This window comes from Silene latifolia, chromosome 11 (assembly GCF_048544455.1).
Source record: "Silene latifolia isolate original U9 population chromosome 11, ASM4854445v1, whole genome shotgun sequence".
In the NCBI taxonomy this organism is placed as follows: domain Eukaryota; kingdom Viridiplantae; phylum Streptophyta; class Magnoliopsida; order Caryophyllales; family Caryophyllaceae; genus Silene; species Silene latifolia.
The window spans coordinates 19248445-19392623 of NC_133536.1; the positions used below are offsets into that span (position 1 = coordinate 19248445).

Consider the following 144179-nt stretch of genomic DNA (forward strand, 5'->3'; position numbering starts at 1 on the left):
CAAAAAGTTTTTCTTACTTTAGAAGTTTGACAAATCTTTTTTGCCATTTTAGTAAAAGGTGTTTGCACAAATCTAGAGGCTTAGACAAGTGGGCTTGTGACTCCAAAATTTCAGATTATTTTCAAGCTTTTGAAAATTCAAATGTTTAAGGTTTAAAGTTTGCAAAGTTTTGACACTTAAAAACATTTGGTCGAAAATTCCTCCTCGTATGATAGTATCGAAACCACAAAGACAAAAGATCCGTTGCATGGTTTTGCCATTACTTGACTTAAATGAGAATGTTACACTTAATCTTACATATATCGACTAAGGCTTTGGAAAGTATCATTGTCTTGACTTCCTTGATTGGCTTGATCATCTTGAATCATTGTTGAAAGTCCATTTGATTGCTTCATTCACTAATTATTTCAACTAAGAGCAAATAATCAAATAACAAGGGGACTTGACATCATCAATCCAATGTGTTCTAACAAATTCCCCCTTTGATGATGACAAGTCCAAACATGTGTGATATTCCCCCTTAGCCCATGGTTAGTCGGTCTTTGGTCAATTTCAACATAAACATAATTAATAAACATGATCAAGGTAGTCGAAAGGTGCAACATGCTTGGCCAAAGTAAAACATCTAATCATGAAAGCTAAGACATAATTAAGGTGGACGTTAGCCTAAGAGTTAGAAGATCACACATAGCATAATTAAAGTACTTCCCCCTCTTGACATCGTCAAAGGAGGATAAAACATGTCAAAAAATCAAGCAACACGATTAAAACACACGCAAATAGTTCAAGCAAGATAAAAACAAACAGCCGAAGGTGCAAGAGAGTGTCTTTAAAAAACAACAAAGAGCCAAAGTTCATAAGGAGAGACGGGTTAAAGAGGCAAGAGTTTAGGAGGCATTCTGAAGACGTTCAAGTAGATCTTCATTCATGGTGCGAAGATCACCGACTTCATCCCTTAACTTGGCCTGTTCTTTGACCAACCGATTCACAATTCCAAGGAGTTCATCCAACTTTGCTAACACCATACCCATTTCAACAGTAGAACCTGCTGTAGAACCGGACTGATTCTTCCTTTCCAATTTTCCATTCTTAATCTCCAAGCTCATCCGAGAAAGAAGGCCCGGTGTCATTTCATCACTCCATTTCTCAATTGCAGGGCTTCCCTTCAACACTAACCCCTCCCTCATAAAAATGATCGAGAGCCACATACCATAAGGGACCACGACATTTTTTTCAAAGTTGCCGCTTTGGAACTCAGTGGACATCTCAAGAATTCGGTGAAACATAAGGCGGGGAAGATTAATGGGTTTGTGCTTGACAATGTGATGAATCAGGATCATGTCAAGGAGAGAACATCTCCCACGGCTATTGTTGGAAGGGACAAGGTTACGAAAAACCAGGTTAAAGATGAACCGGATGGGTGCGGTTAATTCAAAGGCATATATGTTGGTAGGGCCATCATCATCATGAGGTCGAAGAACCTTCATGATCTGGGTAGAGGTAACCTCATCAACTTCACCCCAATCACGTTTGGGGAAGGAGGTAAGCCCGACATCACAAATATCCAGATGAGCAGCAAGTTGGTCGATGGTTAGGACAAAGGGTTTCTGATTTATAAAGGTTGAGAGAGTTCCAGATTCAACATCTACCTTGACTGTTGCATAGAATAGGATGATTTCGGACAAGTACATGGGACTATATTTGTCCAAAAGATTCACCCAACCCTGTGCATACATAGCCTCTTTGAAGTATTTGAAAGCAAGAGAGGTGTCATACCAGGATTTCTTATAACGCCTTCCACTGTGGAAGCAACAAATCAGCATACCGTGGCATATCTTGAAGATCTCCTCCAGGAGATCGAGAGAATTGAGATGGTTGAGGATATCATTCTTGAATGATTCGGCATAAGGAGCAATAACAAGGTCCATGCATGTGTTGAGAGGAACCTTCTCCTCAATGATCTCATTCTCATCTATGCTCGGCAAATCCCGCTGATAACGAGCCCTTTTGGGTGCTTTGGTTTTTGATCCGGATCCCTTTTTTCTTTGAGTGACCTTGGGTTTTGGAGGGGATGCCTCCGGTGTCACATCCTCATCATCATCACCGAATATTTCAAGCATCTTTCGCTTGGACCGGGTTCGTGATGCGGGTTTTGAAAATAATGGGTCAAGCCCATCATCAAACACCACTGTGGCATCATCATGATCCTCAACATCAACAACTTCTTCATCAATTTTTTCAGCATTGGAACCGATTTCCATTTCAACAGTGGAAGCCACCGTTGCATCGATCTCACTCTTCTCATTCTTCTCTAAAGTTTCACTCACCAAGTCTTTTAAGAGCACATCATCATCATTCTTTTCAACTGCAACATCACTATCCTCCTTCCTTTCCTTTTCGTTTGAATCCCCTTCATTCTCATCTAATTTTTCTTTTTCTCCCTCTGATTTTTCTTCACTTTCTTTTTCTTTGTTTCCCTCTAATTTTCTTCACTTTCTTTTGATTGCTCTTTATCTCCTTCTGATTTTTCCTCACTTTCTTTTGGTTTTTCTTTACTTTCTTTTCCCTCTTTTGATTTCTCACTTCCAAGTTCCCCCTCTTTCATCTCACTTGATTGATCTTTCTTTTCATTTGTTTCGGCAACATCACTTGATATTCGAATGTCTTCATCCTTATTGGTTGCCTTAGAACCGGAGTCCTCTTCATCGGTGTCAATGTCCACTTCAGCATCTAGTTGAAGAGAGATAGGAGGATTCCTACTTCTTCCTCCTCTGCCACGACCACCGCCTCTTTTGGCGGTTGTCTTCTTTCATGAAACGGTTGGTTTGGCAGTGGCAGAGATTTCATTTAGTTTGGCAGCGGTTTTGGAAGCCATCTTTTTCTTGGCAATGTATTTTGGATTGAAAGTATTTCTGAGTTGAAGAACTTCCTTTGAAAATCTTGGAGGCATTTTAAGAGAGTGGAAAGAGAAGGGTTGTGACGGTTTTGGGAATCCGAAAAAGGTGAGGGTTGGTTTTTGTTTAGTGGGTAATAGGGTGTGTTAGTGGAAACAAAGAAGTAAATAAGGGGTTGGTGTAATTAATCAAGGTGAGAGGACGGTTGAGTGTTGATAGTGTGAGGCTAGGGTGTAGGCTTTTAGGTATGATGGGACATAAAGTAATTTGGGAAGCTCAATGCAAAAATAACTCAAGTGCACATAAACGGTTGTTAGTTTCATTTGTTCGACATTTGCATGCATTCTACCATATTAACTAAAATTTAATTACATGTAAATACTCCCTCTAATCAATCATTGGAAAACGTGATTTAATTTAGCGATATGTCACCTAATAAACCAATTTCCGACCGAAGTCTTTCGAATTGTTCTCTTTCTAACGGTTTTGTAAGAATGTCCGCAATTTGATTTTCCGTTTTACAAAAGCTTAGACAAATATGACCTTTCTCAACTTGATCACGTAGAAAATGATGTCGTATGTCGATGTGTTTAGTTCGTGAGTGTTGTATAGGATTCTTTGATATATTAATTGCACTAGTGTTGTCACAAAAAATAGGGGTAGTCTCGAAAGTAAGGCCATAATCATGCAATTGTTGACGTACCCAAAGAATTTGTGCACAACATAGAGCGGCACTCACATATTCACTTTCGGCCGTGGACAATGCAACGGTGTTTTGCTTCTTAGAAGCCCATGAAATGAGACATGGTCCTAGGAAAGTAGCAATGCCCGAAGTGCTTTTCCTATCCAATGTATCACCGGCATAGTCCGCATCCGAAAAACCTACAAGATCAAGTTCGTAGTGAGTTGGGTACCAAAGATATAGCCCTTGTGTTCCAATCAAATACCTAAAAATCCGTTTGACGGCTTTGAAATGAGATTCTTTAGGATTTGCTTGGAAACGGGCACAATCACACACACTAAATTGTATGTCGGGTCGACTAGCGGTTAAGTAAAGTAAGGAACCGATCATACCTCGATATAACTTTTCACTAATGCTCTTACCGTTTTCGTCTTTGTCAAGCTTGACTTTAGACACCATTGGTGTAGGCATAGGATTAGAATTAGTCAACCCAAACTTACTTAGCATTTCTTTTAAGTACTTTTGTTGGTGAATCATCGTTCCATTTTCACATTGTTTGATTTGAAGACCAAGAAAGAATCCAAGTTCTCCCATCATACTCATTTCAAATTCCGAAGTCATCAAATCAGAAAAGTACTTATAAAGAACATTGTTAGTTGCTCCAAAAATAATGTCATCGACATATACTTGCACAAGCAACAGTTCATCTCCTTGTGACTTGATAAACAACGTCTTATCCACGGACCCACGTATGAAACCATTTTCCAATAGAAATTTTGAAAGCCTATCATACCAAGCCCTAGGAGCCTGTTTTAAACCATAGAGTGCTTTATCTAGTTTAAAAACGTGGTTGGGAAACTCGTTGTTTATAAAGCCCGGAGGTTGTTCAACAAACACTTCTTCATCAAGGTATCCATTTAAAAATGCGGTTTTGACATCCATTTGAAAAAGCTTTATACCTTGAAAAGACGCAAAAGCTACAAGCATTCGTATGGCTTCAAGCCTAGCTACCGGTGCAAAGGTTTCATCGTAATCAATTCCTTCTTGTTGGTTAAAACCTTGCACCACTAGTCTAGCTTTATTCCTTACGATTTCTCCAACATCATCTAACTTATTGCGAAAGACCCACCGTGTACCAATTACAGTACGTTGGGAGGGCCTAGGGACAAGATGTCATACCTTGTTCCTTTCGAATTGCTCCAATTCCTCTTGCATTGCAATCATCCAGCATTCATCAGTCAAGGCTACTGTGACATGGTCTGGTTCAATTTTTGAGATGAAGGCATTGTGTGCACAGAAATTTTGAAGCGATGATCTGGTTTTTATTCCAGAGGTAAGGTCACTGGTTAAGTTTGATAAAGGATGTGAGCTTTGGTGTTTCCATTTTTTGGGGATAAGTGAGTTAGAGGATTCGGTTTGTTCGTCTGCAACAGTAGAGGGGACTGTTGCATGAGGATTGTTTGAAGGAGGTGATTGTGGTTCATTTAAGATTAGGTTGGGTTGTTCTTCACCATCCTTGTTCCCCCTGGATGAGGTAGCATCATCTTGTGTAGGAGGACGATTAGTTCCCCCTGAATTTTGCGCATCCTCCTCATGCAAATGGTGGCTCCAATCATGCTCACCTTCTTCTACCACTTGATCCATTTCATGTCGTATCATACCAATCTCAAAATCATCATCATATTCATCGTCCTCATCATCAACCTGTGTGTTTGACACAAAAAGACTAGATTCGTCAAATATTACATGAACGCTTTCTTCCATTTTCATAGTCCTCTTGTTATAAACTTTATAGGCTTTACTATGATCGGAATAACCAACAAAAACTCCTTCATCACTACGAGCATCAAACTTGCCAAGGTTGTCTTTTCCATTATTGTGCACAAAGCATTTACTACCAAAACATTTTAAATGTGAAAGATTAGGTTTTTTTCCTCGTAGTAGTTCATAGGAGTTTTCTCAATGATTTTTCTAATCATGACACGGTTGTAAATATAACAAGATGTGTTTACGGCTTCGGCCCAAAAATTCTTGGGAACCTTAGAGCTAATGAGCATGGTCCTAGCCATATTTTCAAGAGTTCGATTCATTCGTTCCACAACCCCATTCTCATTGTGGGGTTCTTGCGGCCGAAAAGTTATGACTAACACCATACTCATTACAATAGGACTCAAATGACGAGTTCTCAAACTCGGTTCCATGGTCGGATCTCAATGAGACAAGTTTATATCCAAATTTGTTTTGAACCTTTTTGACCCAAATTAAGAACTCATCAAATGTTTGATCCTTAGAACTTAAGAAGAGAAGCCAAACAAATCTTGTGAAGTCATCTATAATGACACAAATAAAACGACTTCCACCTCTACTCACAACTCGCATGGGACCACATAAATCAATATGAATGAGTTCAAGAGGTAAGGAAGTGCTAACAACCTTTTTGGATTTAAAAGAGCACTTAACTTGTTTTCCTTTAACACAATCATCACAAAGTGATTTAAATTCAAATTTAATGTTAGGAATGCCGTCAACTAGATCAAGTTTCTTAAGAGTGTTAAGTGTCTTAGCATTTACATGACCAAGTCGTTTGTGCCAAAGCCAAGGGTCGTTCTTTTGAACACTCATGCATGATAGTGATTGACCCGACAATGCATACAAGTTAGTCATGTAGACGTCTTTAACACGTTTACCTTCAAGTATGAGTTCTCTAGTTTTTCCATTGATGATTCTACATTCACTAGCAAGAAATTCAACAATATTACCTCGATCACAAAGTTGTGAAATGCTCAAGAGATTGTGTTTCAAACCTTTGACAAGCAACACTTTGTCCTCGCATAATGACTTTGACTTACCAACCTTTCCAATACCAATGATTTCACCTTTCTTGTTGTCGCCAAAAGTCACCATGCCACCATCGTAGGCTTCTAGCGAAAGGAATTGGTTATCATCTCCCGTCATGTGACGAGAGCATCCACTGTCTAAGTACCAATTGCTGCTGCCCCTCACTAATGCCTATAAGAAATCAAACATTTAGTTTAGGAACCCAAACAAGTTTGGGCTCCTTCTTGACAACGACCTTTTTGACTTCCTCTTTCTTTATCCACACTTGTTTAGCATTTTTAGTGTTTCTTTCTAAGTCACGGACTCTTTTGTCACAACCATTAAACTCATGACCTGTTTTGCCACAATAGTTACAAATGATGTACTCAGAAGACCAAATACTTTCTTCTTCTAAGTCGGTTTGACTTGGATCCTGGTTTCGAGTGCAACAGTGTGTGCTACTATTGCATTTGAAACCAAGTCCAGCATTCTTTGCAAATTTTTCATATTCTTGTGATTGTTTCAAGAGAAACTCCAAAACATTCTGACTTCCTTCCCATTTTATGTAGAACATCTTAGCCTCATCTAGCTCTTTAGTTAATGTTTCGATTTTAGCAAGATGATTAAGATTCAATTTACCTAAATTGTCGAAAGCTTGTTTTGCAAGTCTTGCTTCATCACTAAGTAACATTCTAATTTGTTCCAATTGTTTATTATCCCTTTGACATAATTTGAGGTCAGCTAGAAGAGTTTCACGTTCCTTAGTTAAAGAAGACACTAATTTCGAGAGAGTATCTATTTCTTTTCTCGAATCAGATGCCACAGTAGAGACCTCTGTGGCATGAGTCTGTTCAGCTCTTTTTAACATCTCAATTTGAGCAAGAATGTCATCATTTAATTTTTGAGCTCGTTCTAAGGCACTTTTGACATGACCAGACTCATCATTTAACATTTCAGTAATCTTAACAAGATCATCCTTTTCGTTGTTACGAGTAGCTAAGTCAATCAAAAGTTGGTCACGTTCTTGTGTTAGTGATGACACATTTCCTTTAGAACTGGATGCAACAGTACAGGGATCTGTTGCACTGGTTTCATCAACTTTGTTGGCTAAAAACAAATTTTGTTTTCGAAGCTTTTTGATTTCTTTTTCAAGACCCAACATGGAACTAGGTTGATCATTCTCATTTAGACTTTCTTTAAGGACTACATTTTCCTCAGCTATGTCCTCAATTTCGATTTGCATAGCTTCCAACTTATTAGTTTGGACACGACATTTATCTATGAATTGATCTAGGAGGAGACAAATTTTGTCTTTAGAGAAAGATCGAACCTTTTTCTTGAGCTTAATTACCTCATGGTCTGAATCAGAGTCTGAATCCGCGGAGTGAGCCATAAGACACTTGATGTCTTCTTTCTTTGATGATTTGGAAGCATTTTTTGAGGAACTAGACGAGATGCTAAGTTTGGCGTCTAATTCATCCTCAAGGACATCGTCCTCTTGAAATCGACATGCCCAAATAGCGGTCATTACCTTGTTTTTGTAATCACGTTTTGCAAAGTCACGTTTTTCCTTAGATTTGATATCGTTCCACTTTGGGCATTCTTTGATTTGGTGACCTTTGTCACCACATTTAAAGCAACCAACAGTGGAGTTAGATCTTCTCTTAGGAAAACGGCGTTTACTAGAGTTGTTGCTATACCTTTGAGAGTTTCGACCATTGATCATGCCAACAATGTTTTTAGTGAACATTGCAAACTCATCATGTTCATCCTCCTCATCACTTGAGAGAGCATTAAGAGCGAGTCCTTTCCCTTTAGAGCTTTCACTAGAACGCTTCATGAGAGTTACCTCATGAGCCATAAGTGAGCCCATAAGTTCATCAAGGGTGAGCAATGAAAGGTCCTTAGCTTCCTCAATAGCTGTAACCTTCGGTTGCCACTTTTCAGTTAGGCTACGAAGGATTTTACGGACTAAATTCTCGGATTGAAAACTCCTACCTAAACTCTTAAGGTCATTGACAATACTAGAAAAACGTGAAGACAAACTATTAATTGACTCATCTCGTTCCATATTGAACATCTCATATTGTTGCAAGAGAAGATCAATACGGTATTTCTTGACTTGTGACGTTCCCTCATAGGCAAGGTTTAGGGTGTCCCAAATCTCTTTGGCTGAAGCACATCCAGATATACGATTAATCTCTTGGTCACCGATCCCATATTGAAGAATGGACATGGCCTTAGAGTTTTTCTCGATTTTCTTATAGTCGGCCTCAACATACTTATCCTCACTTTTCAAGGAGCTAGTGCCATCAGCATTAGTCACTTCGATTTTGAGGGGACCCTTTTGAATGATTAACCAACATTCATAGTCCGCACTTTTGACATAGTGCTCCATGCGATGTTTCCACCAGGCATAGTTTTCTCCCTTGAAAATGGGATACTTAGTGTGTTTTGAATCGTCCATAACTATAGGATCAACTCTTTGGATTTAACCAATATCAAGAGCACAAGGCTCTGATACCAATTGAAGAGTTAAGAACGATTAACACCTAAGAGGGGGAGGGGGTGAATTAGGTGTACCTTTTAAAAATTTTATTCTTAACTTAGTTAATTAACTACTTTAAGCTAAGAATAAAGAAGTACAAGACTTGAGAAACTTAATTGAATGTAAGTTCACAAGAAGGTACAACAGTTCTATGTCACGGTATAGGTGACTGTGACACAGAACTTGATTAGGTACATGCGAGAAATGACAAAGTTGAAGAACGTAAAAGTAAATGAACAAACAAACGACATTTTAAAAATTGGTTCAGCCTCTACTCCGAGGCCTACGTCCAACTGTTATTTTATTGCTTGTTTAGAAATTTACTCAAACTTACTAAACCCCTTACAATGAAAATAACTCGCTAACCTACTCCGGTTGCACTGAAACTTAAAGCTACTCCGCTTCAAGAGTTTATGGGTTCTATCTCAAGGTGTTACAGAATCTTGAATCTCAAGAGTTCACTTAAATGAACATGGAGATTACAATGAAGATCTAACACGAGAATCATGGAATAAACTCATCATGTCACAGTACAACGAACTGATACTTGGAGGTTTTACAGCTTTTTCGAAAACAATTTTGAAGACTTAAAATCAGAAAAACGTTTTGCAAACACTTGAAGAACAAAGCTTTAAATGCACAAATGATTTGCAAGGTTTTTACAATAAATGCGTTGGAAGTCTTAAGAAATAAATGTGACTAAGACACTCTATTTATAGTGAATTTAGTCTTAGGTAAGTACACTTTGAAAAATTAAATCCAATATTAAAATGATAGTTTTGAGTGATGGTAAGTGTTAGACTTATAGGCTTGGGGCTTAAGAAATCAGAAAACTTAAGCTTCTACACTCAACATGTGACAATTTACCAAAATGGCAAAAAGTTTTTCTTACTTTAGAAGTTTGACAAGTCTTTTTTGCCATTTTAGTAAAAGGTGTTTGCACAAATCTAGAGGCTTAGACAAGTGGGCTTGTGACTCCAAAATTTCAGATTATTTTCAAGCTTTTGAAAATTCAAATGTTTAAGGTTTAAAGTTTGCAAAGTTTTGACACTTAAAAACATTTGGTCGAAAATTCCTCCTCCGTATGATAGTATCAGAAACCACAAAGACAGATCAGATCGTTGCATGGTTTTGCCATTACTTGACTTAAATGAGAATGTTACACTTAATCTTACATATATCGACTAAGGCTTTGGAAAGTATCATTGTCTTGACTTCCTTGATTGGCTTGATCATCTTGAATCATTGTTGAAAGTCCATTTGATTGCTTCATTCACTAATTATTTCAACTAAGAGCAAACAATCAAATAACAAGGGGACTTGGCATCATCAATCCAATGTGTTCTAACACTTTGTATTTTCTTTTATCAGTTTCTGTTTTGGTTGTATCGCTGTAAACTTTATTATTATTAAAGTACGTTTCGTTATTGTCTATTTGATTATCATTGCCTCGGGTAACCGAGATGGTAGCATTCTCATGCCTTAAGTGGTCCTGGTAAGGCACTTGGAGTATGGGGTGTTACAGCGTCAATGACAGGCTGATAAGTTTTGTTAAAGGCCACGGAGAATTTTAGCGACGATGTCCTCGGCATCCATAGGTTTGCCGAGAGCAACAAGTTTGTCGGAGTAGGTTTTGAATTTGGTCATGTAATCGGATATAAAGAGGTCACCTTTGGAGAGGGAGTCAAGGGCATCTTTAACTTGAAGGATATGACCCCTCGAGGGGCTAGCATACATGTTGGCGAGGGTAAGCCAGGCTTCACGGGAGCTAGTTGCATTCGCGAGAAGGGAAGCGATGTTGATAGGCAGTGTGCCGGCAATTGCACCAAGTATGAGACGGTCTTGGCGCTACCAAGTGTGAAGGGCTGGGTTTGTTTTGGTCGTTTTTGTTATTTCGTCAGTAAGAGTGACGGGAGGAGCGAGATGTGTGCCATCCACGAATTTCAGAAGGTCGTATCCGAAGAGGATGTTGGACAATTGTGTTTTCCAGTTGAAGTAGATAAGAGGGGTGAGTTCTTTGCATTGGCATAAGTTGACATCGAGGAAAGGGGTGTTGGGATCGTTTGGGTTTGGGATGATTGTTCCTTGGGGGAGCCATGGCAGAGGAAAGGACAGGTTATTGGGATTTGAGGGAGACCGGAAAAAAATTGAAGGCAATTGGGGTAAGGCGGATCTTACAAGCGCTGATACCATGTTAGAAAATAAAAGAGATTGATTTTTAATGTTGTGATTATATTAATGCAATGAGGTACAATATTTATAGTATTACAATACAAGGATTAAGGAAAACCTAATAACATATTTACCTAAACTATGGAAGATATAAGGAAAAAAATAATTACAAGAAATATAGAAAGAGTAGCGAACAAGGCGATATAACATACGGAAATAGACTAAAATGTTCTAATGATTAACAGTTGAGTAAGTTGGTAATAAGATGACTATTTTACCGTCACTAATTTTTGTTTCTCTTGTAAGTTTTGGGACACAACTTAGGGTTTGGGGGGTGAGAAAAAAAGAGTAAACAAATAAGAAAAATAGGAAAGCAACGGAGGTGAGAAAGAGCACACCCGTATAGAGGGAAAAACCCAATATTTGAAGTGTCGGTTTGACATCCAAACGAACTCGGATTGCCTCCAAATTTTTTGGGTTGTTCTTACATCCAAGGGCTTCAAGTCCACCTTTTGAATCGTCGATTCGAGCTTTCGAGGTCTAATTTTCAGCAACCATCCCCCGTTAACAAATTTCTTGTTTTTCCAACTATTGGTGAGATTTGTGGAGAGTTGTTGTTCCAAGGCTGTTCCTTGATGTATGTGTATGTTTTGTATAGATTGAAAGTGAAAAAAAAATTAACAAAAGATTAAAACTTTGAATACTAATTGATATATAAACTATAGAGATATTATACGGTGTACCCTCGAGTTTTTCGGTTTTCTATATTGTACCCTTACATTTTTAAAATTATATGGTGTACCTTCTGAACTCTATACAATAGTCTATATGGTGTACCTTATTTATATGGTTTTCTATATGGTGTACCTTATTTATTGTCTTTGCTAACTTATTTTCTAAATTGATCAATTAAATCGTCTATTTACCATCTCAATTACTAAAATAACATTCTTTTATTGTTAATATAAATGAGTTACGCATATTTTTACATAATAGCACCGTTTTAGGGTGTGAGACCGTCTCGTGCAATGATAACTATTCCTTGCTCAAAATTATCACAAGTTCCAAGAGGAGTCCCAAAACTTGCAAATTTGATGGAAGACATATAGTGGCTGGATGCACTTTGCAGGGGAGTTTGAGTTGAGTGCGAAAATCTTGTGTCCCTGTTATAGCTTTCGACAGTTTTAAGCTTCCAGCTCTTAATGTTTAGATGATACTAATTAGAGATTCCACTAAATAAATAAAATCTAAAGACTTTTTTTTTTTGAGACAACGATAAACTTTTATAAATAAAACAAGTCCGTAGGATACATTTAGAGTACAAACAAAGGGGTATTAGCAACCCCAAAACTACCAGAAAACCAAGGAATAACCGATGAAACTGAACAAGTACTCGCAACCAAAGAAAAAAGATGACCTTTCTTGAATGGCGGATGGTAATGAGTGTCAAACTCAATTAAATGAACATTCTTCCGCTTCATGCTCATAGTAGTAGAAGCATTGCGGGTGAACCTGCAGAAAGAGGCTGAAACGCTGGTAGAGGTCAAAGACATTGTCTTCGAAGTGGCCAAAACAGTCTCCTTTCGGCACTTGGAGCGGCAATCCACAATGCGTCCCTTCTTGCTAAGCGAAGAATCCCTGCATCCCTCCTTGCTAAGTGAAGAACCCCTGATAGCTGCAAACTTAAACTGGACCAACGAGATCTTAGTATCATAGGGAGAAAACGGATTAAGGCGTGTCTTCTTATCGACCTTTAAAATGGCCTCCTCCTGAACCAACTCAACACTTTCAGTCTGTTCAACATCAACATGTTTTAAAAAAATCTCCGGTGTAGGAGAAAAGGTGGGAACTTCTGCTGTCCCATAAATTTCATCATGGGGAGTTCCTGTCTGGATGGTTTTTGAGGTGAGGGTGCGGACCCTCATAAAAGACATGGACCTTGGGTGATAGAAACCCAAATTGTTGCCGTGTAGCAAATTATCATAATCTTGAGATGATATATTTAGTGCATTATAAGGTCGCTTCTTGCTGGTGAAGCGAAGTTGTGGTGATTTTGAGTTAATTGAGGAGGATTGACTGACCTCTGAATCCTTCACGGTTTCATTAGGCACCCTGCTACTCTTGGAATCCTTAGGTACCGCTGGTGAGGTAATGAGAACACAATCAGAAGCCAACGCTGGACACACCAAATGCTTCTTGTCTTTCTTTTCACTGCCAGAACCCAAATATGATGATGAAAGATTAATGTTAAGGTAACCTGCTATCACAAGTAAAGTAAACTAGAGATTGGCAATTAAGAAGACAATGCATATTCTAGAGTGGCACTAATAGAAATCTTTTTTTCTAAAATGGCAGTATTAGAAAAAAAGAAGTTCTATAATGGCAATGAATGTATTTATTTCAACAAGGCAACAACAAAGAAGTTATAACTATTAATGATTTCTTCAGTTATAATATAAGGTGTTTATTATGGGTCCTTAATTATAGAGTTTATGGAGTCATTATTGGATGTTATTCTATATTCCTAGTTGAGTTAGATATAATTTTTTCTAGTCCTATAAAACTCATGGTTGTACCTCAATTTCATGGTGTGAGTGAATAAGAAACTAAAGCTTTCCTCAAAATATTGTTCTTTCTTAATTCTTGCTTTACATGACATGACTCGGTGAAACAATTTATAATTAATCAGCTTAAATTAAAATGATATACTTAATTTTTTACCTGTAACTCATTTTACACTTAAGCTCAAATTCAAGTATTGCACTGTATCTGTAATTGAAATTCTGTGTATAAGCTTGCAAATTATGTGTTATTCTCTGGGGTTATCTATATTTTTAGCACAAATTCTTATATTCGTCGTAAGCTTGTTATGGGTTAAATAAAACCCATATGGGAGGATAAAGACAGATCATGTGTGATTCCCTATGCATTCTACTTTTTGTCTTATCATCCCATGTGGGTGATACTTGACCCGTCACAAGCTTGTGACGGATATATCCGTCACAAGTGAGACCTATTGTATTTTTAGATTAACCAAATCTGATTATGACCATCTAAACACTACAAAAAAAATGTGTGTATGGGAGAAGGGGATTCGAATCCGTGATCTATTGCCGCATACTTTGTCTTAATTACTAGGCTAAGAGTCTAAGACCTCCTAATACACATTGTGTTATTGTGGGATGACGAAAATGGACTCAGTTTTTTTTATTAAACATGAAAAACAGATCATTATGTAACAATCAATTTGGCTTCTAAGTTGCTTGATAACTATTAATAATACGACGACATCTCTTTTTACCCGATACAACTCCGGGTTGGCTAAATTGAATCATAATTTGAAACCGTCGGTCCAAAAAAAATTCACATAACAGTAACACATACAACCCTTGACAAGGAAATGTAAAGAATATGACCCTGAGGAGGGGTCTAATAATCATACATACTTGATGATTTAGTACATTAAATTAAACATGAAAAATACAATGCAAATCAAATTAATGAGTCTATTTCGCAGCCCTGCCACATAGAAGAGCATTATCAGGTAATGGGTATTCATCCCTGGTCGAATGTGACGGTGTATAAACTCTCAAGTACAGTTGTTGTCCAAGGTATTGTCGCGCCCAATATTGCGTCCTTATGTTCCACATACCCACATTATCAAGTGCTACATATATCGCCGTCCATGATTTTGGATACACCTACAACAAACGCAATTTCAGACCAGTCGATAGTGGCCAAAGCCTAGATGGAAATTCTACGCGTTTTTGTAGGATGGAGGGAGCACGCAGTTAATTCAAACTATCGTACCTGTACAGTGCAGCGAAAAACTGCATCGTGTAGATTGTACTGATTCCTCTTACCTGGTGACCACTTTCCACCATCCATCCTATCATTAACATTCACCCAAATTAGTATTCGGCCTATATTCGAAGCCAGATTAGTTAAAATTATAATTAGATATGAAAGAGTAAATTACCCGACAACAAAGAAGTTATAACCATCAAGGTGCCAACTTTGGACAATATTCTCTTTATTCTCGAACACAATTTCAACAAATTGTCGATAATCAGCCCCTAAGACGCCGGTGTCAAGGTACATACCCTTGCCAGTAGGGTGATCAGGAACGCTATTGACCTTGAAAACGCCTTTGATGTTGAAATAGTCAGCGATCTTAAGTGGAGTATCTGCTGGAATGAAGGAAACACTATTGACAGCATATCTTTGTTTACCGTTTACTCGAGCTGCAGAGCTCCCTAACCTTATTGTTCTATCTAATGGGATTTCACCATAGTGGTATGACCCTTGTGGGTTTGGTCTTGGTCCACTTGCTGTTAAATTTGTCCTACAAATTAAAACATCGATTTGATAGTTCAGTTTGTATAAAATCAATCAGAGTCATTTATTCGGTAACAATAGAAAGGAAAATAACTCTACCTAATGCTGCGCGCTTGATTAAGGGACCAGCCAATTTCATTAGTAGGTCCACCAGGTGGATCGCCAGAAACAGGGCGGTTTGAGCCGTCATAGTGAAGCACACCAGTAGTGGTCATGATCTGGTCAGAAAACCTAGTCGAGACTGCAATGTAGTAGTCTTGGACCGCCTGATCGGCTGTGACGAGAACGGAGTAGGACTGTCCTACATGAACATCCAATGAGGAGTAGTGTTCCTGCATTGTGTGAGTCCCTTCGACTTCGACTAACTTCATTTTATGGCCTTGAAATCTTATGTTCAGTGAATTTTGAAGTCCAACATTGGAGATCCTAAATCTGTACGTCTTTCCTGCAGACATTCGATTATCATAGTACAAAAAATTACTCCTCTGTTTTTCTATATATGACTTTCTCACATTTCGAGACACACACTTCTCTTTTCAATATCTCTCAAATTATATGCTTAAATATAGTGATATGTATACTCATATGAAAGAGTTTTTCATAAGGAATTTAATGCTATAATTTTTATAAATTTTTACCAAATATATTTTTGTAAATATTAAAGTCAAAGACTCACCTCGAAAAAGCAAAACGTCATATATTAAAAAATGGAGAGAGTATCCAATTGCCTCGATACTGCTCAAGAATTAAAAAAAATATATTCTACATGGTAACATTGTATTTTTTTATTTTCTACATGATAACCTTGTTTTTAACAAAAACGCCTTTGACTAGCCATAATTCACGATCAAAACTTCTGAAACCAGCGAATTGTTTTTTTCAAATTGGTCGGCTTTACGAGATCTTTGATCTGGAAAAAACAGATTTCAGCTTCTGAACTCATGGCAAGAATTGCGGTCAGTCAAACTTTAAACTTTGACTGACCGTACAGCTTTATAGCGTGTTCCGAATACGGCGTTTTTTTCCTTCAAATTGACCGTATTAATGATATCTTAGATTTGAATAAAAAAAAATTGTCGCTTTCGGAACTCATGGATGTGATTTATGGCCAGTCAAAGGCGTTTTTGGTGAAAATGAGGTTATCATATAGAAAATAAAAAACTCGAGGGTTACCACGTAGAATATCCCTAAAAATATGTCGTAAATTGAGTCAATTTGCTGTACCCTTTTGAATGGTGAAAATTGCATCGTTAGCTCGTCGCCCATTAATATGAACTCCATCAGCTAACCGAAGCTTCTTTCCATTGTCCAATGTAGTCTTCAATTTCTGAATGCATAGGACACAGTAAACACAATCGACTGTCGAATTGTCGATATAAATATGATAGATGGGCAGGAAACAACAATTGAGTAGTAACATAAATCATACAGTGTGATCGTCCTTGTACCAGTCGCCAATAAGAATAGTGTAATCATCGGTTGGCTGAGGGAAGGGAACCGGAATAAGCGGTCTGCTAACAATTTTAATTCCTCCAAAACCGCCACCGGCTTTGTGAAACGCGGTTGAAGGGAAGTAAAAATAGCTCCCTATTTGATCTTTCACTTGCATTTTATACGTAAAGTTCTTTCCCGGAGGAATTGGACATGTCGTTCCATACACTCCATCTTCATACGAATTTTTCCGCTGTTGAATTCCGTCCCTACAAAATTAACCAACAATCTTGTTAACTACGGAGTACAATATAGTCGATTTTATAAGAAAACCCGTATCTTTCTCGACATAGTTAACCATATACTTAGCAATGCGTTTCATATGGAATATATACCGTTTATGTTGGTCGAACTTAAATAAGACTGTTATATAACGTGACATACGGAGTACTTATTAACTAATGTACACGATAAAGCCGTGACTAACATTGTCTTGCGTTACGCACCGTTACACTAAAACATGCAATTATCATTCTAGAATCTAGATAGCACAAGTGTCGGTGTATTTTGCGTAGTTATTCTTTTGTTAAAGCAAATCTTTTATTTTACGATTCAATTAATTAAGTTGTTTACATTTTAAAAAAATTAACAATTCAATCAAATGGAAGAAATAGCATATACTCCGCATTTAGTAATTCGTTATTGTGTTTTACACTTGTTCATGAGTCTTTTATAGTACCTCATTAAATATTTTATCGACATTTATATGAATGATCGTCAATTGATAATTATAAATGACTATTTAGCTCTAATCATTCTTATAAAAATGGAACATAAACGTGATTAACTTTGTTTTTAAAATGGGATGTTTGAAAATTAACGGGATACCGAACCTAATCAATCACCGAAATTAATTATCCTTTTACACCGTAACTTTATTGAGATGGCATTATAAATTTACCCTTTTAATTGCTTTATGGTGTACCGTCAATGGAGTAAAGAAATTAATGGAGCCCATACAAGAAGCAAGCTAGGAGGCATCATTATATCACTCACGCTTTTCTTTTTCACCAATTTGGTTAGTTGGCACCAACTCGTACCAAAATAGTAATCACATTCTATAATCTATATAGTTTTTGACTTCTTAAAAGACTACTTATTTCCCTCCTATATTGCCTTTAAAATATATAAAGATGATATCCGCTTTAATTAGTGGCGGGAACGTAATTTAAACTTATGATCATTAACATAATTTGTGCAGACAAGATGCTGGAAAACAGCAATTATTGCGTAAGACATTAACGTCAAAGTTCTCAGTTTGCGAAATTATACATGACTGAGAATGTGTAATTTGAGAGAGCGACTCTTAGAGAATGAAAAACCTCAAAAATCATAAGAAAAAAAAACAATCTTTTATAAAACGACATAAAATGAAAATTCTATATGAAACTGAACTGAAATAGACAAACAAAGGCGTGACAAAAAGGAAACATACTAGGGTTTCGTTTCAATCACATTTAAGCACCTAGGATCGGAATGGGTAACTTGTGTAGAAAAAGGATCATCCGTTTCCAAAGTTAATCAATCTGAACCGTTAAAAAGCAATGGACCTCGAGAGGATCCTTACTCATTTGGCATTTTAGCATGCTAATCCACTAGCCTATTGTCATAACTAATTTAGTAATTTGGGTTAACTCATCATTCATAATATTCAATAAAGTAACAACATAATTTATGGAATGTACTTTTGATAGCATACTCCTAATTGATTAATCCTCATCTATGTCTAACTTTTAAGCAATATATTCATGATGAATTCAAAGATAATCTCCATGCCTTACTAAAAATCATTATTTAAACTATGAAACCAAACTATGATAACCTCGTTCTAATTTCTTTATCAAGCAAACGATATCTTAATTTTAGTACGACCATACTCACATAAGATATTTTGATATTATAATTATAAGTTAATAAAACAATGGAATATTATGAGTATGAAACCAGTACTGATCGAGTGACGTTATTTCATTTTCCTAAAGTAATGTTCAAGAGAAACGAAAACACTAACCATGAAATAAGGAATGGCTCATCCAAGTAATTAAAGACATTGATAACGAGGTTATCGTTGGTGACGGATATAATCTCTGGACCTGGGAATTGATCATTTATAAGTATCCCCTGCATTTTGTTGGAAAAAAAAACATTTTAGTGGCAAAGCGAGGATTTGAAGTTCGATTGATTAAACATAAGACGGAAATTTTGGGGGGTGAAATGGTAAATTTGTTTTAAAATTCATTTTTTTTTTAATAAATACACTAAAATTCTAATTGCCTAGGGGGTGACCGCCCTTGTTAGTCCCCTCGCAACTCAATCATGTTACAAAACGGTAAGTAATACGTAAAGGAAACGAAAACGAACCCGTTGTTGAATTCCAAGAGGATAAATGTGGCCGTAGGTGACCTTCCAAGTGAAATATCTATAAGGACTATCGGCGACACCAAAATAAAACAGAGAAAACAGAGCAATGAATGTATAATAAGGGAACAAAATGTGCAAAGACATTTTTGTTGATTTTTGCTTGGTGAAGCTTAAAACAATGAAGTTATGGCGTTAACATGAAGGAAGAGTGTTTATTAAGTGTAGAGTAAAAAGGTAGAATATGATGGGGAGTTTTTATAGCAAAAGTGATGAAAAGGAAGAGAGGAGATGGAGGTAGAGGCCTAGAGGGTTTTAGCTTTACGTACTGCTCAATTGCTCATTCATTTCTTCACAAGTCTTGGTAGTTAGTAGAGTCGATTTTGTGAAGTAAAATGAAATGGCGTCAACGGAATACAGATGGTGTTGAAATTTTGTACTACTTTATTTTTACCAATTTATTTATGTTTTCTGTAGTGGTTTTGTTAATTTAGCCTTTGAGAACTTTTACTTTTTAAATTATATTACGCTGGGCGATAACAAGATACAACATGGCTTTACACGACAATTAAAGACTACTAAATCATACCCATGAGCACTTAGATCAATTGGTAAGGGGTTATTCTAACTTAACCAGATGTCTCGTGTTCAAGCCCTGGGAACGCAGTTGTGTTAAAACTCATGAGGGAGAGCTTTACCACCCTAGTGGTCCTACCCGGCTCGAATCCGGACTAAACCGGATGGTTTACACCAAAAAAGACTACTAAATCACAATCATTGTATTACTAAGGTCCTGTTCTTTTGGACTGAAACGGATCTGATTTGAACTGAACTGAACTTATAGGACCTGAACTGAACTGAACTGGATCTGAACTGAACTTACACGATCCGAATTTAAATTAACTTAAATTAATTTAACTTAAATATTATTATTATTATTATTATTATTATTATTATTATTATTATTATTATTTGTTTTTGTTATTTGTTATTGTTATTGTTGTTGTTGTTGTTGTTGTTGTTAATTTTAATATTTTTTTATAAAATCGCAACTTTTATTATTATTATTATTATTATTATTATTATTATAAAAAAACGCAAACTTTTATTGAGATTAAACAAAAAATTTACAAGAAATTAGTGGGCAGCTAAGAGAGAACACTGATAAGAAAATATAGTCTAAAACACAAGGTAAGATAATAACATTTTCCCGCTTTATATATATTAGTTTGTTCATACATTATACTACGGGTACATTACGATAAAAAATAATGAGAATAGTGATAATTATGTTTTAAAAATAATAATGTATATATGTATCGAATAATTAATAATGTCAAATATTTTTGCATCGGTTTTTAAAAATAATACTCTGTATATAACTTTTCTAAAGTGAATTTATTGGATCTGAACTTATAGGATCTCAATCAATCAACTTATAGAATCTGAATCAAATCAACTTATAGGATCCGAATCAACTTTTAGGATCTCGAATCAATCAACTTATAAGATCTCGAATCAATCGAACTTATAGGATCTCGATCTCAATCAATCAACTTAAAGGATCTAAAGTGAACTTAAATTAAGTGACTTCAAGTCCAAAAAAACAGGGCCTAAAAAAGAAGTTAAATCGAAACACCATTTAACCTAACATTTCATCAATATAATACTTGTAAGATTAAAAGCATTTTTTTTATCCAGGAAAAAATGCAAGTACTGGAGGCTCAAAGAAGCGAAAGCACCTAGACCAACCATTTTTGCTTGACGTTTTTATAAAAGAGTTCTAAAGAGTTTTTTTTTTTAATATTGATTAGGATTAGCTTCGATCGACCGTTATTCCAAGCTTACGGGGAAATAATTCTAAGCATTATTTTTTGTAAAACAAGAAAAAAAAATGTTGATGAAGTCCAAAGTGAAACCGCGGTAAATTGTAGGAATGTAGTACTTGGTGCGAAAATTATCCCCCGTGATTGAGGACGTGATGCTCGCGGTTCGGTATTCATGTGTTTATTTGTCCTTCTATACTTCTTCTATTTACAGCTCATTCCACTCTTAATAATGTTGATTTAATAATGCGGTGGTCCGACTTTGTATCTTTAGCTTTGATGAGTCCATGAGGGGCCATTGCCCCTCTAACCTACAATTTTATCCATTACAATTGCCATTTTTTAGAACAAGCTCTGAAAATAAAGTTAATTAGTTACAAAATGAAGGAATAGCAACACCCAGAATATCCTCGCATAAAATAGAAGGAATTTCAGTGGAGGGATCATCCAGTATGACAAGGTTAGAAGAAGAAACAACGCCTCTATTAGCGGGTCAGACACCGACTCAATTAGCTTTTTTTATAAAAATTCTCAATCTTAATAGATCGGTTTTTGCCTTTGATTAGACCCCTGCAATGATGCACCACCGATCGGAGATTGTTACTAACCAGCTAATCCTCTTAAATCAAACTCACACAAGGCGCATTATCCATGTGAATAAGAAGCCGCGTAATGCAAAGTTTTTTCGCTCTTTCTAAATCAGTATCTAGAGTCCCAAATTCGCGCTCATTGAAAAGCAAACACCACAAGAGAAATAACAATATGCTGATATAAATTACCTGCTTCATCTCTGAAAATATCTTTCCTCTTTCTAAGGCCTAAATTACCTTTGGAAGCTCCATCTGTTTTAAGAATTACCCAACTATGGAATAAAGAGAGAAAATTTATCAAAAGGCCATTGTGAGGTTTCGAACCGGTGAAATAAAAACTGGAAATGATATTAATGGATTTTCCTTTGCTTTTTCAAACACACTTTTGTTACGGCAATGATGACTTTGCTTGACTCTTCCTTTCGGCCTCTCCTGAAACAATGAACAAACTGAGGGCTCGGCTTGGTACCGAGCGAACTCACTCCGACGCTCAAGTCAGTAAACTTAAAAGGGATTAAGTTGTGTGTTACTTGGCACAAAGTATATTGTAGAGAGATAAGGGAGTTTATACCAGATTAATGTGTTTAATTGATTATTTTCGGATCCTTTTCTCAATGAGAGAAGTGGAGTATTTATAGACTTTCACCTTTTGTCACGTAGTGGCCAAGTGGCAGAGCAGGTGGAAAGACTGTTCTACCCTCGGCCGAGGGACCCATGGCAGGCCGGCGGACCTGGTTGACTCCATGCCGAGGGGTCTTGGATATGAGTACGCGGATATGTCTCCCCGGCTAGTTGCATAGCCGAGACCCAGTGACGGGCCGACAGTGCGCGTCGGCTAAGATGTCTAACACGTTGACTTGCTGTGGATATCTTTGACCTTGCTCAATATGTTGACTCGGTCAGCGGGTGCAGAATATGCCCCATCAATTTGCCCCCAGCGTAGTCTATGCCGTGGTATGGACCTTCGATGAGTGTTTAGCGTATTCTGCGCAAGTTGAAATTTCTTCCCCGGCTTCTTCTTCCTCGGCTTGGTTACCTCTCGGGCCGTATCAGTATCCCCCCCTCCACATGGATGTGTAAAGGGCATCAAATGTGGAAAAGAAAATGGCGCTGGCCGAGACCGAGGTTGTGAGTGTCGTGTGCTTTTGATTGCCCTCAGCCGGTGCTGCCAAGTTTTTTAACAGCGGGCCGTTTGGCAAGGAGATACCAAGAATTGTGTTGAGGAAGATACGTCGATTGGCATTCTGCCAAGGAGCGTGTTGAAGAAGTTTGGTAACTGTATGTCGATTGACATTCCGTGGCTGCATGCTTGACACGTGGCTCGGTGTTGATTGGTTGACGCTTCATGGGCTTTGCCCTGATTGGTCCGTTTCATGGGCGTTGTTCTATAAATAGAGCAGTTAGCCCCTGATTTTGGCCACCAAAAATTCACTTTCTCAAAAAAAAAAATTCTTCTCTCTAGCTTTCTTCGACGAAACTTCTCTCTAGTCTTCAAAGCGTTACTCGGCGTAACACTTTTCCAAGGTAAACAAACAAAAATTTTTTTTCAACTTTTATTTGTTAAGTATTTGCTGTCATGTCTTCTCACGATGCTTTGGACCCGATTTAACGCGCGGGGGCGAACCGTCGCATCCTGATGAGCAGGAGCCGCTTGCCGTTACCCCGCTAAGGATCGGGGGCCCCAGGTCTCCTTCTCCTGAAATTGATGAGGGATATTTGGAGGGTATTGATGATGACGATGAGGAAGGGACTCATTCTGATGAGGAGAGGTCGCATCTCTTGGATCACAGCGACGCTTGTAAGATCAGTCCAGATCGTGCTTGGACGAACAAGTTCGCCAGTTGTTCTGGTTCTGAACTTTTTGAAGATCATTACTCCATCGGCAGGGGGTATAAAATTGTCATCCCTGAGGAAGGTCAGGCGGTCTGTTGCCCTCCCAAGGGCTGTATCGGCGTATACATCAGACACCTGGAGTATGGGCTTCGGTTTCCTCTGAATGAATACGTTGCTGCTATTATTAAAGCCATGAACGTCGCCGTGGCCCAACTGCATCCGTTGGCCGTCAGGACGATTGTTGGTTTTGTATGGTTGTGTCTTTTCAAAGGGGAGGCCCCTACGGTGAACCTATTTCGCCGGCTTCACCGCCTTCGACAGAATGTCCAAGGTGGCACGGGGTGGTATAGCATACAGACTGAGTCGGGTTATATCACCGTCTCTAAGCTTACTCCCTGCAAGGACTGGAAGGCGCGGTCGGTATACGTTGAGGTTCCGGAGGATTATCCACTGCCCCGGTCCTTCCAGCACCGCGTCAATTTGCGGTGTGAGAGTCGGGGGGAGCGTGAGAAGTATGTCTCCCGGAATAAGCTTAAGATGGACGCCTTGAAGGTCTATCTTAATGAGGACGAAAGGCGGACAATGAAGCTGTTTGAGGCCGAGAAGGATGGAACGCCGAAGGGATGGATGCCCCCGACGCAGATCGTTCTTCAGGATGAGCTGCTCTGCCACGTCGGCCTCATACCGGCCCTCGAACGGGGTGAGTGGGGTCGGTGTGAGGCCCATCTCTGCTTTTTATGTTTCTGTTTTTGAATTTGTTTTATTTCTTTTGCTTAACTCCTGCTTTGTTTCTTTTGCAGACCGATTTGGCCCGACCGTCACTCTCGCTCTCCGAGGTTGGGACTTGACGAGAACGGGAAAGTCGTTGAGCTGCATCCTAAGGCCCAGACACGTGATCGCCGACCGGCTCTTAACGAACTCATGGACCAGCAGTTGAAGGCACTGGATGTGACGGCGGCTCAGGCGAAGGTTGCCAGTAACGTGCCGCGCCGCAAACCAAAGGCAACGTCTATGGCTGTGATGGCGTCAACTCCGGCTCAGCCTTCAATCCCTGTGGTCCAAAAGCAGCAGGTGGTCATCGATGTTGAGGAGGAGGTCACTGTTGCGGAGGCTCCTCCTTCTTTGAATAAGAGAAAAGAGACCGAGTCCGCGCCGCTAACATATTCGAGGTCGGTAAAGAAAAGGGTCCTCCAACCAAGAAGGCAAAGTGGTACGGATCTAACTCGTGACTCGTTTTAGCTGGTTCATTAGGCGTTCCTGATGACAGGCTCTCTGGCATGTCAATGAATGTTGACATGGATGCTTTGTCCGAATTTTTTGTAGATCAACCGCCACCGGCTGCCGGTCCCACTGAACGGCAATTGGAGAAGCGGCCAGTGCAGACGGGCAATCAAAATGTCACCGTCGACTCCTCATCCCTGAAGATTTCCTCCGCTCATATTGTGGCGGAGAGCGCAAGATTGTGCAGGAAGCTGGCGAAGTGGAATGAAATAGCCGGTGCTCACATTATGGAGCAAGAAAAGCTCATGGCTGAGGCGGCTCCTGCGCTTGAACGGCTTAGGCTTGAGCTTGATGCTTCTAAGCAAGAGGCCGAGAAGGCGAAGAAGGACTTCCAGGCCGCCGAAAATGATTTCCTCGCCGAGCGAAAGCTCGGGAGGATGCTTGAGAAGGCGGTCCTAGCCGAGAGGGCCAAGGTTGAGGTCTGCGGAGAGGCCGACGCCGCTAAGTGCGGGAGGAGCGGGACAAGCTTCAGCCGCTTTCGACTTTGCTTTGTTGATAAGAGGGAAGAATGGAAGTCTCTCGTATACGGCTCGATCGAAGGCGCATCGAACACGAGGGCCGTTTTGCTCGTAGGGAGAAGGACGTTGAGACGCTCCAAACTTCCATCATCCCTGAGATGTGTGCCCAGTACCGGGACCAGGCCGAAGAAGCCACCAGGGAAGTAATCAGAGAGCTCTTTCCTGAAGGCTCTTTCCTGTGGCAAAAATTTGACCAGCTGCTTGATGATAAGGCGGCTGCTGCGGAGGCAAAGGTCATGGAGGAGGCAGAGGCGAAGAAGGCCGCCGAGAAGGTCGCGGAGAAGGCGACCCATGCTGAAAAGGTGAAGGCGGTCGGGAGGAAGTCGAGAGGGCAAAGGCAATGAAGCCGCCAAGTCGGCTCTGGGTCGCCCATCGATGGTGATGCTTTGCTCATCGCTGCGGTGGCGAGCGTAAATGTGCATAGGGAGACGGGCGGTCGTCACCGGATTCACCCGCCCTTCGACGATTTCACTGTTCGGGGCCAACTATTGAGCCTTTCCTCCTCCCCGCCATCTTTTTTGCGCTTTCAATTCTCATGTCCGTAACCTTTTCTTTGTACCTTTCCTTTTTTTGTTGAACTTTGGTAGGTAGTGTTTAGGCTATCCTTATGGGGACGGCCGTTGACTTCTTTCTTGTATTAACTGTGAACATTTTTAATAAGAGTTTGTTTATTTTGCCTCTGGCTTGGCCGAGGTCTTTGTCTCATTTTCGTCTGAGTTGTCTCCTTGCGTTTTTAACATATTGAGTGCTTTTTGTTTTTACCTTCGGCCTGGCCGAGGCAGTTAGGATGCACATCTCAATTGTACTTAAACGTCTTTAAACATGTTGGCGTGTCGGTCGCTTCCTCCTTCACTCTCGGCCTTAGCCGAGGCGTCAGATTTGCGCTTCCCAACCGCCGTTGTGAACATGTTAGCGTATCGGTTGTTGTGTCCCTGTCACTCTCGGTCTGGCCGAGGCAATCGGGGTTACGGCGCGACAAATGTCGTATCAGAGACGTGTTGATCGCTTCCTCTTTCACTCTCGGCCTGGCCGAGGCGTCCGATTTGTGTTTCTCAACCGTACTTATACGTTCCTAAGCATGTTGGTCGTTGTGGCGAGTAACAACTGCTGTTGGCAAGTCGCGTTTCCCTCGTCACTCCCGGCTTTGGCCGAGGCAACCGAGTTTACGTTTTGACTGCTTTCCGTATCTATAGACATATTGATCGCTTCCTCTGCCACCCCCGGATTGGTCGGGGCAGTCAGATTTGCATCTCAACAGTGCTTATACGCTTTTGTACTTCGGGAGTGACTGCCTGGCTTTGGCCGCGGCGTCTACTTTGGTACAACTATGGAGGGGGATTCTTCATTTTGATGGAAAACTTGGAACACTTTTCATTAGATATAATCATGCGTTGGGGTACCCACAACGGTCTCGGACACCTCCGCCTCTATACGAAGTATTTTCTAAGGTTGTCGGTGTTCCAGTGGCTCATTAGAGGCACACCCTCCATGTCTGTCAGCCGGTATGTACCCGGCCTCATTTCTTCAACCACTTTGTAGGGTCCTTCCCAGTTGGCCGTCATTTTGCCATGGATGTTTCCTTTTTGGTGGCGGCCGACTTTCTTAGGACTAGATCTCCTACTCTTAAGTCCCTTTTGTGGACCCTTCGGTTGTAGGTTCTTCTCATTCTGTTTGGTAAACGGCTAAGTTGAGTCGTGCCGTGTCTCGACTTTCTTCGACCAGGTCTAGGGAGGCTTTCAGGCCTTCCTCATTTTCGACTGGGTTAAAGGTTTGCGTTCTGAATGCGGCACCGCTGCTTCAATTGGTAGGACGGCTTGCACCCATAGACTAGATGGAATGGACTGTATCCCGTTGCTTCTTTCTCCGTGGTTCTAAGGGACCACAGGACGCCGGGTAGTTCATCACCCACCTTCCCTTTAGATCTTCAACCTTCTTTTTCACCCGTTTAGGATTGTTTTATTAGTCCGCCTCCGCCGCCCGTTGCTCGAGGGTGGCAAACCGGAGGAGTATGCAAACTTGATACCGAGTTCTTCTAGCCAGTTCATCACCGTGTCACTCCAAAACTCTCGGCCGTGGTCAAATACCATGACTTGGGGTAACCCAAAACGAGTTATGACGTTCTCCCAAATCACCTTTCTTACGGCCGTCGTGGTCTTGGCGTGTGCATCTGCGACCTTCACCCATTTGGTGAAGTAGTCAACGGCGACGATCAGGTACTTCCTTCCTCCGGAGGCCGTCGGAAATGGCCCTAATAAATCCATCCCCCACTGTGCAAATGGTAGGGGGCTAAGTACTGGCTGCAAGTCTCGGGAAGGTGCATGTATCACCGGAGCATGCATCTGACAATTCTTGCACTTCTTGGTCTTAGTTCTGGAATCTTCAAGCATGGTAGGCCAGAAGTAGCCGGCTCGGAGAGCTTTGTGGGCTAGCGTTCTTGCCCCTATGTGATGTCCACAGATGCCTTCGTGAATCTCTGTCAGTATGAGCTTCGCGTCGGCTGGGCCGACACATTTCAAAAGTGGTCTTATTACGGACCTTCTATACAATTCTCTTTCAAATACCAAGTACCTTGCGGCGATCCTTTTTATCTTCTGAGAGAGACTGCGGTCCTCCGGTAACTCTTTTGTTAGTTTGTATTTCATTATCTGAGTCATCCACGTCGTCTCGGCTTCTATGTCGCCCACCATGCCGACGGTCTCAGTGATGCTTTTAGCATTCCCGATATCCACCAAAGACGGTTCGGTGACATTCTTGATGGTTGAACTCGCGCGATTTTGAGAGAGCGTCGGCTCGGTTGTTCTCGCACTGGGATGCATTGGATTTGGAAAGATTTCAATTTTGCAGTGTCAGCTTTTACTCTTTCCAGGTATCTTACCATCCCATCGTCTCGAGCCTCATACTCTTCTCTGATTTGGTTAGTCACCAATAGTGAGTCTGTCTTCAACACAATGTGTTCCGCCCCGGCAGCTATAGCTAGCTCGACTCCAGTTATCACCGCTTCGTATTCGGATTCGTTGTTTGAGGCCGAGAAGGTAAACTTCAAGGCATACTTAAACTCGTCCCCGTTTGGGCTGATGATAAGGATGCCGGCTCCTGAGCTGTTTGCCATAGAGGACCCGTCGGTATACACTTCCCATACGCCGGGCTGCGATTCTTCTTGGTATGTGCACTCGGCCAGGAAGTCTGCAAGTACCTGCCCCTTTATCGAGGGCCTCGGCCTGTATTGAATGCCGAAGCCGGATAGCTCTACTGCCCATTTGATGAGCCTGCCGGATTATTCAAATTTTTCCAATGCTTTCTCCAATGGTTGGTCGGTTAAGACCGCCACGGGATGCGCGTCGAAGTAGGGTTTCAATTTCCTTGCGGCAACGACGACAGCAAAGGCTGCTTTTTCAATCAGTGGGTAATTTCTTTCGGCGGGCAACAGTGTATGGCTGATAAAGTAGATTGGGTGTTGCTTTGCTTGTCTTCTTCTCTCGATGATTACGTGATCGACCGCGGAGGTAATCTGCTATGTATAGATATAGCGTCTCCCCCAAAGATCGGCCCGGACAGGGGTTGGGAGAGTTAGAAGATGAGCTTTCAGTTGCCTGAAAGCTGTGCTCTGTTCCTCCCCCCAGCTGAAGTCTTTATTCCCCTTCAACACTTTGAAGAATGGGGTGCTCTTGTCGGCTGACCGAGAGATTAAACGGGCGAGAGCCGCCATCCTCCCGGTCAACATCATAACCTCTTTTCGATTCCTCGGCTCCGGTAGGTCCAGTATTGCTTGGACTTTCTCTGGATTGGCGTCAATTCCCCTGGCGCTGACAAGCACGCCGAGGAACTTACCTGCCCGGACACCGAAGTTGCATTTCATTGGGTTAAGCTTCATCTTGTATTTCCTTAGTGAACAAAATGTTTCGCTCAAGTCGGCCAAGTGCTCGCTGTCAGACTTGCTTTTTACAATAGCATCGTCGACGTAAGCCTCGATGTTTCGCCCTTTTTGATCTTGAAACACTTTGTCCACCAGCCTAGTGTAAGTTGCGCCAGCATTTTTCAAACCGAACGACATCATTTTATACATGTATGTGCCGTGTATGGTGATGAATGCGCACTTAGGCATGTCTTCTTCGGCCATGAATACCTGATGGTATCCTGAGAAGGCGTCTAGCAGGCTCAGCCTAGTGTAGCCTGCCGTTGCGTCGATTAAACTATCTATTCGAGGCAAGGGATAGTAATCTTTAGGGCATGCTTTATTAAGATTTGTAAAATCAACACACATCCTCCACCCCCCTAATGACTTCTTTACCATTACAACATTTGCTAGCCACTCAGGGTAAGTACAAGGCATGATAAAGCCTGCCTCTAACAATTTGTCTACCTCGGCCTTGATGGCCTCATCTTTCTCGGCCGAGGAGTTCCTCATCTTCTGTTTGACAGGGCGAGCGTTGGAGAGTACGTTCAGCTTGTGAACGATCACCTCTCGGCTCACGCCTGGCATCTCGGCGGCTGAGTACGCGAAGACGTCTTTGTTCTTTCTCAGCAGGTCTAGGAGATCGGCTCGAACTTTGCTCTCCACCGACACCGATTCTACGGTGCGCGCCCGGGTCAATTTCTACTTGTTCGCCTCTCGGCCCCCTCGACCATGCTGACGTTGTTGGTGCTCATCGGATCACCCTCCCGTCGTAAGGATGGGCTCTTCCCCTTCTCCGATTTCTTCGCCACTTTGAGGGATTGCATGTTACACCCTCTCGGCGTATATTTGGACATTGACAATTTCGTCTCTCTCGTCCTTTGAGACGAGCTTTTGTGCCTCCCCCGTCCGAGACATACATCAATGTCGGGGCCCGATGGACATTACATGCATCGGCCTCGCTCAAAGTAACCCGCCTATCGAACATTGTAGGCGGACGAACCATCAATGACCACGAACTCGGATAAAACGTTCTTGGCCGCATCCGCCTCACCGAACATCACCGCAACCTGATTGACCCCGGGGTACCAGGCCGGCCCCGCAGAAGCCGTACAGTGGGTTGGTGCGGGGGCTCGGTCTTCAATCTTCGAGACCGAGGTTGAGGAAGCATTCCCCGAACATGATGTTCGTGTAGGCGCCGCTGTATCAATTAGGCACCTCTTAACCAAGTGGTTGGATATGTCCAGGGGACCACCGGTGGGTCGTTGTGCGGGCTACGACTCCTTCGTAGTCTTTCTTTCCGATGGTTATATCGGGGACGGTGGAAGCGGGGATCGTTGTGGTGGGCACAAAGTTGATGGCTTGGTAAAGCTCATTTAGGTGCCGTTTGTGCCCATTAGGCGACCCTCCGTTCTCGTTTCCTCCAATAACCACCGGATCACTCCCATCCTCCGAATACTGATTTCTGTTCCCCGTCGGAGCTCGTTTCCGGGGCCCCGCCTACGTACTTGCCGAGGGCCCCCTTCCGGATCGCTCCTCGATGGCGTTCTTGATGCCGACAGCGTCGTCGGTCTTATGGTCATTTGCTAGCCGTGGTAATCGCAAAATTGGCTTGCGTCGCCCTCCGCCCTCGTCTTGGGGGTCTTGCCCACTTCCGCCCTTCATTCTTGCTCAGGGCAAAGACCTCGGCCGGTGATTTGACCAGGGGGTGAGACCGTGGTACCGCTTCCGGGTGTATGGTCCCGAACTCCCCGCGCCCGCCGAGCTCGTTTCCTGTTAGATCTTTCAGGCCGTGACCGATTACTGTCACGGCGACCTTCATCAGCGTTCTCCCGGCGGCTCCTCCTTTCTGGGTGCCCAGCTTCACTGTGGCCTACCCAGGTCTTGTGGTAGTCCTCCACCTTTACGGCTCGATCGGCCATCTTTCTGGCGGAGTCTAGGTTGAGGACCTCGCACTTGATCAGCTCATTTTTGAGCTCGCCTTTCGGAGGCCTTTCATCGGTCGAAGGCCGCGATTCGGTGTTCGCTCACGGATCTGCTGAGCTTTCGCGTCGAACCTCTTCACATAGCTTCGTAGAGACTCGTCCTCCCCCTGTCGGATAGTGGGGAGATCCGATGTCTCCACGGCCCTTCTCTTGTTGCAGGCGTACTGGGCTATGAAGTTATCCCTTAGGTCGGCGTAGCAGTATACCGAACCATTAGGCAGCCCATTGTACCAACTCTGGGCCATCCCATGCAGGGTTGTTGGGAAGACTCGGCACCATACCTCATCAGGCTGTTCCCATACCGACATGTAAGACTCGAAAGCCTCGGCATGGTCGGTTGGGTCGCTATCCCCTTTGTATGATAGGGACGGCAGCTTTAATTTGGTCGGCACGGAGACTCCAAGGACATAGGCACTGAGGGGCTGTCTGACCATGTGTCGAACGACACGTGGCGATCGGCTCCTCGCACCCCTAGTCCGGCTTCTCTCCCCATGGCGGGAAGGGCTTCTCGTTGCCCGACTTTGGATAGTCGGACTTCTTTCTTCATTTCTTCGGGGCGCCCTCGTTGTTGCCGCGGCGACACTGTCCTCCCGCGAGTGGGGGAAGGACTTTGGTCTGCCACTGGCAGCTCGGGCTCCGCCGGCATCCTAGTATGCATGGCTCCTTGCATTGCCCCGGACAAGTTGTTCGGGGTCACTTTATGGGCCCTGGTCACCTGCGGGTGTGCTTCCGTCACCGTCGTTGCGGCGGGGGTGATCGGCGTATTACCCATCAGGTCCAGGAATAGCTTCAGTTTGGCTGCATCGACCACATGTCCCATGACAGTGACGTGGCCGGCAGGCAGCGGTGTTTCTGGTAGTAATGGCATCCTGTACGTCGGTTGGATTACTCGGCCGGTTGGGGAATGCCTGATCTCAGAATTAGGGACTGTGTCATCTTGGTAGAATGCGGTTTCGTCACTCACAACTACTTCTTGTTGTTTTGACATCTTCTTAGCTTGCTGGGTGGGTTTTGTTTTGTGTTTTTTTTTTGTAAGGGATTTGGCTAGCTTTTAGTATCACTTCCCCACAGACGGCGCTAATTGTTCCGGGTGTAATTCCGGAACAGGATTTGTTACCACGTAAGCTTGTAGAATGATGACTTTGCTTGACTCTTCCTTTCGGCCTCTCCTGAAACAATGAACAAACTGAGGGCTCGGCTTGGTACCGAGCGAACTCACTCCGACGCTCAAGTCGGTAAACTTAAAAGGGATTAAGTTGTGTGTTACTTGGCACAAAGTATATTGTAGAGAGATAAGGGAGTTTATACCAGATTAGTGTGTTTAATTGATTATTTTCGGATCCTTTTCTCAATGAGAGAAGTGGAGTATTTATAGACTTTCACCTTTTGTCACGTAGTGGCCAAGTGGCAGAGCAGGTGGAAAGACTGTTCTACCCTCGGCAGAGGGACCCATGGCAGGCCGGCGGACTTGGTTGACTCCATGCCGAGGGGTCTTGGATATGAGTACGCGGATAAGTCTCCCGGCTGGCTAGTTGCCTAGCCGAGACCCAAGTGACGGGCCGACAGGCTGCGTCGGCTAAGATGTCTAACACGTTGACTTGCTCTGGATATCTTTGACCTTGCTCAATATGTTGACTCGGTCAGCGGGTGCAGAATATGCCCCATCAGATTTTCCTTTGCTTTTTCAAACACACTTTTGTTACGGCAATTGTAAGACGGAAATTGTAGTAACAATGAAAAAGATCAGAGATAACCCGATTCGTAGTGACGAAGTATGAGAGTCACTGCCTTGAAAACTATTTCGGTACGACCGTGGTGGCAATCAGCAATTTACCGGGACACTACATCACCCAGAAACGGCCACTCGAGACTGAGAGCTATGGAACGACTGATTTTCATTACCCAGAAATTTTACAGAAGAAAAGAGAGAACAGACAGAGAAATGTTGTGTGATTCTGTATTATTTTATGCTGAACTGAGGCTCCTTTTATAGGAAAATCAGAGGCGAAACAGCAGTAAAAAACGTTCTCCTATTAAGCAGCATACAGGTCGAATCCCGAATATCGGACTCGGGCCAGGTTCGAGCACGGGCACGGCGCGCGTGTGCGAGCTGAATTAAGCACCTCGCAAGCCCTCCACAAAAGGCTCTCTTGACCCACTAGTGATAGTGTATGGAATGAGGTGCTATATAAACACATGAAACTTTCATTTCCTCACCAACATGGGACAATTGAAAAAAATACTTAGACTCAAAGAGCCCATATTTCCAAAAATCCCCCACTAGGGGCGCCAGAGACAGAGAAGAGAATTTCTGGGTAAAGGAAGGCTTTGATACTTAGATATCAATATCTTTCGATTTGAATTGACACTTTAGTGAAATGAGGAAACAACTTACTTACAGCGAGAGAATATCTTGCGATTTGAATTCCTAGCTGTGCTTCGATCGATACCCCCCCACAACACATATCATACCTTCAAAAAAATGTGATCGTTTCGCGATTTCAAAGTGCAACGCGCTCTATAAAGCCATGCGTTTACCTTGGCACTAATAAGTGTATTCACAAGACTTTTCGTAGTCTTATGATTATTACACCTACGTAGGTAGCTCAAGTGCTTCTCAATAGCACTTCTCACGTGAGCTATTAAGGACCTAAGTCCAGTCTGGTGTATAATTTATCAAGTGCGTCTCAAAAGCACCACCATTTAAGGCTATGAATCATATAACGCCATAGGAATGTGGACTTTAGACCTAGTCACTCTTGACTTAAGGACTTAAACCCAATTTCCCTCGACGTTTCAACGACTAGTCTTCTAGTCAACCCCTTAGTAAGAGAATCAGCTAGATTGCTTTGGGACTTCACATAGTCCAAAGTGATTACTCCATTATCTAGGAGTTGTTTAACTGCAACATGCCTAATTCGAATGTGTCATTTCTTCGCATTATAGACACTATTCTTAGCAACACCGATTGCAACTTGTGAGTCACAGTGTAAGGAGACCGGTGTTTGTCGTCCTCCCCACACTGGTACATCTGCTAATAAGTTTTTCAACCAATCAGCCTCTTGTCCTGCCAACTCAAGAGCTATGAACTCCGACTCCATGGTAGAGCGTGCAATACAAGTCTGTTTTGAGGACTTCCACGCTATAGCACCTCCACCCATGGTAAAGACATAACCACTAGTAGAATAGATCTCATCGTTACCTGAAACCCAATTTACATCACAAAATCCTTCTAACACAGCAGAAAATTTACTATAATGCAAACAAAGGTCAACTATTCCTTTTAGGTATTTTAGTAAACGACGAAGAGCATTCCAATGTTCACTACTAGGGTTATGTGTATAACGACTCAGTCTACTAACTGCATATGCAATATCTGGTTGAGTACAGTTCATAAGAAATATCACACTACCTAGGATTTTAGCATACTCTTTTTGGGATACACTCTTACCAAAGTTTTTACATAAATGTATACTAGCATCATAGGCTGTCCTAGCATGTACTTCATCAAAGCATTTAAACTTTTTTAACACCTTTTCCACATAATGAGATTGACTCAAAGCAATTCCATTAGAGTTACGAATGACTTTAACTCCTAGAATAACATCAGCTTCTCCCAAGTCCTTCATCTCAAAATGTGATGACAAAAAAAATCTTTGGTTCTAATTATTACCTCCAAACTATTACCAAGTATTAACATGTCATCAACATATAAGCATATGATAATACAATAAGATTCTACCACTTTGGAATACACACATGAATCAGAATTGTTAACCATATATCCATTACTCACCAAGGTGGTGTTGAATTTCTCATACCACTATTTAGGTGCTTATTTTAGACCATATAGTGATTTGTTCAGTTTACACACCTTATTCTCTTGACCCTTTACCACAAACCCTTCAAGTTGCGATATATAAATCTCTCCCCTTAGCTCACCATTCAAAAAGGCAGTTTTGACATCCATCTGATGTATAAAAAGGTTATGATTAGCAGCTAACGCGACAAGAGTTCTAATTGTCGAAATTTTGGTCACGGGTGAATAAGTATCAAAATAATCAATATCTTTCTTTTGTGTAAAACCTCTAACCACAAGTCTAGCTTTGAACCTTTCTATTATTCCGCCAGGTCTCATTTTCTTTTTTGAAAATCCATTTACTCGTAATGGGTTTACTACCTTTAGGTAAATCAGTCAACTCCCAAGTCTGATTTGACACAATAGAGTCAAGTTCACTTTTAATAGCATCTTTCCAAAAATTAGCATCTATGGATTTCATTGCCTCATTATACGTTTTTGGATCAACTTCTATTAAAAAAGCTGAGACAAACTCATCACTAGCACAAACAGTGTATTCATGTTCAGACACCAATGTTGAAACAAAACCAGCTCCAAAGTTCTTTGAACATCTACGTCTCTTAGTCCTTCTAGGTTCCAGAACATGATCAATAGAAGTGCTACTACTACTAACATGCGAAGAGATGTCATTAGATGTAGGTAAACATGGAGATAATGCAACATTGTTCTTTAATGGAAAAACATGCTCAAAAAATTCAGCATCTTTAGCTTCAGATATAGAACGATCACTCACAGACATGAATCTTAAGCAGAGCTATTTTGAGCATAGCCTATAAACACACAATCATAGGTCTTTGGTCCAACGGTAGGTCTTCTAAATTCAGGTAAACCCACTTTAGCCAAACACCCCCATACCCTAAGGAAGCTCAGGTTAGGAGGATAGCCCTTCCAAATTTCGTAGGGTGTCTTGTCAATTTTATTATGAGGTACGCGGTTAAGAATGTGACAATAATAAAGCACCGCTTCCCCCCCACATATCGTCAGATAGGCCAGAACTTAAAAGCATAGCTTTCGGCATCTCTTTTAAGGTTCTATTTTTCCGTTCGGCTACTCCATTAGGCCGAGGTGAATATGGTGGACTAGTCTCATGTATTAACCCATTTTTAGCACAAACGTCGACTAGATAACCAGATGAATATTCGCCTCCTCTATCAAACCTTACCCTTTTGATTTTCCTGTCGAGTTGATTTTCGACTTCATTTTTAAAATTTATAAATGATTGTTTTGCTTCATCTTTGGTCTTTTAACAAATATACACGGGTGTATCTCGAACAGTCATTTATAAAAGTAACAGACATAGCAAACAATTGGCCCTTTAGCTTTCTGGATCTTAGCAACCGGTTTAGTGTGCTTCGCTGGGCCATTCTTCTTAGCTTGACCCGGTCCCTTAGTCTGACCAACCTTGGCCTTACCCATATCCTTGGACTTTTCAGTATAAGACGGACCACCAGACTCAACCAGATTAGCTTTAACAGAAGCAATAAGAGCATTCACAGACACACTAATGGTTTTGTCTTTGAGACGATTTGCTTCCTCGGTCCTCATGTGACCCACTAGATGTTGGAGTGAAAGGTCTTTTTTCTTATGCTTAAGATGGTTCCTATAATCAAACCAGAAAGGAGGGAATTTTTCGAGTAACACATTTGCTAGAAAAATCTCATCTAGTTTCATCCCCTCATTAACATCAGCACATAAGTTCTCATAGACATGAACTTGTTCCATAATAGGTTTGTCATCTACCATCTGAAACCCAGGCCACTTCCCAACGACATATTTCTTTTTACCCGCATCATCAGCCCCATATTTTTTCTCTAGCAATTCCCATATGGTCTTAGCAGATTTATGAACCATAAATAAGTCAAAAAGCGTATTAGTCATATGATTAGGAGGTGACACTTTGCCGTTTTATTATCCTTATCATGTTTTTTAATAGCCTCTTCATTTGACTTAGCCGTAGAAATAATAGGTGGGGTGGTCTCAACAGACTTAGCAGCATGTACGGTTACAGCAGCATGAGGGTCAGAAAATAACACATAATCAATCTCTAACTGCTCAAAAAACATAAGTAATTTCTGAGACCATCTCTTATAATCCTCACAATCTAAGGGTTCCAATTTTGACAGATCAGGTAGATTTTTTGACAGAACCGACATTGTCACAACAACAATTAAATAGTTTTCAATTTGTAAGACGGAAATTGCAGTAACAATTAAAAAGATCAGAGATAACCCGATTCGTAGTGACGTGGTATGAGAGCCACTGCCTTGAAAACTATTTTGGTACGACCATGGTGGCGATCAACAATTTACCGATAGTTCCCCAAAGATTTACACTACAGCACCCAGAAATTTTAGAGAAGAAAAGAGAGAACAGACAGAGAGAAGCTGTGTGATTGTGTATTATTGTATGCTGAACTGAGGCTCCTTTTATAGGAAAATCAGAGGCGAAACAGAAGTAGAAAACGTGCTCCTATTAAGCAGCATACAGGTCGAAAAACCGGGACCATGACTCTCTCCCACTCAACAGTCAGTTTGACTAGCTGTTACACACAATGAACTTAGACAGTTCATATTTACACAACTCGGCTCTGGCCAAAAAAAGATAGGCACAGTCTGCCGCGGCGATTCTCGATTTTCAAGCCGAGAACCGTGCGCGCGTGCAAACTGAATTAAACACCTCGCAAGCCCTCCACAGAAAGCTACATTGACCCACTGGTGATAGTATATGGAATGAGGTGTTATATAAACACATGAAATTTTATTTCCTCACCAATGTGTGACAATTGAAAAAAATACTTATACTCAAAGAGCCCCTATTTGCAACAATTCACAACCAATTAACCACTTGGAAATGATGGCAAATTTCATATTTATTAATACAAGCAAGGTCTAAATGGGAATATATACTTCTTTCCCAAAGCCTGTTTACGTGGCATCTTTCCTATGCCTTGATACCTCATTAGCAGGTATACTTCAAACATCTTTGATGAGGTTTATACTATCTTAAATGCTGATCGAGACGAAGCCCCGCTTTATGCAAACCGGTGTCTTTCCAAAAGGCTGAGAAATTCGGGCGACATCCTTATTGCTCGGATCAATTTCCAAAGCAGACTCGAAATCTTCAAGAGCTTTAGTTAGTGAATTCAAATGCTTAGACGCTAAGCCTCTACGGTATAGGGCTTTAACATTCAATGGTTCAAAAGTTAAGACGAAAGTGCATTAGAACAGAACCTTAGTGTAATTCGAAAGTTTTAGCTCACAAAAAGCTAAATTCCTTGGTTGACCAATTAGCCTTTAATCTTAATGGAAAGCGGGTCGCTTTACAATTTGACCCTTTGGCCATAACCAAGAGAGGTAAAAATCAGGTTTCTAGTCCTAGTCCCGCAGTTGTCAACGAATATGCTATTCCTAGTGTGGTGGAGAATTACTCTTGCAGGATCAATAAGTCGCCTGATAATTGTTCTACATTCGACCCTCTTGGCAAAGAACGGACGGGAAAGAAACCCTTGTTGTCAGCAGGAGGAGCCTGATGACTGTGTTCCTTGTAGTTCACCCGATGTGCCTATGGATTCTGAGAGTAGTAGTGTGACCGCGCCGTGTGAGGCCTTGATTGATTCAGCTGTCTATAATTCATCCTCCTCAGATAGCTCACAACCATCTCAATTTCCCTTCACTAACAAGACGAGACCTCGCAATAGATTACATCTATCATCTGAAGATTACGCAAACTTAGCACATGGCAAAAATTTGGGATTCTACCACCCAAGGTCCATGTCTTACTTGAGGGTCCGTACCCTCACCTCTAAAAATATCCAGACGGGAACTCCCCAGGAAGAAATTTCAGGGACAGCAGAAGTTCCTAGCACTTCTCCTTTGCAAGAGAACCTTTTTCAGCCAATTAATGTCAAGCGCTCCGAAGGTGTTGAGTTGGTTCAAGAGGAGGTAATCATCCAGGTAGATATGGAGACCCACGAAGATAAAGTGGTTCACGAGGAAGCTGTTTTACAAATTGCTAAAAAGAAGCGGGTATCATCGGACTTGGCTCTGGTCAGCAAGGTTTCTGCGGTTCAATTCCAATTTGTTGCGCTCAGGGATAACACGAACAATAAGAATAAGAGTTGTCGACGTAAAGTGGCTTACTCCTACCGTCGAAGACATGTGACCCAATCTAGTATTCATACGAAGAAAAGATCTTCGGTCTCGATCGAATTTTCTCTATGTCTTTACAGGTACCACCAAGGGAATTGTAGCAGCTACGAGGGCTAAAAGGAAGGGGACGGATCTTTTCCACTTTGACGAATTTTCTCATCCTCCCTGCAAGAAGCGTCGTCTTACCTTTTCTGTTTTATACTCGCGTAACGTTAGTTCGGTTTGTTGGTTTTACGTTAGTCTACAGAACTCCGGTATCCCGGGGTTTGTACTGTAACAAACTTTATTTTATTTTAATATCAGTTTACTATTGTCGAAAAAAAAAAGTACAATAAAGAATGAGAGAAATGAAGCTTAGATCGCCTACATGGCTCCAAATTTCTTGCGATATGGGATAAAAAACTAAGAGTGGAGGAGATAGTCTATCGTTTCTTCGTATGGCAGACAACGAGGGCATAACGGGCCATTGGATAACCCTCTTTTAACTCGGATTACAATAGATTGCCATATTTTTTGAAGTAGTAGTTTTTTTCTTACATGGTCAATTACTTTCAAGTTTCAATGTTGTTCATGTAGCCATTAGCCAATGCTAATAAGTTCCTTTTATAATACTTTCAAAAAAACCTAATTTCTACTTTGGAGTTACGAGTAGGTGAGTACGGAGTATTATTTAGTGTTATTTTGAATCACAAAATCTCATTGAAGACGGACGATATCCGTCACAAGCTTGTGACGGATACCGTTTCCTCTCACAAAATGCCCATTGAGAGGTGAGTGGGAAGCACGTAGGGGCGCGCCCACCTTGTCCCTCTTCTTTTTTTGAGAGGTCCATGCTCATGACAGAAATTAGCGTCACAAGTTAAAGACTAGCTGATTTTGAATACATTTAATAGTTATAATTCAAATTTTTTTGAGTTTTAGAGTTGAAATGGCAATTTGATAATTTGGGATGTGGACTTCTCGAGGTGGAGCAATTTTAGGAAGATAGAAGTCAAGATATGAGAAGCCTACGCCCAATAGTCAAAGATTGTAATAACTTTGAATTGAAATCTCTCTTTTCATCTTTAAACAAAGATATATGGGCTATGGAGTTATCGAACTTCACTCGATTTAGGAAGTAATAATCAAAATACAGATAAACAGTTATCTTCTTAGCTTTCCAATTGCGCCATAAAAAACCTTGAGTTCCGTCTTGTAATGTAGAAATGGCAACCATTAAGAAAGAGCCATGCAATGTATAACGGTCCGGTACTTTTGCCATATCGTTGTGCACACCCTTGCCCGATCTAAGGCAAAAATGCAAGCAACAAGGTCTCGTGCTAGTGGTAACTGAAATACATAAGTTTATAACTGAAAAACTAAGAGTTCGAAGTCAAAAAAGACCGCGCGCACACTTTCAGCGATTCCCCCACCAAATTGATTGCCACTCTCGGCGACTAAATGAGCTTTGGTCGTCCATGCCACCTTGTGGTTTGGCCTTCTCATAACTTGCAGATACTCTTCAGTCAACATCATGATCAGTTCATCAATGTGAAAGTGAGAAGCGGTTTTCATTGACTAAGACTCCTCACAGAGACAAATTTAATAGTACATGAATTTTAATAAGATACATTGACTGAGTGTGCAGAAATGTAAATATTCGCATATTTAGCCACATAATCCTTGAAATTGTGCTCAGTCCGATCACTTCAAACCCTTAGATTTCAGTTATGTATTTTCGTTTTTATTTTTAAATTCGATTAATACTCAAGACCACTTTCTGTGTGTTAAATCTTTGGAGAAAACGTATCTTAAACTGAACACTCGATGTATCCAGCACTCAATATATCCTCCTACAAATAATTTGCCTATGAGAGGTGCTAGTCAATAAAAAATGCTTCTCACGCTTAAGCTTCATATCTTTAGTTCTTTTTTGTTATCTAAGCGAGTTCAAACACTTTTGCTGTAGTCAAATACTCTGTAATGCGATTTTACGCAAATTTAAGTTTAAATAACAGAAAGATCAATTTAAAAAAACAAATAAACCTCAGTAAAATCCAATAATATCATATGAATATAGCTTTGCTAAGGGGTTCTCCCTGTAAACAGGGTCTCAGCTCCACTATACCTCTTTAATTTGGATTATTTCATCTTTGGTACGTATTTCATTAACTTCTAAGATCAATAAAATAATTCAAACAAAATGAACAAAACAAGGAATTTTAAAGACCATTCCCGTAACATCAACGATGAATATTACTCAAATTGTAAGACCATTCAGTGTGAGACCGTCTTACATTATAATTACGGTTAATAATTAGGCTCGTGAATAAGACAGCTTTATCAATCAAGAATTTTCAGAAGCAGAACTGGCATTTAAAGCTGAGATTAATTCATCACCGCCAAACAAATTACAATAATTAACATTAAAATAAATTAAGAATTAAAAGAGTGTAAGATGGCTCATATTAAGAAATTCAACCATTTAATCCATTTACTTCATTGAAAAAATCTCAGAAGCGCGGATAATTTTGTAATCATAGCCAATAATAAATCGATAATGTTGATTAAAATTAAAAATATAGCCATTGCTTAGACACAGAAAAGCCGTAGAGAAACGAGGCTGAACTGCAACACGAAGGGCAAAGATTATAGAACGAGCATTGGGGCTTGATTCGTCATTTTATGAAAGACTCGGAGAAGCCCGGGGTGCAACGTGCCATCAATTTTAATCAAGGATAAACAAATAATTGCCCAACAAATATAATAAAACATTGATTTGAATCATCAAAAAGATTAGTTAAAAAACTTCCGATTGAATAAAACAAAGACAATCAATATCAAAGGAAGAAAATAAAAGTTGAAAGAGACTGAGAGATGAAGAGTGATTATGATTCTTAAGACGAACAAAAGTTGTGCTTAAAAAGGGGAGTGGCGACTACTAAAACTGAAAACCCTAGATCAAGATATGGGCCTCAGGCACTTCTTCTATGGGCTGTACAACCATTCTCAACAGCCCTCGAAATAATCCGATTTTTCGGGTTCCTTAAATCGAGTTTCGGACTTTCGGTATTACAAAGTAGATCGGATTTTTTTGTTCACCCTTAGGGCCCTATTGGCTACATCCTACATAACACTAGACCCAAATCCCAATAAATAGGTCAATCGGGTCGAATTCGGGACATTATTTCGGTCAGGTCAATTTTGTGTATACATAGTTCAATTTGGGTTCGGGTCGGCTGAGTTATTTCGGGTTCAGTCATTATTATCAATTTATTTATGGAAATAAATCAAATAATAAGTGTGCAACAAACATTTTAGTCGGGTTATATTGGGTCAATTCGGGTTCAGGTCAAACTCAAGTCTTGAGTTTGGGGTGTCAGAGTATTCAGATCGGGTAAATTTTGCCAAAGTTTACATGTAACACCGGCCTTAGGACCGGGTCATCAAGTATAAAAGACCAAATTGGTATAAAAAAATGTAAGGCTTGTTGGTAACTAGTATATACCCCGTACAATGCATGATATATATAGAGTTTTTAACTTTTAGCATATTATTTATAAACTAGTTTTGGAACCCGTGCACTACACGGGTGGTTACAGAAAGTATTATGAAAAGTAAAAACTTATTTATTTTATTATAGAGTTTTTGACTTTTAGCATATTATTTATAAATTTAAAATAACACTCCTTCATCCTGGTTCAAAATTACTATATCACGCCCCCTGTTTTACTTGTTACGCCCCCTACTTTTTCATTTATTCCTATTTTACCCTTGGACTATTTAATTAATTAAAGTAAAAAATATTTCTCGTTTTTTAGTTTATGGTTTTCGGAGACGGGTTTTACAAAATTATAATTGGAGACGTTTTTTAAATTATTGTTTTATAATTATTGGATTTTGGTAATATCTTTTACAATAACTAATAATTGTATAATAATAAATGATTTTTGTTGAACTTTTCATTTTTGATTTAATTACCGCTTTGTCGTAACTGAGTTTGGGTCGATTTTTAGAGTAATTAATTTAATATGTACCCGGTCTTAAAAAGACGTATTTTCCACCAACTATTGCAATTACTTTCACTAAAAAAAAAAAAAAAAAAAAAAAAAAAAAAAAAAAAGTGGCCTTGTCTTGTGAATTACAAGACGCGGCCATGGTGGTGTCATGTGAATTACAAGACGCGGCCATGGCCATGTCGTGTGGTTTACACGACAGAACCATGGGTGTGTCATGTGGTTTACATGACAGGTCCATGGCCATGTCTTGTAAGCCACATGACAGTGTCATGGCCGTGTCTTGTAATTCACACGACATGTCCTTGGCCGTGTCTTGTAATTCACACGACATGTCCTTGGCCATGTCTTGTAATCCACATGACGGGTCCTTGGCTGTGTCTTGTAAGTTACATGACGAGGCCAATCTTCGTATTTTTTTAAATCGTGTTATGTGTGCCGCTAAATTTTATTTTATTTTTTAAATCTTGTAATCATTATTCTTGAAACGATATAATTTTTTCATTCATTCATTCATTCAAGACGATTTTTTGTAACAATTTAATATCGTCTTGAATGAATGAGTACGATTTAATTTTATTTAATTTTGTAAAAAACCGTCTCCAAAAATCATAAAATAAAAAATTAGAAATATTTTAGTTAACTAAATACATAGTTTAAGGGCAAAATAGGAATAAATGAAAAAAAAGAGGGTGTAACAAGTAAAACAGGGGGCGTGATATACCAAATCCCTTATTTATTTACCTATTACATTTATGGGTATCTTAGTCATTTATTTACCTTTTCATATTGGAAACTAGTTTTATAACCCGTGAGAATCAAGTCAAAAGAAAATTATAAAGATGTTCCATAACCATTATTTCTAGATTTCATGCAATGTTATTGATATGTGAGTATGTCATCCTCCTGCAATTTAAATACAAACAAAAAAATAATAACTAAATAAGATTATAAATATTAATTAATTCAAAATATAATAAGAATAAAAAAAGTTAAATAATTCATTTGGTTATATATATGCATACTTTACCTACCAACTTTTTAGATAAAAATGAAAAATAGGATTGCTGTAATATTTATATAAGAAAATATTTGTAATTAATTATCTAATTAATTTCAAGAATTTATTTTAGAGAAGAAGGATGTTTTGTGAACAAAGGGGGAGATAGAAAATTATGGTAAAATAAATACAAAGTATAATAATTGTGAGGAAAAACAAAAAGACAATCTATTAAATAAAAATAAATAAAACTTAAATGAATAGGTAGATTGATACAAATTTATGAGAGGAAAATAAAGAGTTTGTATTAACTTTTTTTTTTTGTTTGCAACTAATATTTTTTATTTTGTTAGTATTTATTAGTAACACATGATATTTAGAGATTATTTCTAGTTAGATAATCAAGTAATTAATATAATTGAATTTTTACTAACCTATAGAAAAATTACACGTGGATTAAACATAAATGCTTTAAGTAGCTTTTTAATAATATTGTATAGATTAAACAATAAAAGTGGAATGGAGAAGGTCTCATTTAAATTCACCATGAACACGAAATTATATATATATTGCTAAACAATGCAATTTTTTTTTCTACAAAAACTTATCCTTTACGTGAAATAATTTCATGAACTAAATAAATGATATTACTACCCTTTTAAAATTTTATTATTATTATTGTTTAATTTCATTTAAGTATTTACAGAATTTGTTTGTAAATTACTTAAATTAAATAAATATTTTCTTTTCCATATATTTTATATTTTCCTAAGAAAATATTTTATATGATCTTTAATACTCATTTGTCGATTAATTATTTTTGTAAAATATCTTCTATATACAACAAAGTTATAATATATATTTTTTTATAGTAACAACAATAGTGAATTAGTGCCTTTAAAAAAAAAATAGTGAACTAGTGACAATACAATTTTTTTTGTTTTTAACTTCATGAATGATTTTTCTTCGTTCTTAATTTCTTATGTATTCAATTTTTTTTTATTTTGAATACATATAATACTACTCCATATGAAATATCTTGAAATTATTAACTTATAGTTAATCCGTAGTTTTTATTGTAGTTTTTTTTAGTTAATTAAGTTTAAAGTTAATGGAATATGGATGGATTTTTAAAGGATATAAGTGAATTATTAAATTAATGCAATATAATAATAAATTGGTAATCCATGTTATATTAGTTTGTCAAGTCAAATTGTTATTGTGTACGTGGCTTTTTTTCATCCCATGTTGATAACTCCATTTTACCCCTCATAAATCAATGCTTAGGACTAGACCAGGCAAACAGATCAGGTCGTGTCGTGTTCGTGTTCGTGTCAACTTTAAACGGGTCATCACTACCCCAACCCTAACCCGACCCAATTAGATAAACGGGTCATTTGTCTCAACCCTAACCCAACCCATTTAATTTTCCTATAACCCAACCCGACTTGTTTAACCCATTTATCTTGTAGCAGGTCATTTTTAACCCATTTAACCCGTTTAACCCAATAAACTAATAAATAATCTAAGTTTTATAGCCTTATTATCCCAAAAATGATGAATGAGAATGATTATTGTTAAGTTGTTTGGTTGGATTATTGATTGAACCCAGCTATATTATGACACTTTTAAATAAATGGGTTATTCGTGTCGGGTTCGTGTCAAAAGAGCTCAACCCTAACCCGACCCATTTAAGTTTCGTGTCGTGTTCGTGTCAACCCAATTACTTAAATGGGTCACAACCTCTCAACCCTAACCCGCTAACTTCGTGTCGGGTTCGTGTCGTGTTTTTGGGTCGTGTCAATTATTGCCACCTCTACTTAGGACCCCTTTTTATTGCCCCTTTGGCTAGTTTAGCATGTCGCTTTGACCGATTTTAGTTTGACCCGTGTCACTCCCACCGTACCTTGCTTATATGAGTTTTCGAGCCACTTTACTTGCTTTTGTTGACCTTCTTGTAGGTGTCTTGCTCGGGAGCTCATGCGGGACGGAGTTGGAACGGGATTTGTTTGAAGAATGGAAGTAACTAGGAGGAATTACAGCCGAGGGAGTTAACTATACCCGACCGGGCATCACTATACCCGACCGGGTACCTCTCACCCGTTTGACGTTTTTAGCGTTTTTTAGCCCATTTTGACATTTTACCCGAGAGGGTACAATTGTACCCGCCCGGGCATAATTGTACCCTCCCGGGTACAATTTACTCCCTCGGCTGCAGTTTTTTCGTCTTCTCTTGTTTTTCCACCTACCTTTTTGTACTTGATATAAATACTTAATTTTCCCGAAAATTAGGGATCTAATCCTAGTTTGAGAAGAAATTTGTGAGGATTAGAGAGGAAAAACTCAAATTCTTTGTAACTTATCAATCATTCTTCATCAATCAAAGATTATTATTGTTGTTCTTACCTTATTCTTCATTATTATTCATCCTTCCTTAGTTGGTATTGCTTCTTTCCTTTTTCTCTTCTCTCCTTTGTTCATCAATCGTTTTCAATAGTTGTTGTTAGATCTCTTTTTGTTAGTATTTGTTGAGACTTGTTGTTTGTTGATAGTTTAGTCAAAATCTCTCTCTCTTGTTTGTTGTTCATGCTTTTGATTGGAGTGATTCTTATAAAGCTTGAGACTTTGATAGATTTGATAAAGCTTGGGTCTTTTTGAGTTAATTCATCTACTCTTAGCATTATTAGTTGATTTCCATCATCTCTTATCACTTTTGCATGCTCTATCATAAAATTCATAATATCATCATGTTTACACCTAAAGAATTCATCTTTATTCATTGTCTTGTCTTAAATGCCATGATTAGTGAGTAGTACTCTTGCTAGGATGCGATTGGGAAACTACATGAGTGATTAACATGTTTGATTCCATTTAAATAGTCATTTAGGGGAAATTGGTGGGGTTTACCTTGTGATTTATTTTGTTAATGTTGTAATTTGGGAATTTGGTTGATTGATGACCCTTGTCCACCAATGGGAATTGGTTAGGTCCTAAGTTGATCCCCCTTTTACATCCTTGGCCTATTTGGGTTGAACCTGGGAGGGAGAGCCTAAAGAGGGTGCCTTTGGGAACCGGTTTGACCTTCACCTTTGGGAAAAGGGCTGGGAAGGCCAGGAATTTATCGTATGCTTAATGACTCCTAGCATTAATCGACTACCTTGGGGATGGCGCGCGTTCCTAGGGTCTTAGAATATTGTATAGGAGATTTCGAGTCATGAGCCCAGGAGGGAGTCAATAGGCGAATTAGAGGCGTTTTCCCCCGCCTTGTGTACCCAAGATGACTTACTGCCGAAATTAACATGATAATCATGAATGATTGTAGCCTAATCGTGCCCTAGTCCTTCACTTCTTGAGTAAAATATCATTCTAATTAGTTTTCTCTTTGAATTTCGTTGTTGCTTTATTAGTTTAACTAGTGTAGATCCCGCGCAAATACGCGGTAAATATAGGCCTTTTAATCTATATAATACTTGATGGGGCATATTCTGTGCCCGCTGACCAAGTCAACATATTGAACGAGGTCAAAGATATCCACAGCAAGCCAATGACTTAGACATCCCAGCCGATGCAGCCTTTCGGCCTTCCAGCCTGGGTCTCGGCATGGCAACCTACCAAAGGGGCACATACCCGCGTACTCATATCCAAGAACCCTCGGCATGGAGTCAACCAGGCTCGCCGGCCTGCCATAGGTCCCTCGGCCGAGGGTAGATCAGTCTTTCCACCTGCTATGCCACTTGGCCCACTTGGCCACTACGTGACAAAAGGTGAAAGTCTATAAATACTCCTCAATCCTCATTGAGGAAGGGATCCAGAATCTAACCTAAGAACGACTTAAATTGGTATTATCTCTCTCATCTCTCTACAATACACGTCATCAAGCTACATACTACTTAATCACAATAAGTTCACTGACTTGAGCGTCGGAGTGAGTACGCTTGGCACAAAGCCAAGCCCTCGGTTGCTCATTGTTGCAGGAGAGGCCGAGGAGAGCAATCAAGGCTAGAAGAGGCATTATTCGACAAAGCTAGCGTGGTAAACAAACCTACTTCGAATTCACACCCGAACAATTGGCGCCGTCACGGGGGAATCGAGATACTAGAAGCTAGTCATTCCCAAACAAAAAGAAAAAGAAAAAAAAAAAAAAAAAAAAACCCACCCAAAAAGCTAAGAAGATGTCAAAAGAACAAGAGGTGTTCGTAATCAAGAGCCCCTCCACCCGGATGATACCGTCCACAGTGAGGTTGTGCGGCCCTCCACCAAATGGGATAATTCAACCGGAGTTCGGGATGCCAATAATGCCGATCGCCACCGCCGCCGACCAGGTCACCGTCATGGGGCGTGTGGTTGATGCGGAAAGCCGGCGCTCCTGGACTCGATTGTCGGCGCGCCGACTCACACCTGTCACACCGACAAGAGCGGCGGGACCCGTCCGAGAAGCTAGGGCCCAAAAGGTGACTCCGAGAAACCTGAACGAAGCACTAAGAGAGGCCGAGCCTACCAAGACGCCGGGGAGCCCGGAGTGTCGGTGGTAGAACTAAGCCCTTCCCGCACTCGCGGAAGGACGATGTCGCCGCGACGCCCACGAGGCATGCCCCCGGACGAGCGAAAGGAGTCCGACTCACCAGAGTCGGAGAAGGAGTCCGACTCACCAGAGTCGGAGAAGGAGTCCGACTCACCAGAGTCGGAGAAGAAGCCCTTCCCGCCACGGGGAGAGGGGCCGGACTAGGGATGCGAGGAGCCGATCGCCGCGTGTCATTAGACACGTGGTCGACACCCCTCGGTGCCTACGTCCTAGAGACCCGTGTGCCGCCAAAGCTAAAGCTACCGTCTATATCATACAAAGGAGAGGGCGACCCAACCGATCATGCCGAGGCTTTCGAGTCTCACATGTCGGTGTGGGAGCAACCGACGAGGTCTGTGCCGAATTTTCCCAACGACCTTGGTTGGAATGGCGCAAAGGCGGGTACAAGGGGCTACCCGATGGGTCGGTATACTCCTATTCCGACCTAAGAGACGCGTTTTTGGCCCAAGATCTACCAATAAAAGGAGAGCCGTTGAGACATCGGATCTCCCGACCATCAGCGAGGAGGGAGGCGAGTCACTCCGAAGCTATGTGAAGAGGTTCGATGCCGGGGTTCGGCAGATTAGGGAGCCGAACAGCGAACTAGCGGCCTTCGACTGATGAAAGGCCTCCCCGGAGGGGACTTGAAAACGAGCTCATCAAGTGCGGTGGCTCGAGCCTTGAGTCCGCCAGAAATTGGCCGACCCGTGCCATTAAGGTCGAAGACTATCACAAAATATGGATAGGCCACGGCGAGGCCGGGCACTCAGAAAGAAAGAGCCACCGGGAGGACAAGCCGGATGAAGGGCGCCGTGACAATAATAGGTCGCGGACCGACAGGCCGCCGAAGCGGAAACCCGGCGGACGCCGGGGAGTTCGGTCCGTACTACCATAAGAAGTACAAAGATCACACCCCCGGTCGTATCGGCCGCCGAGGTCTTCTCCCGAGCGAAACGAGGGGCGAGAAGTGGGAAAGGCCCCTAAACCTAGGGGGGACGGTGACACGAGCCTGTCTTCGTGAGTACCACGGCCACACCGGTCACTTAACCAACGATCGCCGGCATTTGAAGAATGCCATTGAAGAGCGATCCGAAAGGGAGCCTCGGCAAGTATATCGCCGGAGGCCAAAAGACTAACACCGGTGGCTCGGATAAAAAATCCGTCTTTGAACGGATAGGGACAATTCATGTTGTCATCGGGGGAAACGAGAACGGCGGATCCGCTCGCGGACACAAACGGCACTGAACGGATCGTATCGGGCCGTCAACTTCGTGCCCACTACAGCGGCCCGCGCTTCCAACATCCCGAACATAACTATTGGGAAGGAGGACTACGAAGGAGTCATCGCCCCACATAGCGACCCACTCGTAGTCCACTTAGACATAGCTAACCACCTGGTCATGAGATGCCCGATTGACACGGGTGCTTACACGAACATCATGTTCGGGGAGTGCTTTACGGGGCTCGGCACGAAAATTGCGGACCTTAGCCCCTGCACCAACCCATTGTACAGCTTCTCCGGGCAGGCTTGGTCCCCACAGGGTCTATCAAGTTACCGGTGATGTTCGGCCAGTCCGACGCGGCCAAGAATGTGATGTCCGAGTTCGTGGTCATCGACGGCTCATCCGCATACAACGTTCTCATCGGTCGTGTCACCCCGAGTGAGGTCGATCTTTGTAATGTCCATCCGGGCCCGACACGATGTATATCTCGGACCGCGGGGAGGTTCATAAACTCGTCTCAAAGAACGAAAAAGACGAGGTGGTCAACGTCCAAATATCGGCCGAGGGATGCAACATGCAATCCTTCAAAGTGGCAAAGAAAGAGGAAAAAGGGAAGAACCCATCCTTAAGACAGGGGGACGAACCGATGAGCACCAACCACGTCGCCATGGTCGAAGGGGCTGAGACCGAACAGATAGAGATTGACCCAGGACGCACCGTGATCGTCGGTGTCGGCCGGAACCAAAATTCGGGCCGATCTCCTGACTGCCGAGAAGGAACAAAGACGTCTTTGCGTACTCGGCCGCCGAGATGCCAGTGTAAGCCGAGAAGTCATCGTTCACAAGTGAACGTACTCCCCGCGCTCGCCCAGTGAAGGGGGGTGAGAAACTCCTCGGCCGAAAAGGAAGATGCCATCAAGGCCGAGGTTGATAAGTTGTTAGATGCAGGCTTTATCATCCCTTGTACATACCCCGAATGGCTAGCTAATGTTGTAATGGTTAAAAAGTCATCGGGGGGGTGGAGGATGTGTGTTGATTTTACGCAACTTAATAAAGCATGCCCGAAAGATTGCTACCCCTTGCCTCGGATAGATAGCTTAATAGACGCAACGGCAGGCTACACAATGCTTGAGCACTGCTCGACGCCTTTTCGGGATACCATCGGTATTCATGGCGAGAGGAAGACATGCCTAAATGCGCATTCATCACCATACACGGCACCTACATGTACAAGATGATGCCGTTTGGTTTGAAAACGCCGCGCGACTTACACAAGACTGGTGGACAAAGTGTTCCAAAATCAAAAAGGGCGAAACATTGAGGCTTACGTCGACGATGCTATTGTCAAGAGCAAGTCCGACGGTGAGCACCTAGCCGATTTACACGAGACATTTTGTTCACTAAGGAAATACAAGATGAAGCTTAACCCTACAAAGTGCAACTTCGGTGTCCGGGCCGGCAAATTCCTCGGCGTGCTTGTTAGCGCCGGGGAATTGATGCCAATCCGAGAGAAAGTCCAAGCAATTCTAGACCTTCCTGAGCGAGGAATCGCAAAGAGGTTATGATACTGACCGGGAGGATGGCGGCCCTTGCCCGTTTTATCTCTCGGTCAGCCGATAAGAGCACCCCTTTCTTCAAAGTGTTGAAGGGGAATAAAGACTTTTGCTGGGGGGAGGAACAAAGCACAGCTTTCAAACAACTGAAAGCCCATCTGCAAACTCTCCCGACCCCTGTCCGGCCGACGGGGAAACGCTATATCTATACTTAGCGGAACCTCGGCCACGGTCGATCTTGTGATGATCGTCGAGAGAAGAAAACAAGCAAAGACACCAATCTACTTTATCGACCATACACTGCCCGCCGAGAGAAACTACCCGCTGATTGAAAAAGCAGCCTTTGCCGTGGTTGTTGCCGCAAGGAAGTTGAAACCCTACTTCGACGCACATCCCATGACAGTCTTAACCGACCGGCCGTGGAAAAAGCATTGGAAAAATTCGAACGATCGAGCGACTTATCAAATGGGCGGTGGAGCTATCCGGCTTCGGCATTCAATACAAACCGAGGCCTTCGATAAAGGGGCAGGCGCTGGCAGACTTCTTGGCCGAGTGCACGTATCAGGAAGAATCGTGTCCCGGCATGTGGGAGGTATATACCGATGGATCCTCCACAATGAACGGCTCGGAGCCGCATCCTTATCATCGGCCCAAACGGGGACGAGTTCGAGTACGCTTTGAAGTTTACCTTCTCGACCTCAAACAACGAATCCGAATATGAGGCGGTGATAACCGGAGTTGAGTTAGCCGAGCCGCCGGGCGAACACATCATTTTGAAAACAGACTCTCTCTTGGTGACTAACCAATACGAAGGAGAGTATGAAGCTCGGGACGATGGGATGGTAAGATACCTGGAAAAGGTAAAAGCGAGACCTCAAAATTGAAGTCATTCAAAATGCGACACATCCCCAGTGTCCGAGAACAACCGGGCCGACGCTCTCTCAAAGCGCGTTCAACCATAAAGAATATCACCAACCGTCTTTGGTGGACATCGAGAACGCTAAAAGCATTGACGAAACCATCGGCATGGTGTGCGACGTGGAAACAGAGACGACATGGATGACTCCGATAAAGGGGTATAAACTGTCGAATGAATTACCAGAGGACCGCAACCTCTCACAAAAGATAAAGAGGATCGCAGCAAGGTACTTGGTGTTTGAAGGAGAGTTATATAGGAGGTCCGCGACAAGGCCACTCCTAAAATGTGTCGGTCCAGTAGATGCGGAACTAATCTTGTGAAAATACACGAAGGCATCTGTGGTCATCACATGGGGGCAAGAACACTAGCCCACAAAGCTCTCCGAGCCGGCTACTTCGCCCACCATGCTTGAAGATTCCGAAACAAAACCGAGAAAATGCAACAACTGTCAGATGCACGCTCCGGTGATACACGCACCTTCCCGAGACCTGCAACCAGTGCTTAATCCCCTTCCCTTTGCACAGTGGGGAATGGATCTACTAGGGCCATTTCCAACGGCATCCGGAGGAAGAAAGTTCCTAATCGTCGCCGTCGACTACTTCACCAAATGGGTTGAGGCCGTGGGCGTGTGCTGCCCAAACGGCGGCGGCCGTAAGAAAGGTGATCTGGGAAAATGTCATAACTCGTTTTGGGTTACCCCAAGTCATGGTGTTCGACCATGGCCGAGAATTTTGGAGTGACACAATAATGAGCTGGTTGGAAGAACTCGACATCAAATTTGCATACTCCTCCGTCTGCCACCCCCAGAGCAACGGACAGGCGGAGGCAGCCAATAAAACGATCCTCAACGGCTTGAAGAAGACAGTTGAAGACCTCAAGGGAAGATGGGCCGATGAGCTACCCGGCGTTCTATGGTCCCTCCGGACCACGGAGAAAGAAGCAACGGGGTGCAGTCCTTTTCACCTAGTCTACGGTCCGGCGATCCTGCCGATTGAAGCAACGGTGCCAACATTCAGAACGGCCACTTTTAACCCAGATGAAAACGAGGAAGGCCTAAGAACCTCCCTGGACCTGGTCGAAGAAAGTCGAGATACGGCACGCCTCAACTTAGCGATATCGAGCCGAATGAAAAGGGCCTACAAACCGAAGAGTCCACAAAAGGGACTTAAAAGTAGGAGATCTGGTCCTAAGGAAGTCAGCCGCCACCAACAAAGGAAACATCCATGGCAAGTTGACGGCCAATCGGGAGGGTCCCTACAAGGTAGTTGAAGAAATGAGGCCGGGTACATACAGGCTGACGGACATGGGAGATGTACCTTTGATGAGCCATTGGAACACCGACAATCTCGAAAAATACTTTGTATAACAAATGAGTTGCCCAAAACAATTGTTGGCACCCCAATGCATATTCATATCTAATGAGGAGTCATCCAAGTTTTTCATCAAAGTGTTAATCCACCCCAGTCAGAAGGCATACTAACATATGTACACAGCAGACAGAGCCAAAACCTCGATCATCCCGGCCTTTAACGGGAGTGACGGGGGGACGAGCCGATATGCTAACATATGTTCAACGGCGGTCAAAACGTAAACTCCGTTGCCCGTGAATCGGCCGGGAAGAGACGAGTGAAACGCGATCGCCTCGGCAAATTAAGACCGAGCTTAAAGACGTTAAACACGGTTGAGATACGCATTCTAAATCGCTCTCTACTGAAGCCAAAGGTAAAAACGAAAAGCGCTCAATTAATTAACGCCGGAAGACAAGTGAAGGGGTAGACCAAATGCCTCGGCACGACCCCAGGCAAAGCAAGCAAAATTCTCATTAAGAAAAAGATAACGAGTTACAAGAAGGAGAAACACAGACGACGGCCGTCCCCTTTGGGATAAGCCAAGACTCTACCTACCAAGGTCTTACAAAATACAAGGAAAAGTAAAGCAAAAGGTTTCGGACTGGTTCTTTGAAGCGCCAAAAGGATGGCGGGGAGAAAAGGCTTAATAGTTGGCCCCGAATAGCCGAAGCTATCCGAGACGCCGGTGAGCCCGGTGACGACCGCCCGTCTCTCTATGCCTGTTCTTTGCTTGCCCTTACCGCCATCGCGAGCGTTACCCTCGGTGAGCGACTTAGATGCAATCTGGGCGACCTTAGCATCCTCGGCTTTCTTGGCGGCCTTGGCATCCTCGGTGCCTTATCCGCCGCAGACTTTCTTAGCGACCTTAGCATCCTCGGCCCTTCGATCTAGCGGACTCCTCCTTGGCCGCCCTCGTCTTCTCTCGTAAGGGCCGCCTTTGCGGCGGTCGCCTCCTCCTCCTCTGCTTGGCCCTCACATCCTCGGCGGCCTTATCCGCCGCAGCCTTCTCTTTAGCCTCGAGCCTATCGTCGAACAGCTCGTCAAATTTTGTCCACGAGAAAGGAGCCATCCTGGATAGACCTCATCTATCACCTCCCGAAAGCTTCTTCGGTCGGGTCCCTATACTGAGCACACATGCGAGGGAGAATCGTGCTTTGAAGCGTCTCAATATCCTTCTCCCTTTGGGCAAGGATAGCACTAGTCTCCCTATGCGACTCCGCTTGGAGCCGATACGCCCTTTTCGACTCCTCCCTTTGGGCGACAACAACGTCGTAGCCGCCCTTGTACCTGTCCCGTTCCTCCTTCAACTTGGCGGCGGCGAGAATCGGCGACCTCTACCTTGGCCTTCTCGGCCGACGCGGCTTCTCAATTTCCTCGACCCGCGCTTGTGCGGCAAGGAGGTCAAGCTTAGCCTTCCGGCCACCCCTTTGCGGCAACAACATCGAGCCTCAGCTGCTCTATCAACGGTCCCGTCTCGGCCAAGGCCTTTTCTTGCTCCCTAATACGAGAGCCGGCCAGATCGGACCAAATCCCAATCCTCTTGCTCAGCCTTGTACCCTCCGCTGTGAGCTGGTCGTTGGATATCGACGCGAGTACGGAGTCGGCATTTTTCCCGCCGTCTCGCATAGGCCTCTTCTCAACTCGCCGCTCGCAATTGGGACAGATCGCGCCGGTTGATCTACAAAAATTCAACCAAAGAGTCCACGTCAACGTTCATGGACATACCGAGAGCCGGTCATCGGTATATCTAATGAGCCAAGCTAAATCGAGCCGCAAGTTAGACCTGTACCGGAGGGCTTGCTCTTCTTGGCCGGTTGACCCGTTTCCTCGGCGCTGGCATTAACATGAGCGACGGAAGCAGAAGCATCGGTGGCATGGGTAGATCTTTTCCTCTTACGCCTAAGCGGAGATCCCTCAGCATCGGAATCCTCTCCATCGACAATGTCAACGACCTCCACCTCTGGTGGAGGCGGAACTGAGGTTGACACCGTCGCCGCCGTAGACTTGGCTTTTCGGACCGGCGAGGCAAGGCAGCGAGCTACCTTGGCAGGGCCGCGTCTCATCCAAGCCCTTCAAGAGGTCGAGGCGACGGACGGCGGTCATGCACATCGACCTTCGGATTCTTCTCCTTAACGTTTCCGTCTTTGTCCAGCCCCATCTTCTCGAGGAGTTGCTCAGACAGAACGGGACCAAAGTGCTCTGTAAAAGAAACAAAGTAAAACTTAGACGAAGGGACATGTCAAGAAACAAACAACGAAAAACATTAAAGCGAAAATGGGCCTCACACCGACCCCACTCACCCCGTGCTAGGGCCGGTATGAGGCCGACATAGCAAAGCGGCTCGTCCATCAAGATGACTTGCGTCGGGGGCAACCAAACCTTCGGCGCCCCATCATCATCGACCTCGAAAAGCTTCGATGCACCTTCTCGTCCTCATTAAGATAGACATTCGCGGCGTCCATCTTATTCTTGCCCTTGGGGATCATCTTCTCACGCTCCCCTTTGCTCTCGCACCGCAAGTTAACGTGGTCTTTGAAAAGACCGAGGCAACGGATAATCATCCGGGACCTCGACATACACCCACCGTTCCTTCCAGCCCTTGCAAGAGGTGAGCTTAGGCACGGTGAGATAGCCTGGCTCGGTCGGACGCTATACCATCCCCGGCCACCTTGAACATTCATTCGAAGAAAATGAATTCGGCGGAATAAGTTTACCGTTGGGATCACCCCACGAGCGACACCCACACGAAGCCGACTATAGTCCTAACGGCCAAAGGGTGAAGGCTGCGCCCCGCAACGTTCATCGCCTGAATTATGGTAGAGACGTACATATTGAGAGGAAACCGGAGACCATACTCCAAGTGCCTCATATATACGCCGATGTGACCCGGGGGAGGGCAACAGACGGTCTGACCCTCTCCAGGGATGACAATGTTGTACCCCTTGCCAAAAAAGAAGTGCTCTTCGAAAAATTCGAGCGGAGCGTGGGCGAGCCCATCGGTCCAAGCACGATTGGGGCCGATGGTACAAGCATCGTAATGATGCAAGACTGTCGCCCTCTCCGCACCGGAAGGATTCCTTTCCTCATCATCGACATCATCTTCCCACTGCTCTCCGAACTCTGCGGTCAACTTCAGGGGAAGGAGACCTAGGGCCCCTCGACCTTAACGGAATTGCGGCTACCGCCTCCTCCTCATCAAAACGCGACGGAACCCCGGCGCACGGCATCTTGGGACCGGCATCAGTAGAAGACATGGTTCACAACAATTACTTAAACAAAACAAAAAGTTGAAAAGGCTTTTCGGTTTACCTTGAAGAAAAGTGCTACGCCGACGTAAAAATTCTGAAGATCGGAAGAGAGGGAAAGACTTGGAATTTTGGAAAGAAGAAAATTTTTTAGAATGAATGAAATTATTAACCAATTTCACTTCAGAGATCTGGTATTTATAGGCAAAGGCCCATAAAGGAGGACCAATCAAAACGCAGACCCATGAAGCGTCGGCCAATCAACGAAGAGACACATGTCGGGCATGCGTACACGGAATGTCAATCGACGCAACAGTTTGAATGTCAATCAAAGCAACGATAACCAAGCGTCTTCAACACGCCCTTTCATATCCCTTTGCCTATTCATCTTCCTCAGCGAAAACTCCTAAAGTATCTATTCTCCGCCGGCAACACGACTAACCAAGCTAGGCGGCACCGGCCGGGGCAATCAAAAATACACCGGCACTCTCAACCTTGGGTCCGCCGGCCAGCAGCACCTTCTCTTCCACATTTTGATGTCCATTACACATCCATGTGGAGGGGGATACTGATACGGCTGTCTGAGAAGTAAGCCGAGGGAGAAAAAGCCGGGGCAAAAATTTTTACTTGCACAGAATATACACTCAGCATACATCGGAGCCCATACCACGGCATAGACTACGCTGGGGGCAAATTGATGGGGCATATTCTGTGCCCGCTGACCAAGTCAACATATTGAACGAGGTCAAAGATATCCACAGCAAGCCAATGACTTAGACATCCCAGCCGATGCAGCCTTTCGGCCTTCCAGCCTGGGTCTCGGCATGGCAACCTACCAGCCGGGGCACATACCCGCGTACTCATATCCAAGAACCCTCGGCATGGAGTCAACCAGGCTCGCCGGCCTGCCATAGGTCCCTCGGCCGAGGGTAGATCAGTCTTTCCACCTGCTATGCCACTTGGCCCACTTGGCCACTACGTGACAAAAGGTGAAAGTCTATAAATACTCCTCAATCCTCATTGAGGAAGGGATCCAGAATCTAACCTAAGAACGACTTAAATTGGTATTATCTCTCTCATCTCTCTACAATACACGTCATCAAGCTACATACTACTTAATCACAATAAGTTCACTGACTTGAGCGTCGGAGTGAGTACGCTTGGCACAAAGCCAAGCCCTCAGTTTGCTCATTGTTGCAGGAGAGGCCGAGGAGAGCAGTCAAGGCTAGAAGAGGCATTATTCGACAAAGCTAGCGTGGTAAACAAACCTACTTCGGAATTCACACCCGGAACAATACTATTAAAAGGGGAACTTAAAATGCCACGTCATAAATGCCACCTTACACTACCAAAAAGCCACGTCACTTACTACACATGACATGTCAAATTTTAATATGACATGGCGAGTTAATGTGGTATAAATCATCAACTTATTATTATATGACATTAATTTAAATATATTTTTTTTCCAAAATTTATATATCCCTTTCAAATTTACATCAAAATTTCATAATTTATAATTAAAATTTACACCAAAGTTTACATCATTATTTCTAATTTTAAAAGTAAAAAAGAAAAACAGAAAGAAATATTAAATGCAAATAGCATTACAAATATTATACTTTGGACTTTTAAGCTTGTAGATAAATTAAACAACAATTAAAATCAAAATTCATATTAAATTTTAAATTTCGACGTTTATTGTTAGAATATTTTAAGCAACAAATAAATATCACATAATTCTAATTTACTCCGTTTATTAAAAAAAAAAATATTTTGTTGATATTAAGAGTAAATAATAACATATTTAACATTAAACAAGGTGGCTTTTGTCAACAAAAAAATAAAAAATAAAATAAAAATTAAAGCAACCCTTTAACATTTCATTTCTCCTTGCTCCATATTTATGTTTATATTAAATTTGCTAATAATGAAAAAGAATGCTCAAAAGTCCTAAAACCTTACTACATAATTATTATATATATTAAATTTGATGATAATAATAAAAGACACCCAAAAGTCATAACATGCATCCTCAATTGGATATAAATGTTCGATGTAAGACAACATTTGTGAGCCAAATTTCACGCCAATATTTTTTGCCCTCATCGCCAATAAAATCGTGGTTGTATATGTAAATAGTCTTTTTTAAATCTTATCAGTATATCAACATCAAGGTAAGTGTATTAAGGTAAGGTAAATGTATTAAGGTTTTAAATTAATAATTTATTTTTAAGTTCCATTGGTTATGAAATGCTCATCACGTTTTAAAACTTTCTTATGTAGGAACTATCAAGATTTGTGGTAGGTAAATGTATTAAGGTTTGGTAAATGTATTAAGGTTTTAAAATAATAATTCATTTATTTGTTTTTAAGTTCAATTGGTTGCTCATCACTTTTTAAAACTTTCTTATGTAGGAACTATCAAGATTTGTGGTATTGTGCTATTCGAAGGTAAATAAATATACTTACATCTTTATGGGTCAATGCCCTCTTTCTATTATTATTTAAATAAAAACTTAAATTAATAACGATAAGATTAATATCACGTAAATCAAATTTCACCATTTTATTTCTTATTAATTACTCGATGGATTTTGTCCTTTTTTTCCCTATAGATGGTTCATTGGAGAAAAAAATACTATATGGAGAAAGAAAATATTAGAATTGCTTAAACAACTACTCCCTTCATTCCACTCAATATTATATTATAAACTAACTACAAGATTGACTATAAGTTTTTGGCGGAAGACAACATTTGTGAGACAACATTTAAGTAAATATTTTTGTACGGCTATCGCGAAAAGAATTGTATATGTCACTAACTTTTTTTTTTATCATTGTATCAGCATCAAGGTAAATGTATTAAGGTTTTAAATTAAGAATTCATTTATTTATTTTATTTTCCATTGGTTATGAAGTACATCACATTTTTAACCTCACATATTTGTTGTTTATTTCTTATTTAGGGATATTGAGATTTGTGGTGTTGTGCTATTCAAAGGTAAATATACTTACATCTTTAGACTCAATGTCATCTTTCTTCCATTATTTAAGAGAAACTTAAATTAATAACAAAAACTAATGACTAAGTGATTTTTTTTTTATGTAGGGATGGTTTATTGAAGAAAGAAGACTAAAAAGAGAAATATTAGAATTACTTAAACAAATACTCTACTCATTCGACTCAATACTATATTATAAACTAACTATAAGATTGACAACATGAATGTAAATGACTAATTGTTTTTAGGTTCATAAAAAAAATTAGTATTTCAAAAACTTTCAAATGTATGCTTTATTTTGATATGTGTTGTTTTTAAATCATCATTTTCCTTAGAAAAATAACACTCATAGAATGAAATTGAATTTGCGAGGATCTCTATCTTAATGACATGGATAATAGGCAGCATAAATAATGGAGTGAAAAGCCCAAAAATTATCATTTAAGAAAGGAGTTAGATGTTAAATTAGTGAGGTGAATTAATTATCAATTATTAATAACTATAAAGATGAGAGAAATCTAAAAAGTTTATTTACATCTACATTATTCTTTTGTACACCTTAAATTTAATTTTCATTTTCTTTAATTATACACATGAGACACATGCCTATTCAAAATGGCTTTTGATAGAAAATGTGATTGAGTGGAATGCTTAGTTTATCTATTTTGAAGTATACGGTTGAATCCCCAAGGTGGAAAATTTGGAGAAATGTCAAAGCACATTTTTGCTTAATATTGTTTAATGGATGAAGTATAGGGACTTAATGATCCAATTATTACGAGTTGCTCCTTTCAAATTCTTAGTTCCGCAATTTATTATAGTACTAGCTACAATATTATGGGTGCTGTGAAATGTTAGTTTTTGTCACAACAATTCTAATCGTGTGTTTTATATTAATTTCGGATTTGTTGATAAAATTTTAATATCTAATTAGTGAGGGTGTTGCATGTTTGGCGATCTATGTTTGATAATATTATGGTTTCATGTAATGTGATTATGTGAATACCTGTATTATTAATTGATTTTAATCAGCTTCCATTGAGTTACTTCAGTTTTCGATTATGCAAATACCTGTATTATTAATTGATTTTAATCAGCTTCCATTTGCGCATATTTGACATATCACAAAGCACGTAAAAGGATTTGAGTAACACCACTTACCATTTAAAACCCTCATAAAAGAACGTCAAATAATGATATGGTTTTGATAAAAGTATTTACTATATAACACTTTAGTTTCTGATTTTACATAAAACTATTGTACAAAAAAACTAATTTGTCTTGATTTTATAGAAGTCTTAAAACATGAAATCATATTGTAGAATGTTATGATTTGATTCACTAAAAATATCATAGTAAAAAACAAAAGATCCCGTGAATTTCACGGGTCACAAAACTAGTTTTTAGTGTATTAGTTATAGATTTTTCATTTATATCTCACGATTTTTTATAAAAAATTACTAATATTAAAATTAATAAAAATAATTGAATAATTCCATAAATTGTGTTTTTTATGAAAATATTTTAACTACATCAAATTATTTAAAAAAAAAATTCTTTTTTCGTCACGAAGTTAATAATAGGAGATACAATTTTTATGTATAGATTATTTTAAATGGAAAATTAGTTTAATAAATGAAAATCTAATTTGTTTCCATATATAAGTTTGAGCACTTTGAAGGAAAAACTTTAGAAAAGTTGTATTCTCTTAGTATATAGGAGGATTTATACTTTTTAAATTTGCACCTCATTAATATTTATCAGTTCACTCCATTGTATTTTGATATGAAACAAAAAAAATAAAATGAAAAACTAATAAAAAAATTTATTTAAGTTGTGAATTTTTTTTAGTGAATGTTTTTTTGTCACGAAGCTAATAGTAAGCACGTGTCAAGTTATTCTATACAGTAATAATTATTGCATTACTGCAAAATTTAGCAACTTATACTTTATAGTTTAATATCAATTTTATTTTATTTTAATGAAAAATTCATAATTATGAATTTATTTTAAAAATTAGAGTTTATTTATAAGAATATATTTATTGAAAATATGATAATGTAATGAAAGAAAATTATATTTATTACCTTATTTAGCTAGATGCTTTTTGGAGGGAAAACTAAGAGAATTTTTATTCTCTTAGTAGTAGGGGGATTTGTTAGTCTTTTAGTGTAGCTTACCTAGTCTATTTACCAATCAATCCCTTTTCTTTGACTTAGCTAAACTTAAGAATAATAACAATTGGTAATCTCCCATACTCCTTGTGATTCGACCCTCAAGTAGTGCAACTACACACGTTCACTTGCGAGGTTAAGCTTGAACCATCACATGTGGCATTGTCTACATGATATTTTTAGGCTAGCTTTTAATAATATTTTATAGATATGTTTAAAGGGTAAGGTGATCATCCACCATAGGAAAAACGAGCCAGCAGGAGTGCTTGCTCCCGCCGACATATAAAACTTTTGAAATTTTTAGTTAGAGTTTTCGAATTTTTTCGAGGTTACCTTATATTATTACTTGTTCGCCTCTACTCAAATCCCCCCCCCCCCCCTCCCCCGACTTCGAATCCTGACTTTGCCATTAAAAGTTTCCGAATTCAAGTGATTGCACTTAATTATCGTTAGTTTTAGTTGATTCCTTTGAAAAGAAACATTTTCATGAACACTTATTCTTCTACTCTCTTTGTTCCAGTGATATGTTTACACTTGCTTTATTTTGTGAGGAGAAAATAAAGGAAGTGTAAACATATTATTGAACGAAGGGAGTAGTAAATAGGGGATTGGGTAAAAAATGTTTGATTTGTGGGATAATTAATTCTAGTAAATAGAAGATTACGTGTTAAATCTAGAGTATAGGTCCTACATTTTCCTTAAAACATACATTTAGCATAACCACTATTTTCTAAGGATGGAAAAAATTAGGAGTTAGGCCATTCCTTTACAAGTTCCATACAGCTGATACTAGAGAAACAATACATATGAAGATGCCCAAGCAGCCAAGTCCCCAATTAAACCAAAACATAGGCTCAGAAGCCTTAGGTTTCTTAATGGCATTCCACATGAAACATGGATAAACAAATGTCATAGCCACGGTAAACACTCCTACGACCGGACCAAGGCTCAGTACAAATGGGAATGCTACGGCCAAGAAGAAATTTAGGGATGCAAAAAGCACCCTAGATCCACTCCTGAGCCATAATGGACATGGCTTGTTCTTCGCCATGACATATCGAAATTCCAAGCTATCAAGCGAAGGCATGGCATATACTTGATAGCCGATAGGCGCATAGTTGTTTAACTACTAGGAAGACCATTATCAGCCGTAATATAGTTGTTGAGGTGCTATCTTTGTGGAAGTTCTGGAATGTAATCACGAGTCCTTCCTTCGCAATCTTCAAAGAGAATCAATTAGGAGTTCGTAAGTAAAATAAGTTCTTAGCAAATGTCAACTGACTTAGCTGGTGAAGTCATGAGATGATTCATTGTATGTCGGATCATAGGATATGTCCTCAACTCTGCCCTTAACAAGAGAAATGATCAAGAGAACAGAAAAGAACAGTATGGTGGTGATTGTTCTGAGAAATGATACCCAAGTTAGGGAGTTCAAGTTAGGATGTTGAAGAAGCAATACCGCGAAACAAACAAATATAAGGATCCATTGTGTTGTGGTCAAGGATTTTGAACAGTTAGTGTTGGGCGAGCATATTATTTGATTCAAAAGCGTTAAATTATAACCAGCTTTTATAACTATAATGGTGCATTGCCCACTCGATAGATACAAGACCGGAAATAAACATAACCATTTTCCGAGTTTTGGACTTGAGGCAGAGTATTAATTAGTAATAGATTGTCATATGGCCTAAAATAAGTAGTGTGTTTAAGAGAAAATAAAGGGTGGTGGTTAACCAAATGCAACCATGCCTAGCTGGAGGAATCGGCTATAGCGAACACCAGATTCAGATTCATGACGCTGAATAAGAAGCCACGGCGTATAGAGTTGCCATATGAATCCTAGTAATAGACATGAGATTCCCCACGCCCTGTATAGAGTCAGTTGGATAAGTTGAGTCACTAAAAGACCGAAATTTTATGAATGTGAAAAGAGGTAATTACGCTCAATCGTCTCATGAGTCACGTATCTTCAAAACACATATTAGCTTCCCTTGCTATAGCCTATAGGCCATCGATGAGGCATTAGCAAAATTGTCTAACAAGGGGTTATTTTAGCTTCCCTTGTGAATTCTCGATGCAGTTTTTATCTTGGGTCATTTGCAAACAGTCTCTTTATGTTGCTAACGCAAGGATAAGACTGCGTCACTGTTAGGGAAGCGTCCTGTAAACCCGGTGCGGGAAGAATCTCACCCAACAACGATACTACGAAGGAACACACACAACGAACGTAACACCACAATTTCTCACGTGGGAACCCTTCTCAACTAAGGGAAAAACCACGGCTCTCTCGACAAATTAATTCACTTAATAAGATATTACAAAGTTCGTAAGTACAATCACTCACACTAGTATTGTCACTTTCTTTCAAACTTCGCCTCGCTCTTATTATTTCTAATGGATGTTGAACACTCTCTTTTCCCTCTTTAGAACAAGAAGTATTCTCACCAATATAATGTAATTTGTCTATCTATATTTTGTGTGTACTAAAACAATTAGCACCATCACCTATTTATATTAAGAAGTTCCTAAAAACTTCTAATAAACCATTAATTGTTTTAATTAAAACAATTACATAACTTCTTAGGCATGAATGTTATCACTCCCAAAAAACGTAGACAATTTACGTAATTTGCATTTGAAACATCCAAACTTTATTTCCACATTTATTTTAGGAGTTTAGGGAGATTAACTCAACAATTTACTCCCTCGACCCAAAGCTCCAAACACTTCAACTATCTCAGAAAAGCGAACTTTTTTCTTTACATCGGCCTTTCTCTTAACGCTATGTCCATCCACATAGCAAATATTGTTTTTCATTTTCACCCCTTGCATTACCAAGTTTCTTCCACCATACACTTTGCACCACTTACCATTACCAACATATTTGTTCCATTGAGTCGTCAACGCACCCAAAGAAATAATGTTGGAACAAACTTTAGGGACATACCTCACATTTTTTAAAGTTCTTATGGTGCCATCATGGAGTTTCATTCTTACACTCCCTACACCCTCAACTTTTAATTTGAGGCCGTCACCCACTTTAACATGCCCAAAGTCTCCATTATTTTGCAAAGTATCAAATGATCCTTGGTCTTTACACACATGCACAGAGGCAGCCGAATCCATCACCCATTTTTCTTGACATTCCACCTCATCTTGAGTAGTCAAGAATATGCCTTCATCATCACTGCTATTACCACACACTACATTGGAAGAATCACCTACATCATCAACCTTAGCTTTGCCCAACTTTTCTCTTAAAAACTTTACACTTTTCAAGTCTTCTTTCATCATTGGACAATTTCGTTGAATACGGTCCATCTCATAACAATAGTAGCACTCTACACTATCCATGTCCCTCGCGCGCGACTTCAATTTACTTCTTTGGCCATTTCCATGTCTTTGTGATCTTCTCCCTCTTTCACAACCATCTGCCACTAGTGCCCCATCACTTGATGATGCATCTCCATCTATTTTCGCCATCATCCTCTCATTTTCTCTCACCACTGTTATTGCTTCATCCAAAGAAATTTTCTCTTTACCCACGAGCATCATCATAACAATGTGTCTAAAACTTTTCGGTAATGAAGCTAATAACAAGAGAGCTTGCTCTTGATCTGTTATCTTCTCATCGGCATTCAAGAGTTGACACACTAACCGGTTGAATTTATTTATGTGGTCTTGCAAATTTGCATCACCCTCCTCCATTTTGAGTTGATACAACTCCCATCGCAAACATAGTCGGTTGGTGAGCGACTTTGACGCATACATGCCTTGTAACTTTTCTAACAAGACCCTCGGCTCCTTTTCTCTCAAAAGATTATACTTAATATCCGGTGCTACCGCCAACCTTATCATACTCACAACTTTCTTTTTCTTTGACTCCCAATTAGCCTCACTCATCTCTAATGGCTTAGTCAATTCCAAAGCCTCATCAAGACTTGACTGGACTAGCAAGTCTTCAATTGTGCTTTTCCACACCATAAAATTCATCTTCCCATCAAACAATGGAACATGAAATTTCTCCGCCATCTTACTTACGATAAATAAGTTCCTCCCTAAATCGGAATCTCCCACACCTTCCGGCCAATATACAGAACCTTCGGCTCTGATACCACTGTTGAGGAAGCGTCCTGTAAACCCGGTGCGGGAAGAATCTCACCCAACAACGATACTACGAAGGAACACACACAACGAACGTAAGTAATAGCAAATAAAGTGACACCACAATTTCTCACGTGGAAACCCTTCTCAACTAAGGGAAAAACCACGCCTCTCTCGACAAATTAATTCACTTAATAAGATATTACAAAGTTCGTAAGTACAATCACTCACACTAGTATTGTCACTTTCTTTCAAACTTCGCCTCGCTCTTATTATTTCTAATGGATGTTGAACACTCTCTTTTCCCTCTTTAGAACAAGAAGTATTCTCACCAATATAATGTAATTTGTCTATCTATATTTTGTGTGTACTAAAACAATTAGCACCATCACCTATTTATACTAAGAAGTTCCTAAAAACTTCTAATAAACCATTAATTGTTTTAATTAAAACAATTACATAACTTCTTAGGCATGAATGTTATCACTCCCAAAAAACGTAGATAATTTACGTAATTTGCATTTGAAACATCCAAGCTTTATTTCCACATTTATGTTAGGAGTTTGGGGAGATTAACTCAACAATTTCTTCCCTCGACCCAAAGCTCCAAACACTTCAACTATCTCAGAAAAGTGGACTTTTTTCTTTACATCGGCCATTCTCTTAACGCTATGTCCATCCACATAGCAAATATTGTTTTTCGTTTTCACCCCTTGCATTACCAAGTTTTTTCCACGATACATTTTGCACCACTTACCATTACCAACATATTTGTTCCCTTGAGTCGTCAACACACCCAAAGAAATAATGTTGGAACAAACTTTAGGGACATACCTCACATTTTTTAAAGTTCTTATGGTGCCATCATAGAGTTTCATTCTTACACTCCCTACACCCTCAACTTTTAATTTGAGGCCGTCACCCACTTTAACATGCCCAAAGTCTCCATTATTTTGCAAAGTATCAAATGATCCTTGGTCTTTACACACATGCACAGAGGCACCCGAATCCATCACCCATTTTTCTTGACATTCCACCTCATCTTGAGTAGTCAAGAATATGCCTTCATCATCACTGCTATTACCACACACTACATTGGAAGAATCACCTACATCATCAACCTTAGCCTTGCCAACTTTTCTCTTAAAGACTTCACACTTTTCAAGTCTTCTTTCATCATTGGACAATTTCGTTGAATATGGCCCATCTCATGACAATAGTAGCACTCCACACTATCCATGTCCCCCCAAGCCTGCAATTTGTGGAAGCCATTAAGACACTGGGGTAATGTTGTATAAGAGGGCTCGAAATCTTTGAAAATTGAGGGTATTGTTACTGTAATCGTCTAATCTATTAAAACATATAGTACATTCTTCTCTAACAATAACTTATAATTTCTTTAGCTTGCATATTACGAAGTATATGGAAGTGGTTAATACCATCCAAGAGTGGCAAATGTAACAGGAATCACGAGTGCTTGCATGTCAGTTCCAAAGGTAACAAGATGAAATACGCAGGACCAAACATTCCCATGCCGCGATTCTGTTATAGGAAGCCATGCCTCCTTTTCGTCCATCGAAATAATGCTTTCTTCATTTCGTGTTGATGAGCTCGTCACGTTGCATTGTTCTTCTTCCATGCCCATAGGGGGGTTCAATTACTAGTAGTCATGTTTGTTTGCTTTTTTGGTTTGTGTTTTGAAAGTCTTTTAACATTTTTTTTTTTGAGTGATGCTTATTTATAAAACAAACCCCTTCATATGCAATTTTTTTTGGTGATGCCAACAAACTACTTTGTATAAGGTTAGTTTTGGTGTTAGGTCATCTTCGTTTGGGCTGAAATTATATGAATTGACTGCGATGAAGAAAAAAACATAGAATGAAATAAAATGAGCTGAACTAAACTCAATTGAAATGAAATTAAGCTTTAAAAAAAAAATACTCTGTAGAGCCTAAATGTTTCAAAATCTAGATCATAAACAACAAATCAACTTGTTAACTTGTATTACTCGTTTTCTTCTCTATTTTGGTGGTGTTATGTTGAAAATTATACACACAATCGACAATAACAACAACAATCATTTTAGTATTTTATGTATAGCTTGTTTTTGCATAAATGGTGAATGTGTTTTAATGTTACATGAAGATGTTTGAACTTCTGATTTTACAACTTGGATAGCTAATTGCAAATTAGTTGCCAAAAGAAGGTCAAGGGTCAAAAGTTGTCACTATGAAAGGACGTATGCTATTGACTATTGTGACAATAGTATTGCGGTATCATCATTAAAATCGCCCTTGTACCTCCCTCTAAACCCAAAAAAAAATACAGTATTTGACAAAAACTTGAACCATTCAACTCCAATCTTATACATACGGAGTATGATACAATACTATGAAATACTCGTATACATTTAGAACGTTCCGACCCATGGTCCTAACCTTTCAGGTCGCGTTCTCTATGTTTAACTCGAACATTTTAGGCCAATCTCTAAACTATATGTTTACATAAATTGTACACACACATTTAAAAGAATAAATCACATCGAATTTTTTTTTAAGTAACTATTGAGGTTTGAAGAAGCTAAATTCAACCCCATTAGCAATCATAACAAAAATCCCAGCAGCAATTAACAAGCCACTTAAGATCATCCCTAGAACACCCAAACCCCAATTCAACCACCACGACGGACCGAAAACCTTAGGCTTTTTTATAATTGCCCACATGAAACATGGGTAGGCTAAGGTTAATGGTAGAGCTACACCTCCTAGCAATCCCGCGAAACTTGCCAAAAAAGGAAATGCCACCGCGAAAAAGAAGGTAATGCATCCATGTACTACTCGAAGAAGGGCTCGAAGCCATGGTGGGCATGGTTGCTTCTTCCTAATTGTGTACTTGGATTCCATGTCGTCGAAGATTGGCATGCTATATATTTGGTACGAGCTTAGGGCGTTTATAATTAGGAATAAAGCCGATAATGCTAAAATGAACTTAGATGTGTCTCGTCCGTGGAACTTGTATAAGACTGTTAGCATTCCCCAATCTCTTGGTATCTGCAAATAATACGAAATAATATTAATTATAGGTCATTTTCTTTTGACTGAAATTGGCTGAATTGAACGAAATTGAACTTATATGCTAATAAAAGTTTACCTGATTTCCGTAAGCCCAATATCCGCCAATTGAAATCGGGTACAAGCACATTGCAACTAGAACGTACGCGTATTTGACACCTTTCCACATTGGCACTCGAGACGGGTGCTTTTCACATGAAGGCATGGTAGCCTACACAAATAAATTTAGAGTAATTTAATATTTACTCCCTTTTACAAACCTCTTTTCTAAATTTACTCCCTTTTGAAAACTTTTTATTATTTTACTCCCATGAAATGTTCTCAGGTCAAAAATTGCACCCATTTCAACATTCCGGTGAAAATTCTTTTATTATGACCGTTTTGCCCCTGCATTAATATTTAGAGATTAGCTTTAGACATCCCATATTTTCACTTTTTACCTCATTTTCTGATCAACAATGGGATTTCTGTTAAACCAAAATTCAATTCATAAAATTCATTTACAATTTTACAGTTTTTTTCCCTCTATGCCACTGTCACTTTCATTGCCATTGATTTAGTAATTAAAATTAAAATTCATTTACAATTTTACATCACCACCATAACTGTTCATCATCATAGAAACTATTCGATTCACATCCATCTCCGTTTTAAACCCGACATCGGAACGAGTTCAAATCAACAGCGCGAAAACCTGACACCAAAGCTACACCAACGATCCAATTTCTGTGTTTGAACCTCTTAATTTCTGGGTTTGAACCCGTAATTTCTGGATTCAAAACCCCTAATTTCTTTAAAATCCCCAATTGCTCGCCATCCAAAGTTCACCCGATTGAATCAATTAAATCCTCTTGCTTCCTTCTTCCTTACTTCTTTACTTCAATTTCATACCCAACTAGGCCAAGCCAATTACTCGGGTCACTTGAACACAAATCACGACCCGACCACGATGATTGATGACGATCGTCGGAGAGATGGCGGTCTTTGTTTTTAAGTGTTACTCGTACCTGATGGCCGTCTTGGTGACAGACGCCTGGTCACGGTGGTAGAGGAGTATAGCGGTGGTGATCGTGCCATCTGGGCTCAACTAATGTGTCAAACGGCGTTCAATGGTGGCTGCATGTGGTTATTGCGAGACTCGGCAAAAGAGTTAAAAGAGCAGGAGGTTGTCAGGTGCGGATGAGCAAGGTGGTGCCGTTGAACTGAGACCACCAGAAGAGGGGAGAATTGAAGTGGATGAATGATGGGAAGAGTATAAGGGAGATAGAAAAGACATGAAGTATATAAGAGAGTAAAGAAGGGCATTTTCGTCATAAAAGTATGCTTTAAATCAAAAAAATTGAATTTTGACGGAATTTGTCACCGGAATGCCAAAATGGGTGCAATTTTTGACCTGAGAACATTTCATGGGAGTAAAATAATAAAAAGTTTTCAAAAGGGAGTAAATTTAGAAAAGAGGTTTGTAAAAGGGAGTAAATATTAAATTACTCATAAATTTACAATATCAATTTCAGCACCATAAATTCACGGGTCAGGTTAGTGTCAGAAGCATAATAAAATAATTTAACACGGTTAGCGAAATTTACCTGAATTTCAAGTATAAGATTGTGGCCTCTAAAAGCAAAGGAAATGATTCCAAAAGCATTAAGAATAGTAAACACATTCTTAATACCGGACTCAGAACGGACCGGAGCATAGGACACACCCGGTACATTATGCCTAACCACGGACACGACCCAAATCAAGGTAATGTATCCAATGGCGGTAATTGCACCGATTAAGGACACTCCGGCTATCGAGTTCAAGTTCGGGAGTTGAGATATAAGCACGGCTGCACAAGTCAAGACTATGTACCATTCCACCAAGGTTAAGTGCCTTGCCGTACACGTTTCCGGTTCGCATAATATTTGGAATAATATTTTGCATGTGGCCCCCGCTATGCTGATTAGTAGTACGCCTGTTCCTGCTGATAAATATATAATCGGGAGCATTGCTATCGGCTTCGCCACCTTTTCACCTGTACAGCAATCGATTAACTATATTTAGTACGATCGGGTTTGGGTACGAGTGTCAGATTCAGATATGTCATTATTAATCAAGTTGAGGGACAGGAAGCCGTCTTAATTTTATTTAATTATTAATTAATATGAGTATAGCGACCCGACTTTAAAAGATAAGTATTGGAGTATGAATAATTGAATATGTGGACACTATCAATGTGAAAGTGATTAAAATTGCTACTTGTAAGTCAATAATTCAAGAAAAGTTGAGAAAAAAATGGACTATTTTGTTGGTGGTAGTTAATAGAGGGTGAAAAGGTCGACTTGAAGCGGAGAAATTATACGATGTTTTTTTTTTTGACAAAATCGGACGTGAATTTTAATGTTTGATAAAATTGAGACGAGAATATGTAACGAGGTACCTAAAATTATCGCCTATCGTGACCTATAAGTAACACCGAGTGGTAAGTAATTACTTAAATTATCGAGCTAGTCGATTTTTAATGTTGTTAATTGCAATATGAAATGTATGATCAATACTGGAAAGAGTGGCTTACCAAAAGCTGCAATGCAAAGAGATATGTATCTGCTGTAACGAAGACCGGTCTCGTGTGATTCATGGAGGTGAACTAGTAAATATAGGGTGTAGAGTTGCCATATGAAGGCTACTGTCAAACAGATGATCCCCCATGTCCTGTTACATAAGACGGTCTCATTTTAGATTATTCGAGATTATTAAACATATTTAAGTTAGCTTAGCTGATAAAGTCGTTGCAGTTGTTGCCTATAGATGGCAATCAACTACCAACTGCATCAATACTGCCATTGTAAACAACGAAGCGAATTACTTACCATCCCAAAATAGTGAAAGCGACCGGAAGAACAAGAGCTTGGACACCAATCCCGGAGCAAAGAGTATGAAAAGCAGCATAAAGAGCATTCCCATTCCTACACTCAGTAATAGGAAGCCAAGCATCTTGAGGGTCAAGCTTAGTCATGTTTAAAACATTCATCAATGGGCTAGCAATTGGGGTCATAGCCCGCCTTAGCGGGCTAGCGATAGGTGTTAACACCTTCCTTAGTGGGCTAGCTAACGGGCTAATAAAATGGGACGGTGTCCTCGGCCTAGAGGTTGTTTTCGGTGTTTTGTCATGGCCATCCACACCATTTATAGGCTCATCATTGTCGGTGAACGACAATAGGGGCGACCGAGAGAGGGACGGGGAGTGGTATTGCGAAGGCGGGGCTGATATTGGATGAGTCCTTGGTGTGGTTGGGCCTGTTCTTGGTGTTAGAGGAGCAGAGTTTATCTCCCTTGCCTCACTCATTTTTCACTATAACGTGATTAAGTTAAGTTTTTTTTTTAACAGGAGATTCGTAGCCGCTATCTTTGGTGCGCACTGGATTTTGAGGTTTGCTTAGTATGTTCCGCTTGGATTTATGGCACACTACCTTGTTGTAAGATTAATGTGTATATATAGTAATTAGAGAGTATGTAATATGCACCTACCAAGTAATTATGGTTGATAGAGTAGGTGCAAATTGTGCAATAATGTACTTTTTGTTTTTTTTTTTGAAAAATAACAAATTGACAATGTTGATTTTTCCAAAAGAAGAGGTTGGTGTTTGGTGTGATCAACTTGTTATTTAGTTATTCAGGCGATTAGATTTGGGTTGACCATTTCAATTTTATTTTAGTTTTGTAGAACCCAAATTCTATTATAAGACCGTCTTACGTGCGACGAGAGAAAAGTGACAACTTTTTGATAAATAATGACTATTTTTTGGTAAATATTAATCATTTTTTATGACGAAAAAATGACATTTTTTCAAGGTGGTCACTATTTATTATAAAATGGTCATAATATATAAAAAAAAATTCACTTTTTGTAAAAAAAAAAAAAAAACAAAAAAGACAGTCCTACAAGAAACTTATTGTTTGTAGAGTAGAGGTTAGCTAGCCTTTTTATGGAAGACTAAAATACATCAACGACAAAGTTCGTTGATCGTTGAAACTTGATCAAGTACTCTCAAGTACCTCGTATATTTTAGCCAATTGTTTTATATATTTGTGGAACATGCATGGACCGGACATGGTCCAAAAGTTATCGAGGTGTTTACACCCATTTTTAAGTGCAAGTTTTAGGTAGTATATGTGTAAAATATCAGATAATATGAAAATATAGAAAGTGTTTATTGAGAGAATATTGAGAATTGTATTATATGAAATTATATCAAATATGATTTACAAGATTGGTATTTATAGTTGTTGTATAACAACTTCTAACTGATTTTGTTATGCTGACATATTGCTGACATAAGCGTCTAACTAACTTATCAGCCTAACTAACTTAATACTAACTAACTCAATCTTATATCTCCAACTTACCCCCCTCAAGCTGGATGTTGTTTAGACATAATCCAAGCTTGTGAGAGAAATGCTGGTGTTGGTCTTTCCCCAAAGCCTTCGTCATAACGTCTGCAATTTGGAGTCCAGTTCTTATATGAGTAGTGTATAGAAATCCTGCATCTTGCATCTCCCTTGCATAATGGCAGTCGATACTCAGGTGCTTGGTCCTCTCATGGAAGACCGGATTATTTGAGATATGTATAACTGACTTGCTGTCACAATGAAGAGGGATTGGTCTTGGAACATATATTCTCAAATCTTGTAATAACCTTTCTAGCCAAACAAGTTCTGAAGTAGTGAAAGATAAACTCCTATACTCAGACTCAGCAGAGCTTTTGCTAACTGTGGGTTGCTTTTTTGTCTTCCACGATATCAAAGACTCCCCCAAAAAGATGCAGTAACCACTAAGGGATCTGCATGTATATTGACATTGGCCCCAATCAGCATCACTGTATGCTGTAACAGTGATGCTATTCTGAGATTTGTAAAACAGGCCTGCGTTAATAGTGCCCTTCAAATACCTAACAGCATGCAAGGCTGCCTGTAAATGAGGTTGCCTAGGATTACTAACGAACTGACTTAAATGCTGGACGGTATATGACAGGTCTGGTCTTGACAAATTCAGATACAGCAGCCTGCCTATGAGCCTTCTGTACTGTTCAGGATCAGCTAGCAACTCACCCTCATCTGTAGAAAGCTTTAGTCCCTTCTGTAAAGGAAAAGCTACAGCACTACAATTTTCCATTTGTAGATCCTTTAGTATATCAATGATATACTTTCTCTGATTGATCATAATACCCGAATCATTTCTTGAGATTTCTAAACCAAGAAAATATCTTAAGGTGCCTAGATCCTTGATAGAATAAGCACTATGCAATTGCCTCTTGACATTGCAAATTTCATCTGGAGAGGTTCCAGTTAACAAAATATCATCTACATACACTAGGAGAACTGTGAATGCAGATGTAGTCTTATCAAACTTAGTGAAAAGGGAATAATCTTGTTTTGATTGGACATAACCCAGCTGTTGTAAAAATCTTGTCAGCTCCTTATTCCATTGCCTTGAAGCTTGCTTCAGGCCATATAAAGATCTATTTAGCTTGCAAACTAACCCATCATTATTATCATAACCTTCTGGAACTCTCATGTAAACCTCTTCTTCTAGAAACCCATGCAAAAATGCATTATTTACATCCAACTGAAACACGGGCCAATCCTTTGATGCTGCTACAGCCAAAAGTGTCCTTACTGTTGTTAGCTTAGCAACAGGCGAAAAAGTGTGGTGGAAATCTTTATCCTTGACCTGATTAAAACCCTTAGCAACTAGGCGTGCTTTAAACCTTTCAACAGAACCATCAGGCTTATACTTGATCTTATAGACCCATTTTGAGCCAATAGCCTTTTTACCTTTGGGCAACTTCACTAACTCCCAAGTTTTATTTCTTTCTAGAGCCTGAATCTCTGCCTGCATTGCCTCAACCCATCTCTTGTCACTTTTAGCCTCTGAATATCTATAAGGCTCCTGCTCTTTAAAGACTTTAGCTAAGGAAGCCACATATTCAGGATCATATTCATGTAATTGATCAAGCAAGGCAGCTTGCAGTGCCACTGAATTAGCAGTCCTTTTACTGCGTGCTGGTATCTTTGTAGAACAATGATAATCTTTAAGCCATGTACTCAGCTGTCTAGGTCTGGTAGAAGTTCTGACTTGTTCTGCAGACTGGACTGGTTCTTCATTCTGAACAGGTTCTGCAGACTGAACTGGCTCCTCAGACTGATGTACACTAGCAGGAATGGTACCACCAAGTTCTTGTATCTCAGAATTCAATACCAGAGTGGATGAAGCAGGGTTCACCAAACTGGTTGCAGATATAGCCATATCTTCTGTAGGCTTAGATTTATAAAAGAACTCTTGTTCCTTGAAAATAACATCTCTACTAACAAACACTTTATGTAAATTGACATCATATAACCTATAACCTTTCTGATTGTGTGGGTAACCTATGAAAACACATTTTCTTGCCTTGTTACCAAACTTATCAGAAAAGGTAGGAGGCATGGTAGCATAGCATACACACCCAAAAATTTTAAGATGATCATAAATTGGTTGATGTCCAAAGATTAACTGAAAAGGTGCCATATTTTGAATGATAGGTGAAGGCATCATATTTATTAAATAAGTTGCAGTTAGGACACAATCTCCCCAAAACTTTATAGGTAAATTAGCTTGAATTTTTAAGGCCCTAGCAGTCTCAAGTAAATGTCTATGTTTTCTTTCAACTCTCCCATTTTGTTGTGGTGTTCCTACAATGCTAGTCTGGTGAACAATACCTTTAGCTTTAAACAATTCAGAACAATATTGTTGGAGAAACTCAGTACCATTGTCTGACCTTACTTGCTTGACTATTTTATTAAACTGAGTTTGAATATATGCCAAAAAATCTCTGAATAATCCTGGAACTTGGTCTTTATTTTGAAACAAAATGGTCCTTGTATTTCTGGAGTAATCATCTAAAATTGTTAAGAAATACTTTGCCCCAGAAATAGATGGAATCTTGTAAGGACCCCAAACATCAATATGTAGCAAATCAAAACAAGCAGCAGCTCTCTTATCACAAAGAGAGAAAGGTAATCTATGATGCTTTGCAAGAATACAAACTTCACAATTAAGATCTTGTTTTATTTCTGATTTCATGCCAGGTACAAACTTCAATTTATTTGCAGACAAATGACCCAATCTATGATGCATCAAAACAAAAAAATCAGACATTGCAGTAGAGCAAGAAGATGTATTTTGATAAGAACCTATTTTAGACTTAAGAGCTTTACTAACAAGACTAGAAATGCTATTAATAAGAGCATAATGCTGGTGACTATGAAATCTATAAAGATCAGCAGCTCTTTGTCCTCTAGCAATCTCAAGTTTACTTGAATGGTCCTGGAAAACACAATCAGTAAAATTGAACATAACAGAACAGGCATTGTGATCAATTAGTTTACTAACAGACATAAGATTTTGCCTAAAATCTGGTATATAAAAAACATTAAGCAACTTAATACGATCTGTGATCTTAACAGTTCCTGTCTTATACACTAATTTTACTGAACCATCAGGAAGACCTACTTGAATTGGTTTTAATAGATCAACAACATCAGTTAAAATTTGCAAATTAAAAGTCATATGATCTGACGCCCCTGTGTCAATGATCCAGTCATTAAGCAGATAAGACCTATGAACAGATGAAACAGAAGAAGATGGGAGAATACCTGCAAACTGAGAAGAAGATAAAGCAGGTTGTTGATCAGAAATCCGCTGAAGGACCTGATCAACAACAGAATTAACAATCCCATTAATAACATCAGCAGATAATCCATTAGAAGAAGCAGCCTGTGATGTATTTGTTGAACAACCAGCTGTTGCAGAGACTAGAATGCCATCATCCAATGGTGAATCAAAAGCAAGAGAATCAGCTGCATTTGCAACTTTCTTAGAGGAGGTATGATTCCCATTCTGGTAACCAACAACTTTACCCTTTCCTTTATTCTTATCTGCAGGGAACCCTTTAACAACAAAACAATTCAAAGGGTTATGACCAAATTTGTTGCAATGAGGACACTTGTTGAGTCCAAAGCAAGTGGCCCTAGTATGCCCCTTTCTTTCACAATGATCACAATACTTATCATTGTTTACAAGAGGTTTGGTTTGATCAGGTGCCTTAAAACCAGCATAAGCACTAGCCTCAGTAATCGTGTGAACAGATTCAGTGATCTGTTTTTGTCGCTCAATTTTCTGCAACAAACCAAGAGCTTTATTGATGCTTGGCAAAGGATCCATGGATAAAACCTGAGACCTAATAGTGTCATACCCTCCATTTAATCCCATCAAAAAACTGAATAAGCTTTGCTGTATTTTCCCTTTCAATAATCTTTTTAAGCAAGGAACATGTGCACTGATCAATCTTGCCACATGAACAAAGAGGTAAAGGATCTAATCCATCCAAGGTTTCCCATAGGTTCTTCATTTTGCCATAGTAATCAACTAGAGATGAATTGTCCTGTTTGATACCCTCTAATTCCTTTTTCAACTGGTAAACTTCTAAAGCATTAGCCTGCCCGTACCTCTCAAGCAATTCTGACCATAATTCTTGAGCAGAGTTGACATATTTCATGCTATCCTTAATAGACGAAACCAAAGAATTTAATATCCATTGTCGAACCATAAAATCACATCTTACCCACTGACTGTATTTCTTGTCAGTCTTAGGAGGTTTAACCGAAGTACCATCAACAAACGATTCTTTGTTTTTAGAGGTTAAAGCCATGAAAGCTTCCCTCCTCCAACCCAAGAAATCATGACCCCCAAAAGGACTAGTAACAAGACATGCAGTGGGTTGATCAGATTGAGACAAAAATAATGGATCATCGAAATATTCATATGAAGAACCAGAGGAAGTATTAACATCAGGCATGATGATGATCAGAAGAAAAACAACAGTAATATAGCAACAATTTTGTAGCGGAAGCGTTTGAACAAAGAAAGAGAACCAAGTTGATACCTCGAAACCTTGATTGAAGACGAAAACAAAGAAGAAAACCCAGAAATGAAAGAACAAAGAAGAGGATGTGAAGCTTCAACCAAGAAAACGATGAAGATATGATAAGATAGAAAACCAGGAAACAATGAAAACCACTGATACCATGTAAAATATCAGATAATATGAAAATATAGAAAGTGTTTATTGAGAGAATATTGAGAATTGTATTGTATGAAATTATATCAAATATGATTTACAAGATTGGTATTTATAGTTGTTGTATAACAACTTCTAACTGATTTTGTTATGCTGACATATTGCTGACATAAGCGTCTAACTAACTTATCAGCCTAACTAACTTAATACTAACTAACTCAATCTTATATCTCCAACAATATGCAATTTATAAGTCGCTATACTATGTGGTTGATAGTACTTTCTCCGTCTCGACCTTTGTTTATTTTTGATTGTGACTCAAAGATTAAGGAGAAGGAAGAAGATCATTTAAAAATATAGTTATTGAATAGCAAGTATATTTGTTAGGTTGAATGAAACTGAATCTAAACTGAATTAAGCTGCATACACGCTAATGTCACGCTGCTCGCCCTACTTATGTGATTCGTTCATCTACTCCGTAGAAAGATAAAAGACTCGATAACATAGACGAAATATTTGATTCCTTATGCCTCAATTTTGTACCATCCAATCCTCCATACAAAAAATTGAATCTCCAAAGTCAATTCAAGATCATGCCCATCATTGCTCCAATTTGAATAAATGATCCAAATCAAGCCTTCCTAAAGGATGGAAATAGTTAAACTCACGTGGTTTAATAAAATTTCCAATTAATTATTAAAATATAATCATTTTTAAGGACTATTGACTAATAAAACCGATTCTCCTAAAGTTCCCATAGTTGTAATCGTACCTGGTGTATTAGTGCAGTGAAGATCATCTGTCCCACTTTTGTGTTCCATTGTGTGTGCCACACCACTCACATTTCGACACATCACTTTGGCAAAATAAAATATTATAAAATATATATATTAATTTGTTGAGTTGTTAGAAGCTAAGTGGTGTGGCACACACAATACGACATCAAATGGGACAGAGGATCCTCACTGGTATTAGTGATATCTTATAAATTATCGATCGTTATGTTTATACTATAAAATAAAATGGTACACGTAACATGTTTATATAGGATCAATAATATACATTTGGAACTTACGTTAAAATGAATACCAGTCAAGGGAACGAGGAGGTGTATTTTCCAGGAAGGGGATCCCTTGCTTACGAGTAGATTACCTGGGCCATCGAAAGCTTACCAAAACCAATAATAATATGCAACTCGTTGATAAGACGGAGACTTTTGACATATTATTGACCTTGCATATTTGACATTAGTCAATTTGTACATACTACAGTACAGTACATTGTCATGCCATTTTTTGTTTTGTTTAGTGGAGGGTTATTTTGGATTAATCCAAGTTTTGGTTAGAGTCGGAAATTGGAAGTCGGAAGTATGGGTTTTGTTACATTGTAAACATCTCATCAACAAGCCACGAAATCAATTGGCATGTACATTTCTTGCGCGATATATATAAATTTATATTTTTGAGTATTGTTTACATATTTTAATTGAAAATTCCATAATTTTTTACATTATTTCTTATCCTTATATTTTGATTTAAGTACAAAAGTTGAAATATTGAAAAAATTATTAATCAAGAAAGCTTTTACTAATTGAACTAACTTTTGCTATTATAGTAAGGGTATAATCGTATAAGTTAATGTGTAATAATCTATTCGAGAATTTTATGAATGATCTTGTGAGATTTACCTCATTTTGTCTAATGAAATCTTGTTGATTATTCACTACAGCTCTATTACTTGGGTAGCCTAGCAATTCTTGTAATTGAATAGCTCCATTTTTTATCCTTTTTGCTATCTGTCTTATTTCCGTTCATATCCTGATATAATTTCATAATTTTATTCTCAAATTATTTTAGCGGGAGGAAGGGGAATAGTGGGAAAGGAAAGAAGGCGGGGGGATGGGTGTTTGAGTTCTATTTCCCCCCAAATTATTTGGTGCCAATTTCTACCGTCTCTGATCTTTCTACTACTAACAATTGTGTGAGACGAAAGTATAAAGAACTCATTGAAACTGATTTGAGTAAAAAAGTACTCCGATGGTTTGTAATGTTGTGTGAAATGTATAAGCATAACATTACCTGTTTGCGTCATTAGGAACCTACAACTAGAAGCATTTTACGGCATTGCTTGTTATTCAGGCTTTGAGGTAATGTTGTGTTAACATTCTTCTGGTTGAAGATTTGGAGGTGCCGACTTTACAATTTTGAAGCTAATCAGTTGTTTGTTGACTTTCCAGTTTACTCTAATTTTCCTTCTTCCCGTACGGTGATCAAATGTTGTGCTAAGTTTTCATTTAACAAGAAATAATCTTCAGGGATGATTAGCAATATATGATGCTAATGTTGTAAGGAATTTGCTGTCTTCATTGCTGAATTTTTGTTTGGTTCTACTGATAACTGATACCTCATCTGTTTATCTTGGCTGAACTATAACAATTTAGATGTTCGCAATTTATGATTTGTTTGAGCTAAAACAGCTTAGGGTATGATTATCAGTCAGACTCATCACAGTTTTAAGACTCTGTCACATCAGTTTTTCACTAACTTTTATTAATATTTTATTGTTCAGACTTTCTTCAACTCACCTTAGACTTTATACATTATCCCTCAGACTCGACTCAGACTTTACTTTTTCACTACACTTTTCTTGTGGGGGTATTGGATAAAAAAGAAAAAAATAATAGTTTAATACATTGGAAGTCTTTTATTGGTTGTCATCTCTCAAAATGTGGGGTCAAGACTTTTGTAGAGTCTTAAGTTGAGTCTTGGATTTCTAAGACTCAACTTAAAACTATGTCTAAGACTTTGGTAGATTATTGGGAGTCTTGACTGAGTCTTGTCTTAAGACTTATACGAATCTTGTCTCAAGACTCACCAATAATCTTACCCTTACTAGTTTTAAACCCGTACAAAAAATGCACGGGTCGTAATAACAGGTGTTATTGATACATGATCATATAAATGAGTGTTATTAAATGTGCAATGTCGTAACATTATAAATAAGCCCATAATTCAAGATTTGACGCAATATGATTTCATAATTTCAGTAACGGTCTTCATTCTGATGACATAATACGGTTTTTATTAACGTAACTAACCTACATATAACGTACGTATAATCTAAAGAAAAAACAGTTTTCATCTACCACAATGGTTTTCATCATTAATCTAATTAAAATAATTGATTCAATCTATCAGTCGCTGCTTCGAACCACTATCACGAGGATATCACCCTGGTTGGGGCTCGGGTACAATGCACGTAAGTTGTATATGTGAGTAGTAGTTTTTTTTCAAAATGTGTTTTTCCAAAGCATGAGAGTATATACGTAGTATATATGATATCTAATTAGTTGATAGTTGGCCGTTACTAATATAATTTGGGGCACTTAAACTTTGCTATAATTATCGATTAGGTTTCCCAACAATAACTCCCCTCTAAGTTTAGAATTGTTAATGTTATCTGCAAATTAAATGATCAAACCGCCTTTACTCACTAATAAGTTTGTATTTACATCCGGTCTTACAATTACATTATGCTATGTTTGGGAACTTTGAATTGGAATTGAATTATGGAATTGAGACATTTTAAGTGTTTGAGAACTCTTAGAATTTGGAATTGGAATTGACTCAATTCCTTATCAATTCCAAGCTAGTTAAAATTTGGGGTTCTCAAATACCTACCATATACTAGTCATTTCAATTTCATGACTTCTTACGTTTTATTTTGTGACGCAAATTTCATCACAATATTTTTATTTATGATATTTTTTCCGATGACAAATATTTTTCGAGACAATATTTTATTTTTTCAAATATAAAACATCCAATGGCCTCAACCCATATCCGTCTCGCCCAAATTCAATTCCAATTGGGTATACCAAACACAATTTTGGAATTGGATTTAGAATTGAATTCAAACATTTCAATTTCTACAATTGAAATCATGGAAATGAAATCAATTCCGTATTTCCAAACACTACCTGTAATACCCGTCCTTTTAGAGACTCTTTGACCAGCGTTGACTGACCTTGGGAGCGAGAATAGTCTTAGAAGTGCGTGCCAAAACTATCTTGGGTTACGTGTTATGAGTGGTACTCGATAGAGTAGAGGCTACTCGATCGAGTAGCTAGGTTACTCGATCGAGTAGGGGGCCACTCGATCGAGTATGTTGGGTCCTCGATCGAGTATCGAGTTTTCAACGAGGGTTTTTAATCTCGTTTTTTTAAATCCGCAAATCATTTCCGCCTCATTCCTCCTATCCTTTGGTCGCTTCTTTCCCTTCCCTTCACCACAAAACCTCCATGGAAGCCTTTTGAAGATCCTTGTGCTTTAGGAGAGCGTCACTTGAGTCGGGTAGCGGTCTTTTGCCGAGTTTCTCCTTATAGGTATGTCATAATCATCATCCGTGTCCTCATCTTTACAATTAGGGTTTGCTTGGTAGTGATAGATGATCGTGTTGTGCTTATAGGCTTTGCTTGGTTGCTGGTTATGGCATGTGTTGGCATGGATTGGTTGCAGTTGCTTAAAGGTAGGTTCACCTACTCAGTTTCTGTAGATAGTCTAGTGTGTCGATCGTTGTGTCGTTGTTTTTGTGTTGTGGTTGTGTTTGTGTGGCAGCGTGTATACGGTTGTTGATTGATTGTTGTTGATGGTTGTGATTGTTTGTCTCTGGTTCTCGAGATGCGTTCTCGGCTGAGTGGAGTCACTTGCGGGAGTGGCTTCACGCCCTAGTTTCGCCCTCCGTGGAACCCGCCGCGGGAGGGGATGTGCACATTAATGGGACAGGGTTATCGCTCGGTATGATGAGCGGGCCATAGGTGGGAACGACTGCGGTCCCCCACTGGCAGGGCTGGTCCAGTGGACAGTCGGTGACGGAGATTGTTTGGAGTGGGTGCGATTGTGTGTGTGACTTGACTGATTGTGTTGATTTGTATTGATAGTTGTTGTTGATATTGCTGTATCTTATCTCAGTACTGACTTTGTGTGGTTGTCTTGTTTGTTTATGTGTCTGCCGTGATCCCTTATGGTGAGCAGTCTGTCTTAGCAGGTGTTGATGTGGTTGATAGCTGGAGTTCGGGCAGGGATGAGTCTTCACGAGATTTGATAGTTATAGCGAGTAGTCTTTGAGTTGTATCTTTATATCATCAGTTGGTTTTAAATCACTTGTAAAGTAACAAAATAGTTCTTTTATCGACATTTGATTATTACTTTCTCGGGCAACCGAGATGGTAACGCCCTTATATGCTAAGGAAGGCCTAGTTAAGGCTCCTCTGAATATGGGGGTGTTACACTACCTTAGTGTAAAACTTCCTTACACAAGACTTACTCCGTATGTATATATATAAAACTTTTACCCAACTCATTTTCATATAACCCAATTTAATGACCACATATATGATATACCCCTTGTATTGTTTTAAACTCTTTTTTTAATAGAGCAAATTCAACTCATTTGCTTTCATCGAAACCCAGTTTGATCTAATAACCCATCATATAAATTCCACACAATGATGTTAAAGTTAACCCTAGCTCCTCCTTAGACTCTCTCATAGTTCAATAGTCTAATATCTCCCTGACTCACTACCACCGTCACCTCCATCATCTCTCCAACTCCCCTCAAATATTAAATAAAAATGAAAAACCTTCCACTCTCAATTTCATCTTATACCTTCATTCTCACTTGGAGGCCTCTCTCTAATCCCTTTAAGTTTCGATTGATAAATCTCTCGCATCAAATCTGCCCTCAAAATTTACTTCACACCTCATATAACGACATTTGCAGTTAATTATCGAAATTATATGTATGATACAAAAAGATCGATCTTTATGTATTTTCGACTATTGATTTCTTTAAAATTGATTTCTTTTTCTTCCATGTATAGTATTGTTATTTTTTTTACAGTATTTCACTGTTTTTCCTTACTTTTTCGTTTTTTTTCACGATTCTTCAATTATTATGAATAATTATGATGTCTTTCAGACCTTTTTTTAAAAAAAGTTATTTAAATATTGTTGTCTTTAATTATTTCTATTTTTTAAGTATTTTTCCATATGCTCATCTCATGCAAATTTAAAGGATTTGACTTTTAACATTAAAGCTAATTAAAGTGAATAATCGGAAGAACTTCATGTAAGTATGATCCGAAACTTATATTTCTTCCTTTTTATATTTCTTCGCATTTATTTTAATGTTTATATTTTTTCGATTTGGAACGGGAACTTTTTCAAATCTACTTGTATTATACTGGTTATGTTATATTTAGTTCTTTTTATACTTGCTTTCTTTTGTTTTAAAATTTATATATTTTCAATTTAAAAAAAAAAACTCTCTTACGGAGTAATCTATTTTCTACAAATTTTTTTAATCTACCTCTACTATATTGTTTATGATTACGAAAATTTAAAAAATGTCATATCAATATATTTTGTTGTTAAAATGTTCAGAACTAATATACTCTGTATTTATGATGTTGGAATATAATAGTCATACTGATTTTTTTTTATTTACACAATGAATTTAACTACTAATTTCGGATGATTAATCAATATGCATTGTTCACATTTTATTTGTTCAGGTTAGAAGTAGGAGGACGATTATTTGAAATTTTTTATAAATTTTTCGTAATTGTAATTTATTAATGTGTAATTGTATAATGTATGATTTTGTGAAAATGTAATCTTAATTAAATAAGATTAAGATGTTAAAGAAGAGGGTAATTAATTATGTAGAGATCATGGCGGTTCCCACGTGAGAAAAAAAAAGAAAAAAAAATTTAGCAGCCAATAGGAATTTTTTAAAGAACCCATCTTTTATACTATGTAGATATTTTGGTTGACTTGTTTGCAGAGTCCATGGTTCATTGGGTTTAGTCCTAGACCGGACCAAAGATGAAACTGACATCAACACCTGACCATGACTAGATGACATGAAATTCTGTATAGTCTGGACCAGCGTAAAATGTAACGGTGGTCTCATCTGTTGTTCGGCGGACCACTTCCTTCGTCCCGATCAATAGTCATCTATTTCTATTTTGGTATTTCCGTGAATAGTTATTTATTTCCTTATTTGATCATCTTTTGTGGACATCTTTCATGTACATGTGGGGTTATAGGTTTTGTCTAGTCCTAATTCACTCATTTCTCTTTTCTTAATCTTTGTACCAAAAAGTATAAATAACTATTGATCGAAATGAAAGGAGAAATATAATTCTGTAATTGACCCATTTTTAGTGTTTGGAATCCCATGATTTGAGACGAGACTTTGGTCAATTCATTTTCATTTTCATTTCCAGAGTTCCAACCTTCTCGAAATTGGGTCGGTCTCTTAAACTCCCACTCAGGCACTCATGATCACTATCCAATTTCATATGGTAGACGTGTGAAATACTCGAGGTTGATCTCACATCCCAAATTCCAAATTCCAATAGCAATTCATTGGGTTTCTCAAACGTCATTGAAAAATTGAAAGAATGACAACAACAACATTTTTCATATCATTGGGTTTTTTAAGGTAAACATCATTGAGAAATTGAAATTGAAATAACGACGATAATAACATTATGTTGGTGCCTTGAGGACTGCAATACACAAATATATAAAAGTTAAGTGATGTTACAATTCTTTGCAAAATTCAAATGATCTTAAAAGTACATTACCATTTTGTTTATTTTCATTTTCTATTCAAACTAATTTCGCTTCAAAAAAAAAACCACTTAAAAAACATAAAACACCACATATCACTTTTCGTTTTTAACCTATTTTAGTAACGCCGATTTTCATATATTAATAAACGATAATTAATAACCAAAAACGATTAAATTAAAAACAAAATTGACGATTAGAAAAGAACAGAATTTCAAACGGCCATAACTTTATGCTCGGGTGTCCGATTTTGACGAATTTGTTTTCAAATCGCACAACTTTTCGAGACGAACACAATGGTTTAAAAAAAATGGAAAGTGGCCCATTCGTGTGAAAAACACGAATTGGCCCGGGCCTGTTTATGTGATTTACACGAATCAGACTAGGCCAGTTCATATAAATCACACGAATGGGCCTAAGCCAGTTCGTGTATGAACTGGCCTAGGCCCATTTGAGTGAACAGAAATAGTTGGCAAACTCTCGTGTAAAATCATTTTACATGCACATACTTTTTATTGTAAAATTAAGCGATAATTTATCTTATTAGAGCAATAGCAATAATAGAACTTTATATAAAGTTCTTCACATGCCATGTCACAATGCACCAACCCTAATTTTTAAGAATTTTTGTTCACAATAGAAGAACTTTATATGAAGTTCTTAGATGGAAAAAAATCATAAATAAATAATGTAAAATGGTTTCTCACGTTTTACAAAGTTATATTTATTGGTTGTACATTTTTCAATATTTTAGAACTTGGTTCTTATTTTAGAACTTGGTTCTTAAAAATAAGAACCAACTTTTAAATGCAATAGAAGAACTTTTAAAATAAAGTTCTTGGTGATAACCCCAATGCCAAGAACTACTATTGTTATTGCTCTTAACCCTCTTAGGGGGTGTTTGGTTCAACTCATAAAGGTATGAGGTATGGGTTTGGAATGAGTCAAACCCATACCAGTGTTTGTTTGACAAAAACAGGGGTTTCATACCCATACCCGAAACCCATGAGGTATGGGTTTCTCATACCCAAGGGGGGAGGTGGGTATGAGATTGATACCCATGGGTATCAAGTAATAAAACCAAAAAACATGAAAAAAAACTTAAATGGAACATTTTAATCGATTTTTTTTTTTACATTTATTTGATTAACTCTTCATTTTCATGATTTTTTAGTATCAAAAATAATTATTTTCAATGTTGTATTTTAGATTTTTTTGACTTTGGTGAAGTTCGATCCCATTCCACCCGAAATTGAAACAAACGCATGGTATGAGGAATCAAGTTCCAAACCCATACCATCCAGGTATGATTCTTCATTCCAAACTCATACCCACGCGCGAACAAACACCCCCTTAAAATAACTTTCATCAACCACCAATCTCTTTAATAAAGGCATTAAATTCTCTTAAAAATAACTACATTATTTATCCTAAAAACCGTTTTATAGGAGACTTCATCCTCTTCCAAGTTCCAACAACAGTTTTTAACTTTGTATCACCAGTCACAAGTCATACTCACATACTACTAGAGTTTTGTAATGTCATTGTCAAGAAGTTTCACCCATCTGACCGATAAATCCGCCTTGAAAACCGACCCTTACCATGTCTACTACGTCAACTCCACAACCGTCTACCTCCTTCAGCCACCCAAATCCCACCCCTCATCCCGCTCCCGCCCATGGATTATAACCCGTAAACTCATGAAAAATCAATCCGCCTTCATACTCTACCACCCTCTCACTTCCAAACCCTACTCTTTTAACTTCCATCCTTATAATCTCCACTTCTCACAACTCAATCCCACCCCCCTCGCCGTCTTCTACGCTTTTAAATCACATTACCCCGTCGACAAGCTACTAGTTCTACATAACTATGCTTTGTTCGCTTTGTACGGCGGCGGTCAGCTTCAGGGATGTCCTCGCTTCAATAGTGACTCCTCCTCCTGGGTTGAGTTATCGTCTCGCAATGTCAATTTCGATGATGTTATCAGTTTTGAGGACAAGGTTTATGTGGTTGATAGACAGGGGATTACTAAATTGGTGAATTATTATAAAACTATTAGAAAAATCAGCATTGGTAAAACCGTGGTTTCTCATCCCTTAATTTCCGGTTCAGGACGGTTTGGGTGGCGGAAACGGTTTGCGATCGACGGGGAAACTCTCTACTTGGTGGTTCGTATGGCGGAGAAATTATTCGACGTTTTTAGGCTGAAGAGCCGAGGAAAGGGATTTTATTGGGATAGGGTTGACCAATTTAAGGGTAATAAAGTGTTGTTTATGGCGAGGGATTGTTATTTTTTTCTGAGGGCGTCGAGGAAGTTTCCAGGAAGGGAATATAGGAACTGCATTGTGTTTTCTGAGGCCGCGTTTCCGCAGTATGGGAATGATTGTTGGGAGTTTACTGAGAGTGATAATGTTCGGAGAAATGAGGTTGATATTGCGGTTTTTCGGTTGGATGATGAGAGGTTTGTGAGGGAAGGGGAGGGTGAGAATTCGGGTTTTCCTAAGATTGATTGGTCACCTCCTGATTGGATTTTCAATGTTTCGGTGTTCTCTGCTGATGAATTTCAGAAACATTCTGTATCAGAGTCTTCTTCTAGTCAATCAGAAAGGTAATTGAAAAAAATGGTGTTATTACAATTTACGAGTATTCTTTACCGTAGGGGTGTTCAGAATAAACCAAACCGAAAAATCGTCCATTTTTAAGGTTTGATTAACCGAACCGTTTCGACAAAGCGGTTCGTTGAACCGAACCGTTAACTTTATTATGGAAAAGGTTCGGTTAAGGTTCGCAATTTTAGATAACCGGTTAACCGCGAACCGAACCGTTTCACAAAAAAGTAAGCAAAAAATTGAAATATTATATAAAAAACTGTTCTTTCGTTTAATTTTCTTAGTGTATCCAAATTTAAAATTTCTTAAATTGATTAATGCTAAAGTTTAGCCTATTAACTTTATTGTTGCGTATAATATATAATGAAAATTTAATTAAACTATTAGAAAAAGTTAACGAAAACTGAAAAAAAAAAAAAAAAGTAATATAGAACGCCGGTAACCGAACCGCTAATAACCATTTAAAGTTGTTAACCGAACCGTTTAAAACCGTTTCTAACGGTGCGATTTAGGTTCGGAGTTTTGCCAAACCGAAACGTGTGCGAACCGAATTAAATTAGAGGTTCGGTGAACCGAACCGCGAATGAACAACCCCTACTTTACAGTATGTTCATGTATATCCTGATATTAATTGTGATAAAAGTGTGGTACATTTACGAAATTAGATTGGTAGTTTCTTCCAGTTTGATGCATGTGTATGAAGGCCAAAACTATGATTTTAAATCTATGGTACATGACCTATTACAGCATTACCCTGTTGAATTCCCGGGATATGCTACAAACGTTATACAAAATACTCCCTCCGTCCCGGTCATTTGTTGTCCTTTCTATTTTAAGAATGAACTTGATGACCAATTTGATCATTCACACCAAATTTGGTCCAATTGTCATTTAGTAATCGATCCCCTCCTCTTTCCTTGGTTTTCTTGTCAAAACCAAAGGACAACACTTGACCGGTTTGGATGGAGTAGTTATTTTCTGAAATTTTAGCATATGTGATTACCTTTTGATTAACACTCGAGCCCTGGATTGTGTGAAGTACAGCAAAATGGTTTGCTAAAATGTGCGTGATCCTTACATACTGATGACTGATGAGAATGGTTTACCTAGAAGAATGCTGACACGAAAACAATATTTTCCTTTTTCTTGGTGAAGGGAGCCTGATGAGGATGAAAGATTGGATTCTGCTACTACCAAATTTGAAGGACTTGATATAAGGTCTGATTTAGTCCCAACCTTGCAAAAGATCTGGCGGAACCATGGGAACATAATAAATGACAGCATTGTGCGTAATGGTGACATAGTTGCTAGGGCGTTGGAGTCGCTGGCCACTATTGTTCAAATACTTGAGGACAACCCAGTCCAGTCCTTAAGTGACAGCCAAGCTGATTATTTAAGCTTCACACTTTCTGATCTACGAAACATATGTTTCAAAGTTTACTGGTTGGTTTCATTTGTTGAAAAGGCGTTAAAAGTACATAAAAGCAAACCTTTGGTGGAATCGTTGAACAATCTCAGTCAATTAAGTTCCCAAGTCAAGGAACGCAGAGCAATCCTCCTTGGCGAATTAGCTAACCTTGACGAGGAAGAAAACAAACTGAAGGAAGAGATGACGAAGGTGTCCGAAATGATTCCTTTTTTTGGCGAAGTTAAGTTTGACGAAGCTATAGGAGCGGGGCTCACAGGAGTGTGTTGATGATCAGCCTATCAATTTTTTTGGGGCTTATATGCCCGATGTCCCCTCATGATAGAAGTTAGTTTAGATTTTGTGTTTTCTCATAAGTTTCATCGTAGATATGCTTGAAGTCATTAGATGTTAGTAATAACTATGTGTATAATTATGTCTGGGGGATATGGCGTCATTTTGGACTTGTTATGCTGATCCATGCTCATTGTAGGTTCGTTGCTAACTATTGTTCATATACTGGCGTATTTATGGCTTATATTCTCACAAGAGTATTTTATTTTCTACATCTTCTGAGGATTGTTTCTCATAACTCACCTTATGTATTGACCATGGGAAATTATTATGGTGTGTTAATTGCGGTTCGGTTAATCGAACCTTAAAAATGGACGGTTTTTCGGTTTAGCGGTTCGGTTATTAGGGTTCGGTTTATTCTGAACACCCCTACCACACACTACATGCTCTCTAGACATGTTTATGAAATTGGACTTAAAATTCACGAATCGTAGCGATGAACTAGCTTTCACTCGCCGCCACAACAGTCTCGACTCCACCATAGTTGTCATCCTCCGACCACCGGAATCCCTCTCTTCCTCCGACCCCCACTCCTTTAGCCTCCAAACCCCACTCCTTTAGCCTCCCTCCTGACTACTACTACGCACAACTCAGCATCTCTACTCTCTCCGTCAACCACGCTTTCCGCGAACCCTATTACGTCGACAAACTCCTCGTCTTACCCAAACACTGTTATTTTGGTGTACGCAAATGTATTTTGTTCGCTTTATACGGCGGCGGTCAATTCCAGGGATGTCCTCGCTTCAATAAGCTCGAGAACAGCAATCCCTGGGTCAAATTCGATGACATTATCCATATTCAGGACAAGACATACGCGGTTGATAGGCTGGGGATTACCAAATTGGTTAATCATTATACTAGTATAGATCCCGCGCGAATGCGCAGTATTTTAGATAGAAACATTAAACAAAATAATAATAAAACTGATATTTAACGCAATTTGAAATTTAATTGTAAATTTGTTATTATTAATATTTTGTATTAACGGTGGAAAGGAAAGTTCAGTATAATCTAGAGGTAAATATAATATAATGAAAGCCCAATAACAGATATGATATAATAAAAGTCCAATTGCAGAAATGATATAATAAAAGTCCAATTATAGCCAAATTCATTTAGGCGGGAAAATTTTAGAGAAGTCTTATTCTTTTAGTATAAGGGGGATTACCGTTTCAAAAATCAGCATTGGAAAAACTATAACTTTTCAACCGCTAACTCCCGATTCAGGACGGTTTGGCTGGCGGAAACTCTTTACTTGGTGGTTCGTACAGCGGAGAATTTGTTCCAACTGTTTAGGCTAATAAAGAGCCAAGTAAAGAATCGACGAAAGACTTGGTTTTATTGGGATAGGGACTTCAGGGAAAAACATGACTCAAGTAGTACCTAAGGCTTCTACATCCTCTAGGACTGAAGAGATACAAAGTAAATATTTTATTGTCCGAGCTATCAAAAACTATTATTTTGTCAATATTATCTTCCAAAACATTTAAACTTGTACAAGTACATAAGAAATATGGGTCAAAATCCATATTGTTAGGCCAACAAAGTCAAATGAGGATAATTTATATATATGAGATGGAGTGAGTATATCTTTTCTGATTGTACCAATTCATGTGCTTTCTTTTCATTCTTTACACAGAGCCACAAAGGTGAAACTGCTGTTGAGCTATGGTTCTTGATGATGACAAGTTCCCAATCCTTTGTTCCTTCTCAACTATCGTTTTGGCAAGACTTTTGATGTTGCAGGTCTGGACTATGTTGATCAAAGATGATGGAAGCTATCACGTTCATATGTCCGTCTTTGTCTAGCATTAATGTAAGAATGTGGTTCTTAAGCTCACTCGTATGTTCTGAACAGTTACGCAGACTGTTCAGTTCAGAATGGTTCATAACACTGAATGAAGAACACGTGACTGATTTTATTTGGCAAAGAAGGATTTCGAATAAAATGTTTTCTGAACAAAATTTGGCTAAGATATTTTTAAGAACCTTCTGGTTGTTTTGAAGAAAAATATATCTTTTGAAATTAGTTGGAATATTTATCTTGCAAGATAAGTCAAATTATTTTTTGGAAATATTTTATTCTAAAAGATTTTATTTGCTTTATCTCTTTACCAAAAATATAGGGTTTGCTACCAAACAAATCTCCTATATAATTTTCCAGCAGATCAGTCATTGAAGACAACCGAAATTGAGAGCTTGACATTTTACATCTACAGCTTTTTGCAAAATACTTTTCACGTGTGTTTCTTAATAAAATTCTTTTTGCAAAATAATTTTCGTGTCTTGTGAACCATCCTTGTGTGCTTAAGTTCTTATATTCATAAGACTATATTTGTTCTCCATTGTTCTAAATTGTTGAACCATATAAGGAGACAAAGTGTGTTGTAATCTTTCTTTTGTGAGAGAGTGCTTTTTGGGGTACGGGGTTGTACTTGAGTCGCACGATCGGGGTTGATCGTGGGGGTTTTCTTTGTAATCGAGTTTGGTTATAAAGGAAATAATAATAAGAGAGAGGGTGGACGTAGACCTTTAGAGAGTAGGTCGAACCACGTTAAAAATCGTGTGTCTCTTGCTTTCTTTTATTTCGTTTGCCTTTGATTTTATTTGTTTTTCCTTTTTATTCACGTATTTACTCAAACGTACAATACAGCACAACTCTGATTGTTTTGAATAGTCACCGAGACTGTTCAATTAGCCTGTGTATTGTTTCAGAAGGAAATTCGTGAACGACCTTTTGCTTTAATTTCGCTTTAATTTTTAAAAGGGTACTTAATTCACCCCCTCCCCCTCTTAAGTACCGGATCGATAAACTCAACAATTGGTATCAGAGCCTCGTGCTCTTGATTGCCTTACAGTAAAGAGTTTGATCCTTTTTGAGTTTATTCGTTTGTACTTTATTTTATCATGAATTCCAAATCTGTCAAATGTCCTGTCTTTGATGGCACGGACTATGGCTGGTGGAAAAATCGTATGATGCACTTCATACAAGGAACAGATTACGAATGTTGGGTAATCATCGAAAATGGTCCTCTTGCTATCACTACCACCAATGCTAATGGTGTGACTAGTGCAAAAGCGCCCAAGGACTACACATCCGATGATTACAAAAAGGCGGAGAAGAATGCTAGGGCCATATCACTCCTGCAATCCGGAATTGGCGAATCAGAAACTAGTCGGATTGCAGGATGTAAAACGGCCAAACAAATTTGGGATAGTTTATCACTAGCCTATGAGGGGACCGTGCAAGTAAAGAAACAACGTATTGATCTCTTAATGCAACAAAGATGAAAACTTCGAATGCACGAGGATGAACCCATAAAAAGCATGTCTTCACGTTTTTCAAGTATAACTAACGAACTTTCAAATCTTGGTCGACAATTTGAAACCGAGGACATTGTCCGTAAAATTTTAAGAAGTCTTACCAGAAATGGCGAAAAGTCACGGCCATTGAAGAGTGTAGAGACTTAGCCACTCTTACCTATGAAGCTCTAATGGGATCTCTTATGGCACACGAAATAACACTTGACAATGATGCCGAAGAGAAACCCAAAGCTAAGGGTCTGGCCTTGAATGCCGTCTCAAGTGATAATGAAAATGATCTTGAGGAGGAAGTTGCCTTGCTGTCTAAAAGAATTGCCAAAATAATTAGAAAGCAAAATCAAGGAAAGTTCGAAAGTTATAAACCAAAGAAATCTGTTTCCTCATCTTCCTTATCTCGTTCTACTTCTAGAATGGGATGTTTCAAATGCGGTGAACGGGATCATCAGATCCGAAATTGCCCTAAATGGGAAGAAGAAAAAGCTAAGGATAAGCGTGAAAAGTCTAAGCAGGAGTACAAACATGCAATGATAGCTGCTGTATGGGGTGAGTCCGACTCAGAGGACAAGGAACCCTCTGAAAACGAGAAAGAAGAAAAATTCTGCCTACGAACTACCTACAAGCCTAGATATCAACGAAGAAGGGATGACGACTCCCTAAGGTGTCTCATGGCTCACTCTGATGCATCGGATAGCGAATCTGAAGATGAGGTAAATCTCTCGAATCTCAAAATTAAGATTAGGTCTTTGTCTAAAGAAAAAATTGTAAGATTGCTTGATGAGACTTTGGATACAAGTTATGAACCAAACAAACGTCTTGAGGCTATACAATCTGAAATTGAAAGTATTGCGGAGGAGAATATAGAGTTAAGACGAAATCTGAAGAATATATAGAAACAAACAGTCGATCAGACTGTTCAATCAGATCTCACTGCAGAAAATGAGTCTCTTGTTAACAAAATCCACGTCTTAACAAATGAACTAGATGAAATTAAGAAATTGCATATTACTAGTTCAACCTCTTACTCTGAAATGTGTTCTAAGTTTGATAGACTTAATAACGACTATAATTCTCTTCTTGCTAAGAATAAAAATTTGCTCGTAGTTGTCAACAATCTTGAAACTGATTTAAGTAATGCAAGAAATGTAGTTGCTAAATGGGAAGGTAGTACTACCGTCCTAGATTTTCTAGTCAATCAATCTAAGAACAACAATAAACTTGGATTAGGCTATGACTCACGTTCTGATTTCAGACAGGGCGGTTCTCAATATCGTCTTTATCTGGATCCCCGAACAGAAAGTAAACACTCCTCCCGATCGTTCAATTCAGATCGACGTCGATCTTGTTGAGATTAAAAGATCTAAACCCATCGAGAGAGATTTTCACAAGCCTAAGTACGTGGGTCTACCTGAATACACTATTTGCAAATTTTGTGGACACACAGGTCACGTATTTAATGCGTGTAAAAAACGCTTAGGTCATTTGGATCGAAACATAAGAGTTGTTAAGAAAATGTGGATTAGAAAAGATGTTTTAGATACTGTTCGTCATAAGAAGGGACCCAAACTTGTTTGGGTTCCTAAATCATCTAACTAAATCTCTTTTGCAGGGCCATATGAGAGGAGGCAGCCGTTTGTATCTTGATAGCGGATGTTCACGACACATGACAGGTAATAGAAACCAATTCCTCTCATTATCGGCCTACGACGGTGGAAATGTGACATTTGGAGACAACAAAAAAGGTGAAGTAATTGGTATTGGTAAAGTCGGTAAGTCTCTTTCACATTCCATTGATGATGTCTTTGCTTGTAAAGGGTCTCAAACACAATTTGATTAGTATTTCTCAATTATGTGACAAAGGAAATAAAGTTGAATTTCATGCAAACCTTTGTTATGTAATCAAAGAAAGTACGAATGAAATTGTTCTTCAAGGTAAGAGAGTCAATAACATTTATGTGGCTGATTTAGGAAGCATTCCTAGAGAAACCATTAAATGTTTGTCGGTATTGCAAAACGATCCTAATTTATGGCATAAGAGGTTTGGACATGTTGGCTTTTCATCTCTAAACAAACTTTACAAACTCGATTTAGTGGAAGGTCTACCTTCTATGAAGTTTGAAATTGATGGAGTCTGTGATGTTTGTGCTCGATGCAAACATGTCCGAAGTTCTTTTAAATCTAAAAGGGTTGTTAGCACCACCAAGCCTCTAGAACTCATTCACATGGATTTGTGTGGTCCGATGAGGATTAGAAGCCGAGGTGGAAGTCTTTATGTATGTGTTCTAGTGGACGATTATTCACGGTTTGTTTGGACTTTATTTTTACATGCTAAAAGTGAAACTTTTGAAGAATTCCAAGTTTTGATTAAGAAACTCCAAAACAAACTCGGTCACAAATTGATCTCCATTAGAACCGATCATGGAAGAGAATTTGAGAATGATTCGTTTATATCTTTTTGCAGGGAACATGGCATTGATCATAACTTTTCTGCTCCTAGAACACCGCAACAAAATGGTGTAGTGGAAAGAATGAATAGAACCTTGGAGGATATGACAAGATCCATGTTACTTTGTAGCGAGCTACCTAGAAACTTTTGGGCCGAAGCTGTGAATACAGCTTGTTATATTCGTAATCGTGTTGCTATTAGATCTATCCATAAGAAAACGCCTTATGAGCTTCTATATGGGCGAAAGCCAAACATTTCACATTTCCGCTGCTTTGGATCAAAATGTTATGTTCACAACAATGGCAAAAATAATTTGGGAAAATTTGATCCAAGAAGCGATGAGGCGGTTTTCATTGGATATTCAAACGAAAGCAAGGCCTATAAAGTTTACAATAAAAGAACTATGTGTTTTGAGGAAAGTGTACATGTAATCTTTGATGAAACTAATGTGCTTAACGCTGAATTGCAGGATGATGATGACTTTGAGATTGGATTTATAAGAGATGATCCACCTGAACTAGAGGAGAATCCCTCATCGTTGGAAGGAACAGGTGCAGAACAGTCCACGAATTCGGGGGAAATGAACAGAACACGAACCGTCCGATCTGAAAATCACCAAGTTCAGGCGTCTACGAACAGACACCGCACGGTCTAATGAGACAAATCAGGCCTCCGAGCTCAAATTCGTCAAGAAAGACAAATACGAGATGTTGAGCGAGAATCGAACAGACCCGATCTTGTTCAATCTGAAGCTATGAATGACGAGCAGAATCAAACAGAACCCAGTACCGTTCAATCTACACCAGAAATAGAAACATTTATTCCTCGACGTTGGAAGCATCAAAGTTCACATCCAATGGATAACATTTTGACTGACATTCATGAGGGAGTCAAAACTAGATCTTCTTTAAGAAATTTTTGTGCCCATTATTCATTCTTATCAGAATTAGAACCCTCTAACATTAATGATGCTTTAACTGATCCTGATTGGGTTATTGCTATGCAGGAGGAGCTTAACCAATTTGAACGAAGCAAGGTGTGGCACTTGGAACCACGACCAAGAGATCGTTCCGTCATAGGAACGAAATGGGTATTTCAAACAAATTGGATGATGCGGTGTGTGATTGTGAGAAACAAGGCTAGACTTGTCGTGCAAGGATACAATCAACGGAGAGGGATTGATTACGATGAAACATTTGCACCAGTGGCGAGACTTGAAGCCATTCGTCTCCTTATTGCTTTTGCCGCTCATATGGGTATCAAACTCTTTCAAATGGATGTTAAGACCGCGTTTCTTAATGGCTATTTGCAAGAGGAAGTATATGTTGAACAACCTCCCGGTTTTTTAGATAGTAATTTTCCTAATCATGTTTATAAATTAGATAAGGCACTTTATGGTCTTAAACAAGCACCTAGGTCTTGGTATGATAGACTATCAAAGTTCCTTATTGAAAATGGTTTTCAAAGAGGTTCAGTTGACAAAACACTATTTTTAAAACCGGTGAAGGAGGACTTATTAGTTGTTCAAATTTATGTAGATGATATCATTTTTGGAGCAACTAATGATGTTTTATGTGCATATTTTTCCAATCTTATGCAATCGGAGTTCGAGATGAGCATGATGGGCGAGCTAGGATTCTTTTTGGGTCTTCAGATAAAGCAAACCACACATGGCATAATGATCCATCAAAGAAAATACATCAAGGAGATGCTAAAGAAATTTGGTATGACTACAGCTAATCCATTTCCTACACCTATGTGTTCTACACTCAAACTTGACAGAGATGAAAAAGGTAAAAGTGTAGATGAAAAGGTGTATCGAGGTATGATAGGCTCTATTTTATATCTCACAGCTAGTCGTCCGGATATTCTTTATAGTGTATGTTTGTGTGCCCGGTTTCAATCAAATCCCAAAGAATCACACCTAACAGCTGTAAAACGCATTCTTCGGTATTTGATTAGTACCCAGGATTTATACTTATGGTATCCTATGGACTGCAATTTCACTCTCACGGGGTATTCAGATGCAGATTATGCAGGTTGCTCAGTAGAAAGAAAGAGCACATCTGGTATTGCCACCTTTGTAGGACCGTGTCTTATCTCTTGGGCTTCCAAGAAACAAAATACGGTTGCTCTATCTACGGCTGAGAGTGAATATGTTGCTGCTGCTCAATGTTGTGCTCAAATACTATGGGTAAGACAACAGCTGCGGGATTACGGTATGATCATTAATTGTGTTCCCATTCAATTCTTTGTGATAACACTAGCGCAATTAATATTTCTAAAAATCCCGTTCAGCACTCCAAGACAAAACATATTGACATTCGTCATCATTTTCTTCGCGATAATGTGGAAAAAGAGAACATAAGCTTAAAATTTTGTATAACAGAAGATCAGTTGTCGGATATTTTCACTAAACCTTTGGCTAGAGAACAATTTGAGAAAATCCGATTAGAATTGGGTCTCTTGAATAGTAGCTCATAGTCTCTATTGTCCTTAAATTGATCCCCTAAATGATTGACTAGAATTGAGACTCAGGCGTTTTGTTTTGACAATGTGTCTTACGATTATTGAACTTAGTGCGATTTACTCTAGTTGGTGTTTTCATCTAGACTAGTAATAAGTTGATTTATTTTTGAGATGTTATCGTTCGTATTCATGCGAGTCTTATGGCAAAAATAGATTACCCACTTAAGACAAAACTCCTACCCCTCTAGAACCTTCCCGCCGTCTCCTCAATAAACCTAGCCAATTAACCCTCTCCTCATAAATTACAACCATCCTCATCCACATAAAACCCCCACAATTATTACCCCACCTACCATAAACCACACACACCCATCCTCTTCAAGCTCTAACAATGCCGAAAAAACCCACAAAACCCAAGCTCACGGCCGCCATTGAAAAGGTCGTTCCCAAACCCGTTGTTCCAGCCCCCACTACCACCCGATCCAAAACCCGACACAAAGAAACCGAATCCGAACCCGAAACTTCACCGGAAACAACCATCTCACCCGTTATCTCTCCCAAAACCACCAAAAAATCACCCAATCCTAAATCTAAACCTAGCTTGTTGACGACTTCGGTCAATACCCGGTCCAAGAAACCACATGCAACCAAATCTGGGAACCTAATTCCGGCCGCCGTCGATGATGTTGCCGAGGAACCTTTGCTTGCATCTTCTCCACCCAATAAAAAGGGGAAAGGCGTTTTGATTCGAAAAGCAAGAAAAGGGGATGTTGAAACCGAGGTCCCGATTGTCGAAGATGATGAGGCGGAATCCGAGGACACTTGGGTTGATGATCTCCATACAAGCTTGGAAACTCTTGTTGGTTTGGCTAAAGGGAAGGGGTCTGCTTCTAAACGCCCTTTAAACACGAACTCCAAGGAGTCCATGCCGAGTTGGGAAAAGGCGTATAATAAGCGATTGGAGAAAGTTCGAGTTTTCTCTGCTGGTAAAGTTGCGGGTGCAAAGAAAAATTTGAAGCGGAAACGGGGTTGTGATTCGGATCCGTCTGACAATGCCGATGAAGGTGCCCCAAGTACGAGCAATACAGTACCGGTTTACTCGACCTTAAATCGCAACCGGGTTCTGCGTATTATTGATGCTTTGGGGTTAGATGATGAAGAAACTGCGTCGTGTCATCGGTTGCTTGATTATCCGCTCATGTCGGGTCGATACTATCCTACTTCGTGGCTTGTGGAAAAGGAATCAGTTGGATTCTTTCTTGCCGCTCTCGAGATCCAGAACTGGGTTCCACTTTTCGGTATGACATGTCCTCTCTATGTTCCAGAACTTATTCAATTTTATCAGACTGTCACTGTTAATACGACCTGTAAAATGCTCACGGCCAAGATAAATGGTCACACTTTGGTTCTTCACCCTCAGGACCTGGCCGATATGTTTCAAGTGCCTATTGCAGGTTTTGGTCAGGTTGATAAGAATACTTGGCCTGGGTTGTCCTATGTTAGTAAATTGGAAGTCTTACAGTTCTTTGACAATACTGTTACATCTGATGCCCGTATCAATATCTCGCCACGAACTTTTACTGCTGAACAAAAGTTCATGTTTAATTGTGTCCGTCGAACTATAACTCCGCGTAAAGACACCCGTGGTAGTTGTTTGCTTGCTGATCTCTTGGTTTTATATCATTTGTTTAAACAACTTCCATTGAGTCTTCCCAATATCATGTTTCATCATATTCGGTCTATTGCGGAAATGGTTCAAGGGTCGGAAGAAGTTCATCCTCTGCCTTATGGGATGTGGCTATCTTATGTGTTTCAAGAACTAGGTCTCTTGACGGATAAGAGTTTTGGGCTTGCTATGCGTGATGAAATGCGTGATGGGTTATTGAGACAGATGCAGTTGGAAGAAGTTGGGGGTCATTTGGTCAGTCTTGGTGGACATCCGGCTGATGTAGATATCAACAGTGCTGGTACAGGGGGCATTGAGGTGCTCAATTCTCGGGTGAACAATCTCACGGAGGATGTGGTTAGTCACTCAGATTCGGTTGATAATGGTCTTGCGGCTCTTGATACTCGGGTCGCAAATTTAGAAGCTGGAAATGCCTCTCTTCACTCCAAAATTGACCGGGTCCTAGCCTTGCTTGACCCCTAGCCTTGCCTTACTACCCTTTTAACCTGTCTCTTTTGCCATGTTTTCTTGCTGGATACATTTTGATACTCTCTTAGATGGTCTGTACTTATTATGATGATGTCTTTGGACTGTGTCCGGTAGCTGCGCATGTATCTCTGACTGTGGTTATTTTGTCATTCCTTTTTGCGCCTCTTTCTCCTTTTGATGATGTCAAGAGGGGGAAAGATGTAGGGACTTATTGCACTACTAGCTGCTTAGTATTAGACCTTGCTCTATGTGTGAGGATCTCTTTATGCTTTTCTAGACTTATGGTTTATGGCTTATGTTAGACTGATCTCTTTAATCTCTTTATGCTTTTCCTGTGAATGTTCTCTAATTCTACTTTGTCTTGTACTGTCAAATGTTTTTATGCTTTTGTTAAGGGGGAAATTTTTAAGGAACTTGCCATCATCAAAGGGGGAATTTGTTGAGCTATGGTTCTTGATGATGACAAGTTCCCAATCCTTTGTTCCTTCTCAACTATCGTTTTGGCAAGACTTTTGATGTTGCAGGTCTGGACTATGTTGATCAAAGATGATGGAAGCTATCACGTTCATATGTCCGTCTTTGTCTAGCATTAATGTAAGAATGTGGTTCTTAAGCTCACTCGTATGTTCTGAACAGTTACGCAGACTGTTCAGTTCAGAATGGTTCATAACACTGAATGAAGAACACGTGACTGATTTTATTTGGCAAAGAAGGATTTCGAATAAAATGTTTTCTGAACAAAATTTGGCTAAGATATTTTTAAGAACCTTCTGGTTGTTTTGAAGAAAAATATATCTTTTGAAATTAGTTGGAATATTTATCTTGCAAGATAAGTCAAATTATTTTTTGGAAATATTTTATTCTAAAAGATTTTATTTGCTTTATCTCTTTACCAAAAATATAGGGTTTGCTACCAAACAAATCTCCTATATAATTTTCCAGCAGATCAGTCATTGAAGACAACCGAAATTGAGAGCTTGACATTTTACATCTACAGCTTTTTGCAAAATACTTTTCACGTGTGTTTCTTAATAAAATTCTTTTTGCAAAATAATTTTCGTGTCTTGTGAACCATCCTTGTGTGCTTAAGTTCTTATATTCATAAGACTATATTTGTTCTCCATTGTTCTAAATTGTTGAACCATATAAGGAGACAAAGTGTGTTGTAATCTTTCTTTTGTGAGAGAGTGCTTTTTGGGGTACGGGGTTGTACTTGAGTCGCACGATCGGGGTTGATCGTGGGGGTTTTCTTTGTAATCGAGTTTGGTTATAAAGGAAATAATAATAAGAGAGAGGGTGGACGTAGACCTTTAGAGAGTAGGTCGAACCACGTTAAAAATCGTGTGTCTCTTGCTTTCTTTTATTTCGTTTGCCTTTGATTTTATTTGTTTTTCCTTTTTATTCACGTATTTACTCAAACGTACAATACAGCACAACTCTGATTGTTTTGAACAGTCACCGAGACTGTTCAATTAGCCTGTGTATTGTTTCAGAAGGAAATTCGTGAACGACCTTTTGCTTTAATTTCGCTTTAATTTTTAAAAGGTACTTAATTCACCCCATCCCCCTCTTAAGTACCGGATCGATAAACTTAACAACTGCAACTACCAAATTTGAAGGACTTGATATAAGGTCTGATTTAGTCACAACCTTGCAAAAGATCTGGCGGAACCATGGGAACATAATAAAAGACAGCATTGTGCGTAGTGGTGACATATATAGTTGCCAGGGCGTTGGAGTCGCTGGCCACTATGGTACAAATACTCGAGGACAACCCAGTCCAGTCCTTGAGTGACAGCCAAGCTGATTACTTAAACTCCACACTGTCTGATCTAAGAAGCATTTGTTTCAAAGTTCACTGGTTGGTTTCTTTTGTTGAAAGGGCTCTAAAAGTACATAGAAGCAAACCTTTTTAGATTTCTCGTTTAGGTTCTTTACACGTACTTATCAGGCAAATTTGTGAGTGCAAGCTAGTGACCTTTTCCATCTCGCTACTGCTAAAATTTGTGTGAAACCGAAGCATAAAGAACCCATGGAGACTTATTGAGTAAAAAGTACACCAATCGTTTGTAATGTTGTGTGAAACGAATAAAGCACAACATGACCTGATTTACCTCATTAGTCAGCTACAATTAAAGTGTTTTACAACATCGCTTGATATTGAGGACCTGAGGTAATGTTTTGCTTAATATTCATCTGATTGGAGATTTGTTGTTGTTTCATAGTATTATTGAAATAAGCGTCTATGGTTCATTGGGTTCAGTCCTAGACCGGACCAAAGATGAAACTGACATCAACACCTGACCATGACTAGATGTCATTAAATTCTGTATAGTCTGGTCCTGTGAAAATTGTTAACGGTGGTCTCGTCTGTTGTTTGTAGTCACGCCATGGTCTTGTTTGGTTTGGTTCGTTGTTTAGACCACCAGATGAACATTTACAAGTTAGATGCCTAATAGCACGCTTCACAATACTCAGTGTTAGGGCCAAAATTACCGTATTTTGCCTAGGCTACGTGGCACGAGATAAGTGGGTAATTAATAAGCAATGGACCCATGACATACGTGGGGAGTCGGGCCCATGGACCGAGCCAGAGAGGTAGGCCTGGAAGCAGAATAATTCGGGAAAGGACAGCAGGTAAAGAAGAGTTCGACTTAGACTAAGATATTAATAAGATCCCGAGTAAGACAAGGAAATCCTAATTATTGTCGTATTCTGAATAAGGAAAGTCCAAACTCTACCTTGAGGAACAAGGTAATTGAGTAGGGAACCCTAATAAACCCACTAGGGTTTATCCACTATAAATACAAAGAAGACAAACAAGAGAAGGGATTCATTCACACACAAGACGGCGTATACCACCTAACTTTCCTCCTGTGCACAACCCACGCATAAAACAAATTACCTTATAAATCATCCAAAGATTCCCCTTAATCATTGGCTAATGATTACCTCAATTACTACACCATTAAAGCCATGCTGCAAATCCTACGTACACCACTATGAACCCACAAAATTGCCCTTCACATCCTGTTAGTATATCGTCTGTCCCGATTACGTGCCAGACGGATCATTCGTCATCAGATTTGGGTCCATTGTATATTACATCTGTACTCCGATTATCATATAGTGGAATATTGGCGGGATTCCGACTCCCCCCGCGGTTGTTTCCCACATCGGGTTTTCCGCGTCACCAAAATCTCTTGTGTCATTATTTCCTTATTTCGTCCTTTACTTTATTCGTATCGCTACTCCGTCTTAATTGCATACATACTCCGTCACGAATCACATATAATTTAACCCCCCGTCACGAGGCTAAAAAGAGCGGTCACTTTAACCCTAAATTGGTAGAAATTTACCAAAACAGTTTGGCGCCCACCGTGGGGCATGGTGATCGATCTCTATAGTCAAGTTGTCATAAAGTCAGTATTCGGCGCCATGTCCCCTAGCGAGCAAAGATCTCCTCACTGTCCATGAAGTCATCCGAAAGCCATCAGTAGATCTGCTTCTTGGGACCCTCCTCGGAAGCCGCAGAGATCCGCTTCCCGGATCCTCCGCTAGAAGTCAGCAGTAGATCTGCTTCCTGGGACCCTCCCGGAAGCCGCCAGTGATCGGCCTTCCGAGTTCCTCCAGAAGTCTCGCAGCAGATCTGGCCCCTAAGTCCAGCAGCAGATCTGGCCCCAGAGTCCGGCAGCAGATCTGGTCCGCGAAGTTCCTCCAGAAGACCGGCAGCAGATCTGGCCCCAGAGTCTGGCAGCAGATCTGGTCCCCGAGTTCCTTCAGAAGCCCCGCAGCAGATCTGGCCCCAAAGTCCAGCAGCAGATCTGGCCCCCGAAGTTCCTTCAGAAGCCTGAGTCCGACAGCAGGTCTGGTTCCCGGAATTCCTCCGGAATCCAGCAGTAGGTTTGCTCTCTGAAGCCGTAGATCTGCTCTCCGAAGCCGAAGATCTGGTTCCCAGAATGCCTCCAGAAATCAGCCGTGGACCTGCTCCCCAAAGCCGAAGATTTGGTCCATGTTGTTCCCCAGAATCCTACAGCTGATCTGGTCCATGGAGTTGCCCAGGGTCCTCCAGCAGATCTGGTCCCAGAATTCGTCCAAATGCCGGCAGCAGAACTGCTCCCCAGAGTTCCTCTAGAGTCCTATAGCAGATCTGGATGCCAGAGTCCCTCCAACCTCTAGCTACCAGAGCAGGAATGGTCAGTGCACCAGAAACCACCAGCAGCGTACCAGCAACAAGTGTACCAGCAGAAGATGGACCGCGGGAATGTTCGATCTGAGGGTCACGGACTCAAAGGTACCAGTGGGGGCGGATCAGGACCTCCAGAATCTTTGGACCAGATATCCCTAGACGTCGTCTTTGGTGCTCCGGATGGAAATTCGAAAGCAAGTTGCGGAGAGACAATCGGAGCTGCCGGGAAGCATAGACGCCAGGCTATAACCTAGATGCCTAGCATCCTGCCGCTCTCTCTCAATGACTAGAATGGAGGAAGCATCAGGTAACACCGTATCTCGTAGTTCTGTTCTGTTGGAGCTAAATTCCTCCCTGTTGCGGAACTTTCGGCCAAAGAAGAACCGAATGACAAAGCGAACCAAAGTGTCACTACAGCTACACTAACCAGCGACCCTGGAGCAGACATCTGCAGGAGTGTCGTTAGGTGGTAATATATTTGGTACTATTTTGCATGTCTCTAACCCTCTTGCAGGTCCAGAAAACCTGGAGGAGCCACCACCTGTTATCACGTGGGGGCAAGTCCAGTAAAATATGCTCCACGAGTCAGGTTCCACCGTTTACACCTCTATTTGTGCTAGAATAATTTACGTGATAACAGGTGGATCAAAACTTTACAGCCTAAAATACTCAAAGGCGAAAAAGGCATGCCCCAGAAACAAAAGGAATCGCCTAAAACTCAGAAACACCGCCATGATGCTCTTATCATAACATCGTACATAGAAACTACACCGTAAGAAAAACCCTGGTGGATACAATAAACTTAGTCAACATGGGTAAGCTAGACCCAAAACGAACAGTGCTAAAGATTCAGAGTACACAGGTAATCTTCATCGTCAATTGTTTGAATTTTATAAAACTAACATGGCATGTCTCGCTTTGTTCTACGATTACATGATACGAAGAAGATCAAATCTAGCAAGTGGCAAACCAGAATGAGCGTCCTGCAGGAACTATCAAAGCTTGCAAAGAAGCAATCGGAATATAAGAACCAACAACGGTAATCAACACGCAGTCCGCCAGGCCCTTGGAGGCAGATTCCAGCAAATTGTCACCCTCATAGGATAACAGCTCATGAGAAGCTTCTAAAACGAGTTTCGTACCCAGTCTACATCTAGGGAACAATCCCGAAACAAAGCAAAATACAAAAGGGCCAAGTCGCCAGGCAATGATAAACAAAAGCACAAACATGATAGACGAGAGGTCCTCCTAGCATGATTCTCTACTCAGCAGCAGCTACACCAGCTTTTCTACCTTGCTGTGTTTGACCTTCTCTTGCAGGAACTAGCTCGCTCGGAACATCGGCGACCTCAAAAGCATTTTAGGGAACCGACCTCACCAGGCGATATTTTCGGGTGGGTGACCCAATAAGCATCATTTTTGGGAGCCGATTTCATCAAGACACCGAACCGTGTTCCCAAGACGCCGAGACCTGGTAGAATAAAAGAAGTTTCGACCAACTATCTCCTCTTAACTTCCGGGAGGCGGGAAGTAGGCGGAACCCGGAAACGGAAATCCGAAGCGAAATCGAAGCGGGATGCAAAAGGAAGCGAGGCGAAGCACAGGGGAGGCGAAACGTGAAGCGAGCGGTTAGCGGACACGAACGATAACCAGGATTAGTTGTCGCAACAACCCTTTCGCCAGCAACCCAGGCAGCCAGAATCTAGCAGCAGACCAGATGAAGGCCGGGACCCAGAGTGAGCCAGACTTCTGCATAACCCATTTACAAGAGCCATCAGCCAAAGGGAGCAGAGCCAGGAGAACCCTAGTACCACCTCTGCTGTCCAAGTCAGAATCAGGGGAACCTTAGTACCACCACTGTCGTCCAGCCCGGAACTAGAAGAACCTTGGTCACGATGACGTATAGTCCCCGTGATCGATTCCCGCTCCTGGTCCCAAAGACTGTTTACCATACCTATTGGTAACCGAGACATCAGTTATGTCATACTGGAACCCAGAATATTATCTCAATAAGTCTCTGCATCCTGCAGAGACCAGGTACACATCACTCGAAAAAACAGTTTCTTGCACTTGTTTCAGCTTTTTATAAATTGCTTTCTTATTTTAGTCTCATCATATCCATGCGGTAATTGACTATCCCTGAAAGCCTATATGAGAAAGCTAGAGCTATTAGGATAAATAAACAATGACCAATTGAACTATACGCCTAAGTGTTCACAACCTGAACATCGAACCTCGAATGACAGTTAAGTCACAAACCATGCTAGACTAGCACCTGACTTTAGTCCTGCACCCAGACCTAGGTGGATGAAAATATCAGGAACCTAGAAGGGAAATAGGAATCAGAGTTGTACATGGCAGACTAGCAGAATTTCCAATAAGAGGGACAAGAGTAGGCCTGGTACCCAGGTCCCCGAAAGGGGACCAAATAGGGAACCCGATAGTCCGAGCCTGCAGCGACCCTGAGAGTCAGGCACCTGAAAATATCTGGAACCAGACAGGTCCCCAGCCGGGGGCCAGAACCTGGAGGCAGACGTCCTTACAACATGTGGGTAGCATCCACGCTAGGTATCTCACCATTTATGTTTATCATTCATGAGCTAAACCATCGGTAAACAAAGAACAAGAAGATTCATGTTCATATGTCGCTCTTAAAGTAATTCATAAACTTCGTAATCTTGTTCCCCTGTTATATTTTGAATAACTATTGTCTTGAGCGTTGGAAGGTCGTTGGCTATGCCATCTGCTGGCCCTATTAGAATAATTTCTTGCAGGAGATCTCCCTACCAGCCGGGAGTGGTTACTCGGCTCCAGAACCTGCCACTCCTTCCCCATATCAAATCGCTCCTCCCGCAAAGATATAACGCAGAATGCGGGAATGCGGGACGTGGGGCGCGAGAATGCGAGAATGCGGGACGCGAGATGTAGAATGCAGGACGCAGGATGTAGAATGCAGGACGCAGAATGCAGAACGCAGAATGCAGGACGCAGAATGCGGGACGCAGGATGCAGGACGCAGGACGCAGAATGCAGAGCGCTCCCTGCAACAAATTTTCGGCCTGCAGAAACAGCCTCCCCGCGCACAGGTCGGGCCAGCAGGACAGGTAGCTCCGTCAGCAGCTTGCAGGACATGAATCAATGGCATGGGGGCAATTCAATCAACGTATCGCTGGTACATAAAAGCTCCTAGCACCCTGAATATATAGGAGACAGGCAGCAGCCATAATGCTGCAGAACACATCCTTGCATCAGCTTCCCAAAGTGAAAAATCACAACAACATATGCTACAACCAGCCTGGTTCCCTGGACACCAGAACATGAAATAACAAATGACAAGAGGAAATGAAACTACCCTCAGCAAGAAAGTAAAAAGCAAGCATGGGTCTCATATTATATTGCATGCCATCCACAGCAAAGCCGTGAAAGTCATGCAGGGGGCAGAGACTACATCCCTCACACGACAGCCAGAAGCCAACAGTCCATCGAGCAATCTTGGTCAAACAACAAACTCAATGTTGAGAACCTGGAACGATAACAAAAAGAAAGAGCCACAATAGTTGAACTAAGAAGTGCTCACATACGCATGACATCGTACAAGCAATCAGAAGCAAAGGCATATGATAACAACGTCAGAATCAGGACTCTCCCAGTAGAGGACCTAGTGCTATAAAGGATATTTGAAAATACCAAAAAACACAAGGCTGAAAAATTCGCTTGCAATCGGAAAGAACAATGACAGGCTGAAAGCGCCAGATAACAGGGTGTACAGATTGATGACCATGCAAGGTCAAATCTTGTATAATCCCCGACCGTACTTTGTCTGACAAAATGCTAAAACCTTAGTGTACAGAGTACCTTTCAACAGTCCATGAAGCAAAAACCTTTTTACTAATATCTTTTATTTTATCGAGTCCTTTTTTAGTTTCAAAATTTGTTTTTGTGTTTTTTATTTATTCGTCTTTATTTAAAACAAAATATTTTCTAAAAACCCAAGTGGTACGTACCGTGTGGCTTCCTGGATCTAGATGTTGCTCTGGAACACCATGAGATAGCACCAGGTATTTGTACTATTTGGTTATCTTTCACGCTTCTAGGGAGAAAGGCTTTGACACTGATGTTGGTTGCTTGTCAGATAAGGGACACTTTGAGGGTCTAGCCCCTGCCATGTGAGGCCGCGAGACGTTTATCTTAAGTCAAGCCACATGGAGAGCATACGCCGAGGTAGCGCGCAGGGTTCGGCATACTAAGACCACCCATACCTTAACGTTAACTCAGTAATTCCTTAGCTAGCTATGTCGTAGATCAATGGGTGCACGCACGGATTTCAAACGTCTGGAACCACAAGGAACGCAACATTCCTTGTTAGTCAGAAACATTCAATGAAGGTATGCTCCAGTCAGCTAACCCTAGTGATAAAATATTTTACGTCATGGGTAAAATATTTTATCAAACATCTGCCACCAGGGGCAGAGGCTGTGTACCTGGAACCAGGTCAGCCTCCTGGCAAATCAAAAGTGGGAACTAAACTCCAGACAAACGAAATGACAGAGACATAGCATACAATCATGGTTGACATTGCATTCACGACATATGATAGTCTACAGCTTGTCTAATCATCATATAGTCTGCCTCATACATTAGAGAGTCCATGCATGCACATGCATTGCTACTAATATTTTGCAGGTATCCCCTACATAGCAAATGCACAGCAAACTTATGCCGAATGCTCCAACCACCAAATTCACCCTTGGTGACCAGATAACAGAATGGTAAGGACAGGTGGGAAGTGCTTCCCAGGTTTCAGACGTCTGGCTCCCAGCGTCAGTCGCCTGGCTCCCAGCATCAGCTTTCTGGTCCCCAGTGTCAGCCGTCCAGGTTCCAGACCCAGCCATCTGGCTCCCAGCGTCAGTCGTTTGGATCCCAGCATCTGCCACCTGTTTCCCAAATTCAGCCATCAGGCTCCCGGCATCTGCTCCCAGACATCCGCCATCAGGCTTCCGGCATCTGCTCCCAGACATCCGGCATCTGCTCCCAGACATCCGCCATCAGGCTCCCGGCATCTGCTCCCAGACATCCGTCATCAGGCTCCCGGACATCCGCCATCGCTCCAGCGCCCGTCCGTCCCGGTTCCCGAGCCAGCTTCCGTTCCCGAACCGCCATCGATTCCCCGCATCCGCCAACAGGATTACGCTCCCAGCCATCGCTCCCAGCGTCGGCCGTCCCAGTTCCCAAAACCACCGTCCTGGTTCCCACCACCACCGTCGGGATCCCAACGTCGACCATCGGGTTCCTAGAGTCCACCAATTGTTACGAGCATCCTCCGGTAAAATCCGCTTTGGAGTCCGCTTGAAAAGTCATTAACAAGAGCCCACGAGTCTACATCGGTAAAAAAATCAGCTTACATCTACTTCCGATCAGTGAACCAAGGAGAGCGAAATCATCTCTGAAGGATAGCGAGTACGATTCAACAGAGTCAAGCGAGGCCAAGATACGAACTATGGGTACGAGTAGGGATGCGGGGATTATCTCAAGTATATCTAACGAGAGTCGGATCCGTGCAAGCGACCGGCGACTTGCTCCGGAATTCAATGAGACTTCTCCATCGAGCTTGACGATGCTGTTCCATCGGTCTATCACAGTAGGTTGGCTGCACCTCCTTCCAGCAAAATAGCAGCATAATCCAGAAGGATAACAACGGTTTATCGATAGCAGAATAGCGACAGCAGGTAGAGCTTGAAGAATCAATTTCCCTCCTCAACAAAGCTGAGAAGCGAAATTGGGGGCAACTGTTAGGGCCAAAATTACCGTATTTTGCCTAGGCTACGTGGCACGAGATAAGTGGGTAATTAATAAGCAATGGACCCATGACATACGTGGGGAGTCGGGCCCATGGACCGAGCCAGAGAGGTAGGCCTGGAAGCAGAATAATTCGGGAAAGGACAGCAGGTAAAGAAGAGTTCGACTTAGACTAAGATATTAATAAGATCCCGAGTAAGACAAGGAAATCCTAATTATTGTCGTATTCTGAATAAGGAAAGTCCAAACTCTACCTTGAGGAACAAGGTAATTGAGTAGGGAACCCTAATAAACCCACTAGGGTTTATCCACTATAAATACAAAGAAGACAAACAAGAGAAGGGATTCATTCACACACAAGACGGCGTATACCACCTAACTTTCCTCCTGTGCACAACCCACGCATAAAACAAATTACCTTATAAATCATCCAAAGATTCCCCTTAATCATTGGCTAATGATTACCTCAATTACTACACCATTAAAGCCATGCTGCAAATCCTACGTACACCACTATGAACCCACAAAATTGCCCTTCACATCCTGTTAGTATATCGTCTGTCCCGATTACGTGCCAGACGGATCATTCGTCATCAGATTTGGGTCCATTGTATATTACATCTGTACTCCGATTATCATATAGTGGAATATTGGCGGGATTCCGACTCCCCCCGCGGTTGTTTCCCACATCGGGTTTTCCGCGTCACCAAAATCTCTTGTGTCATTATTTCCTTATTTCGTCCTTTACTTTATTCGTATCGCTACTCCGTCTTAATTGCATACATACTCCGTCACGAATCACATATAATTTAACCCCCCGTCACGAGGCTAAAAAGAGCGGTCACTTTAACCCTAAATTGGTAGAAATTTACCAAAACACTCAGTGTGCGTTGAAATCTAATAACAATTTTCACAGTCGACACACGAAGACAATAAAAGTAAGCAATACTCATATTGATAGCAAACAAAAAATTAACAAAACTTGGGTATGAAGCGATTTTCATTTATTAGCACTTCCCAAAAATGCTTATTTAATATTCAATAGGTCTTGGTATAGACGGGTGGGGCGAATAGACGGGTAAAGACCTCTAATAAAATGGGTAGGGGGGACAAGGTAGGGCACCCCCATGTGCTTCCCACTTTATGGCAAATGGGTATTTTGTGAGGGGAAGTGGTATCCGTCTATACGTATAGACGGATAGTGTCCGTCTATAATGAGAATTTGTGTTTAATATTTCGTTTGTCTTCTAGTAGGGAACATTAACTGTAAGAATAACGTCATCTTTTCTAAACGCACAATAAAATAAGTTAAGAAATCGGACAATTTTAAACGGACCATCACATGTAGCCTTTACACTAGCCCATTTGATTTTACGATTCTACTATGTCGCAATTATCTAGCCCAATAGTTTTATATGTACTAGGCCAAGGTGAAGGTCAGAAATCTATAACTTGACCCAAATAACAATTTTTGCAAACGGATTATTATACATAAATAACTCGTTAATAGTTTGCCCGAAAATGTCCTGAACCCGAAATGCCCTGGGCCATGCCGTTTGAACAAGTTTTTTGCGAATCCAACGTTGACCCAATTAGAAAGGACCCGACCTAAACCCATCTCGGTTTACCGGTTTGCCGGTCTTAAATGGTAAATTCGGGAATATTTTTTTCGTGTGGATATATATTTAAGGGAAATAAAATTACCCTTTACTTAAACACAGAAATGGTGGTCATCTTAAAGACTAAAATGGTGTCCTGAAATGGTCTTCTGGTTGCTGTTGATTAAATAAGGTTGGTTCACTCTTCAGTCTTCTCTTTTAATTCTTTTGATTACATCCGTAGTTTTCTTTGTTTGATTTTAATGGTACAAAAGTTTCAGTTACGGATTTAAATTCGTAATTACATTAATTTCTGCTGTGAGAAAGGTCCCAATTGTTATTTGATTAATCAATTGAGAGTTTTAATTGATGGGTTTGATTTTATTGTTGATGGTTTCGTGAAATTAAAATGAAATAATTGTTGAATCGAGTAAGATACATTGGAATTAATTTATTTTGTAAAGTAATTTTATATGATCTGAATCTAGGCATTGCCGCGGAGGCCATGGAAACAACTAGAAACCATTTGTTTTGTGGAATTGAGTAAGATACATTGGAAATCATTTGTTTTGTCGAATCCATGGAAACAACTAGAAACCTTCCTGATGATATATTGGAGGAGGAAATACTCGTGAGGCTGCCCGTAAAATGTTTGCTAAGATGGAAATGTGTTTGTAAACACTGGTACGCTCTCTTTGGGGACTACGCTTTCGCCCTGAAACATTACCGTTTTCAATATGCTCTGCACATAGCTCATCATGCCACCTTACCTCTCTTTCTCGATAAACCAACTGACTATCCGCCGTATCCGGGACCAGAGCAAGAGCAAACCGAGTTCTTTGTTCTGTCGAAACATGGAGCTGATGATGTTGTTTTGAATGTAACCCCTGATTTCCACCGCGATATTCCACCTCCTTTTGCCAATGAATATCAACTCAAACTTGCTTCTAGATGCATGGGCATTGTGAACGGTGTTATTGGCCTTCAATGGGGTAATACTTGTTTGGCGTTGTGGAATCCAGCCACCAGAGAATTTAAGGACGTTCCTCGTTGGCCAGTTATGCCGGATAATAAAGTGGCTGAAGAGTTTTGTGGCCGAATTCTTGGGTTAGGATTTGATCTGCAATCTCTAGATTTTAAGATTTTGAGAGTAATTGATTTTGATGGGGCTGGTATTGAACCCAACGTCTATGAATACCATTTGTACTCGCTAAAGGCCAATTCTTGGAAGAAGGTTAAAGAAGCTCCACGTTCTCATCTTAACGTTAGTCTTTCGCTCACAGACGGTTACTTTAATAATGGTGTATATTATTGGCTTGCTAATGACACGGCCAACAACTACTCTTTGGTGATTTTAGCTTTCGATTTCAGTAAGGAACTTTTCACGCAATCGGAACTACCAGATGGCAGTGATTGCCGTAACATAGAACATATGGGAAGTAAGAATGGGCGAGTATGGTCCGGCTGTATGGGCTCGGGAACCCTAGGAAAGTACAAGGAGACGCTTGCAGTTGTTATTACAGATACCACAGACAATTCAGATTGTCATGGTGAATTATGGATAGTGACCAAGTTTCGAGAGGATGATCATGTAGTTTTGTCTTGGCAGCTTGTTGTCAGAGTTTCATCTATTCCATCCTTTAATGATTTATCTAGTATATGTAGATTTCGAGAGTGCGGTGATCTACTCCTTAGTATTCAACATGGAAATTCTTTGGAAGAGGAAGAGGGCTACCTCTACGATCCTGCAACATGCACTTTGAAAGATTTAGGAATAAGATTTTGTCATAATTTTAGTTATGTGCAGAGCTTGTTCTCTCTAGCGAGGTAAGTTTAACTAAATCGACTTGTGTTTGTTCTTGCATGTTGAAGAGGTTCATAGTTACGACTTGAATGTGAGTGGTAGCTTGAGAGGTTAGACCTCCAATTAGTTGTGCAATTTGTATCGTAACCATGTCTTATACTCCCTCCTATTCCAGATAATCGTCCCATTGTCCATTTCCGTCTAGTCGGGTAACTGTCCCATTGTCTATTTTTGGTAAGTGTTGTGTGGTCCAAATTCAATTCCATTTCCCTCTATTCACATAACTGTCCCATTGTCCGTTTTGTGTGGTCTAAACTCACTTTCTTAATTCTTGTGCCATTTTCACAATGGGACGGTTATGTAGAATAGGAGGGAGTATAAACTATGGAGATAGATATCCTGACAGGCTCTGACTGAATTCACAGCGTAAATAAATATTAATAGTTTTTACTTATTAATAGTTTAATAATTTTATTGGTTTAATAAAATTTTAACTTTAATAATTTTAAGCTGACAATTATGAAGTAAATAAATATTAATAGTTTTTACTTAGGGTTTTTCTACATGGTATCCCTGTGTTTTTTCAAATTCTACATAGTAACACTACTTTTCAGAGAACACACATGATAACCCTGAACTCTGTTAATACGCATTGTCGTGACCCTGAACTTTTTTTCCGTCAGTTTTGACCGTTAAGTATCTGACGTGGCTATTGAATTTTCTGATTTTCTACTAGGTAACCCCATATTTTTAAAAATTCTACAAGTTAACCCCACTTTTTCTACAAATCACATATGCATAAGAATATAATCCCTTAATCAATCTTTTTTTCACAATTTTACTCGATTACTCCCAAATTGTCATATCCACCCTCATTACCCTATAATTAACCGAGTTTTTAACGAAAAATTCAATAAGAACTTTGTTCGATATCAAAAAATTCCTAATAAGATATTCTAAACACCAAGTAAAAGTACTCTATTCCGAGCATTATAATAATCAATTCCAAATTAATTCATAGGGTTAATCTAATTAATAAACTTTTGCTTTCAAAACCTCATCAAATACGACAAAATTGAAAATGTTGTAAACACAATAATGACTTAATTCAATTATTCGACAAATTGACACAATAAAGTTGGGTAAAATTAAGGAGTGGAGACTCATTTTTAAAGGACTTAATAGTGGATTTCTGTGTTAATTATTGAACCCGATTTTTGGAAATTTATGGTAATGATATCTTAAAGAGATGATGATATTAACAGTGACGTTTTTTGGAGTAATCGAGTGCAAAATGTACTAAGGATGATAAATTTATGAACTAAGGGAGTATTTTTTATTGAAATAAAACTAAGGGGATATTTTCAAGAGTGTTTCTCTTGTAAAAAAAATGAATAGAGTTATTTTTGTAGGATTTAAAAAACTAGAGGGTTACCATGTAGAAAATCTCAAAATTCAATTGGCCACGTCATATACTTAACAGACAAAATTGACGGAAAAAAAGTTAAGAGTCACGGCAATGCATATTAACAGAGTTGAGGGTTACCATGTGTGCTTTCTGAAAAATAGGGTTACCATGTAAAATTTGAAAAACTACAAGATTACCATGTAGAATAATCCTATTAGTGTTTAGGACCGAACCCGAAATAAAAGAAACAAGAGGTCAAATTTGATCTTGGAAATAATATTTTTAGCCCCTTTCGATGAATCAATTTTATCTATCAAGTTCTGGCTAAACTATGTAAGTAGGTAAAGAAACGGAACTTATATTTTAAAAATAGTGATTACTATTTTTGAAATGCAAGGGTTATGAAAGTCTAGTAAAATCAGACTTTTAGGTTACCAAATTGTTTTGGTTTCTAAAGCTTAATTTTTCAAAAGTAGTTTTCAAGAATCAGAAACACAAATTGTTACTTCTTTTTTTATGGGAAAAAAATATGGTATTTGAGAAATTATTTGTAACTTTTGAATATATGATGTGTTTGGCCAAAAAGTATTTTTAGGTCCAAAAATATTTTGAAAAGTGAGGTCAAACACACACACTACATAAGTAGGGTTGTGCACCTGTGCGGGGTTCAAATGCATTTTAGTTGTGATTCAAAATGGGACTTCTTATAGTACACTATTACAAATGTATGTTAAATATATGATGTTTGTATCTATAGAGTACACTTTCGATTATATTAATAATTAGAATATAGATAATGACTGGATGAGAAATAGTTGTATCTTCATGCTCATTGTGACTCTCTCGCTCCTTTTCACTAGTTCTATTCAGGATTAACTATAATCGAGTGACCCTCTCGTTTCTTTTTACTAGTTTTATTCCGGATTAACTATAATCAAATGACATATTCAAGATGATGTTGCAAATCTCTTTGTTTAGGAAACGTTTCAAGCAAACAATAAGAATCGTAATGATGAAGGCGCGGTTAATTTAAAGAGGTTGACAGTTAGGGTTCATAAAGTCAATAATCTGAGTTTAATTAACGGTTAAATTATCACTTAATGGACTCTTTTATGTAAATAAATGACATTTTTTCTTAGTGCTTTAACCACTTTCAACCATAATTTCCCAACTTAGATTGCAAAATTGGAGTATATACTCCGAAAAAATAAATTCCAACTATGTATTAAAGACCAATTCTTATTTTTTTGACAATCAATTTTTTTCATAAATTCTCATTTATGAGACGGCATTGTCCCTCTTATGTTCACGGCGGCGGGTCAAGTATCATACCACTCGTGTATATAGAAAAAAGCAGTATATTTATCTTATATACACACTAATTGTAATACCCACGATGTTTAAGGACTCTGTTGACCGACTATTTGACCAGGGAAGACCTTAGGAGGGGATAGGTGAAAGGCTAAGCGAAGATAAGTGTCTTACATGAGTGTTTACTCGACCTAGTAGGGACCACTCGATCGAGTAGGGTGAATACTCGACCGAGTAGAGCTTACTCGGCCGAGTATGAGAGTACTCGACCGAGTACAGCTGCTGTCAACGCGTCAATATAAAATACAAGTTCGCAAGTCTCATTTCATTTCGACAGTTCCTTTTCACTTCAACCCTAAGTTATCTCTCTCTCACCTATCACCCATACCTCCCTACACTCTCATATAGCCTAGACCTTAACCATGGAAGGGGACGGATTTACATAAGAAAGATGCGCGCGAGGACGGGTTTACAACTTCATTTCATGGAGACTTATTTGAGAATGCTTACAATTTCGCGTGGCTAAGAAGAATGAGCTTATACTTCTGATATCTATGCTTCTTAAATATAACCCGGTTATATGTTGATAAGTTTTGAGATTCCGAGTTACGACAATAAGCAAATACAAAATCGCGTCAGCCTAATTCCGTTGAGCGATGATTTGACCGTTGATTAAACTCAAATTGACATTATGAACCATAAACGTCAAGCTCTTTAACCGCGCCTTCACCATTACGATTCTTATTATTTGCTTGAATTGTTTCTTAATCAAAGAGATATTGCAACATCGTCTTGAATATGTCACCCCTTAATAGTTAACCTGAAAAACACTAGCGAAGAGGAATGAGAGGGTCACCAATTCACCATGAGCATGAAGATACAACTACTTGTCATCCATCAATTATCCTATATTCTAAATTTCTAATTGATATAATTGAAAGTATACTCTAATAAAACATCATATGTTTAAGATACATTCGTAATATCGACATATCATACAATAATAAGAAGCTCCATTTTAAATCACAAGATCGATTATAATATTATTATTATTATTATTGTAAAATGTATTTGAAATTTGAATCCCGCACAAGTGCACAACCCTACTTATTTGGCATGTTGGCCATTATGGCCTTTACTCCTTTAGTAGCCTAAAAGTCTCATCTTACTGGACTTTCATATCTTTTGCATTTCACTATTTCTAAAAAAATATAAATTTCGTTCTAATGATAAGTTGATTTAGCTACTTATATATAATCAGGAACTTCTATGGTTTTCTTAAAAATGTTGGGATAGTGACATATACCGGTTTCAACCGCTTACAAAAAAGATGAAAAGAAAAAGAAAAACTTATTTGATTGAAGCTATATTATTTGTCAATAAGATAAATTTAGCCAGAACTTAATATATAAAATTGATTGATTGAAAGGAGCTAAAATATTATGTCGTCCAAGGTCAAATCTGACATCCTGTTTCTTTTAGGCCGGGTCCGGTCGTAGACATTAACAACTGAAAGCTATTACGGAGTAATATTTACTCTATAATTGTCAACTTCAAATTCTTAAAGTTAACACTTTATTAAAGCTATAGTTATTATAAACAAGAATTTGTGTTAATATAAATCATAATTGTAAACAAGAATCTATAGTAAAAAATTCCAAAAAAAAAAAAAAAAACAACTATATAGGATGGAAATAATTTTGTCCCATAGTCTATTTAAATTTTTTGAATATAAGGTAGATTGTGGTTAGTGTACAAATGATTAATAATTTGATAATGACACATAACAACCCAAGTAGCAAGGAGAAAAATAATACGGAGTATGTTACATTAAAGTTGATCAGACTTATGTGCATTGTGTAGTAATAATTTGATAATGACACATAACAGCTTTGTGTGCATTGTGTAGTAATAAAAGGGAGTCGAGACTAGAGACGACTTCACTAAGCAAATTAAGGAACAAAAAATGAAAACACTCGCAAATACTTGTGTATTCCTGCTTATAGTTATAGTTATGGTGCAATCTGCACCGACTGCACCTACACCCCCGCCATCAATCTCGCATTCAAAACTTGCATTTCAATGGCCAATCACACTCTGTTCTGCCGAAGATTGCTTAAAAGAAAAGTTGCCAGCACCATAAGTATTCAAACTACACGGCCTTTAGCCAACAAATAATGCATGGACATCATCTTTAACTAATGTATGGGATTGGCAGTGAAATTGTCCCCCGAACAATTAGTTAAAGATGATGTCCATTCATTATTTGTTGGCTAAAGGCCGTGTAGTTTGAATACTTCTGGTGCTGGCGACTTTTCTTTTAAGCAATCTTCGGCAGAACAGAGTGTGATTGGCCATTGAAATGCAAGTTTTGAATGCGAGATTGATGGCGGGGGTGTAGGTGCAGTCGGTGCAGATTGCACCATAACTATAACTATAAGCAGGAATACACAAGTATTTGCGAGTGTTTTCATTTTTTGTTCCTTAATTTGCTTAGTGAAGTCGTCTCTAGTCTCGACTCCCTTTTATTACTACACAATGCACACAAAGCTGTTATGTGTCATTATCAAATTATTACTACACAATGCACATAAGTCTGATCAACTTTAATGTAACATACTCCGTATTATTTTTCTCCTTGCTACTTGGGTTGTTATGTGTCATTATCAAATTATTACTACACAAGTACTTGCAAATGTTTTCATTTTCTCCTTCTTAACTTGCTTAGTGAAGTTGTCTCGGGTTTCGTCTCCCTTTTACACTACACAATGCACATAAAGCTTACTATTTATCTCCATACTTCAACTACCACTAACATTTATTTCACCTTCAAAAAAAGCAAGAATGAGATGAGAGTTTCCTCATGGACTCTTTTATGTAAATAAATCACATTTTTTCTTAGTGCTTTAACCACTTTCAATCATAATTTCCCAACTTAGATTGCAAAATTGGAGTATATAATCCGAAAAAATAAATCCCAACTATTATAGACCAATTCTTATTTTTTTGTCGATCAATTTTCATAAATTCTCATTTATAAGACGACATTGTTCGTCTTATGCTCACGGCGGGTCAAGTATCATACCACTCGTGTATATAGAAAAAAAAGCAATATATTTGTCTTATATACACTAATACAATTGATGGTATGATACTTGACCGGTCTTAAACTTAAGATGATGATAGTGTCTTAAGACTTGCTAATCAACTTTAAAGCAACATACTGTTTTTCTCCTTGCTATTTAGTCTATTATGTGTCATTATCAATTTACTAATCATTTGTACATTAACCACAATATATTATACGGAGTACTACCTACACTACCCTATATTCAAAAACTGGGACAAAATTATTTCCATCCTATAGTTGTTTTTTTTTTAATTGCTTACCATGACCTTCTTGTTTACAATTATGATTTATATTAACATAAATTCTTGTTTATAACTGTTGATTTAATAAAGTCTTAACTTTAATAATTTTAAGCTGACAATTATGAAGTAAATATTAATAGTTTTTACTTATCAATGTATACAACCGAACCCGAAATAAAAGAAACATGAGGTCAAATTTGACCTTGGAAATAATATTTTTAGCCCCTTTCGAGAACAATTTTATGTATCAAAGTTTTGGCTAAATTTATCTTATTGACAAATAAGATAAATTCAATCAAATATGCCACTTTTTTTTTTGTTGCGCTTAAAGCCGGTATGTGTTACTATCCCACATTTTTAAGAAAACCATAGAAATTCCTGATATATATCACACATTCACACTATATAAGTAGGTAAAGAAACAGATCATTAGGACAGAATTTATATTTTTTAGAAATAGTGATTACTATTTTTTATATGCAAAGGTTATGAAAGTCTAGTAAAATCAGACTTTGAGGTTACCAAAGACCATATTGGCTAACATGCCAAATAAGTAGGTTGTGCACTTGTGCGGGGTTCAAATGCATATTACTTGTTATTCAAAATGGGACTTTTTATAGTATGATATTATGAATGTATGTTAAATATATGTAATTGCTCATTCATGGATGTACTTTACTTTTTCATGTACTTTTTATCAATTGTTTTTTATACCTTATCCTTCCCCAAATAATAATAATAATAAAAAAAAACACTCTAATTCAATCTAAATCAAAAGTTGGTGTAATTTAATACAAAAATATACAATTGATAAATAATTGAAGTATTTGGGAAAAAAAATGATTGGGATTTCGAGAAAAAATGGAAAGAGGAAATAAAATTTCCTCTCTTAGAGAAAGGATAGGTTATGGAAAATTTGTAATAAAATCCGTATGTGAAAAAAGTAAAATTCATATGTAAAAGAGTAATTCCGAAAGAAAATAAGGAAAGTTATTTAGAATAGGAGAGAGTATAAAATTATCGGGAGATATATTGCGACGTAGTAGAAAGGCTACATGTGATGGTCCGTTCAAAATGACCCCATGAATTTTATATTTTGCACTTTATATTTTTATGATTTTTAAAAGTAATATTTCAAGGTTTTTTTTCCTATCAATGACTTACTTTGTTTTGGGTTTAGAAAAGGTAGTGCTACTCTTATCTTCAATGTTTCTGGCTACAAGACAAACAAACAAAGTACTCCCGTCGTTTCGGTCATTTGTTTACCTTTGATTTTGGTACAAAGATCAAGAAAGGAGGTGTTGTTCAATTATTAGATGACAAGTGAATCAAATTGAGTGTCAAATATTAAATTGCTCATCAAAAAGATTCCTAAAATAGAAAGATAGACAATTAACTGAGACACCCCAAAAATTGAATAGGTAAACAAATGACCAAAACAGAAGGAGTATCAAGTAAAAAATTTTAGCTCCTTTCGATCAATCAATTTTATATATCAAGTTCTGGCTAACTTTATCTTATTGACAAATAACATAGCTTCTTCAATCAATTATTTTTTTAATTTTTTAATTTTTTAATTTTTTAATTTTTTTTACGCTTGAAGTTGGTATATGTCACTATCCAACATTTTAAAGAGAACTATAGAAATTTCTGATATATGTAACTATGTAAGTAGGTAAAGAAACAGATTATTAGGACGAAATTTATAAGTTTTTTAAGAAATAGTGATTATGATTACTTTTTTTGAAATGCAAGGGATATGAAAGTCTAGTAAAATGAGACTTTTAGACTACTAAAGACCATAATGGCTAACATGCCAAATAAGTAGGGTTGTGCACTTGTGCGGGGTTCAAATACATTTTATAATAATGGAGTATTATTATAATATTATTAGGTAATTTTGATAATTTATAACTTAAATAACTTAATTTTTCAAATGTTATACCTAAGATAATTTTTTTTTAAAATTTATACCAACAATCCTATTTTTTTTCTAAACTTAATACCGAATCTCAAAAAATAACTTAAAAAGACTGTTTTACCCTTACTAATTAGTCCATACACCATTTCTCCACCCCCTTTACCCATTAACACCCATATCCACCATCGCCAACACAACGACACCACTATCTTTCCCGCTGGCACCGCCACCACCCTCCTGCCGGCAACCCCCATTAGATCAACCGTCATCCTGTCGAACAACCTAATTTTTAGTATTCAAATCTGTAAAGAATTACTGAAACCCGAAATACATATTAAGTGAAATTTCCGAATTTGATGATACTAGAGTGAAATAATGGTATTACTTGCTTGAAAACAAGTTATTTTAGGGGTAAAAAAAGGTAACAAATGATGGAAGTAATGCAAAGGCTAGTAATGTTGTTGTAGATACCTCATTTCTACACTTTCTGCCAACCACCAGTGATGATTGGGCCGCATATTTGGTACACGGAATGATTTATGACAGTCCGTAAGTTTATCGTCGGGTGATAGCTCAAACATACGAGTCTACCCCTTGGTCGTCATTTGCGGGCCAATACGGTCGTTTTGACGGTAGTTAGAGTACATTTGGAGTCCGGGTCAAAAACTGCTTCATTTTCTAAGAAACCGTTTAAAATGCCGAGTCGAAATATTCTAGAATATTCCAGATATTTATTCCTAATCAAATTTTTTATCTTTTGGTAAAATATTTTCCGTATATCATATTTTACGGAATAAGGAAGGATAGTTTTACCGCAATTCCATAATAGAAACGCGAAAATATTTCTACCGGAGGAGGAAACCTCTGGGGAAATGACGCAGAAGGTGCTGCGCCTCTTGGAAGAACCGCACCAGCTGTTGCGCCTCTTCTCCAGCTCTTTTTGGTTGTTTACGGAATATTTCCGTGATTTCTTTCCAAAGTTTGTGTCATTCCAAAACTCTTTCACATATTTTGGTATAAATAGAGACCTCCGGTCTCTATATTTTTCACGCGAGTGTCCGCCCTTCTCTTCTCTCTTTACATTCTAGACCTTGCTCTAAGCTTTCGACGCCTACGTGCTTGATCAATCGACCACGTAAGCTCAAATCATTCTCAGTACCAGTCACGTTGCATGACCGACCAATTTGACCACTACACATCAATCAATTAATTAATCTAAAATCCTTTAACGAGGGCACTTTCTACATACATTCGAGTCGAGCAATCACTAACGTTAAATTAGTCAATCTCAGTTCGTCAAACATGTAAGTCTGAGGGTATAAATCCCACTTTTATTTATTGTATTTTATTTTTGTACCAATTAATGTAAGGTTTACGTCAAGAGTATATTTAAAACCGACTTAAAAAAACCTTTCTTTAAAACTGTTTTTACGTAACAATGGAGATCAGACGCCGAGAAGAAACGCAGCAGCAGCTGCACCTCTTCGAAGAGTCGCAGCATCTGTTGTGCCTCTTGCAAAGGTTGCTTGCTGCTCCTGCTCTTCTTCTTCTTCCTCGATTTCCATTGTTTTGTTCTTTTTTTTCGTCTTACTTTCTTATTTTGTTTCATTCTTCAGTATATAAATCACATTTTAGTAATTCCTTTTTATTATAACGTTTTATTTTGACTCAAATCCCTTATAATTCGATATTTGCGGGTTTTCGTCACTTAATCAAACCCGAATTTTAGAAACTCGATTTGTCCATATCAAGTTTCTGGGATTCGTATTTTGTACATATTTTTCATGTTATTCTATTCCATTTTGTTTTCTAATAGTCATAAATCCGAGTTTAGTAACTAAATCAATTTCGTCGGCATAAATAAATATAACTCGTTTTAATTTGTTTTAATCTGTTTTTATCGCTTTTATGACGGTTCCCGATGTATATAATCTGATAAATCACGTCCACTCGAGTTCCCAATCAATATTTGATCTAAAATTTACCAACGAACATCAACAGACCGCGGTTCTGACTTCACGGACAGAGCCTAACCCAAGAACAGACGCAGGAGGAGTTGCGCCTCTTCTAGAGGACGCAGCAAATGCTGCGCCTGTTCTGAGATGGTTTCTGTCCCTGAACTCTTTCTCGCTTTGACGTAGCTTCTAATTACGTGTTTAATTAACTAATAATCGTAGTATCACCCCTAATCTGACCTATTTTATTACTTTAATTTCTAACCTTTTATTTTTCCTCTGTTTTCCTCTTTAAAACTCCGTTTTAAGTGTATTTTTTACGTAAATCGATTAAATCCTTGTAATTCTTATTGTATTTATATTTATGTATGATTTACCTATTTGATTTCACACGTAATCAATTCTAAGTCTCAATTTCGACATAATTAATTGCTAAATTATTTGCTCACTGACATAGTTTAATTCACATGCTAGGAGTAATCTGTAGATGTTGCATTGCATGCATATAATCGACGACATATCGAATATGAATTACTCCCTAATCATTAGTCGAGGCCGCTATCGAGGCGGACGTGATTAGGTGTTCAAATAAAGAGCTTTCTAATACGTACCATCGCCCTTTACTCCAGATCTCTGTAAACATCCGTGTTCATTGAAATCCGCGAGAGTTATTCTAGACATAGAATGCTAAGGGTAACGAGTTCTTAGTGTTCATGTCACTACTTTGTGTCTTGACATGACACGAGGTATACGAACGGTTCCAATTTCCCATAAAAATTGGTGGCGACTCCACAAATACAGGCTCATTCAAGCCCCTTTCGCGCGCGCCGCGGGTGGCTCATGTCCACAGTTGTCTAAATATATTACATCATAGAGAAGCCTTCCATTTTCTTCGTAAGAGAATCTCTGCACTTTGTCCACTACTTGCATGATTATAGCCACTAACTTCATGTTTTTGGCCCATGTTCATGGAGGTGGTTAGGCCACTAAGTTTGTGGTTATGGTGCTAATTAACCACTATAAATAGAGAAGTGTAGTCATTTGAGAAATACACATCTTCATATATCTTTACTACCTTCTCTATGATAATTTTGAGCATACCATATGCGTTCCATCTCCTAATGGTTGAGTACACAACTTTTAGCAGTATTGTGTGACCTTGGGGGATGACGCCCATTCCGATTTGTACCGTAGTTGGGGAGATTTCGTTTCTCATTCAGTGGCCTTCATACCACGACACAACAACAAATATTATCTTAATATATCTTTGCCCCTATAGTGACCATATATTTCCAATAATTTTGAAATGAAATCTTGTCACTATTATTGTTGTTGTGTTCTCGTCATTGAGAATCATTTGATTGGAGAAAATATTTACTTTCGGCTAGAAGATTCAGCCCGTAGGGAGTGAGACAGCACGTCGGTATTTTGGCCATCACTCGGTCTCTAAACCTTTGTTTGAGGCGTGTAATATGGCGTTGGAAAGCTGAGAAGAAGGGCTACAACTTTGTAGTTGAAGCCGTGAGCATATTCTATCATTTAGCTTCCTTAAAATGGACATCAATGTCAAAGTAGTATGCTGAAAGTTTTTATGAAAACTTATAAAAGAATGGTATTATCTATAATTTTATTGCTCAATTCCATTCTTATGGTTAAGGTATGTTCTCGAGACTTTCTTTTAAAATATGTATGATGATTAATATGACAGTTTGGTCAAATTATATATGCCTTAATCGTTCGTATGTTTAAGCTACTACTTTATTTGGTATGATATGTCTATAATCTTGGCAAAATTACTCTTTGATAATTGATTTCAAGAATATGTGAATGAAATTGTTCCAAGATTTTTGATTGACAAGTAGCTAGAATGATTAAGTGTCCAAGATATTGTTATGTGTACAATATGTTTATCAAGCAAAATATTTCACACATTTGGATTGGTTATTTATTTTTGATTATGCGATAAACTAAAATTGATATTTCAGTTATGAACCAAATGAGGGGGTTATGTAACACCCGCGAATTTTCCATTTTAACATTTATAATTTAATTAGCCATCTACTGTCTTATTTATATATTTAATTATTTAATTTCATTTTTAAACAAGATTTTTATAAATATTATATTTTTAAAGCTTAACTTATACAAAAAATAAATATTTTGGTCGGATAATAATAATAATATTTTCCGTCTTGAGTTGTAGTGGGCTTGAGACGTAAATTCTTGTGTATATCGACTCAATCTCACATGTGGCCTAGTATGACCATTGGGATCACATACTACTCTTTCCTCTTCATCAAAATCATGGAGGAAACCCTAACTACATCTTCCTCCTCAATTTTTCAGCATTCATCCTCAACAACAAACACCATTTTTACACCTTCCTCTTACAAATCTTCAAAACACCATAACTTGCTCAATTCTTATCTGAATCAAGTGATTTTCGCGTCTATTTCTTCCTCTCATCGCTCTCCATCTTTCTAGGTAAGAAAAGAACCGTCTTTCCTCCTTATTTAGGGATGTCGAGCCATTCTCTACATGGTACCCTTTTTCTAGTATTCGATTCTTAGTCTTATTTTGTGTTTTCTTATGTTTAGGAGAAAGATTAGTTCACCCGGAAGTGGATTCTTGCATGTGAGACGATTACATTAGAGATTCAGAGCTAAAAAGGTAACGTTGATGGTTATTCGACTTACATGTCAAATTTGTGTGTTTTATGTATGGTTGGATGCATAGAAATATTAAAGTTGGTAACTTTCATGTTTCATTCCATTGTTGTGTTGTATGAAGTGGTTTTATGAGCATTTTCATATGTTTGAGTGACATGCTATCTTATTTTAAGGTTCATAATTGATGTCATATGTTTAAATTATCCTAACATGCCAAATTTTCTAAGTATTCATCATATTAGAGAAGTATGAAATGATTAAATGAAAGATGATTGAAATTGAAGAGCTTTGGATGGTCATTTGTTGGGTTTTTCGTGTACAGGGTGTCTCTGCCGGTGGACCGGCAGCCGGTCCACCAACCGGCAGAGAGTTCCTTATGTTTTGGCCAAGTTCATATGGTAGTATGTGTGTCCCTGCCGGTGGGCCGGCAGCCGGTCTACCCAACCGGCAGCGAGTACATTGATTTTTGGTGTCTTTTATAATGGGTGTGCTCCCTGCCGGTGGGCCGGCAGCCGGTCAACCGGCAGAGAATACACAATGTATAATGTTGAGCTTGATTGACTATAGGGTGTATTCCCTGCCGGTGGGCCGGCAGCCGGTCGACCGGCAGAGAACACACATTGAGTATTATTGACCTTGTTTACCTTGACCTGTATTCCCTGCCGGTGGGCCGGCAGCCGGTGCCCCGGCAGAGAATACACTTTCAGCTATTTTGGCTTTTTTTTACCTTGGCATGTATCCTCTGCTGGTGGGCCGGCAGCCGATGCCCACACCGGCAGAGAACATCTGATATTTGTTATACTCTTATACTTATATATGCTTCACATTAATTGTTTACGTTATGTTTGTGCAATCATTGTTGCTCGTATTTGTGACCCGAGTATGACGGTTTACATTGTGTGACGACTTGACATTCCTTATTTTGTCCTCGGACCTTGGGTCACGGTTAGGTGCCATTGTTTCCGAGTTGGGTTATCCTTCCGCCTCTTCGGACCTTGGGGTACGGATAGGTACCATGGTCCCGATTTGGGGTTACTCGACCTTGGGGCAAGGCTAGGTGTCATGAATCGAGTCTTGGATGCGGATAGGTCACCGCATGTCGAATCGGGTGTCGCTCATCCCGAGAGTCTGGCCAGGTTTAGACTAGGACCGTATTATGATCGTCGTCCTACCAGGAGGTTGGAGTCTAGGGGTTTGTCTTGTGGGTCCATACTACGTAAATGTCTTGCTTGTTTACGGTCATTGGTGTGCTCTTATATATGAGAGTTCACGTCTTGTATGATTATTTGTGAGAGTCTTGATCCTATCGGATACTAGAGGTGAGATGCAAGCCTCTAGTTGCGATATGATCGCCGGGATCGATGTTCCCATCCGTTCTTATAGTGAGATGCAAGCCATAAGTATGAATATGACATTGGTAGCCACGTCCCGTGCAATGTATGTTAAGAGATTTTCAAAGTAATGGCTATGGTTTCCATCCATGTATTTCCCATTTAATTGATCCGTCATTTATCTTCTTCATATGATTCAATTGCCTATCTCATTATGAATGCAATATGCCTATCTCACTATGATTATCGTTTATATCCCCTTGTTCATTATTATTCAAGTATGATGCATGATCAACATGTTTAATTAAGTTCTTGCTTATTTGTATTTTGACATATTGTGGCTGGGAGAACCCTGAGTTACTCCCCACTGACTGTGGCGTTCATGTTTACATGAATGAAAGGTTTGTGATGCAGATTATGGGGAAGACGTGTGAGCTAGCGAGAACGTTGACCCTTGGACCTTAGTTATAGTTTGCTTAGACTCACCTATCTTTAGACTTGTGCTTATTCGTGGGATATCTTTTCCCCAACGCACTTTGTTTTTAATTGTAAGACTTAATTATTTTACTTTTCATTTCCGTTGATCACTTATGGAGGTTTTCTCGCTTTAAACTTTTAAAGGTTTTAAAAATCTCGTATTTTTCCGCTTTGAATTAATAGTTCTTTTGATGCCCTATCGAGGGGTGTCACAGGTTAAATATTTTGTTTTAAATTGATATAGTATCTTGGATATGTGTGACAAAAAATTAGAATTGATTATTTGTCAAAGCTTCATAAAAGTAGATTATAGAAAATATTATTTGTCAATGATTATGTGATATCTAAAAGTTGAGATGATGAATGAATAAATAATGTGTATATTTTGTTTGAACGATTATGTTTGTCACTAATTTGTGGTGTGACAACATGTGGGGGAAGACGTTCAACTTATTTGATAAATTTATTCATCAAGTTTAGAGTTGATATCTTATAATTTGTGAAGAGTATGTATATCTTTGATTGTGGGGGTGTTGAGAAAATGATAATCGCATGTTTTATACGTGACTAATTGAACCAAAATTAGAAGTATTAATTTGTTGGATAATGGCTATGTCAATAAATAATGGTTGCATAAGGTTCAATTATTTATGTTACACTTTGCTTACACCACACTATATGAGATTATGATGATTGATTTTATGTTTGTAAGAAGTCAAATTCTTTTTGTAAAATATTGTGGATTTGCAAAGAGTAAATATAAGTGAAGCAATCATCGAGATTCGTTATTTTTTTAATATAAGAATAATGATGTATATAGAGCATTTAGTAAATAATATGATTTTGGGTGCAAAATCACAAACACTACATGTATGTTTTGTTCTATGTCAATTTATTAGAAAGAGAAAATAATAAAGAAGATTATTTGTTTTTTTAAACGACATGAGAGTGGAGCTCTATATTTAATTAGAACAATGATGCTAATGGGTTATAAGAGAACATGTTTTGACTATTATGAGAAGTCTAATATGTATAATTATAGTTGCTTCAATGTAGCTTATGCAGCTAAGTACATTTAGTTTGTGTATTCATTATCAAAGTTATCATTCACATTTGGTGAAGTGTCTAAGGTGCAATATTAAGAATTGCACTATGTTGGATATCTCTTTAGATATTAGATCGACCAAAAGGTAATGACAATCGACAAGGTGACATCTATGGTGAGTAGTGAGTACTGAGTACTATACATTTCCACCTTTAATCGTGATCTTGTTTTAAGTCTATTGAGAAGACTATTATAACCTTATCTATTGTGTAAGCATATTATGTTACTCTTATTCTTGCAGGGTAAGATGCAACGTGATTGTCAAGCTATTATTAGCTAATACTTAATTGTGGGGGCATGGAGTTTTGTCTAATATTTATCGTTAGCATAATGCTAATATCAACTTAATAATGCTACAATAATATGTATAATGACTTGCAAATTTACACATTTTATGCAGATTTGAGATTTGAGAAAGTTGATTGAGAATAATATGCTCACAAATTATTATCTTTGTGAAATTTGAGTGAAGCATATTTAAGCTAATGGGCTAAGAAAGAAAGAAGTCCTAGAATTGTCGAGGGGAATGGGGCAAAAACCTATTAGTTGGGGAATTTGTAGTGGATACCGGAACTTGCTATGCAAGGGTGCATGGTCTAACGAAGCCATAGATAACTCATACTTGTGTACACATCCCATTCCTATGACAAATACACTATTTTGGAAGGTTGAGCATATAGCTCTTAATGGTGTTATAGCCCAAAATTGGGTGGTCCTTGTGAGACGGACTTGATGAGATCACCGTAATGATGGAGGTTGAGACATTTCTCTTAATGAATCTATATCCCTTTATTTGGATAGTCTTATTGAGAAAGACTTGATGGAATCACCGCTATGTTGAGAGGTTGAGCCTTAGAGCTCTTAATGATTCTATAGCTCATTCGTGAGTGGTTTATATGGAGATAGACTTGTTGGAATCACCTACATGACTGTGCAGGATTGCCCTCCTTCTATGAGAGACTAGGCTATCTCTCTAGAGCACTCGTGAGAATCCCAAGGTTCATTTGGCCATAAATTTGTTGAATTGTATTGCGGAACTCGTCTGCAACTTAAGGTGAGATATGTGTTTGGAATGTACCCCGGAGTCTAGGAGTTCCAGATTCGTTCACTCTCTAGGTGATGAAAGAATTGTTTCATTTCACTATGTGTTAGTTCAAATTGAAAGATACTAATGCTTAAGTATCAATCCTTATTAATATGCTCAGAATTTTGTCTATCATTTGCATTAGTGGGGGATTGTTGGAAGTAATGCAAAGGCTAGTAATGTTGTCTAAATACATTACATCATAGAGAAGCCTTCCATTTTCCTCGTAAGAGAATCTCTACACTTTCTCCACTATTTGCACGATTATAGCCACTAACTCCATGTTTTTGGTCCATGTTCATGGTGGTGGTTAGGCCACTAACTTTGTGGTTATGGTGCTAATTAACCACTATAAATAGAGAAGTGTCGTCATTTGAGAAATACACATCTTCATATATCTTTACTACCTTCTCTATGATAATTTTGAGCATACCATATGAGTTCCATCTCCTAATGGTTAAGTACACAACTTTTAGGAGTGTTATGTGACCTTGGGGGACGACGCCCATTCCGATTTGTAGCGTAGTCGAGGCAATTTCGTTTCTCATTCAGTGGCCTCCATACTACGACACAACAACATATATTATCTTAATATATCTTTTCTCCTATAGTGACCCTATATTTTCAACAACAAACAAACACTTTGGAGGATGAGTAGGCCACGAGTGACGTTATAATTGGAATAGGTAATGGATAATGTGTGTCTTGATTTGTTTAGATATTTGCAGATCATGTTCGATGAATATTGATGGCATAAAAACGGTAGCCTGCCTTAACCCATTGATACATACACTACAACGCCCACTACAATCACTCCACTTCTCCACATGTTCGACGGGAGATGGTGGAGTTAGAGGGGATCGCCGGCAGGATGGAGCGCCTCCGATGGTGCTGGTGGCAGTGCCAGCGGGGAAGAAAGTAATGTCGTGGTGTTGATGGTGGATGTGGGTGTTAATGGGTTAAGTGGTGGAGAAATGGTGGGTGGACTAATTACTAATTAGTAAGGGGGAAATAATTTTTTTTTTTAGATGTGGTATTAATTTGGAAGAAAATAGGATTTTTGGTATAAGTTTTGAAAAAAAATTATGTTAGGTATAAGATTTGAAAAAACGAGTTATTCAAGGTATAAGTTTTCGAAATACCCTCTCTCATCCAAATGAAAGGTAACATTGCCCTTTTTTTGGTTAAACTTCAAAACCTTTGAACAAGAATATCATTAAAATTATGAAACTTTGATAGATGAAACTTATATATTTAGATTTTTTGAGAAAATATCTTTCATAAAATTAAATTTTTTGTACGAAAAATCACATATAAATGAGGAAAAATACGGTCAAAGTATCGCCTCGAAAACCATCCAAAAGCAAGTGTTACCCTTGATTTGGATGAGAGGGAGTATATGATGTTGTATCAATAGAGTACACTTTCGAATATATCAATTACTCCGTACAGTATAGGGTAATGGATGGTGGAGAGGTAGTTACTAGTTAGTTGTATCTTCATGCTCATGGCGACTCTCTCATTTCTCTTCGCTAGTTTTTTTTCCGGGTTAATTATCTAAATATTTCTTACTACGATTCGCCAACACCTTGGATACCAATTTATAAAGGACATTGCATAAGCTAATTGGTCTAAAATCAGTCATCTTATCCGGAGCTTTCTTTTTGCAAATTAAAACAATTTGAGTTCGATTTAGAGAATCCGAGAGCGGAGCCCCCTCAAGAATATTAATCACAGATCTAATTACTTTCGGGCCAACAATTTGCCAATATGTTTGGAAAAATAAAGCATTCATACCATCAGCGGGCTAGGAGATTTGAGCGGGTGGGTCTGATTTATTGCCTCAATAACCTCTTCACCACGGTAGGCAGCCCCTAGGATCGCATTCGTATTTCCCGTTACTCGTCCTTAAATCCCATCCGGATCCACATCAAAGTTACAGGTTTAGTCAATTTAAACAGCTCCGCAAATTATGCCACAACACAACGAGCAATGGCCTCATTTTCCTCATGGACACGACCATTCTCATCAACAAGCCTAGTGTGATGATCCGCACACTTGAACCCTTAGTTTTATTTATGCTTATGTAATTTTATTTCCCTTGTACTTTTTTTAGTAAGTAAGTTCTTAGTTTAGCTTAGTTGTAGAATAGCTTTTATTTCCATAAATGGGTATATCGCTATTCTGAACTAAACTTGTAAAATCAATGTTTCCTGCTACCAGGATGTAAATATCAAATTTCCCTCTTTGGGGAGTACTAGTCAGTCAAACATCTGCTTCCCACCAAGTTGCCTTCTTATTGCTTGTTGTTGCTTTCTTGTGAACGACTCTTGCCTTCACCTTCTAACAAGCCCGTGTGTGTCGATCGAGACTAGGATTTCGACACCCACAACCCGAGACCGATTACGAGTGCCTAGTGCTTGACAAACACTAGTGCCTAACGCTCTCGCTTTCATTCTTGTCAAAGCGTTTAGACAAAGGTGCGCGTCACGCCCCGACTCAAAGTTTCGGACCGTGACATTTGGTATCGAGCCGGTCTTCTTGACGGGCTCTTTGATACGATGGCAACAAAGGCGGTAGAACCGAGTGGGACTAAAAGTGATACTAAGGCCAAACTGGCGGCTTTAGAGAAATTGATGGACGAGAAAATTCCATCCTTGGAGGCACTCATTGTGAGTTTGGGGAATACTCACCATGTAGTTGAGGAGACGGTAAAGGGGCATGCTGCGCGCTTCGAGACCGTAGACGAGTCCATAGAGGGGCATGAGATCCGCCTTGTGGCCGTCGAAGAGGCGATTCCGAAAGAGTATAACTCGGATATGGGTTATCTCTATGATAAAGTCGAGCAACTCGAGAACATGTGCAATACCTTGATGAAAATGGCCGCAGACGGGAGTTTTGGTGGAACTCCTAAGGTGAAGCCGCCCACACCCCTCAAGTATAGTGGGGCGAGAGATTCGAAGGAAGTCGATAACTTCATCTTCGACATGGAACAATACTTCCGAGTGAGTGCGCTCGATGAAGGTCTAAAGGTCAGTACCGCGAGTATGTACCTAAAGGACGACGCCAAACAATGGTGGCGCTCGAAGCATGCCGAGATCGAGGCAGGAACCATTAGACTAGAGTCATGGAATGATTTCAAACGACTCTTCAAGGAACAATTCTACCCGGAGAACACCGATTTCCTAGCTCGAAGGAAATTAAAGAACTTGAAACATACAGGCTCGATTCGCGATTATGTGAAAGCATATTCGGCTTGTATGTTGGAGATAGCGGACATGACCGAGAAGGATCGGGTGTTTCAGTTTATTGATGGTTTGAAGGAGTGGGCTCAGCGAGAAATCATGCGACAACGACCTGAGTCCCTCGCAACTGCGATGACAGCTGCTGAAAGGCTAGTTGACTATTACACGGAGCGGAAACCTCCCGGGAAGGGGATTCGCTGCAACGGGCGGAAGCAACCAAAGGTTTGGAGGGACGACTTCACAAACAAGACCTCCCTCTACGAGTAATAGTCGGTTTCGTCCCGGAGGTGATAATAGGAGATGGGGTCCGACGAATTCCACTCCAACCTCTTCTAAGGGTAGTAATTCTGAAGCGTCGACTGCTAGAAAGCCGTTCGCGTGCTTCCTTTGTAGAGGACCGCACCGAATGTCCGAGTGCCCTCACCAAGGGGAGTTCAACACCCTTAAGAAGAATTTGTCCAAGATGTCGGTAGAACGTAATCCCGAGGGGATAGGCCCGATGCGAGAGGGGTGCGATGATGATGAGGCCAGTGAGCAAGGAGAAATGGCTCGAATGGGAGCATCCACATGATGTGCTCAATGGACAAAGGCGGCGAGCGCTCCGAGACCAAGTCCACGGAACTGATGTACGTGGAGATAAACGTCAATGGGAAGGCCACTCGAGCAATGATAGATACAGGAGCCTCCCATAATTTCGTCACCCCCGACGAAGCGAAGAGACTCGGAATGAAGTTGAACCGCGAAGGAGGAAGCATGAAAGTCATCAACTCCAAAGCCTTGCCAATTCAGGGCGTGGCTAGAGAAGTGGTGATCAAGATGGGCGAGTGGACGGGGAAGCTCGACTTCACCAGCGTCCCGATGGATGACTTTAAGATCGTCCTCGGCATGGATTTTCTCGAAGCGGACCCCAACCTTTACTCGGCGCGCCCATAATGGATCTTTAATAATGGTGGGATCAAAACCATGTCTTGTGAAAGCTGTTGAAACGACCGAAAGCAAAAGGGGCCACTCCTCTCGCGATGCGATTGAAGAGGGGACTTCAAAAGGGAGAGCCTACATACTTGTGTACAGTGTCCATGAAAGAAGACACCTTTGCTGAATGTGTAGACCCACAAGTAGAGAAGGTGTTAGAAGACAATAAGGACTTGATGCCCGATCAGCTACCTATGAGTCTGCCACCCCGACGTTCGGTAGACCATCAAATTGAATTGCTCCCGGGCACAAGACCTCCTGCTCGAGGGCCATATCGGATGGCGCCTCCCGAATTAGCGGAACTACGAAGACAACTAGACGATCTGATTCGCTCGGGGTCGATACGACCTTCCAAAGCTCCCTATAGAGCCCCTGTGCTCTTCCAGAAAAAACAGGACGGTAGTCTGAGATTGTGTATCGACTACCGGGCTCTGAACAAGCTAACGGTGAGGAACCGCTACCCCATCCCATTGGTAGCGGATTTGTTCGATCAATTACAAGGCGCTGTATACTTCACCAAGCTCGACCTAAGATCTGGTTATCATCAAGTTCGAATTGCCGAAGGAGATGAGCCGAAGACTGCTTGTGTGACGAGGTATGGGTCTTTTGAATGGTTGGTCATGCCCTTCGGCTTGACAAACGCCCCTGCAACGTTTTGTACGTTGATGAACCATGTTTTCCACGAGTACCTGGACAAATTCGTGGTGGTATATCTAGACGATATCGTTGTATATAGTCGCTCGTTGGCGGAACACGTAAAACACTTGGAGTTGGTGTTCGCGAAGCTCCGAGAGAACCACCTATTCGTGAAGAGAGAGAAATGTGAATTTGCCCAACCTGAAGTGAATTTCCTTGGTCACATAGTGGGCAAAGGCAAACTGAAGATGGACCCGAAGAAGATTGCCGCTATCAAGGACTGGGAACCCCAGGGAATGTGTCTGAGCTCCGCTCTTTCTTGGGGCTCGCAAACTATTATCGAAGATTCATCCGAGCGTATTCGAAAATTGCTTCCCCGCTCACCGACTTGTTGAAGAAGGATACTAAGTGGGAGTGGTCTATCGACAAGAAGAGGGCCTTTGAGAAGCTCAAGGAAGCGGTGGTACAGGAACCGGTCTTGGCGTTGCCGGATATCACGAAGCCTTTTGAAGTTGAGACGGATGCATCGATTACGCCCTCGGGGGTGCTACTCAAGAGGGTCACCCAGTGGCTTTTGAGAGCAGAAAGTTTAATGGAGCCGAGACTCGTTATGCGGTACAAGAGAAAGAACTCCTAGCTATTGTTCATTGCTTGCGGGGATGGAGGCATTATCTCTTGGGATCAAAGTTCGTTGTCAAGACTGATAATACCGCTGCGTCTCACTTCCCGACTCAGCCCAAGCTGACAAGCCGACAAGCTAGATGGCAAGAGTTGTTGGCAGAGTTCGATGTGGAATTTGCTTACAGACCAGGAGCCGCAAACAGAGTCGCTGATGCCCTAAGCCGAAGATGTGATTTGGCTACATTACACACGATTGCTCATTTGTCCACCACCACCGTGGTCACAGATATTCGAGCTAAGGCAAAGGAACACCTCGACCAAGACCCAATGGCGAGGACTCTGAAACAGTTGGCCTTAGAAGGAAAGACTCGCAAGTTTTGGGTGGAAGATGGCCTTTTATTCACGAAAGGACATCGCATCTTTGTTCCAAAGGCGGCCGGGTTGAGGAAGATGCTTCTACAGGAGTGCCATGATACCTTGTGGGCGGGTCATCCGGGATGGCAGAGAACCTTATGCCTATTGAAGAGAAGTTACTCGGCCCCGGATGAAGGATGATGTGATGGAGTACACGAAGACATGCCTCATTTGCCAGCAAGATAAGGGAGAGAAACAGGCGGGGGGTCATTAAATCCGTTGCCCGTACCTACACGACCATGGGAGAGTATCTCTATGGACTTTATCTCTGGGTTGCCGAAGGTAGGGGCGTTAAGTGTGATCCTTGTCATTGTGGATCGATTCTCAAAATACGCGACTTTCATTCCTCTTCCTAAAGCGTGTAGCGCTGAAGAAACTGCCACCATGTTCTTCAGACATGTTGTGAAATATTGGGGATTGCCTCAAAGTATAGTCAGTGACCGCGATTCTCGCTTCACGGGACTATTTTGGGGAGAATTGTTCAATCTCCTGGGTTCGAAGCTGCGGATGTCCTCAAGTTACCATCCTCAAACGGATGGCCAGACTGAACGATTCAATAGCATGCTGGAAGAGTATTTGAGACACTTTGTTGGGGCAACTCAAATGGAGTGGGTAAGACTCCTTGATGTTGCCCAATTCTGTTTTAATGTGCAGACGAGCTCTTCATGCAACAAGAGCCCGTTTGAGCTTGTTCTGGTCAACAACCGCTATTGCCTCCCACGATTGCGAGATACATATGGAGGCCGGACAAAGAAAGCCCACGAATATGTGAAAGAATGGAACGTGAATGCCGAAATTGCTCGAGCTTACTTGGAGAAAGCGTCTCGCCGCATGAAGAAGTGGGCGGATCAGAATCGGAGACCAAGGGAGTTTAAAGTAGGCGACATGGTCATGGTGAAGCTGAACAAAGAGCAGATGAGATTCCTCCGAGGACGAGACAAGCGTCTAGTGCGGAAGTACGAAGGCCCAATCCAAGTGATCAAACGGATTGGGAAGTAGCATACTGCCGGACCGCCCTGCTGGATGAAGTGTCACCCTGTCTTTCATGTGAGCTGTCTAAAGCCTTACCATCCAGATCCTGAAGATCCCACCCGCAACAAGAGCAAGCGCGCCAACATCCGCTCCAATCAACTCCCGCGACATCGGTAACCGAACCAAACATGAAGATTTTGAAGCGTTGCCGAGGACGGCAACAGATTAGGTGGGGGAGAGTGTGATGATCCGCACACTTGAACCCTTAGTTTTATTTATGCTTATGTAATTTTATTTCCCTTGTACTTTTTTTAGTAAGTAAGTTCTTAGTTTAGCTTAGTTGTAGAATAGCTTTTATTTCCATAAATGGGTATATCGCTATTCTGAACTAAACTTGTAAAATCAATGTTTCCTGCTACCAGGATGTAAATATCAAATTTCCCTCTTTGGGGAGTACTAGTCAGTCAAACATCTGCTTCCCACCAAGTTGCCTTCTTATTGCTTGTTGTTGCTTTCTTGTGAACGACTCTTGCCTTCACCTTCTAACAAGCCCGTGTGTGTCGATCGAGACTAGGATTTCGACACCCACAACCCGAGACCGATTACGAGTGCCTAGTGCTTGACAAACACTAGTGCCTAACGCTCTCGCTTTCATTCTTGTCAAAGCGTTTAGACAAAGGTGCGCGTCACGCCCCGACTCAAAGTTTCGGACCGTGACACCTAGCAATATGATTCTTCTGTTTCCGTTGACCTGCTTTACGGTGAAAAAACTTCGTATTTCTGTCTCTATTTTTCAACCAAAGGGCCCTAGATCTCTACCTCTAACATATTTCTTCTTCTTTCAACAAATGTGCAATATCTTTAGCAATCCGTCTTCGCTCCATGGCAAGATGTCGTGCCCTAACTCCTTCGTTTAACTGTTTCAAACAGTTCCTTTTTTTATTTAAATCTCGGAAAAAATTTCCAATACTGACACCTTTCCACTCTTGCAGCTCCTTCGCACAGTTACTAATAGTGTCAACAATTTTTGCCTCACACAACCCCCATTCCTTTCTAATAGCCTCTTCACACCCCTCCTCACCTACCCATATCTGCTCAAAACGGTACCTATTTCCCGTAAACTCCGCATTACCCGTCCTTCCATCCAGGACCATTTTTATAGGCGCATGATCCGACCATTCACGATAAAGATGGATAAGTCTCGCGTACGGGAACATGTTGAGCCATCCCTCAATAATCATGGCTCTATCCAACCGACATTGCCTATTATTCTCACCATCCTGCCCATTATCATAGGTAAATTCATATCCCTCAAACGTTAGGTCCCTAAAACCAATCTCGTCGACGACGTCCCCAAAATTATTCATCTGCCATTGCGCCCCCTTTCATTTCCGTCCAATACAAAATCTTATTAAAGTCACCAAAGCATAACCAAAGCTCTTGCGAAAAGGATGCAAGTATCGTAAGTAATTGCCAAGAAAGATGTCAATCCTGAATAGCAGACCATCCATAAAACCCAGTCACCCTTACCATCGAACCCCCTAACTCGACATCCATATCCATATAATGCACTAAAGCTGACCTAAGAGTGCAAGCCACCTCCTTCCTCCATATGAAGGCAAGACCTCCATATCGTCCCTCACTATCCACTCCCAGACACTCATAACCATCAAACTGTCTCGAAATATTATACATATCACGACTACTCAATTTAGTTTCACATAAGAACATAATAATCGGGAAATTCCGTCTGATAAGGTTCCGAAGACCGCCTACTGCAGCGGGGTTGCCCAGCTCTCTGCAGTTAAGGCTCAAGCAACTCATTGGGCCGGGCAGGGTTGAGTCAAGTCAACCTTTGCCTAAGATAAAGGGATGATAACTTTCTTAGCTGTAGTAACCATCTGCTCTTCCCCCTCCCTCCCCCTCTTATGGTTTGCATTTAATAACACTGTTTCACCAACGCTGCCTTTCTCCACCCTCCTAACCAGCCTTTTCCACTTCTACCCATTTATCTGTCTTTGCTCCCAAGTGGCTACCTCAGCCACACCATCTTTCGTACCACCCAACCCCACCACAGAATCCTCCATATCTACCACGGTCGCTTTTTTCGTGGCTGGTAGGGATTCTCCCACCATCTTAGCCATGCTATTACCTCCATCCCCACCTTTATCAATTTCCATTACCGTCACCTGCAATTCGTTATCCCCAACCTGTTGATCCACCCTTCCCTCATTTGCCCTCTCAATAGCCGTCTTAGACAATCTATGGGATAAAGTTATGGTTTGTAGTTTTACCACCGTCTTATCCACATCCTCCATTTGCCTTCTCTTATATCCCTCATAAACCTCCCCACTCAGGCCTTTAGACCGTCTAGTGTTGTGCTCGATAATTGGTTTCACCACTTTCCTTGGTGGGGCTCTCATCTCATCTCCATAAACCAGCTCCCCAGATTCATATGGACCATTGTCGCAATCCTTCTCTCCATGCCCTAATAATCCATAGCGATAACAAAACGTTGGTAGTTTCTCATATTTCACCTGGAAATACAAGGTACGAGCGTCCGGCATACGTATATTAACAGTCTTTTTCAGCGGTTGACGAACATCATAAAGAACCCTAATTCGGACAGCTCTTTCAATTTCCAATAATGGCCCTCCTCCGCACGAATAAATTCTCCCAATTGAGATCCAATTCGTCGTAGATTAACTTCATTCGATCATCCCTTAAGAGGGAGATCATAAACACAGGCCCAAAGTGGCAAATTATGTAACAGATCATCTTGTCTTCTAAACTAGGTTCGTTGAGACACCATACGAACTTATCAAAGTGTCATAGTTGTCCCTCAAGTACCTTCAACCTATCCCGTTCAATCTCAAATCGAAAGACAAAAATTATGTCTCTTACATCCCAAATATTACCATTAATCTTACCCTAGGGTTCCAAATTTTAATTATCGTTTCAATCGCAGCTTTTACGTTAATCGTACGTGAGGACCAAAGTTATCCTGCCAAAAGTAAAGGAGAAGTAGATTCATGCCCTACCTCGTCATCAATCTCCCATTCAAACACATCAGTACCCTTCCTTGTCTCCTGGCCAGCAACATGCTTTCCTCTGTCCCTACTCGAACTCGCCATGCTATATCAGACGCCAAGCACGCAGCAAATAACGAAGCAAATAACCAAGCAATAACCAATAAACACCCCCACAAAAATTCCCAGGAAAGACCACGATCGAAAAAAAAAACAAATAAGAAAATCGAGTTACAAACAATAGAACTGGAAACCACGTACCAAGACGATGAAAAATTGAAAATAGCCCCGAACAAGAAGGATTTAACAAAGACGTAGCTAAGACGAAACTTTCATAAGAAACCTTAGAAAGAGAGAGAAGATATTTCACTTTTGTCTTATTTAGCGTAGGGGTTATTATTTTTTACCCGTTTTAACTTTAAAACGGATATACTCCCTTCAATTCTATTCCTCTTTACTTTGGGCACAAGAATTATGAAATGGAGTATTATATTGATAAAAAGTTGGATGGGGTTTGGTGATAAGAGAGAGGGATGAATAATTAAGAGTTAAATAATGAATTGTGGGCTACAAATATTAAAGTAAGGAATAAAATAGGACTAGGTAGTATCCCGCGCTTCGCGCGGCCTGTTATAAAATTTAATTATTATAATCGAAGAAAAATAACATAATTTATATATAACCTTTAATATTTTTACTTATACATAAAAATAAATTAATCTTTCTCAAATTTAATTTTTTTAGGTTTATTTTCAATATTTTAAAATAAAATACATACAATTTTAATTAAAACTAATAAGTGATAATTTATTATGCTGATCAGCGTTTTATAAATTATTTTGTGACTAATCAAATATCATATTAATTAATATAAAATTTATTCGAATAATGCAACAATCAACATTAAGTTCTCAAATTATATCATTTCACAATACGTTAGGTTCCAAATCAATCAATATTTGTTCAAAATGATGTAAATAAAATTTTATCTAATTTTTATTTTTTTTATGTATTGCGTGTGATATTTATGTATCAAACATATAGAGTTCAAACTCAACTTATTCAAATGTTTTGATTGTGTTTTACATCTGTTATGTGTCAAACATATCTAAAAAAATTGCGCCTTTTGTATTTTTAAACAACTATATATAAATATGATGTTTAAGAGTTTACCTATAAATAAAATAGTTTAAACTTTTTCAAATAATATTTTTTGAAGTTTAACTTCAAAGTATTTAAAATATAACGTATAAAATATTTAACTAAAAGTAATATGTATCTAGTCATAATCAATATTTAGACTTGACGTGTACGTATTTTAATTGAAGATATTAAAGAAAAATGTAACATTTTTCTCTACTTTTTTTTATGTCTTTTATAATACTATATTATTTAATAATCATTACTTTTGTTTTGATTATTCAAATGCATTCGTGATCACTCTGTACATACATACTCGTACACATACTCGTTATCACACTATTTAAACCTATCAAAATCTCATATGTATTCAATTTCTCGCAATATAATTTTTTTCATTCCCACATAAAAACTTACCTATTAGTAGTTTTCTTTAAGTTATGTTTTTAAGAAATACAATGAATCTTCCAAATATATTTCTCTTAAGATTTAATGGTCTAAATTTTATAACTTTATCAAAATGTCTTTTTACGTAAACATAAAATATTATGGGACACTCACCTTAATCATCTCTACAAATCAAAATATTTCAATAAATATAATGAAAATTATACTCAATTTGAAGCATTTTTCGCAACAAACGTCATTATTTACATTTTAGGATTTTTATCAAAATAATTTTTTAATAAATTTAGAATCAAATCACCGTAATATTGAATATAATTTTATAACAAAATTTATTAAGCTGTAATTAATATTTTGCTGAGATTTATACAATATTTATTACGTTTATATTTAATGTTCAGTGTAATTAATGCTTGTATTTAAAGCTGGGTTGACACGTGGCGCATCCACAGCGCTTCAACCCAGTTTTATATATATATAAGATTAAAAGAGTTGGGTGGGTGGGGTAATAGGAGAGAGGTATGAATAAAATAAGAGTAAAAAGCTATCAAAAATAGAAAGGAGAAGAAAACCTGAATAACCGTTTTAGGAAATAGGAAAGAATATGGTGAATTGGAGGGAGTATTTTATTAGATGAGACTTATTGTTTAAATAAGAGGCCTAAAAAATATCAATGACGTTTTCAAACAAATTGACCACATTTTTATCCCAAATGACGAAAACACCCTTTTGACAATAAACGGGTTATTTCGGTTTTGGGTAAAACGGGTTGCCAGGTAAATTGGGTCTTTGCCCTGATAAAACGGGTCTTTTCGGGTCGAGACAGAATTTGATAAGTCTACTACTCTTAAGTATTATTATTCGTGATTTCAAACCATACCCATAAACAAAATAGACGCCCCCTAATAAGTTATAACCCAAAACTGCTAAATGAATATAGATAGAAAATTAGAAACTGGATTAAATTTGAGGTTTTCAACTTTAAAGAATTGACCGAGGCAGAGAAAATAAGATTTATAGTTGGTAAGAATAGACTCGGTTTTTAACTGCAATTGTCGTCATTTTTTCCCTGAATAATTTGTTAAAAACAAACCCGATAAAATAACAAACGACCGCGTATTATTCTTTCCAGTTTGAAACGGGAATATAGTTAGTACCTTAGCGTTCTCAATTATTCATCCCTTCGGTAATTCACCCTCCATCTTCCATTTAGGTTGATTAAATGTTTGTTTTGTTCGTGTTGTGCTTTCAATTTTAATGTTTTAAAGTTTATGATCCGAATTAAGGTGGAATTTTGTGCAGGTTTGGATTACAAGTATTTGTAATTGAGGATCTTGAATTCTTGATTGAAATGACAATATGGTGTCTATGTGTTCCGGTTGTTGTTAGGTGACACAAAAATAAATAATCACTCCGTCTTATTCATCTGTTTACTTTTTCAAGATCGTACTTCTAATTTGTTTGTGTAATTGCGGTTAAAGGATCTAAATAAATAATTACCCCGTCTTATTCATTTGTTTACTTTTTCAAGATTGTATTAATTTGTTTGTGTAATTGCGGTTAAAGGATCTAAATAAATAATTACCCCGTCTTATTCATTTGTTTACTTTTTCAAGATCGTATTAATTTGTTTGTGTAATTGCGGTTAAAAGATCTAAATAAATAATCACCCCGTCTTATTCATTTGTTTACTTTTTCAGGATCGTATTAATTTGTTTGTGTAATTGGGGTTAAAGGATCTAAATAAATAATCACTCCGTCTTATTAATTTGTTTACTTTTTCAATTCGTTG

General features: G+C 39.4%; 7 protein-coding genes and 4 non-coding genes across 12 annotated transcripts in view; 3 read left to right on the plus strand and 8 right to left on the minus strand.

The window, feature by feature from the left end:
- Positions 1-14407: 14407 nt before the first annotated feature.
- Positions 14408-19599, minus strand: LOC141611291 (L-ascorbate oxidase homolog). The gene is made up of 8 exons (XM_074429803.1): positions 19304-19599; positions 18954-19063; positions 16881-17151; positions 16676-16778; positions 15551-15896; positions 15093-15458; positions 14924-15002; positions 14408-14814 (listed from the first exon to the last, which is right to left on the minus strand). Exons 1-8 carry the CDS (start codon positions 19445-19447, stop codon positions 14620-14622), a joined length of 1614 nt encoding a protein of 537 aa, XP_074285904.1. The 5' UTR covers positions 19448-19599; the 3' UTR covers positions 14408-14619.
- Positions 19600-41255: 21656 nt separating this feature from the next.
- Positions 41256-41369, minus strand: LOC141616245 (small nucleolar RNA Z278). The gene has a single exon (XR_012530602.1). It is a non-coding gene; the product is annotated as a small nucleolar RNA Z278 (small nucleolar RNA).
- A 158-nt stretch (positions 41370-41527) lies between these two features.
- Positions 41528-41619, minus strand: LOC141616240 (small nucleolar RNA Z223). The gene has a single exon (XR_012530596.1). It is a non-coding gene; the product is annotated as a small nucleolar RNA Z223 (small nucleolar RNA).
- Positions 41620-41670: 51 nt separating this feature from the next.
- LOC141616259 (small nucleolar RNA U36a) lies at positions 41671-41757 on the minus strand. The gene has a single exon (XR_012530615.1). It is a non-coding gene; the product is annotated as a small nucleolar RNA U36a (small nucleolar RNA).
- A 31-nt stretch (positions 41758-41788) lies between these two features.
- Positions 41789-41933, minus strand: LOC141616260 (small nucleolar RNA snoR134). The gene has a single exon (XR_012530616.1). It is a non-coding gene; the product is annotated as a small nucleolar RNA snoR134 (small nucleolar RNA).
- A 26747-nt stretch (positions 41934-68680) lies between these two features.
- Positions 68681-72877, minus strand: LOC141611292 (lysine histidine transporter-like 8). The gene is made up of 5 exons (XM_074429804.1): positions 72283-72877; positions 71988-72124; positions 71017-71447; positions 69510-69641; positions 68681-69409 (listed from the first exon to the last, which is right to left on the minus strand). The coding sequence occupies exons 1-5, from the start codon at positions 72756-72758 to the stop codon at positions 68921-68923; spliced, it is 1665 nt and encodes a 554-aa protein (XP_074285905.1). The 5' UTR covers positions 72759-72877; the 3' UTR covers positions 68681-68920.
- Positions 72878-77700: 4823 nt separating this feature from the next.
- Positions 77701-78309, minus strand: LOC141613046 (uncharacterized). Its single transcript, XM_074431780.1, has one exon. It carries the CDS (start codon positions 78307-78309, stop codon positions 77701-77703), a length of 609 nt encoding a protein of 202 aa, XP_074287881.1.
- A 9373-nt stretch (positions 78310-87682) lies between these two features.
- Positions 87683-90750, plus strand: LOC141612770 (uncharacterized). Its single transcript, XM_074431528.1, has 2 exons — positions 87683-88782; positions 89939-90750. The coding sequence occupies exons 1-2, from the start codon at positions 87710-87712 to the stop codon at positions 90477-90479; spliced, it is 1614 nt and encodes a 537-aa protein (XP_074287629.1). The 5' UTR covers positions 87683-87709; the 3' UTR covers positions 90480-90750.
- Positions 90751-112620: 21870 nt separating this feature from the next.
- LOC141611293 (F-box/kelch-repeat protein At3g23880-like) lies at positions 112621-114530 on the plus strand. Its single transcript, XM_074429805.1, has 2 exons — positions 112621-112709; positions 113005-114530. Exon 2 carries the CDS (start codon positions 113097-113099, stop codon positions 114345-114347), a length of 1251 nt encoding a protein of 416 aa, XP_074285906.1. The 5' UTR covers positions 112621-112709; positions 113005-113096; the 3' UTR covers positions 114348-114530.
- Positions 114531-138634: 24104 nt separating this feature from the next.
- LOC141613047 (uncharacterized) lies at positions 138635-139180 on the minus strand. Its single transcript, XM_074431782.1, has one exon. It carries the CDS (start codon positions 139178-139180, stop codon positions 138635-138637), a length of 546 nt encoding a protein of 181 aa, XP_074287883.1.
- A 4142-nt stretch (positions 139181-143322) lies between these two features.
- Positions 143323-144179, plus strand: part of LOC141611296 (putative F-box/kelch-repeat protein At3g17570) — a 3084-nt gene continuing 2227 nt past the window's right edge. Inside the window, exon 1 of one of the 2 annotated variants that reach the window (XM_074429808.1) lies at positions 143323-143573. The gene's annotated coding sequence lies outside the window, so the exon portion shown is untranslated. The remainder of the gene's footprint in view (positions 143574-144179) is intronic. The other variant, XM_074429807.1, reaches the window with a different exon arrangement.

Coding starts and splice junctions, on each gene's coding strand:
- LOC141611291 (XM_074429803.1), bottom strand. CDS start 19,447: ATGTCTTTGCACATTTTGTTCCCTTATTATACATTCATTGCTCTGTTT. Junction 17,152..18,953: donor GAGCCATTCCTTATTTCATG/GTTAGTGTTTTC, acceptor TTAATTTTGTAG/GGACGGAATTCAACAGCGGA. Junction 15,003..15,092: donor TATAACTTCTTTGTTGTCGG/GTAATTTACTCT, acceptor TGTTAATGATAG/GATGGATGGTGGAAAGTGGT.
- LOC141611292 (XM_074429804.1), bottom strand. CDS start 72,758: ATGAGTGAGGCAAGGGAGATAAACTCTGCTCCTCTAACACCAAGAACA. Junction 71,448..71,987: donor TCTTTGCATTGCAGCTTTTG/GTAAGCCACTCT, acceptor ATTGCTGTACAG/GTGAAAAGGTGGCGAAGCCG. Junction 69,642..71,016: donor ATCTTATACTTGAAATTCAG/GTAAATTTCGCT, acceptor TTATTTGTGTAG/GCTACCATGCCTTCATGTGA.
- LOC141613046 (XM_074431780.1), bottom strand. CDS start 78,309: ATGCCTGATGTTAATACTTCCTCTGGTTCTTCATATGAATATTTCGAT.
- LOC141612770 (XM_074431528.1), top strand. CDS start 87,710: ATGTCATTGTCAAGAAGTTTCACCCATCTGACCGATAAATCCGCCTTG. Junction 88,783..89,938: donor TCTTCTAGTCAATCAGAAAG/GTAATTGAAAAA, acceptor TTCTTGGTGAAG/GGAGCCTGATGAGGATGAAA.
- LOC141611293 (XM_074429805.1), top strand. CDS start 113,097: ATGGAAACAACTAGAAACCTTCCTGATGATATATTGGAGGAGGAAATA.
- LOC141613047 (XM_074431782.1), bottom strand. CDS start 139,180: ATGAATAATTTTGGGGACGTCGTCGACGAGATTGGTTTTAGGGACCTA.